Source organism: Marmota flaviventris, chromosome 5 (assembly GCF_047511675.1).
Source record: "Marmota flaviventris isolate mMarFla1 chromosome 5, mMarFla1.hap1, whole genome shotgun sequence".
Classification (NCBI taxonomy): domain Eukaryota; kingdom Metazoa; phylum Chordata; class Mammalia; order Rodentia; family Sciuridae; genus Marmota; species Marmota flaviventris.
The window spans coordinates 61,397,005-61,527,071 of record NC_092502.1 but is presented as its reverse complement, the minus strand read 5'-3'; the positions used below and the strand labels follow the sequence as shown (position 1 = coordinate 61,527,071).

The 130,067-nt window shown below is 47.6% G+C and overlaps 3 protein-coding genes and 1 pseudogene across 6 annotated transcripts; 2 read left to right on the top strand and 2 right to left on the bottom strand.

The window, feature by feature from the left end:
* The first annotated feature begins 31,987 nt into the window (after positions 1 to 31,987).
* Positions 31,988 to 32,360, top strand: LOC117794832 (small nuclear ribonucleoprotein E-like). Its single transcript, XM_034636560.2, has one exon. It carries the CDS (start codon positions 32,033 to 32,035, stop codon positions 32,309 to 32,311), a length of 279 nt encoding a protein of 92 aa, XP_034492451.2. The 5' UTR covers positions 31,988 to 32,032; the 3' UTR covers positions 32,312 to 32,360.
* Positions 32,361 to 47,302: 14,942 nt separating this feature from the next.
* Positions 47,303 to 54,171, top strand: LOC114103623 (platelet-derived growth factor receptor beta-like). Its single transcript, XM_027949374.2, has 5 exons — positions 47,303 to 47,638; positions 49,536 to 49,695; positions 50,590 to 50,750; positions 52,393 to 52,573; positions 53,984 to 54,171. The coding sequence occupies exons 1-5, from the start codon at positions 47,479 to 47,481 to the stop codon at positions 54,069 to 54,071; spliced, it is 750 nt and encodes a 249-aa protein (XP_027805175.1). The 5' UTR covers positions 47,303 to 47,478; the 3' UTR covers positions 54,072 to 54,171.
* A 10,347-nt stretch (positions 54,172 to 64,518) lies between these two features.
* LOC114103525 (eukaryotic translation initiation factor 4E pseudogene) lies at positions 64,519 to 91,632 on the bottom strand (annotated as a pseudogene).
* Positions 91,633 to 91,714: 82 nt separating this feature from the next.
* On the bottom strand, positions 91,715 to 129,277 carry Pdgfrb (platelet derived growth factor receptor beta). 4 transcript variants are annotated; one of them, XM_071612239.1, is made up of 23 exons: positions 128,812 to 129,277; positions 113,613 to 113,658; positions 112,338 to 112,661; positions 111,033 to 111,299; positions 110,167 to 110,294; positions 109,876 to 110,050; positions 109,090 to 109,282; positions 108,392 to 108,507; positions 106,992 to 107,115; positions 106,200 to 106,411; positions 103,726 to 103,820; positions 102,804 to 102,936; positions 102,149 to 102,253; positions 101,732 to 101,842; positions 100,318 to 100,477; positions 99,146 to 99,306; positions 98,275 to 98,393; positions 97,958 to 98,080; positions 97,074 to 97,185; positions 96,574 to 96,673; positions 95,945 to 96,050; positions 94,929 to 95,161; positions 91,715 to 93,711 (listed from the first exon to the last, which is right to left on the bottom strand). In XM_071612239.1, exons 1-23 carry the CDS (start codon positions 128,821 to 128,823, stop codon positions 93,528 to 93,530), a joined length of 3,339 nt encoding a protein of 1,112 aa, XP_071468340.1. In that variant the 5' UTR covers positions 128,824 to 129,277; the 3' UTR covers positions 91,715 to 93,527. The 4 variants fall into 4 exon arrangements, with proteins under 4 accessions (XP_071468340.1, XP_071468342.1, XP_071468341.1 ...); XM_071612241.1 differs by lacking the exon at positions 128,812 to 129,277 and adding an exon at positions 114,551 to 114,571; XM_071612240.1 differs by lacking the exon at positions 128,812 to 129,277 and adding an exon at positions 114,298 to 114,318.
* Positions 129,278 to 130,067: the final 790 nt, after the last annotated feature.

The window sequence follows — 130,067 nt, the reverse complement described above, 5'->3', positions numbered from 1 at the left end:
GTGACGTGTATTTGTCATTATCCCCCCTTTCTTGGTATTCCACTCCCAAAACCCTTGAAATCTTTTGAGATTTTTGTCAGCCTACCAGGACTGTGGCAGCCCCTAGGCAGTTTCAGGATGGGGACTAGTCTCCAGAAAGACCAAGACAGGATTAGAAGGCTGGGACTTTCAGCCCTGCCCCACCAGGTGGAGGTTCCTGGAGGACCACACAGCCCCTGCTCTCATACTGTGGTCCATCTACCTCTTCATCTGATGACGATGGGTACTCTTTAAAATCTTGTTTGTAACAAATCAATAAATGAAAATGTTTCTCTGACTTCTGTGAGCCACTCTAGCCAGTTAATCAAATCTGAGGAGGGGTCTTGAGAACCCTAATTTATTGGCAGCTCACAGAAAGGTAGCTTCCCATGGGAAGGAGTCTGAGCCCTCAACCTCTGGGACTTGAGCTATCTCTAGGTAAATGTTGTCAGAAATGAATTAAATTCAAAGACGAAAAGCTGGGCATTGTGGTGCACATCTATAATAGCAAAAGGGCTGAGGATATAGCTCAGTGGTAAATTGCCCCTGGGATCAATCCTTAATACAAAAACAAAACAAAACAAATTCTTTCAAAAAAATAGAAGATGAGGGAACACACCCTAACTAATTTTAGGAGGCCAATTATTATCCTGATACCAAAACCAAAAATAAATATAATTTGAGAAAAGAAAACCAAAGACCAATATAGATAGATGGATATAGATGCAAAAAATCTGACAAAATATTATCAAGCCAAATTCAAGAGGATTACACAGAGCATGCACGATGACCGAGTGGAATTCATGCCAGAATGTAAGGATGGTTCAACATGTGAAAATCAATGTAATGTATCACATTAACAGAGTTAAAAATAGTACATTATCATCTCAATTGATGCAGAGAAAGCCTTTGACAAGATCTGACTGTCTTTGTGATTAAAAAATTATCTATATCTGACAAACTAGTAATAAGAGGGAACACATGATTAGGGGCAGTTTTGAAAACATACCTAACTCAATGGTAAGAGACTGAAAACTTTTCCCCTTAGATCGTGGATGCTAACTCTGATAACTTTTATTCAATATTGTACTAGAAATTCTGGCCAGAGCAATTAGGAAGAAAAAGAAATAAAGACATCCAAGTTAAAAAAGAAGAAGTTAGGGCTAGGATTGTGGCTCAGCGGTAGAGCACTCACCTAGCATGGGTGGGGCCGGGGTTCCATCATCAGCATCATATAAAAATAAAGGTATTGTGCTGTGTCCATCTATACCTAAAAAATAAATATTAAAAAAAAGAAGAAGAAGTAAAATTATCTCAGGCTGGGATTGTGGCTCAGCGGTAGAGCGCTTGCCTAGCAAATACAAGGCTCTGGGTTCAATCCTTAGCACCACATAAAAATAAATAAATAAAGGTGTTGTGTCCAACTACAACTAAAAAATAAATATTAAAAAAGGAAGTAAAATGATCTCTATTCATAGATGACATGATCTGATACATAGAAGAACCCTAAAGAATCCACAAAAATAAACTATTACAGCTAATAAGTGAATTCAGCAATGTTGCAGAATATAAGATCAATACTGAAAATTCAGTCATATGTCTAAATACTAGTAATAATCCAAAAAGAAATTTTTAGTTCTCTTTTTCCTCCACATTTTTTGTTGGTGCATTATAGTAGTACATAATGACAGGGTTTGTTGTTACATATTCCTACATGCACACAATATAACAATATAATTGCCAATATCACTCCCCAGCATTTACCCCCTGCCATCCTTTAGTCCCTTTCCTCTACTGATCTCCCTTTGATTTTCATGAGATCTGTCTCCACCTTTCTTTTGCTTTTTCCACTCTAGCTTCCGTATATAAGAGAAAATCTTTCACCCTCGACCTTCTGGATTTAACTTATTTTGCTTAACATAATGGTCTCTAGTGCCATTCATTTTCCTGCAAAAGACATAATTTTATTTTTCTTTATGGCTAAATACAATTCCATTACATATGCATACTACATTTTCTTTATAATTTCATCCATTGATGGAACCTATACAATTAATAAAATATTAGCAAATCATGTTCAACAACATATTAAGCAGATTGTAAGAAGATTGCTAATATTTTATTGATGTATAGTTTTCTTGGTAGAGGTCTTTCACCTGCTTGGTTAGGTTTACTTTTAGATTTTGTGTATTTGTTGAGGTTATTGTTTTTAATGAGATTGTTTTCCTGGTTTCTTTCTCAGCAGATGATTCCATAGCTTGGCTATTGTAAATTGTTCTGCTATAATCATGGGTATCTATGTATCACTATAGTATGCTGACTTTAATTCTTTAGGATAAATACCAAGGAGTTGTATAGCTGGGTCATACGACAATGCCATACTTATTTCTACAGTAGTTATACTAATTTACAATTCCACCAACAGTATAAAAGTGTTCCTTTTTCTCTACATCCTCTCTAGCATTTATTATTATTTATATTTTTGATGACTGCCATTTTGACTTGTATGAGATGAAATCTCAGTATAGTTTTGATTTGCATTTCCCTAATTGCAATGATGTTGAACTTTTTCATACATTTGTTGGTTATTTGTATTTGTATTTCCCTTTTCTTTCTTTCTTTCTTTCTTTCTTTCTTTCTTTCTTTCTTTCTTTCTTTCTTTCTTTCAGAAGTGTCAGTTTAGTTAATTTGCCCATTTATTAATTGGGTTATTTGATTTTTGGTGTAAAGTGTTTTAAGTTCTTTATATATTCTAGATATTAATCCTCTGCCAGAAGAGTGGCTAGCAAAGGTTTTCTCCCATTCTGTAAGTTCTCTCTTCACATTCCTAATTGCTTCCTTTGTTGTGAAGAAGCTTTTTAACTTGATATCATCCCAATTATTAACTCTTGACACTATTTCCTGAGCTTTAGGGGTCCTGTTGAGAAAAATCTCTGCCTTTGCCTGTATGCTGGAGTGTTGAACCTATATTTTCTTCTAGGAATAGTTTCTGTTCTTATTCCTAGATATTTGGTTCATTTTGAGTTTATTTTTGTGCAGGGTGGGAGATAAGGATCTAGGTTAATTCTTCTATATATGGACAACCAGTTTTCCCAGAACCAGTGGTTAAAAAGCCTGTCTTTTCTCCAATGTATGTTTTCAGCACCTTTGTCAAGGATCAGATAGATGTAGATGTGCATGTCTGTCTCTGTGTCTTCTTCTGTACCATTGGTCTATATGTCAGTTTTAATGCCAGTATTATGCAGTTTTTTGTTACTACAATTCTATAGTATAACTTGGAGTCAGGTACTGTGATATCTCCAACATTGCTTTCTTGGCTTAGATTTGCTTTAGCTATTCTTGGTCTTTTATTCTTCCAAATGAATTGTAGGACTATTTTTTTTTTTTTTAGTTCTGTGAAGAATGTCATTTGTATTTCGATGGGGATTGTATTGACCCTGTATATTGCATTTGGTTATATGCCCATTTTAACAATATTAATTATGCCTATTTATGAACATGGGAGGTCTCCTCATCTTCTGAAGTCTTCAATTTCTTTTTGCATTGTTGTATAGTTTTCATTGTAGAGGTCTTTCACCTGCTTGGTTAGGTTTATTTGTAGGGTTTTTAAAATGTGTTTGTTTATTGAGGCTATTGTGAATGGAATTGTTTTCCTAGTTTCTTTCTCAGCAGATTCATTGTTGGAATATAGGAAAGCTAGTGATTTTTGGTATGTTGATTCTGTAACCTGCTACTCTGCCACATTTGTCTATTAGCTCTAGCAATCTTTTGGTAAAGTTCTTTGGGTTTTCTAGGCATAGAATCACATCACCAACAAACGGTGATAATTTGACTTCCTCCTTTCCTATTTTTATGCCTTTTATTTCCTTCTTTTGCCTAATTGCCCTGGTTAGAATTTCTAGCACTATATTAAATAGGACTACTGATAGTGGACATCCTTGCCTTGGTCCAGATTTTAAAGGAAAGGCTTTCAGTTTGTCGCCATTTATTATGAGGTTGGCTTTGGGATTTCATAGACAGCCTTTATTATGTTGGGGTAGGCTCCTTCTATTCCTAATTTCTTTAGTGTTTTTATCATTAATGGATGCTAAATTTTGTTGAAGACCTTTTCTGTATCTATTGAGTTTACTGAGTGATGTTTTTTAACCTTAATACTATTTATGTGATAAATTTCATTTATTGATTTGCATATATTAAATCATCCTTGCATCTCTGGAATAAAACCAACTTAATCATGGTTTTAATCTTCTTAATATGTTGCTGAACATGATTTGCTAATATTTTATTAAGTATTTTTGCATCTAAGTTCATCAGGAATATATTGGTCTGTAGTATTCTTTCTTTGTTGAGTCTTTCTCTGGTTTTGGTATGAGTATGATTCTGACTTCACAGAATGAATCTGGAAGTGTTCTCTTTCTGTTTCATGAAATAATTTGAGTAATATTGGCATTAGTTCTTCTTTAAAGGTTTTGTAGAATTCAATTGACAATTCTTCTGGTCCTGAGCTTTTCTTTGTTGGAAGACTTTTTATTACTGCTGCTATTTCATTACAGGTTATTGGTCTGTTTAGATTTTCTAGGTCTTCTTGATTCAGTTTTGGCAGATGGTATTTGTCTATAAATGTATCCATTTCTTCTTGATTTTCAATTTATTGGAGTATAAATTTTCAAAATAGTCTCTAATGATCTTCTGAATTTCTGTGATGCCTGGGCTGATTTCTCTTTTTTCATCTCTAATTTTATTAATTTATATTCTCTCTCTCTCTCTCTCTCTCTCTCTCTCTGTTAGTTTGGCTAAGAACTTATCAATTTTGTTATCTTTTCAAAGAACCAACTCTTTGTTTCATTGATCCTTTGTATTTTTTTTTTTAAATTCTGAAGTTCATTGATTTTTGGCTCTGATCTTAATTATTTCCTTCATTCTACTGGTTTGTTATTGGTTTGTTTTGTTTTTTCAAGGATTGTGAGATGCATTATTAGATTGTTTATTTTGGATCTAATTTTTATGCAGGCATTCATAGCTATAAACTTGCATCTTAAAATTGCCTTTGGAGGTACTATTATGTTGTATCACTGTTCTTATCTGAGTCCAAGAATTTTTAAACTTTTCCTTGATATCTTCAGTCACATTCATCATTCAAAAGTATATTGTTTGATCTCCATGTATTTAGAAAATTTCCATAGGTTTTTGTCATATTGATTTTTAATTTCATTGTTATGATCTGAGAAAATGCAAGGAATAGTGTCTTTTGTGTTTTGTATTTGCTAAGAGTGGCTTTGTGGCCTAAAATATGATATATTTTGGAGAAAGTTCCGTGAGGTGCCGAGATGAAAGGGTATTCAACAGTTGTTGGATAAAATATTCTGTAGATGTAGATGTCTGTTAAGTCCATGTGATTTATAATATTTTTAGGTTCAAAGAGTCTTTGCCAAGTTTATGTCTTGATGTCCTATCTAATGGTGAGAGAGGTGTGTGTGATTACCAGTATTATTTACTGGGCTCTATCTGAGTCTTCAATTTAAGTAGTATCCCTTTTATGTAATTAGATGTACATTTGGGCCATAAATATTTATTATTGTTATATCTTCTGGTTGGATTGTTCCCTTTACCAGTATTAAGTGACCTTCTTTGTGTCTTCTGATAAGTTTTGGCTTGAAATCTGCATTTTCACACATTAGAGTAGCTATTCCTACCTGTTTAGGGGCTCCATTCACATGACATACCAATTTCCATCCTTTCACTTTTAGCCTGTGACTGTTTTGATTGTAAGGTGCATTTCTTGCAAACAACATACAATTGGGTCTTGTTTTTTAATCCATTCTGCCAACCTATGTCATTTTTCATTGAAAAGTTGAGAATATTTGCATTCAAAATTATTATAAGAGAAGTTTATGAATTTCTGTCATTTTGATTTTTTTATAATGTTTAATTGGTCTTATTTCTCATTTGCATAACTACTTTTCAAAAGAGATTTGCTCATTTGTGAGCTCTGGGGTTTGTTTTTTATTTCTTCTGCATGGAATATTTCTTTAAGAAAGTCCATAGTGCTGGCTTAGTAGTCATGAATCTTTTAGTTTCTGGTTATCTGGTAGATTTTTATTTCCTCTTCAATTTTGAAGGATAGATTTGCTGTATTCAGCAATCTTGGTTGTTAAGTTATTTTCTTTCAGGATCTGGAAGATATCATTCCAAGTCCTCCTAGCTTTTAGAGTTTGTACCGAGAAATCAGAAGTGATTTCTCATACAGTAAATGTGGACTGTATGTTTTTCTCTTGAGGCTTTAAAAAAAATCTATCCTTTATCTGTAAGTTAGATATTTTAATTATAATATGTTGTGGAAAGGTTCTCTTTTGATCTCATTTAGGGATATGAATGACTCCTGTATGGGGACATCCATCTCATTCTGAAGGTTTGGAAAATTTTCTGTTATTATTTCCCTGAAAAAGTTATCCATTGCATTAGCTTGCATCTCACAACCCTCCTCAATTCAATGATTCTTAAAATTAGTCTCTTAATGTTTTCCCAGAGTTCATGTATATTCTGATCCTGTTTCCTTATTTTTTTTCTTTAATGCTGTCTGAGTATTCAAGGCTGTCCACTTTGTCTTCTTACTGAGAGATTCTGTCTTAATCATAGGCTACTCTACTAGGGAGACTTTCAACTGAACATTTTATTTGATTTATTGTGTCTTTCATTTCCAAAATTTCTATTTGTTTTTTTTTTCCCAATATTTCTATCTCTCTATTGAATTTCTCATTCACATCCTATACTGACTTTCTACATTCAGTTGTTTTTCTGTATTCTCTTGGAATTTATTGATCATTTTTATAATGATTCTTATGAATTCTTTATTGATATTTCATCCACTTCAATATGGCCAGTTGCTGGTGAATTATAAACTTTAGATGTCATGTTACCTTGTTTTTTCATATTTCTTGTGTTCATGCATTGCATTTTATGCATCTGTTATGAGAAATTTATCTTCCGCTCTTATGTGTGGGCATTTTCAGGGTGCAGATTTCATTTGTCGAAGTGTCCTAGAGTGATGTAGATTGAGTCCACCTTATAGGTGTGGTAGTCACAGCCTTTGTGTTAATTTTCTCTGTTTTTGTTCTAGCAGTGGATGTCCATAGGTGGGATCTGGGGACCCACCCCTAGCCATACATATTTAGGACCTGGTCATTAATTTGGTTTTTTTTTTCTCCTATTCTTTGAATTAAGATCTTGCTGAAAATCGAGTGTCATTAATTTGTGTGTGGAGCAAAGTGCAATGTATTTTGATGTAGTTTAGTTCAGTAGAAGAGTCTCTACCCTGTGAACTTGTAGTGTCACTGTAGTTTCCCAACACCTTACAGAATAGGGAGAAACACACAATAGCTACAGCCAATGCAAACAATATACACCTTTAAAATAAATACCTTGTTCCTATTAGGACAAGTATAGTGTTAAATACTACAAATAAACCAGATATCATGGGGTCAGCAATTGCCAACAGCAAAACCAACAAGTATCCATAAAGTAGATCTGACATTAAACAATAGGTGTCAATTATTTCATCCACAGAAGTAATAATTACAACAGCATTAAATGTGGGGGCAGAAATTATATAAACCAATTTGTTCTAAAAGATGGTAAAATACTATTAATTAAGAGAAAAGAAATGTGATGGGAAGGTAGAAAATAGTTTACAATTTCAAAAAGTGAAAAGAGAAAGTGCAGAAGAGATGTAGCAAGTGATGGTTATGAGGAAGGAAGAAAAAAATAGGAGATACAAAGTAAAGGGAGAGAGAAAGAGAGAACAATATTATTTGGCTGTTAGCAAAAGGAGAAAAGAGAGAAAGAAACAAATGAAAACAATACCAAACAAAAGCAAAATATTACAAACTCCAAATCCTAGCCCTCAGAAGTCAAGGCATGGAAAAGTAACTATATTTATTTTTTTTTTAAAAAGGACAAACAAATATATATATGAATCAATCAACACAGCAAACACACACACACACACACACACAAGATTCTTAATGAAAAAAATGAAAGAATCATTTCCACTAAGGTGGTCAAAATAGTCAACTAGAATGAAAAGTCACTGTCAATGCCTGACTATCTTTCTTTGTGTTTCTTCTTGAGCTGTGTACTGAGAGCAAAAGCAAGGGCAGGGGGTTGTTAACACCTTCCTGTTTTTTTGTTATTCCCTTAGCTGGGTAGACCCAAACTAAGGCGGATTGAAATAACTCAGTTTCTCTTCTTCCTGGTATGAGGTAGGATGGAGTGGAATGTGCTGGAAGTAGGAGCTTTGTCTGCACAGATCAGATTGATGCACTCCCAGGGAGTTCCAGCAAGTGGGGCTTAGGTATAATCAGGCCTCAGGGGCTTTGTTGTGCTCTGGAGAGATTACATCTACATACCCTAGGGCCTCACAGGTGCTGATCTCTGTCAACAGTCTTGAACTCAGAGGCTTCCCGAGAATTGTACTTAATATGGATTAATATCTATTAAACGGTTGTCACTTTATATTTGTCAGTGTTAACAGCTTTTCTTTTATCATAGAAATTTATAGTATTTCTAATAAAATAGGTTATTCAGAGAGGAGGAATTCTGATCACAGAAAGAAAAAGAGCTGACTTTTCCACAAAAGACATTTATCAGGATCTAAATAGGTTGTTGAAAGGCAAAAAGGGAGAACAGATGATCAGGGAAGCCAATCCTCCACACCCCTCCCAGGCTTAGTCCCTGGGGGTATTTACACCCACCTGCTCAGATTTCTTACCAACTTTACCTGGTCACATGACCCAGCAGACTTGAAGGAGAAGCCAGTTGGGCTCCCCTTCACTTTTCCAACTGGAGTCCCCCCACCCTCATCCCCGGCTGCAGTCTTCTCATTCACCCTCTGCTGGGTACACTCTAGGCCACACGGTAGGGGCTTGCCTGGACAGTGTGGCAGTGTTGGCTTTGATCTCCAGGCTCCGGCACCAACTGCGGCTGTGGCTCCCTCAAGAGGGCTCCCACCTTGGATCTTCACCCCAGTTGAGAGCCCTTCTCAAGCCCCAGTGAGCGCCCTGTGCAGCCTCTGGATCGGTTAGGTCAGGCTGCTTCTCAGATCTCGTTTTTCCATTCTGAACTGTCTGCTGTGTTTTCCTCTGTGTTCTCCCTCCCTCTGAGGTAGACCAGACGACTCACTGCTGCCGCTGCCACACCTGCTTTAGCTCCAATGTAGTCCTTCTTCTTTATTTAATATACCCAATTTTGAGTCTTCAAGACACTCTGATTATCTAATATTGAATTTCAATGAAATCCCTCTTTCACTTACCTCATCGAGAAACAGTAATCCTGCTGCTTGAATCCTGAGCCTTGGAGTGACTAGGAATGCAGGCTTCCTCTAATCCGCCATCTTGAATCCTGCCCTAAAAGGAAGTGAAGAATATGATTCTTATTGGTGATAACATCAAGAAGAATAAAATACTGGGGTAAAATTAACCAAGGGGATGCAAAATTTATGCACTGAAAAAGCACCAAATGAAAATTAAAGATCTTAATGTTTGAAGACATTTTGTTTTCATCAATCAGAAGAATTAATATTATTAAGATGGCAATACTCAGGGGCTGAGGTTGTAGCTCAGTGGTAGAGCACTCGCCTATCATGGGTGAGGCCCTGGGTTCAATCCTCAGCATCACATAAAAATAAATAAATTAATTAAAGATATTGTATCCAACTACAACTAAAAAATAAGTATTTAAAAAAATGGTAATAACTCCCAGAGTGATCTGCAGATTCAAGGCAATCCTGATCAAAACACCAGTAGTCATTTTTAGCTGAAATGGAAAAGCTGATTTTCAAATTCATATGGAATTTCAAGGAATGCTGAATAATCAAAACAATCTTCAAAAAGAAGAACAAAATAAGAAGAGTCACACTTCCCAGTTTCAAAAGTTACTACAAAACCACAGAAATCAAAACTGTGCAGTAGTGACATAGAAATAAATATATAGACAAATGGAATCAAAGTGGGAATCAAAACACAAAACCCTCACAACTATGCTCAATTGATTTTCAAAAAGGGTGGCAAGATCATTCAATGGTAAAAGAATGTTTCTTTCAATAAATGGTACTAAGAACAATGAGTATCCAAATACATATGAATGAATTTGGACCCTAAATTAACTCAAAATGAATCAAAGAAATGAATACAAAAGCTAGAACTATAAAACTCTTTGAATAAATCCTAGATAATTTTTAAGAGCTAAAACTAGTACTTGATTTCTTAGCTATATCACCAAAGTACAGGTAACCACATAAAAATAGATAAATTAGATTTTATCAAAATTGAATATTTGTATGCATCAAAGGACACTGTGGAGAGAATGAAAAGGTAATACAGGATGGAATAAAATACTTGGAAATAATATATCAAATAAAGGCTAGATATCCAGAATATCTGTATCTATCTATATCTCTACATACATTATATATCTCTCTATATAGGTGTTGAGTGGAAAGTAACTGATAGCATTTTGTACAATTCAAGAACAAAAAGTCAAACAATTTAATTTAAAAATGGACAAAAAGTTGAATAGTCATTTTTCCAGAGAAGACATAGGAATGGTCAACATTATATGGGAAGATACTAAACATCATTAGTCATTAGGGAATTGCAAACCAAAACCACAATGAGAGATATCATCACATTTACTAGGTTGGCCATAATTTTTAAAAATCAGAATATAACAAGTATTGGAGAGGATATGGAAAAAGCTAGAACACTTGTGCATTGCTGGTAGAAATGTCAAAAAGTGCAGTTGCTGTGGTAATTGGTTGGATGGTTTGTCAAAAGGTTAAACATAGATTTACCATATGACCCAGCAGTTCTGCTCTTAGGTGTAACTAAAAGAGACTCAAACAAATGTTTGCAGAAGAATGTTCAATGCAGCATTGTGCTAGTCAGGTTTTCATTGCTGCCTCATAAGAACAACTTAGAGGAGAAAATGTTTATTTGGGACTCATAGTTTCAGTGGTCTCAGTCCATTGTTGGCCAATTCCATTGCTTTGGGCCCAAGATGAGACAGAACATCATGGCAGAATGGTGTGGTAGAAGGAACCTTCTCAGCTCCTGGAAGCCAGGAAGCAGAGGGAGAGAAAGCAATGAGCTAGGGACAAATACAACTCCTAAGGGCATGCCCCGGGTGACCTCCTCCAGCCATGCCCCATCTGCCTACAATTACCACCCAGTCATCCATTTAAATTATTAATCCATAAAATGGATTGATCTACCAATTAGGGTAGAGCTCTCATATTCTAATCATTTCACCTCTGAACATTCCTGCATTGTCTAACACATGAGCTTTTTTGGGAAAAACTTATATCTAAACCATAAGAAGCACTATATACAGTAGGGAAGAGGTGAAAACTGTTGACAAATGGATAAACAAACTGTGGTGTACCTGTACAATGGAATATCACTTAACCATAAAAACCAATAAAGTACTGACACCTGCTGCAATATGAGTGAACCTTGAAAACATTGTGCTTTGTTAAAGAAGCCAGTCACAAGGTATTAGATATCCAGCCTTTTATATGGAACAACCTGAAGATGTAGATCTACAAGGACAGATGGTGAACTAGAGATTTCCAGGGGTTACAGGGAAAGGAAATGGAAGGTGATGTCTTAATGGTTATGAGGTTTTCTGTAGGGGTGAGGAAAATATCTTGTAACTAGATAGAGGTGATAATTGTACAACATTGAAAATGTAATAAATGCCACTACATGTTATTTTGTGAATTTTATGTAGAAAACCAAATGAACAACAACAACAAAAAAGGAATAAAAGACTTTAAATAAATAAAAAGAGAATTCAGTGCCAGTGTACTGCACTATTAAAAAAAAATCATAAGGAAGGGAAAAAAAGTTAAAGGCAGAAATCAATGAAACCCCTAATAAAATAATTAGAGAAAATGAACAAAATCAAAAGCTATTAATTGAAAAAAATCAATTAAATTTATCTTTTAAAATGATTAAATCAACTAAATTGACCAAGAAAATAAAACAGGAAAGACACAAATTACAAATATCAGGACTGAGCTGGAGATGTAGCTCAGTGGTAGAGTGCTTGCCTACCATGCTCAAGGTCCTGAGTTCAATCCCCAGTACTTCAAAAAACAACTATCAGGAATGAGAGAATGGTCATAAAAGGATAATAAGGGTCAAATAGAAACTTGCCTATGACTAAAAACTCAGCAAGTTAGACAAATGAACAAATCACTCAAAGACACAAACTGCCAAAGCATATTCAGGAAGAATTAGATAACAAGAACAGTTCTGTATATTTTCTTCAAACAATTAAGCTGGTAGTAATACCTTAATTATAAACACACAAGCCAGGCCTGGGGATACATTTCCATAACCCTAGTGACTGGGGAAGCTGAGGCTAAGTTTGAGACAAGCCTCACCATATAGCAAGATCCTGTCTCAAAATAAAAACTAAAATATGCTGGGGTATAGATCCATGGTAAGCACCCCAGGTTCAATCTCCAGTACCCAACAAACAGAAAAATGAAACTTGAAAAACTAGATGGCTTTTCTGGCAAATTCTACCAACAAGAAAGAATCAGGTAATATGAATTCCACACAACTTTTTTTTTTCTAGAAAAAAAGGAAAGAATACTTCCCAACTCATTGTATGGTTCAGTAACTGGTATGATATAATCACAGGAGGACATTACAAAAATAGAAGACTATAGGCTAATATCCTTCATAAACATAAATGCAAATATTCTGAACAAAATGTTAACAAATCCTATCCAAGAATATTCAAAAAGGTCAACACATCAGGTCCAAGTGGTATTTATTACAGGAATTAAAGTTGGGTTCAACATGCAAAAATCAAGAAATGTAATTTACCGTATCAACAGGTTAAAGAAAAAAAAACATGTGAGCATCACAATAGATGCAGAAAAAATGTTTTGAAAATATTAAAAGTCTGTATGGTTTGCATCTGGATTGTGCCCCGCAAGTCTCCCAGTGCAGCAATGTTCAGAGGTGCAGGCTGTGAGAGGTAGGCCCTGAGCAAAGGGGGTGGGTCCTTGGAGACATGCCCTTGGGGTCTGTTCCTTGTCCCTAGCCCCTTCCTCCCTCTCTCCTTGCTTCCCGCCTCAGTGAGCTGAGCAATTCTGCCCCACCATGTCCTCTCTGCCATCATGCTCTGCCTCTTCACAGACCCACAGCAATGGAGCCAGCAGACCATCCACTGAGAACTCGGAGCTGATGAGCCCAGGTCTCTCCTCCTCTTAAGTTGTTCATGTCACGTAATTTTTGTCCCAGTGATGAAAACATGACTGACACGTGTCAATTTCTGATGAAAACTCTCTGTAAACTAGAGGCTGTAGGAAATGACTCAATGAGATAAAACACATCTGCATGCAAAAATGCATACAGCTGGCATTATGTTTGCTGGCAAAGACTGAATGCTTTCCCCCTAAGATGAGACACACAGCCAGAATGTCTGTTCTCCTCTTCTACGTTGTACTGGGGACCCTAGACACCACAGCAAGGCAAGAAAAAGTAATAAAAGACATACAGATTTAAAAAGAAGGAAAAAAAACTATTCCTATTTGGAGAAGAAATAGTTGTCTTTATAGAAAATACCAAAAAGAGAAAAACCTACAGAAGATTATTGAACTAAAAAGCAAGTTTAACAAGATCATAGGCTACAAGATCAATGTATAAAAATAAATTAAAGCTGAAATATATCTATGTAAAGTATCATTTTAAATATAGGCATGGTGGCATAAGTCTGTGATCCCAGTAACTCAGGAGGGAGGATAGCAAGTTCCAGGCCAGCCTTGATCACTTACCAGGACTTTGTCTCAATAAATAAAATAAAATAAAAAGGGCTGGGATTAAGTTCAGCGGTAGAACACTACTAGTTCAATCCTCAGTACCCGCCTCCCCCTCAAAAAGAATTTTTTTATAATAGCCCTGGAAATTTTCATGAAATTCCTATACATAAATCTTACTAAATATGTGCAAGATTGGCATATAATGTGCAAAACATTGAGGAAAGAAATTGAAGAACTGAATAAATATTGGTAAGATATGTCACATGTTTATGGTTTGGAAGGCTTGATATTTTTAAGTATGTCAATTTTGTGCACATTGATTTATAGATTCCATGAAATTCCAATCAGAATTCCTGCAGAACATAAAAATTTTGTGTAGTAATTAACAAGTTGGTTGAATTTTTTTAAGAAAAAATAAGAAGAATAACCAAAACAACTTTGAAGGGAAGAACAAAATTGAAAGACTGATACTATTGGGCTACATATTCCTGGAAGGCTGCTGCATGTTCCTGGGGACCATGTACACATGTACAGCAACAGAGCAGAATAAAGCCCACGAATAGACCCACCTGTGTGTGGTCAATTGATTATTGCTAGAGATGTAAAGATAATTCAATGAAGAAGAGATAGTGAGAACTCTCTAACTGCTCCTTTGAAGTGTCAGTGCACCTGTGGAGGCTCCACACTCAAGGCTAGAGATTCATCCAAGGCCTTGTAAGAAGAGCCAGTCCTTCCCCTTATCACACTCTGCTTCTGTAGACATGCTTCCTGCTAGAAATCACTTGCACGGTCGTGTATCAGGTTGATTAGAAAATTTATGACACTAGATAGCCTATTAATGTTTTGGAAAAGGAGTGATGGGCACTCAGAATTTGGAGTCTGATGCCCTCTGGGTTCTCTGGCCTAAAATTAAGTTTGAGTTCTCCAACTCTTCCTGTGTCCTTGGCTCTTCTTGCCTGCAGGAAGTATCACTTCTTCAGTAAGAGTATCACTACGTGGTGAGCTGCTCCCATCCTTTTGATACCAATTATTTGGAAAAAAAAAATGAATTGAACACCTCAAATATAGATATGATAAGGTCTTTTAAAGCCCAGAGTTATTAAAAAACTGTTAAACTTTAAATGAAAATTCTATTGAATTACTGTCAAAATTTTAATTTTTAAACAAATAAATATCAATCTCCATAATGCACTGAAGCAGAAAAAAAAGTCAACATAAGCTATATCCCATGCCATGAAGCAAAGTTACCTAATTTAAAAGAATTGAAATTATACTCAGTGTGTTCTTTCTCCACAAAGAACTCAAACTAGAAAACAATAAAACTAAAAGAAAATCTCCAAAATGTTTGAAAATAAGCACAATTCTAAACAATCTACGGGTCAAGGAAGTTTAAAGGAAATAAAATAGACATTGAATCTAGTGAAAAATGACATTTAAAAAATTTGTAGAACACATCTAAAGCAGTACTTGGAAACTGATAGCATTAAAAACACATTACAAATAAGGAAAAGGCACAATTTAATAATCATTTTTACCACCTGGGAAATCTGGGTGTTGGCAGGGAGGTGGTGGAGGAGCAAATAAACCAAAATCAAGCAGAAGAAAGGTTTAATGAAGATCAGAGCAGAGATTAATTAGATTGAAAGCAGAGACAATGGAAGAAACCAGGGAGACAAAGAGCCGCTTGCTTGAAATGAATAAGAAAATTCACAAATTTTTAATAATATCAATGAAGGAAAAAAGAGACAAATTTTCGACATCGAGTATTAAATGGAATATTAATTATGACAGACCCTGAAGACATCAACAGCCTATTAAGGAAATAGTGTCCCCCTCCTTCCCCCACAGAGGGTTTGTGTGTTGGCAGCTTTGTCCTCAAGGTGCTGATGTTGGCCGGTAGAATTGTTAAGAGGTGGAACAAGTGAAGGATTATTGGGTCATGGGCATCAGGACTTGGCAAGACCATACCCGCTAAAGATATGCACTTCATTCATGAGCCCAGGATGTCAGATGATTGAATGGGTGGATGCAGAAACATCATATGACAAAATTCCACATCTATGGATAAAAGCTCTTAGAAAAATAGAAATGGAGCAAGTTGTGGTTTAATTATATCTCTCAGAGCCGTTGTATAGGTTCTAATCCTCACCTAGGAATAGGTCTTTTTTTTTTTTTTCAGCAGAGGCAATACTATGATGTAATTACCTAAGATGGGGTCATAAGGGAGTAGGGCAAGCTGTTGTTTCAGTGTGACATGTGACCTTATAAGGAGAGGAGAGCGGGCAGCTGGTTCAGTAGCACTTTTGCCCTTATAAGGAAAGCAAGGTGGGCTGCTCATTCAGTGGGCCTATGTCCTCATAAGTAGAGCAGGACAAGCTCAAGATTGACTGTGCCTTGTGTCCATTAATGATTATCTTCATCCTATCTATTGATTTTTTTTAGTGAAATATTTGAATTTCCATTCTTCGATTTTAGGTATGTCCTACAGGTATATCTGTGCAGTTCCCCTGGGCATTTCCTTTAGCATGAGATGGAGAAACAACTCCGGTGTGAACCTATAGCAGCATAGCTTCAGTACCAGAAAATCCTGTTCTTGTACATCTCTACCTGTCCCCCTCAGTTGCTGGTGTCACCTTGTAACATGAGTGCATTTTGTGTATGAATGTATGGAGAAATTATGAGGAACCTTTCCCCGCCTCACCCCCACAGGTGTTAATCCTGTGCTCTGCGGTATCTTAGGGAACAGATCATTTCGTCCCAGTATCACCATGTGAGTGAGGTGCTGCCATCCTTTGACACCAGTATTCACAGTTGGAAGAAAAAAGGAATTGGATATCTTGAGTGTAGATATGTTGTGGCCTTACAAAAGCAAAACTTATTACAGATTTTTAGACTAAAAATAAAAGTACGTTAAAGTTCTGTACAAATATTAATTCCTAAAAAATAAATAGCAAAAAATGTCTGGAGTCTATCCTTATTCTTTTTTTTAATATTTATTTTTTAGTTATAGTTGGACACAATACCCTGATTTTATTTATTTTTTATTTGGTGGTGAGGATCAGACCTAGGGCCTTGCCCATGCTAGGCAAGTGCTCTACCTCTGAGCCACAACCCCAGCCCCATCTATCCTTATTTATTCAGGAAAATGGAAGAAGTTCTGGAGGCCTAAAAAGGAGATGACCACTTGGAGTTATGGCCAGGCATGACTGGGTTATTACTTGCTCTGATGACAAAAGGAGCCATTGAGTAAATGTCAAAGTGCAGGTATATAATAGAGTGGCCGTGGCTGGGGTTTTGTCCACAAGTACAGGAAGCTCTTGGTGGTGACCTGTCAGACTGCCAGATAGTTGGTGGTTGTTGGTTGTTGGTTGTTGGTGGTGGTCTTTGGATATTGGTTCTTTAATTTGGGTTTCTTGTTTTGCTTGTTTTTGTTTTTGATTTGGGTTTGTTGTTTTAGTCTGTTATTATTATTATTATTTTTTTTTTTAGCTAGCATCCATAGTTGGTGTTCCTGCTTAGGATGGATAGCCAGAGTAGTGAGAGTAGTGGAGTGGGGCAGGGGCCTAGCTCCTGCAAGACTACAGTCCTGAGGGACCAGTATGAGGTCCTGAGGGACATTGGGCATGGTGGGTTTGGCCAGATCAAACTAGCCCACCATTGCCTCACTGTGGCACAGGTGGCAGTGAAAGTCCTGCAGAAGAAAGGGCAGAAACTCCAGGTCCTCTCTGAACCAGATATGATGAGGAGCCTGGAACATCCCAACGTAATCCAGTTATTTCAGGTCATTGAGACCCTCGGAAATATCTACCTGGTGATGGAGCACGCAGGTGGGGGCCAACTATTGGACCAAGTCCCGCTGGTGGCATGCAGGAGGAAGAGGCGCACAGACTGTTCCGGGAGGTAGTGTGTGCCGTGGCCTACTGCCATGACAAGGGCATGGTGCACCGAGACCTGAAGCCAGAGAACATCATGCTGGATGCCAGAGGCCTCACAGTGCCTGGGCCTCAGTCATGTGGACTCTGAACAGCTGCAGGAGAAGATGTACCAACTACCTCAGGTCCCTCTGCACGGGTTCCAGCCCAGAACATTTGTGCATCCACCTGGACATCAGGAGTCTCCTCTGCCCCCACCTGCAGAAGACATCAGAGACTGCTCCCCTGGGACACTCCCCCTGCCCTGCTCCTCTGTCTTTCTCTGAGATGTTTCTTAATAAATTTGTTTCAGACAAATTGTGGAATAAAATTATTGTTGAAGATCCTTATACAGATGTATAAAACATGAATAGATTTTGATAAATTAGACTTTCATTGATTGTCAGGTGCTGCATCTATGAACCCTATTGTCATGAGTGTGAAACGGTTTCCCCGCAGCCCACCACTTCTCTTTTATGGGTCTTCTGGTGTCTTTATTCCCACAGAAGGTTCTACTTTGTGTGTAGTCCAATCTGTGATCTTTTCATTTCTGGCTTCTGGGTTCCGTGTCCTGCTGAGGAAGGCTGAGCCGTTTATTGTTTACGGTGCACTTTCATTTCCATTTCTCCTATCACTCTGGGTCATAGGGATTTTCAAAGTGCACAGTATCTCCGCCAAAAAGATAAGGAAAGGAAGGTCATGGAGGGTCAGTGACTTATCTGGGGTCACACAGCTACTTACGGAAAGACTAAGAGCCAAAAGCAGATGGTCAGAGCCTCAGGCCCAGGCTGAGGGTCTCCATTCCCTATCACTCAGGAGATCTGGCCAACAGCACGTCCTGCACCCCTCACGGATCCTGACGTCCCCCTTGTGCCTCCTGTTGCTGGAAAGCTGTGGGCACATGTTTCCCCATCAGGGGCAGGACCAGCCTCTCCATGGCACTGCCTGTCTTCCTGCTGCCACAGGGTGGACCTCCAGGAGCCCTGCTCCCTGTCCCCATCAGGCTGCAGCAGGTGGAGGCAGCCCCTGTGGGCCCTGGAGGCATCATGCTTCAGGGCACACTCAGGTCCCTTAGCCATCCTCCTGGGACAGGGTCTCCATGTGCATCTGGTCCCCTCCCCCTCATCACACCTGCAGCCATGTTTAGGTTCATCCAGGCAGCAGAGCGTCTTGTAGTCTGGCACATTTGGGTGAGAACCCCTAAGGGGTGGAGGACACAGGGAGGTGAGTCTGAGAGGGCTCCCAGAGCAGTGGCTTTGGAGCTGGCCTTGAAGAAGCAGGAGGGCAGCAGGGGGCAGAAATCAGGGCTCCCTGTGGTGAGTGAGAAGGAATGGACAGGAGGTGGGAGCAGGAGGGGACGAGGTCTGTGCAAAGCTCCCTGATGAGCTGGGTGCTCAGGCTTCATGTTGTCGCACACAGGGTCTCAGCAGGGCCTGGTGATGTCCCAAGCATGACTGGAATGGCATGAGGACAGCCTGGGCATCTCTGCCTCCGAGGTGAAGCCTGAGCTTCTGGTGGGACCAGGAGAGGAGCCCTCAGGGGAGTGGCAGAAGCTCCTGGCACTGCAGAGGCAGTAAAGGAAGGTTCTACATGAGCAGAGAAGGAGTCGGGAGGCACCAGGAGGGTGGAATGTTCCAACAAGGAGAAACAGCGTGGAGAGACCTGGCAGCAAGAGAGTCCACAGTGCCTCAGAGGGTGTGTCTCCAAGAACAATCCAGGGACCCCAGCTGCAAAGTGGCAGGAGGGCCTGATACAGGCAGATTCCGGGACTCCAGGCCTGCCGAGTTAAGAGGCGGCAGCTGCACAGTGTCCAGCTTCCTGGGGGACTCTTCCTTGCTCACCACTGAGGCCACTGCCCCTGAAAGCCCCTGGGTGGCTTTAAGAAACTGTGAGGCCCCCTAACTCGTGTGCAGTGGGAGTCTGCTCTTGGCCCAGGCTGCCAGCTGTGATGCAGCTCCCACCAGGTCCCTGACCCCAGAAGGGGAAGACTCTGTCTGGTGGAGTGTGTCTGGGAGAAGCAGGGGGTGGCTGGCCAGGGGAGTGGAGGCCACCTCTGCAGACCTGTGTCTTCCCCGAGATGAGCGGAAGCTGCTCCTGCCAGTTAACTCCTATGCCTCCCAGACTCCCTCCAGGAAGCCTCCCTGTCCCTGCCAGCTGGGCAGGGGCCTTCCCTTGCCCCCCAGGCCTCCTGCACTCCCCTCCTGTCCAGCACTTTGCCAGTGTGGAGGCCCTGAAGGCTTATCAGGCCCTCACTCTGGGTCAGGCAGTGTGACACGTGCTCTTTGGAGTCCTCTCATGGAATCCTCAACTCTAGAGGTGGGTCCAGGTAATACCATGGTTTTGTTGAAGAAGAAACTGAGGTTCTGAGAAGGTCAGTCATTTCCCAGGTCACATCACACAGCCAGTGAGGATTGGTTTCCTCCTGTGCTTGTTGAGTAGCTGACCACCCTGACCCACCAAATTTAGAAGTATTGAATGAGTCGATGAATAAATGCTGTATCCCAAAGACCTTGAGCCAGAAGCAGGAAGGAGCTCTTCCCTTCTGGGAAAAGGGCATTTGGAGATGGACATTTTCTGTCTGTTGTCTATACACTGGGCACCATGCCTTAGCATGTTTATGACGTTTAATCCTCAACCCAAGAGGCTGCTCCTGATTATGTCCATTTTGCTGATGAGGAAACAAGGCTCAAAGAGGATGTTAGGTCACTTGCCCAAGGCCCCAGAGCCAGTGGGGGCAGAGCTGAGGTTGGGAGCAGGCAGCCTGACTGCAGAATCTATGTTAGTCACCCCCATGCCACCTGGGTGGCCTCGGGTCTTCCCAGTGGTTGCATTTTGACTGCCAGTGGACTTGGGGTGGGAGAGCCCTGGGACTCAGGGGGGAGAGCCTTGGCTGAGGGAGCCACATGCCGCTGCCAGGAGGATGACATGACGACAGGGACCGCAGGTTGACATCAGTCCTTCCTGTGGCAGAGGCACTTTGAGAGGGTTCGCATGGCAGCCCACGGATGAGGAAAGCCTGACGCAAGTGTGTGGGCGATCTCAGGCTTCTGCACACAGGGACAGCAGAGCCCTCCCTCCCTGTCTGACTCCTGGTTCCTGGCTCCTCCAGACACAGGGTGGTGGGTTTCTGAGCCCCTACCCCATGCCCATATCCTGGGACCCTCCTGACTTGGGCTTCCCCACCAGAGAGTGGAGGGGGCCCAAGCCAGAAGCCTGGCACCCAGCATCCTGGCAGTTTGGCAGCTCCCTGCCAGGGCCTGCAAGACCCTCCTGGTCTTCTTCATGCCTCTTCCCCACGGCCATGGCAGCAGGTGGGAGGTCAGTGACTGCCAGGTGCATGTGTCCATGCATCCACTGGGGGATGAGTGGAGAGAGGGCAGAAGGAGTCCTCCACACTCTGAGACCGATTCATCTCGTAATACTTCATACCTGGGGCCTTGATCTGGGCCCAGGAAGGCCTAGGTGCAGGGCTGTCCCTGGTGCAGGGCCTGGTGATGTCCCAAGCATGACTGGAATGGCATGAGGACAGCCTGGACATCTCTGCCTCAGAGGTGATGCCTGAGCTTCTGGTGGAACCAGGAGAGGAGCCCTCGGGGGAGTGGCAGAAGCTCCTGGCACTGCAGAGGCAGTAAAGGAAGGTTCTCCATGAGCAGAGAGGGAGTCGGGAGGCACCAGGAGGGTGGAATGTTCCAACAAGGAGAAACAGCGTGGAGAGGCCTGGCAGCAAGAGAGTCCACAGTGCCGCAGAGGCTCAGGGTGCTGTGCAGACATGAAGGCCCCCAAGAGCACAAACGAGGACGGGAAGCTTGAGCAATCTGCTGACCTTCAGGTGCAGAGGGTGGGCATTCTAGGGGAGAAAACAGCACCAACAGAGGGCAGGGGTTGGAGGGTCTGTGGCCCACACAGGGAGGACGGGTCTTGGAGGGCAGATGTGGTGAGGCTGTAGGAGAGGCTGGACCCAGGTGACCACAGGAGGACCTTGTTGGACCATGGGGAGCCACCAAAGGCGACTGAGCAAGGGACAGCCAAGGTCATCATTATTCTTTAGGCAGATCACTACTAACAAAGAGAAGCTCAAATGTGGAAACTTCCATCTTGTTTCTTCAGAGCAGAAACAGGACTCTGAGAATCTATGATTTTCCCGAAATTTTGCTACTTCCCCACATTCGTGATGTTTCTAGTTCCTTGTAGTGATCAGCCACAAACCCTAAAGCCAGAAAGAGACCGTGGAGTGGCAAAGTCTCGTTGGGACAACCAGTAAGGGGCAGCCTGCTAGGAGGCCTCTCAGGAGCGGTGGAGCCCTGAGGTGGGGTAGGGAGCTGCTGTGGGTGCAGCAGGGACACCATGGTGCGGGGCTGTGGGGTGGCACAGGGAGTCAGTCCTCCTTCAGTGATGTCCCTGAGGCCCTGCCCCTGCCCGGGGTCTCCTCCCCTGGCCTGAGGCACACGTTGCTCTGAGCTGTGGACACTCCCCGTGGCCCAGAGCAGCCCCAGGTCTGCAGCCCTATTCTGAGGAGGAGCCTCACCTAGAGCAGGTGGCAGCACCCTGACCCCAGGCTCCACCTGCTGCCTCCACCTGGGTCACCTCAGACCCCGGGACTCACCCCACACAGGAACTGGACAGCAGCTCTCGCTGAGGGAGACAGTGGCAAGGCCGTCAGCCTGCGTGGACCCTGAGCGAGCCACAGCTCTGAGCCTCAGCTTCCTCGTCCAGGCTGGCCTCCCCTCAGTCCTCTCCCAGGGTTGTGGTGAGGATGGGAGGGACCCCAACAGGGATGCGCTCCCACACTGTGGGCTGGGCTTCTCTCTGGGACTGCAGACGGTTCAGTGGAGCTGGGCCCTGGGCTGGAGAGCACTGAATGGCACAGTGGGCAGATCTGCCTGGTTAAGGGTTCTGGGTCATGCCAAGGAAGTCTCAGCTGCTGTATCTCTCTCTCTCTCTCTCTCTCTTTGGTACTGAGAAATGAACCAGGGGTATTTTACCACTGAACAACACCCCTACCCCACCCTTTATTATTTTAGATTTTGAGACAAGTTCTCACTGAGTTCCTTAAGGCCTCACTACATTGCTGAGGCTGGCCTCCAAGTTGCAATCCTCCTGCCTCAACCTCCAGAGTTCCTGGGAAGACAGGTGTGTGACAACATGCCTGGCTGCACCTCTCTCTTTACTTTTCTCTCTCTCAGTTGTTTACAACAAACTTCAGAGATTCCAGACTTCCTCCAGAAGACCAAGGCCACTCCCTGGCATTAAACAATGTTGTTTTCATGTTTGATTTTCTTGGCCTCCGAGAAGCACTATGATATTTTTTCAATTTAGGGAACTTTCATACTCTACTAGCACTTCAAATGTTTATTCTCCCAACAACTCTGTGTCTAGAAATTGATTCTATGAGTAGAAACATATAATTGTGAAAAAATAAACAGATTTTTTAGACAAGGGTCATTGCATCATAATTCATAACTCTAAGAATTTGAAAAAAATGCAAATGTCTATCAGTAGGGGATCAGCGAGCTAATCTCTGGCTAAATGGGTGCAATACTCAAAATAGATAAATGAGAATCTGTATATGCCACTGTCCTGTGAGTGTGTCCATAATGTACTGTTAAGTAGAAAACAAAGTCGCAGAATAGTAGTGGCAGATTTAAAAACAACTGTAGGGGCTGGGGATGTGGCTCAAGCGGTAGCGCGCTCGCCTGGCATGCGTGGGGCGCTGGCTTCAATCCTTAGCATCACATAAAAATAAAATAAAGATGTTGTGTCCACTGAGAACTAGAAATAAATATTGAAAAATTCTCTCTCTCTTCCCCCTCTTTAAAAAAAACTGTAATTCAATTACATGCAAATACAAATATTAATATGCATATGAGTAGGGGAACCTAGAAAAATAAAACTGAACTATTAGCAATTTAAACAGAATTTCCATAACATAAATTCCTACACACAGAGTGGCTGAGTAAAGAAAGAACCCATTTACAATGTTACCAGAGTCTAAAATACAAAAACACACACAGGAAAGTGTTCTCTTTCTGTGTTACCTACTCTGCTAATGGGTTTGGGGCATGTGCTCTGTAGACACTGTTATAAATTCATTATTGTAAAACTGGAGAATAAACTCAGGTCACAGAGGCCTTGGAGAGACAGGGTCCTAATTCAGAGAAGGGACATTAATGGGGCTGAAGGCCCCTCCTGGGCTGCAGCTCAGGGCCCAGCAGAACAAACTCTTTCAGTCTTTCCCTCTTTTTCCAGGAAGAAGGACCCAGGCGGACAGTGGGTGGTGGAAGCAATGTGTAGTCCGAGTGGCTCATCTGTCTGGGAGGAAAATTCCAGCTCGCCCATCTCCCCTGGGCAGGCCCAGGCAGGGGCTGACCCAGGTCACCTCAGCTCCCTGCACCTGCTCTGCACAGGGCCCCGAGGTCCAAGCCCTCTCCCAAACTATGTTTTCTTATTTTCACCCAGCCCTCAATTCACCTGGCTCTTCCCTCTCAAGAGCCTTTCCTGACCTTTCTTTTAGGGACATGTGGCACCAGAGAGGTCATGTGGTGGGAAACAGGGTTTGGAGGCCAGGCTCCCTGTATCCCTGGCTCTGCCCCTTTGGGTGGGCGCCTTAGCTCCCTGAGATTCAATCTGCAAGGCAACCAGGCCCAGGTTCCCTCCCTACCCAGACACACTGTCCAAATGATCCCGGGCAAGTCGTTTTGCAATCTCCTCTCTCATCTGTACCTGTACTAGGTTCCTAGGACTGATGAGGGGGAAATAAGAAAAATGAATGAAGCACAGACAGCCCCCGAGCACCACCTACTGGCTGATGGCAGCCAGACTTTCATCCTGCCTCCTCTCTGTGGCCTTGTTTTTTTCCATTAGCCACAAGGGAACTGGGCTCTGATGTGGTGTGACCCACCCAAGGTCCCAGGAGGGATGGGGCCTGGAGTCTCCTGACCTGCAAACAGGCTTTCCCATGAGCAGAGACAATCCCTTCCGGAATGTGGGTTGTTTATTTTCTTTCCAAGGCAGATCCAAGTTTTGCCTTAATCAACTACTGCCACAGCCAGGAGAGAAGAGGTCGTGAGTTCTGGGTGCGCTGTAGAGCAGGACCCCAGGGGTGGGGGTTGGTATGTCCAGGCCCTCACTGGTGGGTTTCCCTGTCACAACTCAGCTGCCCCTGAGTTGGCTGCAGGGCTATGAGTCAGAGCTGGCCACAGTCCTGTCCTCTGCCCACTTGCCACAGCCACAGTCTACTGGAGACAGTCCAGGGAGACCTGCAGCTCCAAAGCAAGGCACCCTTCCCCCAGGTCCAAGCAGAGACGCCCATCTCTCTGCTCAGTGATGGCTTGAAGACACACAGCAAGCAAATGATCGGCCTCAGGCTGAAACCTGGGTCTACCTCAATGAAACCTCCCAAATAGCCCAGGTAGAGGGCACCTCTGGCCTGGCTTGGCACCCTTGCATCTGTCCCCTGCTTCAGTGATATATTGCCCCTGGTAGTGTACAGCCAGTGGCTAACAGGCCCAGGCTCCAAGAGGAGCTGATGGCCAATACTGAGCTGGCCAGAGGGACCAGGACTCCCACCTTGTGCTAGCCCCATAGCCACTGAGCTGCTGAGACAGTGAGGCCTGTGGTCTGCTCTCCACTGTCCCACCTGGCTAGACTCTGCCTCAGAGCCACAATCTGGTGCTCCATGACGTCCCCTGGCCTCTCCTTCCTTCCTCTCTCCCCTACCTTCTTCCCATTGCTGTCTGGGGCCCTTGTGTGCTCTGTCTCTTCTGCTCCTATCTGGTCCCAACCATGACTCACCCTGACTTGGAATCCGGGCTCTGGCGATGCATCTCCCCAGCCACAGCAGACTTGTCTGGCCCACAGGCAGAGAGGAGGGCGTGCAGGAGGGTGCCCCAGCTTAGTAGCCAAAGCCAGAGCACATGGTGGGGAAAAAGGGGGGCAGGAAGGGTTTGGGCTCCCAGGGCTAGAGCCTCTGAGCAGGCCTGTAGGCTCAACGTTCTCCTACCCAGAACTGCTCAGGCACAACAGAAATGAGAAGCTTCCTCACTTCACACCTGGGAATCCAAGGCCAAGGTCAAGAAAACCTAGCCACTAGCAAGGGGTGGGAGAAATGAAAATCCCTTTTTTAGAAGAGGGAAAAGAGAACAGAGCTGAAGGAATCTGTCAGGGGATGAGCTCTGACGGCCCTCAATCCATACCCAGCACCCCAGGAACAGGGTCCACACCCAAGAAAGACCACAGCGTCTACGAGAGGAAGCACCAAGTGTAATATGAAAATATCTCCTTTAAAAAAATACACAAAACTACGCTAAGATTTCATCTTGCTCCAGTAAGAATGGCAATCATCAAGAATACAGGCAACAACAAATGTTGGCGAGGGTGCGGGGGGAAAGGCACATTCATACACTCTGGTGGGACTGCAAATTGGTACAACCACTATGGAAAGCAGTATGGAGATTCCTCAGAAAACATGGAATGGAACCACCATTTGATTCAGTTATCCCATTTCTTGTCTATACCCAAAGGACTGAAAATCAGCATACTACAGTGATGCAGCCACATCAATGTTTATAGCAGCTCAATTCACAATAGCTAAACTATGGAACCAACCTAGGTAGATGGATAAATGGATAAAGAAAATGTGGTATATATATTCAATGGAATATTACTAAGCTTAAAAGAAGAATAAAATTATGGCATTTGCCGGTAAATGGATGGAGATGAAAAAAATCATGCTTAGTGAAATAAGCCAATCCCCCAAAACCAAAGGGCAAATGTTTTCTCTAATATGTGGATGCTAATTCACAATAGAGGGGGGCACTAGAGAAGAATAGAGTCACCTTAGATTAGGTAGAAGGAAGTGAAGGGAGGGGAAAGGTTGGGATGTGGGAGTAGGAAGGATAGTAGAACGAAACAGACATTATTACTGTATGTGTATATATGACTGCATGACCAATGTGATTCTACAACATGTACACTCAGAAAAATGAGAAATTATACCCCATCTATGTATATCAAAGTGCATAAATGCATCCTACTGTCATCTATAACTAATTAAAACAAATAAAAAATTTTTTAAAAAGAGAAAAATACAGATAGGAAAACTGAACTGCATACAAAATAGTGCTTTTGATGTATAAATGTGAGTTAATGTGAGTCCTAAAACTACTTGTAAATGTAGGTAATTATACCTTTGGTAACACAGTAAGAATTGATTCCTTTCCTTGGGGGACGCTCTGGAGCCCTGGGGTTGGGAGACACCACCAGCATAGGCACTGTGCCCAGGAGGGCTGAACTTGCCTCAACCCCTTGCCATCGCTTCCCCTCCTGAGGGTAGAGGCCAAATCCCTCACTGACCTGGCACCACCAATGCCCACTGGTTTGAGGACAGTGAGGTGTCACTAACAGACCTGGGCAGTGATAAGACCCTACTCCACCAGGTACTGCCTCCAGGATGGGGCAGGTGGCAGTTAAGGAAGCAATCCCCTCTTGTGCCCTCCTCTTGTGCCCCTTTCCTGGGTGCTGACCTAAGGCTATTGTCCTTCATGGGACACAATCTTCCTTACTGTCCATTCTCTCTGTGGCACATACCTTGGTGGCAGTGTTGGGCTGCATGAGGTAATGACCTCCCTCCCTGCCCCCTTGCCCAGGATACCTCCAGAGTTCATCGTGGGTGCTCAAGGGGGTCTCGTGGTCCTCCCGTGTCCCTGGAGCAGCTGCTGGGGGCTTTCCTGAGCAATGACTGTCACTCCAAGTCAAGGTCCACACAGCTGCATTTGGGGCAGAGAAAGGGTCACGTTCCTGAATGCCTGGGTGTCATGTGTCATCTGGAATCTCCCCAAAGCCCCTCAAGAACGTGGTTTAGGGTACTTGACCTTGCCTCCTCTAGACAAGCATGCAAACCCCAGGAATATTCCAGAATATTAGTGTTGACAGGGCGCTCAGAGTGAATGAGTCCAACTTGCTCACTCTTCAAAGGGGAAAACAGGCCCAAAGAGGGCAAGGGATTCCTCCAAGGTCACAGCAGGTCCAATGCAGAGTCAGGGCCACCTACTGGTGTACACATGTGGACATAATGCTGGCACATCAACACATTTGTTTCAGATGCAGGATCCGCTGGGCCTGTAACCAGGGACGATGAGAAAAAGCCTCAGAACACAAGGGGCCTGGAAGATATGGGCACTGTCCAGAGCCAGTGTACCCTGAGTGTCCTGGGTTGGCTCTGCAGGCTGGGGAGTGCTGTACTTGGTTCAGTCCCAGCAATAATTACAGCACTAATTAAGCATGGCTGGCCCAGACCTGCTCGGGCCTGGGAAAGCAGAGACTAGTGTCAGGGGAGGTGGCTTCAGAGCAAAGCAACACTGGCCAGGGCAGGCCCAGCTCAGCCAGGAGCCAGGGGTGCCAGGGTTTCTTCCCCAGCTCCTGGGCAGATGGAAGTGTGGGGACAAGCCTGCGACTCCTTGAGGGATAGCTGGCTGAACAGAGAGAGGTTACTGACCCCCTCACTCCCCCAGGAAACTCCCCCAGATTCCAGCCTTGTCAGCCAGGGAGACTCCCAGGTAGACTGTGAACTACCAAGTTCAATGTCTCATCTTGTGCACTGGGAAACTGGGTCCCCTGGGAGGGACCTTGGCTCAGTCACATGGCCTCCCTGAGGCAGAGGCTGGGCATGGTCCTGCAGTTCTCTGGCCTCCTGAGCCAGCCCCAGGGCTTGGGGAGCAGTGTGGCAGGGACAGAAGCCTTCCACATGGGACAGCTGGCAGGAGCAGCATGGCTCACAGGATGCCAGGCCCGGGGGCTGTGGCCTGGTGGCAGAAGGGGAGCTTCTGGTGGCACAGAGTGGGGTCCAGCCCCTACAGAAAGCTGTCCTCTGCTTCGGCCCGAGGCCCAGGGCAGCCTGCATCCATTGGTGGCTCCAGTTCCATCTGGGAGTCCCCCTAGGGCTGGGGCAGGGGTTCTGGCTCTGGTTCTTCCTGGGGGTCGAGAGGACTGTCACAGGAGATGGTAGAGGAGGTGTTGGCTTCATTCAGGGTGGAGCTGGAGGAAAAAGGCAAGTGGGTGAGGGCTGGGCCACAGCAGGACGGTAACAGCACTAAGGGACTCCTTGAACCCAGCTTTGCACACTTCTGCTCGTTGAATCCTGTAAAGACCCCATAAGGCCTGAGCCAGGAGACAAGCGCAGCTCAGAGAGGTCATGTCATTGCCCTACCTCACACCGTGGGCGTGTGCAGGGGCTGGGATGTTGGAGCAGGCTCAGCTGGCCCCACACTTCAATTCCCCAGCATCTCCATCCTCTATATTCTGAGACATTATCTCACTTAATCCTTAAGGAAAGACCCTAATACAAGGACTTTTACTGTTTTTATTTAATAGAAGAGGAAACTGAGGTTCAGAGAGGTGTAGCAGCTGTCCAAGGGCATAAAACAGCCAGCATTCACACCTCAAGCTGTTGGAATTCTGGGCTGAATCCTGTCCTGTCTACCCAGGTCTTGGAATGTTAGTCTCATTGACAGAAGGAAAAGGGCCTTCAGGGTCCCCAGGGGCCTGTGTGCACTGTCAGCACATGTGGAAAAACCGAGGTTCACAGGACAAAGCCTGCCCAGGGTTCATGGTGGGAGAGCTGGAGTTAGAACCCAGCCTAGGACTCCTGCCACCTCCCCTGGGGCTGGATCTTGTTTGGGGTGGGTGGCTCTGGCCTCTGGGGAGCCCTCTCTCTAGCTGAGGCAGGTGATCTCTGAACATCAAGTCCGGGCTCCAGGGGACCTCCCTCCAAAGCCCTCCCTGGACTTAAACCCTACCCCAAGACAGAAGAGCACATGAGTCTCCTTCCCAGTCTGCATTCTGGGTTGAACTTTGGCCACCTCTGCCTCCTACAGCCAGGCTGCAGGGCCCCCTGGGCACAGTGCTAAGCATGGAGCACAGCCTAAGGCTGGCTGGGACCCCACAGGTGGTCACTCCTCAGCATGCTGGGGACACTCAGTAGGTTCCCTCCTTCCCCGTGGGGCTAGGACAGGGCCTAGAGAGGGCAACTGTGGGATTCCCCTCAAGGAAGGAGCTCTCTTTCGGATAGCCCTGCCCATCCTTTTTCTATGCAGCCTGCCCCTCCCACCTGAGGGCTCAAAGGTCAAGAGAGCCCTGTTCTGCCCTCTGTTCACCTGTAGGAATAAGTCTTCACCCCAGGGAACTGGCTGCTGGGTCAAGCCTGACGCAGACACACCCACACTCTGTGCACCCTGTAGCCCCAGGTCCCAGCCAGGGTGGCTACCTGGCGAGGCTGGGGGAACCCTCCAGCAGACCCTCATCAGCAGCCTCTGGTTTGGGGTCAGGCAGGGGGATGATATAGGGGTGCTGCAGGAAGCTATGCGTTGGATGCAGGTTGTCCATCAGGTCGCCATAGCGACAGTACTCGGTGATGATGTAGATGGGGCCTGCAGGGGAGGGTGCGTGGGCACAGGCCCCAGGGGCCCTCAGGCTTCCCATGAGGGCCACGGGGCCAATAAACAAGTTGAATATGGGAAAGGTCGTGGGCATGACAGCTGAGCGTCAGCGCCTCACACACCTGGGTCCTCTTCCTGCCTCTGACTGCAGGCAAGGTACTTAGTCTCCTTGGGCCTCCCCTTCCCCATCTGTGAACCAACACCCCCCTCAAAGGACTGTCACAAGGACTAATGAGACCCCACCTCTGTCAGGATGGTTTAGTTAAACACTGTCATGCTTACTTGACAAGTGCACAACTGCTATGTTTTCACACTAAAGCTTATTTTTCAGCCAGATATACATAAAGCTCAAAGGAGACTGTTTATTATTATCAGTTTACTGGTTATATTCAAATTTAATGCATTTACTTAAAGTCAACTGGAGGTAAGTGAAGATATTGATAAAAACAAAACTTTTGAAATGAGTGCCAGGAACAGTGGAGCACACCTGTAATCCCAGCTACTCTGGAGGCTGAAGAAGGAGGATCATAAATTCAAGGCCAGTCTCTACAACTTGATGAGACCTTCAAAAATTTAGCAAAATGTCTCCAAACAAAATAGGGCTGGAGATAAAGCTCAGTGGCAAAGTGCCCTTGGGCTCAATCACCAGTACCCCCAAAAGAAAGAAAAACAAAAAACAAAACTTTTGAAATGGGTGATCATTGCAAATGTGAATAGGTCTATGTATGCAACATACTTCTGTATTTTGATTTGATTGCACAATCCTGAGGAAATTCCCAAATCTCATCAAAGCAGCTACCAAGGGTGATATTTTTTTTCTTTTTTTGCAGCTCAACTTGCAATCGGAGCTTCAAATATACACAGTTGGACAGAGGGACTTTCTTCTGTGACCAGAAGGAAATCAGCTCCTTGTTATCTCACAAGTGGTCTCCAATGGGGTGGAAGGGGGAGGTAACATGGCGCTTCTCAGTTACATGTGCTGTCATTTATTACAATTTTCAAAATGCATTGTGAAAATGCAAGAATGACCAAGGAAACTTTGATTGGAAATCTGTCAGGACTGGAAAGCTGCAGAGTTCTTTGACCATCAAGATGTGATTCTGCGAGTTCACAGATTCAAGGCAATACCTGTCAAAATCACACCAGTCATTTTTTTGCTGCAATAGAAAAGCTAATTTTCAAATTCATATGGAATTTCAAGGGAGGCTGAATATCAAAACAATCTTCAAAAATAAGAACGAAATTAGAAGAGTCCCATTTACCAATTTCAAATTTACTACAAAACCACAGAAATCAAAACTGTCCAGACTGAACTAAAATCAAATATAAAGATCATTGGAATCAAATTGAGAGTAAAAAACAAAACAAACCTTGCAACTATGGTCAATTGATTCTCAACAAGGGTGGCAAGGTCATTTAATGATAAAAGAATGTTTCTTTCAATAAATGGTACTAAGTATACTGTGCATTTAAATGCAAAAAATAAAAATAAAAATGAAATTCAACCATTACTTTGCACCATATAGAAAAATTAACTGAAAAAGAAACAAAGGGATGAATATAACAGATAAAACTATAAAACTCTTAGAATAAATCATAGATCATATTCAAGACCTTGAACTAGTAGATTTCTTAGCTGTATCACCAAACATGGAGCTAAGAAAAGAAAAAAATAGATAAATTAGACTTTATCAAAGTTGAATATACATCAAATAACACTGTTGACAGAATGAAAAGATAACACAGGACAGAAGAAAATATTTGGAAATCATATATCTAATAAAGGCTAAGTGCTCTCTGAGGTAACGTGCTGGTTCGTGTGGTCTTTGTGAGATTCCACCATGGCATACCGTGGCCAGGGCCAGAAGGTCCAGAAGGTGATGGTGCAGCCCATTAACCTCATCTTCAGATACTTGCAAAACAGATCCCGGATTCAGGTGTGGCTCTATGAGCAAGTGAATATGCGGATAGAGGGCTGTATTATTGGTTTCGATGAATACATGAACCTTGTATTAGATGATGCAGAAGAGATTCATTCTAAAACAAAGTCAAGAAAACAGCTGGGTCGGATCATGCTAAAAGGAGATGATATTACTCTGCTACAAAGTGTCTCCAACTAGAAATGATCAATGAAGTGATAAATTACAGAGAAAGCAACAATTTTTTTTAAATTTAGCTGCCCTTTGCCTGGAATATGGTTCTAAAGCATTAGTTCACATTGTTTTGATGACCTATGTTATTACCAGATGAAAATAAATGCTGTGGGACTCTTTTTATTAAAAATAAAATAAAATAAAGGCTAAGTATCCAGAATATGTGTATCTATATCTGTATCTATTTATATCTCTACATACTTCTATATTGTATATCTCTTTATATAGATATTGCATGGAATGTAACTGATAGCATCTTTTACAATTCAAGAACAAAAAGTCAAGCAATTTAATTTAAAAATGGACAAAAATTTGAATAGACATTTCTCCAGAGAAGACATAGAAATGATCAACATTACATGGAAAGATACTAAACATCATTAGTCACTAGGGAATTGCAAACCAAAACACAATGAGAGATAGCATCACATTTACTAGGTTGGCCAAAATTTTAAAAAATCAGAAATTAACAAGTATTGGTGAAGATATGAAAAAAAGCTGGAACACTGTGCATTGCTGGTAGAAATGTCAAATGGTGCAGTTGCTGTGGTAATTGGTTGGATGGTTTGTCAAAAGGTCAAACATAGATTTACCATATGACACAGCAGTTCTGCTCTTAAGTGTAACCATAAGGGACTCAAACAAATGTTTGCAGATGAATGTTCAATGTAGCATTGTGCTAGTCAGGTTTTCATTGCTGTAAACAGAACATCTCACAAGAACAACTTAGAGGAGAAAATGTTTATTCGGGACTCACAGTTTCAGTGGTCTCAGTCCATTGTTGGCCAATTCCATTGCTTTGGGCCCAAGATGAGACAGAACATCATGGCAGAATGGTGTGGTAGAAGGAACCTTCTCAGCTCCTGGAAGCCAGGAAGCAGAGGGAGAGAAAGCAATGAGCTAGGGACAAATACAACTCCTAAGGGCATGCCCCAGGTGACCTCCTCCAGCCATGCCCCATCTGCCTACAGTTACCACCCAGTCATCCATTTAAATTATTAATCCATAAAATGGATTGATCTACCAATTAGGGTAGAGCTCTCATATTCTAATCATTTCACCTCTGAACATTCCTGCATTGTCTAACACATGAGCTTTTTGGGGAAAAACTTATATCTAAACCGTAAGAAGCACTATACACAGTAGGGAAGAGGTGAAAACTGTTGACAAATGGATAAACAAAATGTGGTGTACCTGTACAATGGAATATCACTTAACCATAAAAACCAATAAAGTACTGACACCTGCTGCAATATGAGTGAACCTTGAAAACATTGTGCTTTGTTAAAGAAGCCAGACACAAGGTATTAGATATCTATAATACTGTTTATATGGAATACCCTGAAGATGTAAATCTAAGAGACAGATAGTGAACTAGAAATTTCCAGGGGTTACAGGGAAAGGAAATGAAAGGTGACGTTTTAATGGTTATGAGGTTTTTTGTAGGGGTGATGAAAATATCTTGGAACTAGACAGAGGTGATAATTGTACAACATTGCAAATGTACTAAATGTCACTACATTTCATTTAAAAAACCAAATGAACAAAAAAGTAGGGGAAAAGACTTTAAATAAATAGAAACAGAGAATTCAGTGCCAGTAGACCAGCACTACAAAAACAAATTAAACCAAAAGCAACATAAGAAAGGGAAAAAAGCAGAAATCAATGAAACCCAGAACAAGAGAATTAAAGAAAAATATCAACAAACCAAAACCTATTAATTGAAAAAAAAATCAATAAAAATTGACCAAGAAAACAAACACGAAAAACACAAATTACAAATATCAGGAATGAGCTGGAGATGTAGCTCAGTGGTAGAGTGCTTGCTTACTGTGCTCAAGGCCCTGAGTTCAATCCCCAGGACAGCAAAAAACAGCTATCAGGAATGAGAGAATGGCTATAAAGGATAATAAGGGACACATAGAAACTTGTGTACGACCAAAAACTCAGCAAGTTAGACAAATGAACAAATCACTGAAAGACACAAACTGCCAAAGCACATTCAGGAAAAATTAGATAACAAGAACAGTTCTGTATATTTTCCTCAAACAATTAAACTTCTAGTTAAAACACTTATAAAAAACACAAAAGCCAGGCATGGGGGTACATTTCATAAATCCCAGTGACTGGGGAAGCTGAGGCTTAGTTTAAGAAAAGCCTTGGCAATGTAGCAAAACCTTGTCTCTAAATAAAAACTGAAAAATACTGTGAGTGTAGCTCAGTGATAGAGCACCCCAGGTTCAACCCCCAAATCACAACTTACAGACAAAAATAAATTTATAGAACGAGATGCCTTTGCTGGCAAATTATACCCACAAGCAAGAATCAGATAATACGGATTTTACACAATTTCATTCAGAATAAAGAATAGGGGGAAAAAATTTCCCAGCTCATTGTATGAAACAAGCACTGTCCTCATATACCCACACAAGGACCTCACAAGAAAATAAAGTCATACACTAAGATCCTTCCCAAACATGGTTGTAAATATTCTGAACAAAATGTTAACAAATGCAATCCAGGAACATACAAAAAGTTCAACACATCTGTCCAAGTGGTATTTATTATAGGAATTAAAGTTGGGTTCAACATGCAAAAATCAAGCAATGTAATTTACATATCAACAGAATGAAGAAAAAACATATGAGCATCACAATAGATGCAGAATGAATGTTTTGACAACACTGATGTCTCTTAGGTTTGCATCTGGATTGTGCCCCCAGTCTCCTGTGGGAAAGGCTTGGTTCCCAAGGCAGCAATGTTCAGAGGTGCAGGCTGTGAGAGGTAGCCCCTGAGCAAAGGGAGTGGGTCCTTGGAGGCATGCCCATGGGGTCTGTTCCTTGTCCCTAACCCCCTCCCCTCTCTCTCTTTGCTTCTTGCCTTCAGTGAGCTGAGCAATTCTGCCCCACCATGTCCTCTCTGCCATCATGCTCTGCCTCTTCATAGACCCACAGCAATGGAGCCAGCAGACCATCCACTGAGAACTCGGAGCTGATGAGCCCAGGTCTCTCCTCCTCTTAAGTTGTTCATGTTACGTAATTTTGTCCCAGTGAAGAAAACATGACTGACACATGTCGATTTCTGATAAAAGCTCTCCACAAACTAGAGACTGTAGGAAATGACTCAATGAGATAAAGGGCATTTGCATACAGAAATGCATACAGCTGGCATTACTTTTGATGGCAAATGACTGAAAGCTTTCCCCCTAAGATGAGACGCAGGGGCAGGATGTCTGTTCTCCCGTTCCACGTTGTACTGGGGATCCCAGATACTACAGCAGGGCAAGAAAAGGGAATAAAAGACATACAAATTTAAAAAGAAGGAAAGAAATAAAAAACATTCCTATTTGGAGATGAAATGGTTGTCTTTATAGAAAATGCCAAAACAAAACTCCTATAAAACATACGTGAACTAAAAAAAAAAGTTTAGCAAGATCATAGGCTACAAGACCAATATATAAAAATAAATTAAAGCTTAAATGTATCTTTGTAAAGTATCATTTTAAATACAGGCATGGTGGTATATATCTGTGATCCCAGCAACTCAGGAGGGAGGATAGCAAGTTCAAGTCCAGCCTTGACAACTAAGCAAGACCTTGTCTCACAATTAAAAGTAAAAATGGCTGGGATTAAGCTCAGTGTTAGAACATCACTGGGTTAAATCTCCACTTCCTGCCCCCCCCCAAATAGTATTGTTTATGATAACACTAAAAAAAATCCATGAAATACTTAGACATAAATCTTACTAAATATGTGCAGCATCTGCATGTAATGAACAAAACATTGAGGAAAAAAATTGAAGAACTAAATAAATAATAGTATGATATACTTGAGGTTTATGGATTGAAAAGCTTGATATTGTTAAGTCTGTCAATTCTCTGCACATTGGTTTATAGATTCAACAAAATTCCAATCAAATTTCCTGCAGAAAATAAAAATTTTGGGTGGTGGTATCAAGTTGGTTTACATTTATTTCTTTATAGACACATGAAAGAACAAGAATAGCCAAACTATTTTGGAAGAGAAGAACAAACTGGAAAGACTGATTGTATTGGGTTCTGGAGTCTAGAAAGCTGCTGCATGGTCCTGGGGAAAGGACACACATGCACAGCAGCGGAGCAGCATAGAGCCCAGGAACAGACCATCCTGTGTGTGTCAACTGTTTCTTGCTGGAGGTGTAAAGATAATCCAAGGAAGAAAAGACAGTCTTTCCCAAAAAAGAGTGTGTGGAAACAATTGAATATCTATATACATAAAAAACAACCAATAAGCTTGAAAATCCTTGATCTGTGCACTAAAGCCTACTCAAAAATTATCTGTAAGTGGATTCATGACCGAAAATGTAAAATTATACAACTACTACAAGAAAGAAAGAAAATCTTTCTTATCTTGTGACTTTGAGGGTATTGAGGATAAGAGTTCTTAAACACATGCTAAAGAAGATCCTTATGGCTCTGTTCTTAACATCTAGAGGAACAAGATGTGCCAACCACCTCAGGTGTCTCTGCATGGGTTCCAGCCCAGAGCACTTCTGCATCTACCTGGACCATCAGGAGTCTCCTCTGCTCCCACCTGCAGAAGACATCAGAGATTGCTCCCCTGGGATACGCCCCCTTGCCCTGTTCCTCAGTCCTTTCTCCATTCTTTTGAGGTGTTTCTTAATAAATTTGTTTCAGACAAATTGTGGAATAAAATTATTGTTCAAAATAAATGTTTATAGTTGCTTTATTTGTAATCTCCTCAATCTGGAAACAATTCTCATGTCCCCTAGCTGTCGAATGGATAAGCAAACTAGGTACAACTATACTATAAAATGCTTCTCAGCAATAAAATGAACAAGCTTCTTATATAAACAATAATATGGGTGAAAATCAAATACTTTATGCTAAAGGAAAGAAACTAGATTCAAGAGACTTCATACTACATGATTCCATTCATATGGCCTTTTGGAAAAGGGTCAGAAAAAGGACCATTGGACGCCAAGGGCTGGAGGTAGAGACAAGGGTGGACTTCAGAGAATCCCAGGGGAATTATTTCTTTGCAGTGCTGGTACATTGAACCCAGGCCCTTGTGTAGGACAGGCAAGCTCTCTACCACTAAGCTGCAGCCCCAGCACAACAGGGGAACTGTTTTAGTTAGGGAACTATATCTGGATTGTGATAACATAACACAGCTACACATTTTTGTCAAAAGTAGCAGAACTGATAGCCATGTGCAGAGGTGCACACCTGTAATCTCAGAAATTTGGGAGACTGAGGCAGGAGGATCACTAACTCAAGGCTAGTCTCAGCAACTTAGCGAGACCCTGACCCCAAATAAAATATCAAAAGGCCTGGGATGTAGGTCAGTGATAAAGCAACCCTTGGTTCAATTCCCACTACCAAAAAAAAAAAAAAAAAAAAAAAGTGGCAGAACTATAGACGCAAAAGGGTAAATTATATAGTGTGTAAATGAAACTTTAATAAAACAATCGGGAAAACGTAAAGAGCCAAGAATAACCAGGACAATTTTGAACAAAATGAAAAATAGGAAGTATTTCTCTACTACATATCAAGAAATATTGTAAAATGATATGATTAAAATAATTTATATTGGTTCACAGAAAAATAGGCAATTGATCCAAAATTAAGAACTTTGAAAGAGTTCTGTGTATATAGGATCTTGATAAATGATAGACGGTGTGGAGACACATCTGTCTTTCCAGTAAGAGGACTTGAGATCATTGGTTTACCATGTTATTTTTTTAAAGTACAATTAATTTCTGCCTAACAACATAGAGATCAACTCCTTCACCAAATTTGTCTAGAATGTGGAACAACAGGAAATCTCATACACTGCTGGGGAGGATATTAATTGATACAAGTGTTTGGGGAAAGAGTTTAGCATTATTTACCTAACGTGAAAATGTGCATATCCCAACCAGTTCCACTCCTGGCAGGCACACATGCAACAGAAATGTGTGTCCACATGCATCAAGACACCTGGCAGCATTTGTCATTGTAGCCCCAAACTAGAATCCACCTGAATATTCATTAATCATGGACTGGATCAGTGAAAAGTGCTGTTTTCTACAATGGTGTAGCATAAAATAAGGGAAGAAGTAAAATATCAAATGGGTACTTTGTTTACATGGTGGCAAACCTGTCCCGTTCTCTGAGTTATCTTTTCCCTCTTTATGGTGTTTGAAGAAAACTGCACCAATGCCCCAATTTTTCACTCTTTCTAGCACTGAAGGTCTTGGCCATGTGACTTGAGTGTCCCTCTTAGAATAAAAGGGGGAATCATCTCTGCCTCTTGAATCTGGGCTTGGCAGTTTGACATTCTTTGGCCAATAGAATGAGATGAAAATGAGGAGGGGCCAGTTCTGTGTGTAGGCCTCAAGAGACACTGTATGGTTTTCCTTCCCTTCTTCTCTCCACTGGCCCCCCCTTTGGCTTCTTGTGTTTCTAACATCACTCAGACAGACATGCCCAGGTGCCCAGTGTGGCTAAGGTGTCCCCGCCCGACCCAGAGCAGTCTCTAGTTGCTCCGTGGATGCATGAGTGAGCCCTACTAACCCACCACCTCCTCTAAGAGCTGAATGTCACCGACATGGAGGAATCTATGCTCACTGGGATACCCACTCTGGTTTGTGGGGCTGTATATCTGCTATGAACCAAAGCCACCTGTGAGCTGTGGCAAGAACGAGGTCCAGGGAAGCTGGGTTGTGCCAAGCAGAGGCGGGGAAGAGGAAGAAGGGCTTCTGGAAAGAAATGGACATCAAGGGCACCCAGTAGTTCCCTTAGTGGGCCAGTAGCAGTCATGGGACCCAGGTGGGGTGGTGGGACTCCCCTTCTTCCCATCCTTTGTGCCTCCTTTATTTTTTATTTTTTTGTAACACCAGTGCTCACTGTGAGACATCCATCCATAAAGAGGGATAGGTCCCCCAAACTAGAAGCTCCCCCTAACCCTTCTCCCAACCATGGCCCATTCCCAGCAGCAACCACAAGTTATATGTACACCCCTCCTGACGTTTACGTGTGTCTACACACATCTATTCCTCACTCCATCCTTCACGGTTTCAAAAAATAATGTCATAAGATATTTGTTATATTGGAGTTTGAGCTCCATTATTTAACAACACGCCTTAGAAACCTTTCAAAGTCAGTACACAGAGATCTACTTTGTTTGTGAAATGGTTGCACTGGTATCCCATATGAAGGGACTGTCATTTGCTTCTCGGTTCCTCTAAGCATGGACAGTTTAGTTCCCTCTGACTTTTCTCTGCTGTGAACCTCGCTGAACATGAGCCTTTGGGCGCATGGGCAGTCCTTAGAGCAGGATCCATTTCAGCAGAGAGATGGCAGGTCAAAGGGGAGGTCCTGAAATCCGTGGAGATACTGTTCAACTGTGCCCTGAAAATGCCCGCGTGGACGTGCACCCCCAGAAAGTGTGTGGGAAACCCAGCATCACTACATTCTTGTTGGCATCGAATATTTTGGGTATTTAGAAATTTTTCCCAGGCCTGGGGGTGGAACCCAGGGGTGGGGCCCTTGCCCTGCCTGTACGTGTGAGGCCCTGGGTTCACCCCAGGGCCCCAAAAGTGGCATCAACACTTCCCAGTCTGCTGGAAACAGATGAAGGTTCACTGATGTTTTCAGTGTGAGACTTCCTGGATTAGTGGGAAGATGACCCTTTTTTTTCATTTTGATTGTTTTTTGGTATTCTACAAATATACTTTGTCCATTTCTTAAATTGATTTTTCAGGTAGCTTTATCTGTGAACCCTATTGTCAATAATGTGAAACGGTTTCCCCGCAACCCGCCACTTCTGTTTTATAGATCTTCTGGTGTCTTTATTCCCACAGAAGGTTCTACTTTGTGTGTAGTCCAATCTGTGGTCTTTTCATTTCTGGCTTCTGGGTTCCGTGTCCTGCTGAGGAAGGCTGAGCCGTTTATTGTTTACGGTGCAATTTCATTTCCATTTTCTCATATCTGCCTGGGTCACAGGGATTTGGCAAAGGGCACAGTATCTCCATGACAGAGATAATGAAAGGAAGGTCAGTGACTTATCTGGGGTCACACAGCTACTTCGGGGAAGACTAAGAGTCACAAGCAGATGGTCAGGGCCTCAGGCCCAGGCTGAGAGGTCTCCACTCCCTACTGCTCAGATCTAGCCAATGGCACGTCCTGCACCCCTCACGGATCCTGATGTCCCCCTTGTGCCTCCTGTTGCTGGAAAGCTGTGGGCACATGTTTCCCCATCAGGGGCAAGACCTGCCTCTCCATGGCACTGCCTGTCCTCCTGCTGCCACAGGGTGGACCTCCAGGAGCCCTGCTCCCTGTCCCCATCAGGCTGCAGCAGGTGGAGGCAGCCCCTGTGGGCCCTGGAGGCATCATGCTTCAGGGCACACTCAGGTCCCTTAGCCATCCTCCTGGGACAGGGTCTCCATGCACATCTGGTCCCCCTCCCCCTCATCACACCTGCAGCCATGTTCAGGCTCATCCAGGCAGCAGAGCCTCTTGTAGTCTGGCACATTTGGGTGAAAGTCCCCAAGTGGTGGGGGACACAGGGAGGTGAGTCTGCGAGGGCTCCCAGAGCAGTGGCTTTGGAGCTGGCCTTGAAGAAGCAGGAGGGCAGCAGGGGGGAGAAATGGGTGCCTGTGTACAAACCCAAGTGTAGAAACCATGGTCTGAGCTGCCCTGTCTGCCTCTACAGAGAGAATGTAAGCTGGATGGTGGAAGCCCTGACCTCGAGCAGCCCTCGTCCCAGGACACAGGTGCAAACTCTCTGTGTGTAGACTTGTAAACTTTGTGTTGAAGAATGCCTAATCCGAGATACACAAATAAAGCTAGAGTATATGTCTGTAAACATGGACTCAACAAGCATGATGCTTATATGTGTGTGTAAACCCACAGAATGTTTTATGAGCCATGGACATAAGCCTGCCCCACTCCTAGGCTTGTGTATAAACCCCCATACATGTGTACAAATACATGTGCAATTCCTGTGCATATGTGTCAAGTGTCGTAGTGCGTGTCTGTAAGCATGTCATTGCAGCACACCTTTCTGGAAAAATGTGCAAGCACAATACCTGAACACATATGCCTACTGTACAGTGCATATATCTTAGAAGGGACACCTACATGCACAAATCTTACACGTATGAACAATCCTAGCAGTGCACAGATGTGATTGCGTGTCTAGCTGCCCATTCTTGTGTATGAATGCACTTCATTCATTCACCTATTCTTTTACTCAATAAAAAGTTGTGTGGACCCCACTTCTCGAGGCCAATGGACCAGCCTTGCCTGCCCTCCTAGGGCCTAGAGATCAAAGGAGGGGTGGGGTGCAGAAATAAGCAATCCTACTTGGGATCACCATTTTGGGGCAAAAGCCTCGAGGGAGAAGGGGCCAGCTTTGGTACTGAGAAAATGTCCTGGCATAAAAGTCCTTTAGGTCAAACTTGATAGATGACTGGAAGAAGTTCTGGTGAGGCAGAGTGTTCCAGTCAGCAGGAACGGCCTTTGGGAAAGCCTTGAGGCAGGGCAAGTTCTAAGAAAGTAAAGGAATTGGAGCTGCAGAGAGCCTAGAGTGTGTGTGGATTTGGGGGGGGGAAGGGGTGAGAAAAGGCAGTGGGAAGGAGATGGGTTATGGGAGTCGGCAGAAAGCAGAGCAAGCAGGGCTCCAAGGGCCATGAGAGATGTGAGAGGCGCTCTGCACACTTGTATACTCGGCAGGCTTAGTGGCCTGTTACGTGTGTGTGCCTGTTGTACACACCTGTCTCCTGTCCCCTACCCTGTGAGTGTGGGTGTGTTTTAAAAAAATATCCCTACCTCATCCAACCTCCTGCACATGTACACTTGTCCCTGAGCAAGTGGGCACCTGCTTAGACAGTGCACCCTGACCTGCAGACCAGCTCTGAGTGAAGGCAGAGGTGGACGCCACCCATCTCAACCCTGGGATTGAGATGGCTGTATGGCAGCTCCTCTTTACTCAGAGGACTCCCTAGAGGATGCAGGCTTTTTTCCCAGGCCCTGGATGTGTGAGACTGCTGGAGAGAGACAGCAGAAGAGAGGTGTGAGTCTGTGACCCTGAGGAGGACATGAGGCAGGACAGGACTCCCTGGGAAATCTGAGAAGGTCAGGAAGGAGACAGAGGAGGAAGAACCAAGTTCCCAAGGGAGACTCGGGTATCCAGTGGGGCACGGCAGGGCAAGGTCTGACCAAGGTGCTGGGGAGGGAAGAGGTTGAATTCTGGTTTAGAGGAGACTCAGGGACATGGGGCCCCATGTGCTCTATTATCTGTCATTCCTGTCCACTCCTAGCTGGGTTCTGGGGGGAACCAGATGAGAGGCACAGAGCCGGCTCCTTGCTGAGTCTGGATTCATCCAGCCATGGCGGCTCAGCCTCAGTGGCAAGTAACTGCGTCCATCGGCTACTTGGTCAGGCATGGAACTTAGAGCTCTGACCTGCTATGACAGCCCAACAAGGGCATGGCCTTCAGGGGCTCCTGGTCTCATGGGAGACCCAGGCAATGGACAGGGACCCAGAAAAGGGTTTGCATCCAGCCGAGAGCTGGGGCAAAAATGCAATACTGACCCTGACTGGGCCGAAGACACGTAGAGACCAAAAGCATCAGAACTGGGGGTGGTGACTGAGGGGTGGAGGTTCATAAGAGAGGCTGAAGATGTGGCCTCAGCAAGAGGCTGAGGGTCTGACATCATAGGCCATCGAGGACGTGGGGCCTTCTATCTGGGCACAATGAGTAGGAAGGGATTTTGATGGCTGCCATGGGAGAGGGGAGAGCAGCTACCCAGTTCCCTCCTTGCTCATGGCCTGCTCTGGTCTCTGTCCCCAGCCCTCCCCTTCAAGGTGGTGGTGATCTCAGCCATCCTGGCCTTGGTGGTTCTCACAATCATCTCCCTCATCATCCTCATCATGCTCTGGCAGAAGGTGAGTCCCATTCTGGCATAGGGGGTAGGGGTTGGTACCCTTGGTTTGCATGTCTCCACCCCATGCTGCAGGATCTGGCCATAGGTGGGCCCAGCATGGAGCTCAGGGTCTCTGAGCTGCCTCCACCCCCAGCAGCCTGGGCTGCAACAGGGTCCCTTGGTGCTGCTGAGCTCTAACCCCAGGTCCTGCTTGTCCCAGTCACCCATGAAGACTCTCATGGATGTGTTCAGATCCTCTTAACTAGTCTATGAGTGCAATGTTATGTCCTGAAATTTCACCACAAAAAAATTAAAAAATTAAAATTATTGTCCCCCATGCTTCCCTCATTCTGAGTCCTATCTTATAAATTCTGCATCCCAAATTTCAACATTCAAAAGTTCCATCCTTCTGCGATTCCCTCAGGGATGACTTCATGTTGGGAGGGACCATGTTCAGGCTGCCTGCTCCTCCACTCCCACCTGAGAAGCCACAGAGGCTCCAAGAGAGGCAGCTGAGGTTGTTCTGATGAGCCAGGCCCCTGGCTGTCAGCTGCTCCTCAGCCTGTCACAGCCCGATGGCTCCTCTGCCACCCCCTCCTCCCACTGGAGCCCCTGGGTACCTATCCCTGAGCCATGAAGGCCTTGACTTGCTGTGCCACTTAGTTTGGCCCTGCCCCTCTTGGGCCTCAGGGCCCACTGCCTCCTTGGCCCTCTGAGTCTGAACCTAGTGAGTTCAAGTGCAGAGAGCCTGTCTGATGCTGTGGTCCTGGTCCTGCAGAAGCCACGCTATGAGATTCGATGGAAGGTGATTGAGTCTGTGAGCTCTGATGGCCATGAGTACATCTATGTGGACCCCATGCAGCTGCCCTACGATTCCACCTGGGAACTGCCACGGGACCAGCTTGTGCTTGGTCAGTCCTGGGAAGCCCCACCTGGCAGTTTGGGGACTTGAAGTGGAGGCCAGCCTCTCTTGGGTCTGGTCTCAGCCTGGCCATGACAAGCTATGGGACCTGGGGCTGGTATCTTGCCTTCCCCACCCCTCAGTCTCCTCCTCTGCAAAATGAGGTCAAGAGGAGCCCCAGGGACTCCCCAGCTTTGAGTCCTGTGAGCCTGAGACTTGAGATAGGACCCTCCATGGCAGGAAGCACGAAGACAGGTCTGGTGCCAGCCTGTGCTTCATCTAGTTAGGGAGGCTGAAGGGGTGTGGGGAGCTGTGTTCCCATGGGGAGGAGGAAGGCACGTAGGGACTCAAGCTGGGGCAGAGAGCAGGCAGGACTTTGAGGAGACACCAGGAAAGATTGGGGATCAGTATGGAGCCTTTTGAGGGGAGCACATTAAGTCCAGAGGGATTTGAGGGATGTGTAGGTTGACCTAAGAGAGTGGCTCTTCCCCACCCCTGGGTGGGAAAGGGGAGTACAGGTTCCTGGTGGTCTAGGAACTGAGAGATCCTCTCATTCCAGGATGTAACCTTGGCTCTAGGGCCTTCAGGCAGGTGGTGGAGGTGGTCTTCAGGCAGGTGGCTCACGGTTCACGGCCGTGGCCTCCACCACCTAAGCCATTCCCAGGCCACCATGAAAGTGGCTGTCAAGATGCTGAAATGTCACTGATATACAGAAATGCCTTTGATTTATGGCATCTCTGTATATCAGTGACAAATCCTCAGAAAAGGAAATGAGGAGGGGCTGGGTTTTTAGCTCAGTGGTAGAGAGCTCGCTTAGTGTGCATGAGGCACTGGGTTCAATCCTCAGCACCACATAAATGTAAAATAAAGACATTGTGTCCACTTAAACCAAAAAATAAATTAAAGGAAAAAGAAATGAGGAAAACTACTTCATTTTCAATAGCCTCAAAAACATTAAATAAAATACTTGGAAATCAACTTAGTGAAAGATCTATACAATGAAAACTACAGAACCCTAAAGAGAGAAATCAAAGAAGACCTTAGAAGATGGAAAGATCTACCTTGCTTTTGGATAGGCAGAATTAATATTATCAAAATTACCATACTTCCAAAAGTACTATTCAGATTTAATGCAATACTGATCAAAATTCTAATGACAGTCCTCATAGAAATAGAAAAAAGCAATCATGAAATTCATCTGTAAAAATAAGAAACCCCAAATAGTTAAAGCAATCCTTAGCAGGAAGAGTGAAGAAGACCTTAAACTATACTACAGAGCAATAGTAACAAAAACAACATGGTATTGGCACCAAAACAGACTGGTAGAAGAATGGTACAGAATAGAGGACACAGAGACTAACCCACAAAACTACAATTATCTTATATTAGACAAAGTTGCCAAGAACATGCATTAGAGAAAAAATAGCCTCTTCAACAAATGGTGCTGAGAAAACTGGAAATCCATATGCAACAAAATGAAATTAAACCTCTATCTCTCACCATGCACAAAACCCAATTCAAAATGGATCAAGTATTTAGGAATACAACCAGAGACCCTGTGTCTAATAGAAGAAAAAGTAGGCCCTAATCTCCATCATCTGGGATTAGGCCCCAACTTCCTTAATAAGACTCCTGTGGTGCAAGAATTAAAATCAAGAATCAATAAATGGGATGAACTCAAACTAAAAAGTTTCTTCTCAGCAAAAGAAACAATCTGAGTGAGGCAAATATAGAATCTATATCTTGGGAGCAAATCTTTACCCCTCACACATCAGATAGAGCACTAATCTCTAGGGTATATAAAGAACTCAAAAAGCTAAACACCAAAAAAACAAATAACCCAAAAAATAAATGGGCCAAGGACCTGAAGAGACACTTCTCAGAAGATGAAATACAATCAATCAACAAATACATGAAAAAATGTTCATCATCATTAGCAATTAGAGAAATACAAATCAAAACCACTCTAAGATTTCATCTCACTCCAGTCAAAATGGCAGCTATTATGCATACAAGCATCAATAAGTGTTGGTGAGGATGTTAGGAAAAAGGCACACTCATACACTGCTGGTGGGACTGCAAATTGGTGCAGCCAAAATGGAAAGCAGTATGGAGATTTCTTGGAAAATTGGGAATGATACCACCATTTGACCCAGCTATCTCTCTCCTTGGCCTATACCCAAAGGACTTAAAACTAGCATACTACAGGGACACAGCCACATCAATGTTTAAAGCAGCACAATACACAATAGCTAAACTGTGGAACCAACCTAGATGCCCTTCAGTGGATGAATGGATAAAAAAAATGTAACATATATACACAATGGAATATTACTCAGCAATAAAAGAGAATAAAATATGGCATTTGCAGGTAAATTGATGGAATTAGAGAAGATAATGCTAAGTGAAGTTAGCCAATCCCAAAAAACCAAATGCTGAATGTTTTCTATGATATAAGGAGGGTGATTCATAGTAGGGTAGGGAACAGGAGCATGGGAGGAATAAATGAACTCTAGATAGGGCAGAGGGGTTGGAGGGGAAGGGAGGGGGCATGGGGTTATTAATGATGGTGGAATGTGATGATCATTATTATCCAAAGTACAGGTATAAAGACACGAATTGGTGTGAATATACTATGCATACAACCAGAGACATGAAAAATTGTGCTCTATATATGTAATAAGAATTGTAATGCATTCCGCTGTCATATATAAATAAAAAAAAATTTTTTTAAAGATGCTGAAATGTGAGTCCTGGGTGCCTACTCCTTCCTCACACGGGGCCCCACATCCCCTGTTCCTTCTGTCCTCTCCCCAAGCATTCAGCCTTTTCCAGAGTCACTGGTTTTGATGTACTGGACACAAGCACTTGTTAGAGTCGGTAAACAAGTCAAAATAACACCTGGCATTTTGCCAGGGGAATGTTAGAGTTCGTAAACAAGTCTGGATGGTGCCTGGCAAAATGCCAGAGGGAGTGGTTTGAGAAGTAACAAAAGCGAGCCATTAAGTGTGGAGATTCCTGATTGGTTGACTGCTGTATCCAGTTTATGTTAATTAGATAAGCTGTGTGGAATGTATAAATACGCTCCTGTCCTACAATAAACGGCTTCCACTCCTGCTGTATCAACAAGTTATTCGTCACCCCCCCCCCCAGGTTATTTTGCTGCAGCCGGACTGCTGCAAGCACTGGGGTCACACCAGGAGAGGGTCCTCCTGTCCCCTGCTCCCTCCCTCTTTCCCTGCCAGGGTGGGGCACACTCCCCTGCACAGGGCCTGTGGTCTTGCAGCAGCACGGGTGGGGCAGAGGAGCCTGAGTAGCTCCCATGGGGCCTTTAAGAAGCCTCAGTGACCAGCTGAGTCCCTTCCCTGCAGCCACAGCCCGCAGCAGTGAGAAGCAAGCCCTTATGTCAGAGCTGAAGATCATGAGCCACCTGGGGCCCCACCTGAACGTGGTCAACCTGCTGGGGGCCTGCACCCAGGGAGGTAGGAGAGCCACCCCCGGACTCTGGGGAAACGCCCACTGGCTGCCCAGGATGCCCCGACTCCTGCTTCACCTGTGGACACCAGGACAGTGCAGTGTCCCTTCACAGTCCCTTCATAGTCCTAGATGGGTGTGGGATTTGGGAGCTTACAGAGTCACATCTTCATGGCCAGAGGACTTCTCAGGCTTCCAATTCTGGGAGTTTCCAAATCAAAGTGACCTTGGACATTTTTCTATTTTCACAATACCTTTTTTTCTTTTTAAATTAATTTAAAAATTTCATATATGACAGCAGAATACATTACAATTCTTATTACACATACAGAGCACAATTTTTCATATCTCTGATTGTATACAAAGTATATTCATACCAATTCATGTCTTCACACATGTACTTTGCATAATGATGTCCATTGCATTCCACCATCATTTCTAACCCATGCCCCCTCCCTTTCCCTCCACCCCTCTGCCCTATCTAGAGTTCATTTATTCCTCCCATGCTCCTGTTCTCTACCCTACTATGAATCAGCCTCCTTAAATCAGGAAAACACCTGGCATTTGTTTTTTTGGGATTGGCTAACTTCACTTAGCATTATCTTCTCTAACTCCATCCATTTACCTGCAAATGCCATGATTTTATTCTCTTTTATTGCTGAGTAATATTCCATTGTATATATGCACCATATTTTTTTTAGAGAGAGAAAGGGGGGGGGGAGGGAGAGAGAGGGAATTTTAATATTTATTTTTTAGTTTTTGGCAGACACAACATCTTTGTTTGTATGTGGTGCTGAGGATTGAACCCGGGCCGCACGCATGCCAGGCGAGCGTGCTACCGCTTGAGCCACAACCCCAGCCCACTCCATATTTTTTTCATCTAATGATCTAGGTTGCTTCCACAGTTTAACTATTCACAATACCTTTTGAAAACTGTGATAAATAATAGCTCATGGGACACTCAGAAGAATCACGTTACCCCATTCCCCTCATTGGAGACCACTAGTGAGCTAATTGGGAGTTGCTTTCTTTCTGATCACAGAAAAAAGTCTGTTGGCCTTACTATGTGTATTTGAAGCTCTGATTGCAAGTTGACCTACAACAAAAGAAAAAAATAACATTATTGCCATTTTTAGCTGCTTTGTGAGATTTGGGATTTTCCTCAGGATTGTGTAATCATTCAAAATACAGAAGTATGTTGCATACATAGATGAATTCACATCTGCAATGATCGCTCATTTAAAAAGTTGTGGTTTTTTTTTTTCTTTCTTTTTGGTACTGGGAATTGAACCCAGGGGCACTTTGCCACTGAGTTTCCTCTGCAGCCCTTTTTATTTTATTTTTTTATTTTGAGACTTTTGCTAAGTTGCTGAGGATCTCACCAAGTTGCCGAGATGGGCCTTGATCCTCCTTCTTCAGCCTCCAGAGTAGCTGGAATTACAGGGGTGCTCCTGTGCCTGGCACTCATTTCAAAAGTTTTGTTTTTATCAATATCTTCACTGTCTACTTGTTGACTTTGAGTAAAAGCATTAAATTTGAACATAACCAGTAAACTGATAATGGAGAGCACTTTCCTCTCCCTCTTTACGTATACCAGGTACCAAAATAACCTTAAGTGTGAAAACAGCAGTTGTGCCCTTGTCATGTGCCATGTTTGGTCTCATTAGTTCTTGTGACAGTCCTTTGAGGGGGGTGTTAGTTCACAGATGGGGGAGGGGAGGCCCAGGGAGGTTAAGTATCTGTTGCCTGCAGTCGGAGGCAGGAAGAGGACCCAGGTGTGCCAGGCACCTACCCTCAGCTGTCATGTCCACGACCTCTCCCACATTCAGCCTGTTTATTGGCCCCGTGGCCCTCATGGGAAGCCTGAGGGCCCCTGGGGCCTGTGCCCACCGCCCTCCCCTGCAGGCCCCATCTACATCATCACCGAGTACTGCCGCTATGGCGACCTGGTGGACTACCTGCACCGCAACAAGCACAGCTTCCTGCAGCACCACTCGGACAAGCACCGCCCACCCAGTGCTGAGCTCTACAGCAACGCCCTGCCCACGGGGCTCCCTCTGCCCAGGTAGGAGGAGGCAGCCGCCTGCACAGCCCCCTTGGCCTTGCTCCTGCAGGGGGCAGCTGGGGCCCTGGGGAGGGGGCAGAGTCACTCCTGGTGACTCTTTCTCAAGTCAGGACCATAGACCATAGACCAGGAAAGGCCAGTAGTGATGGGGATAGTGCTGGGCTCTGCTGCCTCCTGCTACCCGCCCCAGTGTGCCAGGCCCTGTGCTCGAGCCCTGTGCTTGAGACCCCTGACCCCACAGCCCTGTGTCCAGGGTGTCGTGGTCTCCTGCCCCAGGGACACTGTGGGCAGAGGCAATCGTGGGCTGAGAGCTGGGCCTCCCGAGGTGCACTGTGGGCCCTGCTCCCCCCACCGTCTCCCCATTCCCTCTACACACACCCCGGTGCCCCTCGGCAGCTCAACTCCTGGTTTCAATGTTTCTGAAAAGAGAAGTTCTCAGTTCTTTTGCTGATTACAAAGACAAGGACAAGGGTAACTTAGATCAGTGTCTGAGACATTGGCATCATCCACTCCTCGCCAGCATTGACCTATTTCCTAGCTGTCTTTAGGCTGCCCACACAGACACCTGTGGACAGCCCACAGCCCCCTGGGGAGTGAGGTCGAAGTCAGAGGTATCAAGGCGATGCCCTGCTGCCCACCCTGGGTCATGGCCAGGCACCTGTGCTGGTGTGCAGGTGTGCTGGTATATACCAAGCTCAGGGTCACAGAGGTTAGTCAAGGGACTGGATCTGTGGTCACTTGTGTTGTAACACACTGAAGGGTCAGGAGTGCATGAGTGAAAGAAGAAATCCGTGAGCGACAGGGCCTCAGGGGTCCCCAGGGTGACCTCGGGGTACGAGGGGGAAGGAAAGAGGAAGCCAGTGACCTTCCTGTTGTGTTCCTCTTACTCCCCAGCCACATGTCCCTGACTGGGGAGAGTGATGGTGGCTATATGGACATGAGCAAGGACGAGTTAGTGGACTACGTGCCCATGCTGGCCATGAAAGGAGACGTCAAATACGCAGACATCGAATCCTCCAACTACATGGCCCCTTATGATAACTACGTTCGCTCCAGTGGGTGGACACAGTGTGCTCAGATCTGCCCAGGCTCACACCCAGGCGGAGACACATTCTTTTCAAAGCCCTTCACACTCCCAGCCTTGCAGCAATCCTGAAGGATGATGGCTTTGCACCCATTTCATGGAAGTGGAAACTGAGGCTGGCCACTTGCCCAAAGCTGCTATATAGTGGGGCCTCCATAAGAACCCCTGTTCTGTTCATAGGTCAGAGGCATGAATAGGCTCTCAGGGAAGGGAAGAACTAGGGTGGGGTTGGGGGCATATCTGGCCTCCTGGAAACTCGAGGAAAAGTGATCAGCTCTGAACTGGCCCCAGACTAGGCTAGTGTTCTGAAGAAACAGGCAGGCAGGGCTAAACTTTTTGTTGTTGTTGTTAGTACTAGGGATTGAACCCAGGGGCTCTCTGCCACTCAGTTCCAATCCCAGTTTGGGGGGTCTTTTGTGTTTTTGTGTTTGTTTGTTTTTGAGACAGGGTCTTATAGAGTTGCTGAGAGTCTTGCTCAGTTGCTGAGACTGGCTTTGAACTTGTGATCCTCTTGCCTTAGCCTGCCAAAAGATGGAATTATAGGCATGAGCCACCATACCCAGCCTAAACTTTTTTTCTGGCTGTTGAAGACACTGGTAAAGAATGAGAGGTTTGGAGCTGGGATTGTGGCTCAGTGGTAGAGCACTTGCCTAGCATGTGTGAGGCACTGGGTTCGATTCTCAGCACCACATATAAATAAGTGTGTAGAAGGGATTCCCAATGGCAAATGAACACCCAGAGCCAGGTGTAGCTGGCCCACCAATGTCTGAAAAAGAAGGAGAGGTTTAGGCTAGACACGAAGCACCATCCCTTCAGGCGAGACCTAGAAGATCAGGAGCCACCTGCCTTGGACATTCAGCCCCACAAGAAAAAAGACAGGGTCCTCTGGGCCACTGGGTACATGAGGTGACCTGTGACTCTCTGCTCTCCCCCAGCTCCTCTGAGGACCTATCAGGCCACTTTGATCAATGAGATCCCAGTGAAGGCCCAGCTCTGTGCACGGGAGCAGGACAGGTAGCCACTAGTGAAGTCGGAATAGGAAAAGGCAAACAATGCCAGGTCCACTCGGCACAGCTGGGGCTGAGGGACAGCTGCAGTGGCCAGGGATGGACAAGAAGGGGGTGTGCAGATCATATCTGTTGACCCAGGAGTGATGGGCAGAGGAAGAAGCCCAAGTGACAAGGTAAAACAAATACACTGGTCTCAGGTAGTAGTGGGATTGGCTTGGATGAAATGGAACCATCCTGCCTGCCACCATCTCCCTGCTTCCTGCGAACCCCAGAGGTGGAGGGGCTCTAGAGCCCAGGGACCAAATCATCCAGGATGAGAACTGGGAGGTGGCTTGGCGTATCCCTGGCTCCCTCACCCCTTCTTAGACCCAGGGCTTTCCCCCAGGGACAGGGGCCATGTGTCCTTAGCTAATGAAGAGGGAAGACTCCCTGCTGCTGTGGCCAGGAATGGGGTGGAGGTAGGAGCTGTGCAGACCCTGGAGGAGGAGGGGGAAGCAGCTGGCTGTGGAGCTGCTGGAACTCCTCCTCCCACCCAGGTGCAGAGTGGGCTGGGAACTGGCCACTGGCCCCTCTGGGCACTCAGCGCTGCTCCTGCCCCCACAGACCTTCCTGCCTCTGAAGTGGATGGCCCCGGAGAGCATCTTCAACAGCCTCTACACCACCCTGAGCGATGTGTGGTCATTTGGGATCCTGCTCTGGGAGATCTTCACATGACATTCCCCTCCCACCTCCCACCTGCTGGGGCTGTGGGCAGAGTGCTAGGACATGGGCCAGGGGACTTGTGGTGAGTGCTCTGCTCCTTTCTCCCACTGTGCTGCTCTGGCAAGACCCTTGCCCTCTCTGGACCTCTTTACCCCTCTACCCGAGGATCAACGGGAGCCTGCTTGGCTCTGGTGTTCCCAGGTTCTCTGTCCTGAGGAGTGCTGTGTCTCCTGGGAGCCCAGGAAGGACCTCCATTTCCCAATGCCAAGGACACTCCACCCTTCTCCACCAGGACCATCTTGCCTGTCCCTCTGTAGTGGAAGGGGGCACCCTGCTCCTTGTCACACCTGTGTATCCCCGTCTGCTCCTCCACAGGTGGCACCCCTTACCCGGAGCTGCCCATGAACGAGCAGTTCTACAATGCCATCAAGCACGGTGGGAGAGAAAGGGAGAGAGAAGGGAAATTGCATGGAAATGGAAGGAGACCCTCAGGGTTATACAAAATTATATACAAGAGGAAGTGAGGGGAAAGGGAAAAATAATACAAGGGGGAGAAATGAATGACAGTAGAGGGGGCAGAGAGAGAAGAGGGGAGGGGAGGGGAGGGGAGGGGAGGCGGGATAGTAGAGGATAGGAAAGGCAGCAGAACACAACAGACACTAGTATGGCAACATGTAAATCAATGGATGTGTAACTGATGTGATTCTGCAATCTGTATACGGGGTAAAAATGGGAGTTCATAACCCACTTGAATCAAAGTGTGAAATATGATATATCAAGAACTATGTAATGTTTTGAACAACCAACAATAAAAAATTTAAAAAAATTGTCATGCAAAAAAACACAAAGTATATGTATAAAGGCATGTATCGACGTGAACATGCTTTATATACAGAGATATGAAAAATTATACTCTGTTTGTGTAATAAGAATTGTAATGCATTCCACTGCTGTTGTGTATTTTAAAAAATTGATAAAAGATTAAAAAATAAATTAATTAATTAAGAGGCAGTGTCAAAGAATAGTTTTTAAGAGCTTAATAGGATCTTCCAGTCCTGGTTGGAGCTGGAACAGAACAATTAGAAAATGCCTCTAATGGTTTATTTAAGGGGGTACATTAAAGGCATGGATAGGGTTTCAGGGGTAGAGTCTTGCTTCATGATGTCTTGCAGTCACAGGTTGATTGGCATCTTGGCCTCTCCATCTCTGAGAGGCTGTGTGGCAACCAGGTCACCCCTTCTCCAGGCTGTGTGGGACCAGGCAGAGCTGAATAGGATTCATATGTATCTGGAAGATCTTACCAGCAGGGTTGCCACTGAAACTCCCCAATACCGGATTTTCCTATTCAGTGGACTTCCTTGCTGATTTCGTTCATATATAGTCCATGGATGGCTCTCAACAAGCCCAGGACACTCGGGGCACACTGGCTGTGGACAGGACCCATGTCTTTCAGGCCCCTTTGGTTCTGAGGCTTTTCCTCTTCATCCTCAAGTTACAGGCCCAGCGGATCCTGCATCTGTGACAAATGTGTTGATGTGCCAGCATTATGTCCACATGTGAGCACCAGTAGGTGGCCCTGACTCTGCATTGGACCTGCTGTGACCTTGGAGGAATCCCTTGCCCTCTCTGGGCCCGTTTTCCCCTTTGAAGAATAAATAAGTTGGACTCATTCACTCTGAATGCTCTGTCAACACTAATATTCCAGAATATTCCTGGGTTTTACATGCTTGTCCAGATGAAGCAAGGTCAAGTACCCTAAATCACCTTCCTGGGGGTCTGCTGAGTTCTGAGGAGATTCCAGATGACACATGACACCCGGGCATTCAGGAACGTGACCCTTTCTCTGCCCCAAATGCAGCTGTGTGGACCTTGACTTGGAGTGACAGTCAGTGCTCAGGAAAGCCCCCAGCAGCTGCTCCAGGGACATGGGAGGACCACGAGACCCCCCCTTGAGCACCCACGATGAATTCTGGAAATATCCTGGGCAAGGTGGCAGGGAGGGAGGTCATTACCTCATGCAGCCCAACACTGCCCCCAAGGTATGTTCCACAGAGAGAATGGACAGTAAGGACGATTGTATCCCATGAAGGACAAGAGCCTCAGGATGTGCACCCCAGGAAAGGGGCGTAAGAGGTGGGCACTTTGGGGGTTGCCTCCTTAACTGCCGGCTGCCCCATCCTGGAGGCAGTACCTGGTGGAGTATGGTTTTGTCACTGCCCAGGTCTATTAGTGACACCTCACTGCCTCAAACCAGTGGACATTGGTGGTGCCAGGTCACTGAGGGATATGGCCAAGACACCCAGGAAGCGGAGGGCTGGCCAGGGGGTGAGGGAAGCTCTCCTTCTTGGGCACAGTCCCCATGCTGATTGGCATCTCCCAACCGAGGACCCCAGAGTCTCCCCCAAGGATGGGGAATATGGAGTGAGTGGCAGTCAGAGCTCATCCCTGAACAGATCCCTTCAGCTCTGATCTCATTTCCCTCTTCTGGAAAAGGGATTTTCTCCCACCACATCTCACATGGGCAGTGGAAATGGGGTCCTCCTCAGTGGAATGGTTGGCTGAGAAATAGAAGTTAAGTGAAATAAAACAGCGAAAAAAAAAAAATCACAGAACACAGAAAGTAGCTTCAAAGCGGGGACAAGATGGGCCAGCTGATGAGACGGATCAAATTTCTGGCAAAATGGCGCCCACGCCTACTTTATTTATATCGGGAGATATCAAAGGCCTTCCATAGAATGTTCTTCTCCAAAAAAAAGGTTAAAGTTGGGCTGTTCAGTTCCAAACGGGTTACACCCATCTCTGGAGCTACTATGAGGAAGCTTCTAGCAGAGAGGAGGGAAAGGTCACATGCATTGGGCAATCCATTGCCCTGGGAGAGCCACGGAAAGTTTCCAATGCAGGCCTATCCCTCCCTGGCTACCATTCCGAGAGAAGGTCCTCGTGTATTTCACGGATGGCTTCCTGCAATTTTTATTTCTCCCACCCCTTGCTAGTGGCTGGGTGACCTTGACTTTGGAATTGGTTTCCCAGATGTGAGGTGGTGAGGAGGCTTCTCTTCCTCTGTTGTGACTGAGAAGGGCCTGGCAGGACAGCCTGGAGCCTGCAGGCCTGCTCAGAGGCTCCAGAGCTTCCTTCTCTTCTCTTCCCCCACCATGGGCTTTGCCTTTGGCTACTAAGCTGGGTTAGTTCCCCCTCCACTCTGCCTGTGGCCAGATGAGGCTGCGTGCAGTGGCTGGTGAGAGCCCGGATTCCAGGTCTGGGTGAGTCATGGTTGGGACCCAGGCAGGAGTAGGGCAGACAGAGCATGCAAGGGCCCCAGACAGGAATAGGAAGAAGGTAGGGGAAAGACAAGAGGAAGATGAGAGAGGAAGGAAGGAGAGTGTGGCTAGGGAGGCCAGGGGATGGCATGGGCACCACGCTGTGGCTCTGAGGCAGAGTCTAGCCAGGCGGGACAGTGGGGCACAGACCACAGGCTGCAGAGCCTCACTGCTGCAGTACCTCAGTGGCTGTGGGGCTGGCATGAGGGGGGCGTCCTGTTCCCTCTGGCCACCCCAGCACTGGCCATCAGCTCCCCTGCAGAACACAGGCTTGTTAGTCACTGGCTGCTCAGTACCAGGGACAATACTGGGGCAGGGGGCAAATGCAGGGGTGCCAGACGAGGTCAGAGTTCCCTTGCCCTTCACTTGGGCTGTTTGGAGGATCCCTTGAGGTAGATCTAGGTTTTGGCCTGAGGCCGATCATTTGCTTGTTATGTGTCCTCAGGCCATCGTCCCCTCTCTCAGAGCAGAGGATGGGCATCTCTGCTTGGACCTGGGGGAAGGGTGCCTTGTTTTGGAGCTGCAGGTCTCCCTGGACTGTCTCCAATAGTCTGTGGCTGTGGCTACAAGTGGGCAGAGGACAGGGTGTGGCCAGCTCTGACTCACGGCCCTGTAGCCAACCTAATGGCAGCTGAGTTATATCAGGGAAACCCCACCAGTGAGGGCCTGGACATACCAAGCCCCCACCCCTGGGGTCCTGCTCTACAGCGCACCCAGAACTCATGATCCCTCCTCCTGGCTGTGGCAGTAGTTGATTAAGGCAAAACTTGGATCTGCTTGGAAAGAGGATAAACAACCCACATTCCAGAAGGGATTGTCTCTGCTCATGGGAAAGCCTGTTTGCAGGTCAGGAGACTCCAGGCCCCATCCCTCCTGGGACCTTGGGTGGGTCACACCACATCAGAGCCCAGGTCCCTTGTGGCTAATGGAAAAAAACAAGGCCACAGAGAGGAGGCAGGATGAAAGTCTGGCTGCCATCAGCCAGTAGGTGGTGCTCGGGGGCTGTCTGTGCTTCATTCATTTTTCTTATTTCCCCCTCATCAGTCCTAGGAACCTAGTACAGGTACAGATGAGAGAGGAGATTGCAAAACGACTTGCCCGGGATCATTTGGACAGTGTGTCTGGGAAGGGAGGGAGCCTAGGCCTGGCTGCCTTGTAGATTGAATCTCAGGGAGCTAAGGTGCCCACCCAAGGGGGCAGAGCCACGGATCCCGGGAGCCTGGCCTCCAAACCCTGTTTCCCACCACATGACCTCTCTGGTGCCACATGTCCCTAAAAGAAAGGTCAGGAAAGGCTCTTGAGAGGGAAGAGCCAGGTGAATTGAGGGCTGGGTGAAAATAAGAAAACATAGTTTGGGAGAGGGCTTGGACCTCGGGGCCCTGTGCAGAGCAGGTGCAGGGAGCTGAGGTGACCTGGGTCAGCCCCTGCCTGGTCCTGCCCAGGGGAGATGGGTGAGCTGGAATTTTCCTCCCAGACAGATGAGCCACTCGGACTACACATTGCTTCCACCACCCACTGTCCGCCTGGGTCCTTCTTCCTGGAAAAAGAGGGAAAGACTGAAAGAGTTTGTTCTGCTGGGCCCTGAGCTGCAGCCCAGGAGGGGCCTTCAGCCCCATTAATGTTCCTTCTCTGAATTACGACCCTGTCTCTCCAAGGCCTCTGTGACTGAGTCCATTCTCCAGTTTTACAATAATGAATTTATATAAGTGTCAAAGAACACACGCCCCAAACCCATTAGCAGAGAAGGTAACACAGAAAGAGAACACTTTCCTGTGTGTGTTTTTGTATTTTAGACTCTGGTAATATTGTAAATGCGTTCTTTATTTAGTCAGTGACTCTGTGTGTAAGAATTTCTCTTATGGAAATTCTGTTTAAACTGCTAATAGTTCAGTTTTATTTTTCTAGGTTTCCCCTACTCATATGCATATTAATATTTGTATTTCCATGTAATTGAACTACAGTTGTTTTTAAATCTGCCACTACTATTCCGCGACTTTGTTTTCTACTTAACAGTACATTATGGACACACTCACAGGACAGTGGCATGTACAGATTCTCATTTATCCATTTTGAGAATTGCACCCATTTAGCCATAGATTAGCTACCTGGTCCCCTACTGATGGACATTTGCATTGTTTTCAAATTCTTAGAGTTACGAATTATGATGTAATTACCATGGTCTGAAAATATGTTTATATTTTCACCTTTACCTGTTTGTACCCATTAGAATCAATTTCTAGACATGGAGATGCTGAGTAGAGAGAATAAGCATTTGAAGCGCTAATGGAGTCTAAAAGTTCCCTTTAAATACAAAAAATCTTAGTGCTCTCATAGACTAAGAAAATCAAACCTGAAAACAACATTGTTTAACACTAGGGAGTGGCCCTGTTCTTCTGGAGGGAGTCTGGAACCTCTGAGGTTTGTGGTAAAAGCCCCCAAACATCTGAGAGAGAGAAGTAAAGAGAGATGTACAGCCAGGCGTGGTGGCACACCCCTGTCATCCCAGGAACTCTGGAGGTTGAGGCCAGCCTCAGCCATTCAGTGAGGCCCTAAGCAACTCAGTGAGACCCTGTCTCAAAATCTAAAATACAAAAGGGGTGGGGCTAGGGGTGTTGCTCAGCGGTAAAATGCTCCTGGTTCGATTCCCAATACCAAAAAAAAAAAAAAAAAATTAACCAAAACAAACCTAAAGAGAGAGAACTACAGCAGCAGTGACTTCCCTGCCATGACCATTGGCCCAGAGTGCTTGACCAGGCAGATCTGCCCACTGTGCCATTCAGTGCTCTCCAGCCCGGGGCCCAGCTCCACCATCTGCAGGCCCAGAGGGAACATCCAGCCCACGGTGTGGGAGCACATCCCTGTTGGGGGTCCCTCCCGTCCTCACCATAACCCTGGGAGAGGGCTGAGGGGAGGCCAGCCTGGACGAGGAAGCTGAGGCTCAGAGCTGTGCTGTGGCTCGCTCAGGGTCCACGCAGGCTGACGGCCTTGCCACTGTCTCCCTCAGCGAGAGCTGCTGTCCAGTTCCTGTGTGGGGTGAGTCCCGGGGTCTGAGGTGACCCAGGTGGAGGCAGCAGGCGGAGCCTGGGGTCAGGGTGCTGCCACCTGCTCTAGGTGAGGCTCCTCCTCAGAATAGGGCTGCAGACCTGGGGCTGCTCTGGGCCACGGGGAGTGTCCACAGCTCAGAGCAACATGTGGCTCAGGCCAGGGGAGGAGACCCCGGGCAGGGGCAGGGCCTCAGGGACATCACTGAAGGAGGACTGACTCCCTGTGCCACCCCACAGCCCCGCACCATGGTGTCCCTGCTGCACCCACAGCAGCTCCCTACACCCCACCTCAGGGCACCTCTGCTCCTGAGAGGCCTCCTAGCACGCTGCCCCTTGCTGGTTGCTCCAACTAGACTTTGCCACTCCACGGTCTCTTTCTGGCTTTAGGGTTTGTGGCTGATCACTACAAGGAACTAGAAACATCACGAATGTGGGGAAGTAGCAAAATTTCGGGAAAATCACAGAAATTTTGTCCTGTTTCTGCTCTGAAGAAACAAGATGGAAGTTTCCACATTTGAGCTTCTCTTTGTTAGTAGTGATCTGCCTAAAGCATAATGATGACTTTGGCTGTCCCTTGCTCAGTCGCCTTTGGTGGCTCCCCATGGTCCAACAAGGTCCTCCTGTGGTCACCTGGGTCCAGCCTCTCCTACAGCCTCACCACATCTGCCCTCCAAGACCCGTCCTCCCTGTGTGGGCCACAGACCCTCCAACCCCTGCCCTCTGTTGGTGCTGTTTTCTCCCCTAGAATGCCCACCCTCTGCGCCTGAAGGTCAGCAGATTGCTCAAGCTTCCCGTCCTCGTTTGTGCTCTTGGGGGCCTTCATGTCTGCACAGCACCCTGAGCCTCTGGGGCACTGTGGACTCTCTTGCTGCCAGGCCTCTCCACGCTGTTTCTCCTTGCTGGAACATTCCACCCTCCTGGTGCCTCCCGACTCCTTCTCTGCTCATGGAGAACCTTCCTTTACTGCCTCTGCAGTGCCAGGAGCTTCTGCCACTCCCCCGAGGGCTCCTCTCCTGGTTCCACCAGAAGCTCAGGCATCACCTCTGAGGCAGAGATGCCCAGGCTGTCCTCATGCCATTCCAGTCATGCTTGGGACATCACCAGGCCCTGCACCAGGGACAGCCCTGCACCTAGGCCTTCCTGGGCCCAGATCAAGGCCCCAGGTATGAAGTATTACGAGATGAATCGGTCTCAGAGTGTGGAGGACTCCTTCTGCCCTCTCTCCACTCATCCCCCAGTGGATGCATGGACACATGCACCTGGCAGTCACTGACCTCCCACCTGCTGCCATGGCCGTGGGGAAGAGGCATGAAGAAGACCAGGAGGGTCTTGCAGGCCCTGGCAGGGAGCTGCCAAACTGCCAGGATGCTGGGTGCCAGGCTTCTGGCTTGGGCCCCCTCCACTCTCTGGTGGGGAAGCCCAAGTCAGGAGGGTCCAGGCCATGGGCATGGGGTAGGGGCTCAGAAACCCACCACCCTGTGTCTGGAGGAGCCAGGAACCAGGAGTCAGACAGGGAGGGAGGGCTCTGCTGTCCCTGTGTGCAGAAGCCTGAGATCGCCCACACACTTGCGTCAGGCTTTCCTCATCCGTGGGCTGCCATGCGAACCCTCTCAAAGTGCCTCTGCCACAGGAAGGACTGATGTCAACCTGCGGTCCCTGTCGTCATGTCATCCTCCTGGCAGCGGCATGTGGCTCCCTCCGCCAGGGCTCTCCCCCCTGAGTCCCAGGGCTCTCCCACCCCAAGTCCACTGGCAGTCAAAATGCAACCACTGGGAAGACCCGAGGCCACCCAGGTGGCATGGGGGTGACTAACATAGATTCTGCAGTCAGGCTGCCTGCTCCCAACCTCAGCTCTGCCCCCACTGGCTCTGGGGCCTTGGGCAAGTGACCTAACATCCTCTTTGAGCCTTGTTTCCTCATCAGCAAAATGGACATAATCAGGAGCAGCCTCTTGGGTTGAGGATTAAACGTCATAAACATGCTAAGGCATGGTGCCCAGTGTATAGACAACAGACAGAAAATGTCCATCTCCAAATGCCCTTTTCCCAGAAGGGAAGAGCTCCTTCCTGCTTCTGGCTCAAGGTCTTTGGGATACAGCATTTATTCATCGACTCATTCAATACTTCTAAATTTGGTGGGTCAGGGTGGTCAGCTACTCAACAAGCACAGGAGGAAACCAATCCTCACTGGCTGTGTGATGTGACCTGGGAAATGACTGACCTTCTCAGAACCTCAGTTTCTTCTTCAACAAAACCATGGTATTACCTGGACCCACCTCTAGAGTTGAGGATTCCATGAGAGGACTCCAAAGAGCACGTGTCACACTGCCTGACCCAGAGTGAGGGCCTGATAAGCCTTCAGGGCCTCCACACTGGCAAAGTGCTGGACAGGAGGGGAGTGCAGGAGGCCTGGGGGGCAAGGGAAGGCCCCTGCCCAGCTGGCAGGGACAGGGAGGCTTCCTGGAGGGAGTCTGGGAGCCATAGGAGTTAACTGGCAGGAGCAGCTTCCACTCATCTCGGGGAAGACACAGGTCTGCAGAGGTGGCCTCCACTCCCCTGGCCAGCCACCCCCTGCTTCTCCCAGACACACTCCACCAGACAGAGTCTCCCCCTTCTGGGGTCAGGGACCTGATGGGAGCTGCATCACAGCTGGCAGCCTGGGCCAAGAGCAGACTCCCACTGCCACGAGTTAGGGGGCCTCACAGTTTCTTAAAGCCACCCAGGGGCTTTCAGGGGCAGTGGACTCAGTGGTGAGCAAAGAAGAGTCCCCCAGGAAGCTGGACACTGTGCAGCTGCCCCCTCCTAACTCGGCAGGCCTGGAGTCCCGGAATCTGCCTGTATCAGGCCCTCCTGCCACTTTGCAGCTGGGGTCCCTGGATTGTTCTTGGAGACACACCCTCTACAGTCCTCGGGTCCCTGAGACCCTGTGACCAACATGAAGCCTGAGCACCCAGCTCATCAGGGACCTATGCACAGACCTCGTCCCCTCCTGCTCCCACCTCCTGTCCATTCCTTCTCACTCACCACAGGGAGCCCTGATTTCTCCCCCCTGCTGCCCTCCTGCTTCTTCAAGGCCAGCTCCAAAGCCACTGCTCTGGGAGCCCTTTCAGAGTCACCTCCCTGTGTCCTCCACCCCTTAGGGGTTCTCACCCAAATGTGCCAGACTACAAGAGGCTCTGCTGCCTGGATGAGCCTAAAAACATGGCTGCAGGTGTGATGAGGGGGAGGGGACCAGATGTGCATGGAGACCCTGTCCCAGGAGGATGGCTAAGGGACCTGAGTGTGCCCTGAAGCATGGTGCCTCCAGGGCCCACAGGGGCTGCCTCCACCTGCTGCAGCCTGATGGGGACAGGGAGCAGGGCTCCTGGAGGTCCACCCTGTGGCAGCAGGAGGACAGGCAGTGCCATGGAGAGGCGGGTCCTGCCCCTGATGTGGAAACATGTGCCCACAGCTTTCCAGCAACAGGAGGCACGAGGGGGTCGTCAGGATCCGTGAGTGGTGCAGGACGGGCTGTTGGCCAGATCTCCTGAGTGATAGGGAATGGAGACCCTCAGCCTGGGCCTGAGGCTCTGACCATCTGCTTGTGTCTCTTAGTGTTCCCTTAAGTAGCTCTGTGACCCCAGATATGTCACTCACCCTCCCTGAACTTCTTTTCATTTTCTCTTCCTTGGAGACACTGTGCACCTCCACGAGTCCCTGTGACCCAGGCAGAGAGGAGAAAGTGGTTATGAAAGTGCACGGCAAACAATAAACGCTCAGCCTTCCTCAGCAGAGAGTTACCAGGCCAAGCCCAGATTCAAGAGGCATAGAGATTGATTCCACCTTTTATTCTAAGGGAAACACTCCAGTCACATGGTCTAGAGCTCGAGTGCTGGAGACTCTGAAAAATTGGGGCCATGAATGCAATTTTCTTCAGACACCATACAGAGGGAAAGGACAACCCAGAGAATGGGACAGGTTTGCTACCACGTAACCAAAGCAGTCATTTGATATTTTACTTGTTTTATGCCGCACTATTGTAGAAAACAGCACTTTTTACTGATCCATGATGAATGAAAATTCAGGTCATTTCTAGTTTGGGGCTACAATGACAAATGCTGCCAGGCGTCTTGGTGCATGTGGACACACATTTCTGCTGCATGTGTGCCTGCCAGGGAGTGGAACTGGTTGGGATATGCACATTTTCACTTTAGGTGAATAATGCTAAACTCTTTCCCCAAACACTTGTATCAATTTATATCCTCACCAGTAGTGTTCATGATTTCTGGTTGTTCTGTATTCTAGACAGCATTTGGTAAGGGATTTTAGTTGATCTCTGTATGTGTGGTTAGGCAGCAATAAATCATGCTTTAAAAAGTACCATGGTAAACCAGTGATCTCATGTCCTCTTATCAGAAAGACAGACGTTTCCCCACCTCCTTCTATCCTTTATCAAGATCCTATAAACATAGATCTAAGTTTTTTATTTTGTATCAACAGTCTATTTTTCTGTGAACCAATATAAATTATTTTAACCATATGATTTTTATAATATTCCCTGATATCTAGTGCAGAAATACTTCCCATTTTTCGTTTTCTTCAAGAATTGTCTTGGTTATTCTTTGCTCTTTACATTTTTCCATTCATTTTATTAAATTTTAAGTTTTACACAACAAAATTTACCCTTCAGAGTCTATAATTCTGTTACTTTCTTCTACTTCTTCTTTTTTTTTTTTTTTTGTATTTGGAATTGAACCAAAGTTTGCTTTACCACTGACCTGCATTCTAGGTGTTTTTCTTTTTTATTTTGAGGCAGGGCCTCACTAAGTTGTTTAGTCTGGCCTTGAATTAGCAATCCTCCTGCCTCAGCCTCCCAAGTTTCTGGGATTACAGGTGTGCACCTCTGCACCTGGCTATCAGTTGTGTTACTTTTGACAAACATATATAGTTACAATATGGTCTCATAATCCAGATACACAGTTCCCCCATTGTGCTGGGGTTACAGCTTAGTGCTAGAGAGCTTGCCTATCCTGCACAAGGGCCTGGGTTCAATGTGCCAGCACAGCAAAGATTCTCTGTAGTTCACCCCTGTCTCTCTACCTCCAGCCCCTGGCATCCAGTGGTCTGCCTTCTCTTTTCCAGAAGCCATGTGAGTGGAATCATGTACTTCATAGCCTTTTGAATCTGGTTTCTTTCCTTCAGCATAAAGTATTTGATTTTCATCCATGTTATTGTTTATATCAGAAGTTTGTTCCATTTCATGCTGAGAAACATTTCACAGTATGAACATACCATGGTTTGCTTATCCATTCTACAGCTAAGAGACATTTGAATTGTTACCAGATTGAGGTGATCACAAATAAAGCACCTATAAACATTTATGTAGAGGCTTTGTGTGAACATAAATTTCCATTTAACCTGGGATACCTAGGATACTGGATTATATGTGTTTTCTAAATTCACAAGAAACTGACAAATGGATTTTTGGGGGGCTACATTATGCATCTCCGCTAGCCATATATAGAGAAAGTTCTAGAAATTGATATTTCTAAAAACTTAAAATTGCCAGTTTTTTTTCTTTTCCAACTATGTGGTGGTATTCCACTTTGATTTTAATTTTATTTTCCTAAATAAATATTGATGTTGAACATCTATTTTTTTTTTGCACAAAATTAATGTTTATTCCACCTTTGTGTCATATTCCTGGATCCTTCACCAATGTTACATGAGGAAAAAACAAAAGCAAAACAAATGGAAAACTGAAATCAGAATCACTAATGTTATCAATAGGGAAACAAATAAATTAAAACCTAGCAGCCATCAGCAAGAGTACAGCAAAGATAATGCTGTCAAAAGAAACAAAGAAAATTGCTAGAAAACTGTATGCATCATACTCTTTCAAACCAGCAAAATATGCCCCTGCATACAATGGAACATAAGCTCAATTTTTTTCCTATTAAGGTATAGAAACACAAGTTCTTTTGAATATTGTGGATGGGTAAAACTTGTTTGTAATGGTAATTCTACGAAGCTAATACAGAGTGGGCCAGGAACACATTTATGGATTCTGGGGATGATGTGGACTGTAATTCTTTGATTGGGATAGTGGACACTATAATAAATTTTTTTTTAAAAAAATGAACACAGAAGTACAAGACAAAGGCGAATGAGACTTCTCTTATATCTGAGTAACACTGAGATGGAATCAAATTTAAATGCAGTCCACTCTGCTTTTGAAGAGGCTTTGGTTCAGCTCCCAAATCTCGATTGCTTGACGCAGTCTCCTATGAGAATACTCAGAAGGTGTCTTCTTAAACAACAAACCTATTTTTAGTGGTGGAGCCGCTCTTAGTAGCTGTGTCTGCATGGGACTGATAACTAATCACCATCTTTGGAGGAAGTCCTAACCTTTCCTTGTATACTCTCCCTATATGTGTAACAGCCTCTCTGTTTTCACATTCAGTAGCCCATATTGCTATCTTATCACCTTTAGCTCTAACATTAACAACAGCTCCATACACATCATCACTGTAGTCATCAAAAGATTCTCCCATAAGGCACAGCAGTGTCTCTAGCCAAAAACGATCAAGGTTACTTCGTCTCTGCTGTTTTTTCAATGTAATGAGCCATCTTCCGCCCCATTTGTTTTTCTCATCTTCCCACATAGGCTCAATACCATCCTTAAAAAATGAGTAGTCACAGCCAGGCATTAAATTACTAGACAACTGGATCTAGTTGTATAGAGCCCAAAAGTCTTCAACAGTATCAAACTTAGAGATCAGTTGAAGGTTTGCTTGCCAAGTTTTACTTTTATCATTTTTAAAAAACCAGAGTGCCCATCTGTTCTGTAGAGGATGTTTTATATAGTGCTCTGGGTTAGCAACCTCCTGATTAGATTCTGTTTTTCCTCTTCTGTAGGTGGGGGATTAGGAGTAGGGGTGGTTTCTGGTTCCACAGTCGCCATCTTAGATTGATCTCTGATGTTGAAGATCTATTGATGTACATATTCGCCATCAGTATGTCATCTTCATTCAAAAGGTTTTCCCATATTTATTGAATTATTATTTTATTGAATTTTAAGATTTCTTTACATATTCTGGCTGTAAGTCTTTTATAAGATACATGAAAATATATTTTGTACTGCTCTATGGTTTGACTTTTAATCACCTCCTTCCAAGAATAGAAACATTAAATTTTAATTAAGTCTAATTTATCAAAATCTATTTTCCTTTATAGATCATAAGGATTTTTTTATATAACTATGATTTTACTACACACTTTGTTTGAAAAAAAAACTATTAAGAAACACCTCAGGAGAATGGGGGAAAGGTCAGAGGAGCAGGGCAGGGGGAGTGTCCCAGGGGAGCCGTCTCTGATGTCTTCTGCAGGTGGGGGCAGAGGAGACTCCTGATGTCCAGGTGGATGCAGAAGTGCTCTGGGCTGGAACCCATGCAGAGGAACCTGAGGTGGTTGGCACATCTTCTCCTGCAGCTGTTCTGAGTCCATATGACTGAGGCCCAAGCAAGGTGTCAGGATCCACAGAGAACAGGGTCCTCTGGCTGCCCCCTGATATTGTCTGGTCAGCTCTCCCCTTCATTGGAGCCACACTTCATGAATCTGGCAGGTTTCTGCCCTCTTACATTGGAGCCACCCCATTGCTGACACGTGGTATGCAACAGCACAGTTGTCGGACACAGGTAGCAATCCCCCTAGTTACCTGCTTCCAGAGCTTTCTGCTGGTGTGGAGTTGCCCAGAGTCAGACTGGGAGGCTAACCCAGGTGTGGGGGTTCTTGTAGGCGGGAAGTGGAAGTGAATAGGCGGCTGGCTGGCCCTCCTGATATGCTTCTGCCCTAAGCGTTTAGCCTCCTCAGGCAGAGGAAGCTCACAGGGCAAGGAGAAGGTGCGAAGGGCAGGCTCACTGGGTCTCCTTATTGGGAGGACAGGGGAATGGGAAGGATCCAGGGGGCATGGGTGAGGCTTAACCATGGGAGGCACAGGCTTCCTCTGGAACATGAAGCCGTACCCCTGGCTTTTCTGGTGCTGGAGCAGGAGGTAGGTAGCCATGGTAGGTAGCTGGGTGTCTCTTGGCCAGGGACACCCAGGTCTTGCATAGCTCATAACCCATATTAAACATTATGGTCAGTATTTTGGGGTCTGGGTGTTTGGGGAGTGCCTCTTGATAATCAAGGGGTAAATACTGCTCACCCTGCGTTCACACACTGCATGCTCCTGGTAGCTTGAATTCCTTTACATTCTTAGAACCCACCCTGCTCGCACAGGCCATTCCTCTGACTGGAACACTCTTCCTCACCAGGTTAACTTAAATTCATCTTTCAGGTTTGACCTAGAGGACTTTTTCCCAAGATACTACCTCAATCCCATAGCTGACCTCTTCTCCCTCAGTCTTTCTCTTCAGGGTGGCCAGGAGAAAGGTGCTTAGTCCCACCACGTTGTCCCCTGGTTTTTGGACTATAGGCATTAGGAAGGCATCAAGGCTGGTCCATTGGCCTCGAGAACTTGAGTCCCTGTAACTATTCATAGAATAAGATAAAGAGGAAATGAATGAATTGCATTCATACAAATGCATGCACACACAAAAATGGGCAGCTAGACATGCAAACACATCTGTGCACTGCTAGGACTGCTCATATGCATAGATTTATGCATGTAGGTGTCCCTTATAAGATATATGCACTGTACAGTGTGTTCAAGTATTGTGCTTGCACATTTTTCAAGAATGGTATGCTGCAATGATATGCTTACAGACACGCACTATAATAGGAATTGCACATGTATTATTTGTATCCATGTATGGGGATTTATACATGAGCCTGGAAGTTGGGCATGCTTATGTTCATGGCTTATAAACATATATTCTGTGGGTTTACACACAGCAACAAGCTTCATGCATGCTTGAACACATGCTTACAGACATATACACTACCTTTATTTGTGTATCTGGGATTAGGCATTCTTCAGCCCAAAGTACAAATCTACACACAGAAAGTTTGCACCTGTGTCCTGGGATCAGGCCTGCTCAAGTTCCACCATCCAGCTTACATTCTCTCTGTAGAAGCAGACTGCACTGCTCAAACCATGGTTTCTACACTCATGTTTGTACACATGTGCCCATTATGTACTGTGTATGCTGCAGAGAAATATATTCTGATGGATTTCACAAAGCTCCTGTGTACCTAGGGGTATGCTGACTTGGCCCGCTGAGGGGGCATGGGCTTGGTCCCCAAGTATGGCAGGGTCAAGGTGGGGATGAGCTGGGGAGACTCACAATGTGGCACCACGGTAACCTCCTGAACATCCTAGCCCAGCGGGTTGTACAACATACAGCACACGGACAGTGGCTGATCCATGTGGTGCAGTATGTCACATTAGTCTCCAACTGGCTTTCCTCCTCGGAACTGTTCCTGAGCCGTATAGGCGGCAGCTCTCGAGGACACCTATTCAAAGAGATCAGGATCGACTTGCAGACCCACCTTTCTGCAGAGGTGGAGACTAAGGCCAAAAGCAGACAGCACCGCTCAGTGAAAAAGTGCATGTCCAGCTCCTGTGACCAGCTCCCTGGTCCTAAGCGGGTTCCTCCAGTGATTCCCTAGACTGATCAGCAGGTAATAACCCCTTTCCAGGATCTAGAACCCTAGATGGCAAAATCCACTCCTCATTTTGACTAAGGTCACACAGACAGTGTGTTGAGATAGGGTCAGAACCTCAACTCAACCCTGCCTCTAGCCACTGAACCACCATGAGCCCAAGTCAGAGGAAAAGAACATCTACTGGGTAGGTGAGGTCTTTCTGGGTGCAGACCCTCCACTGTACTGGGCAGAGGATAGTCCAGGTGTCAAGGTAAGAAAGAGACAATTTAGATCATGCAGAGCATCTCCAAGGAGGTGACGGAATGGTCTTCTAGGGTGTGGCTCTAGTCTGGAGCAAGGTGAAAGAGGAAAGGGCAGACTAGTGAGTTCCACTGGGTCCTTCTAGCCTGCTGGGGTACCCTAGGAGACTAAGGTCCAGGATCTGCTCACCTTTTGAGGTCTCTGCAGGTAGACCAGGTGATATTTGGCTGGGGCATGCCTCAGCCACGACAGTGGACTGTCTACTCCCCATTGGCAGGGTGACTCTCGCTCAGCTCCAGCACACGGACAGGGACTGCCTGGGGGAAGGTCCAGGATCAGGAGAAAGGTGGGGAGGTGAAAATAGACCCTCAACAGAGTGGCCCTCAGGGAGACCTGGCCCAGAGCCTCCCTCAGGGTGAGGGCTGCAGACCTCAGGTGAACTCTCAATACCAGGAATCCCTTGGGGGAAGCTGATGGATTTCCCCCTGGGCTACTTCAAAGGGAAAGTCTCAGTAAGGGGATAGTGTGTCCTTAACACCTCTCTGAGACTTGCTCACCTTCATTTTAACAAAGAGAACAGGCCTCAAGCTCAGAGCCTTGGGCAGCCAAATTCATGAAACTGGATTGAATAATATTTGTCTTTCTTGTTTTCTTGGAGTTGATTTTAGTGGTTGCCTGATATTTATGACATGTGATGCTGATTTTCCATCTACAATTTAGAGGTTCAATTTTGTCTTTCAAAATATACTTATTTTTAGAAAGCTAAATGACAAAACATGAAGTCATTACTGCTGTAACCTCATCTGTCAGTCACAGCCATTATTTCAGAAAACACTGGTGAGGGGCTCTGGGGACTAAAGAAACGACAGACACACAAAAAGAGAAAAAGCTGGGATTAGGTGGGACAACACCCTCTGATGGAGAGGGAATGGCTCAGAGCTTGTACAACACATTTACTTTATATATTTCAGCAAACAATTCAAGAGCATATTCAAGGGATTACACAGAGTATGCACAATAACCAAGTGGAATTTATGCCAGAATGCAAGGATGGTTCAACATGCAAAAATCAATGTAATGTATCACATTAACAGAATGAAAAATACTATATGATCATCTCAATTGATGCACAGAAAGCCTTTATCAAAATCCAATGTGTCTTTGTGATTAGTATATATATAAATGTATATATTCTGGTCTGGGGTTGTGGCTCAGTGTTAGAGTGCTTGCCTTGCATGTGTGAGGCACTGGGTTCAATTCTCAGCACCACATATAAATAAATGAATAAAATAATGGTCCATCAACAACCAAAAAAAAATTTAAATATACATATATATATATAAATGTATATATATTATATATACTACATATAATATATATTATATACTATATATCAATATATTATACTATATATTTAGATATATATACACACATATACATATATGTGATATATCACAGTAGTAACGAGAGGGAACACTCTCAAATGATTAAAGGCACTTTTGAAAAGCAAACCTAACTCAGTGGTAAAACACTGAAAGCTTTCTTCTTAGATCATAGATGTCAACTCTCACCACTTTTATTCAATATTGTACTGGAAGTTCTGACCAGAGAAATCAGGAAGAAAAAGAAATAAAAGATCCAGATTTGAAAAGAAGAAGTAAAATGATCTCTATTCATAGATGACATGATCTGATATATAGAAAAACCCTAAAGGATTCACAAAAATAAACAATTAGAGCTAATAAGTGAATATAGCAATGCTGCAGAATACAAGATCAACTCTGAAAACTCAATCCTAAATCTATATACTAGCAACAATCCAACAAGGAATTTTTTAAATTCTTTTTTTCTTCCTCAGTTTTGATTGGTAGCATAACGATGATATTTGTTGTTACATATTCCTACTTGCACACAATATAGTAATATCATTTAGCCAATGTCACTCCACAGCACTTCCCTCTGGCCACCCCTTGGTCTCTTTCCTCTACTGATCTCCCCATGATTTTTATGAGATCTGCCCCCACCTTTCTTTTCCTTTTTCCTCTCCAGCTTCCGCATATGAGAGAAAACATTCAACCCTTGACCTTCTGGGTTCAACTTAATTTGCTTAACATAATGGTCTCTGGTTCCATCCATTTTCCTGCAAATGACATAATTTCATTTTTCTTTATGGCTAAATAAAACTCCATTATGTATTCTCTCTATTTTTGCTTTAGCAGTGGATGTCCATAGGTGGGATCTGGGGCCCATCTCTAGTCACTTCTACTTGGGGCCTGGTCATTAGTTTGGGCTTTTGTCTCTTCTATTCTTTGAATTAAGGTATAGCTGAAAATTGATTGTCATTAAGTTGTGTGTGGAGCAAGGCGCAATGGCTTTTGGTTGAGTTTAGTTCAGTAGAAGAGTCTCTACCTATGAACTTTTAGTGTCCCTGTAGTTTCCCAACACCTTACAGAATAAGGGAAAACAAACAATAGCTACAGCCAAGGAAAACAATATATATCTTTAAAATGAACAACTTGTTCATTTAAGACATCTACACTCTTAATTGCCACAAAAACCCCAGAGGTGTTGGGGTCAATAACTGCCAACAGCCCAAACAATAAGTAACAATAAAGTAGATCTGACATTAAAACAAAAGATAGGTGTCAAATGTTATTTCATCCACAGAAGTAATATTTACAACAGCATTAGAGGTGGGGGCAGAAGTATATGAACCATTTTGTTTTAAAAGATAGTAAAATACAATCAAGTAAGAGAAAAGAAAATGTGACAGGAAGGTAGAAAATAGTTTACAATTTCAAAAACTGAAAAGGGAGAATACAGAAGAGATGTAGAGGGTGATGATTATGAGACTGGGGGGAAAGTAGGAGAAACAAAGTAAAGGGAATGAGAAAGAGCACAGAATCTGGCTGTTAGCAAAAGAAGAAAAGAGAGAAAGAGAAACATATGAAAACAATACAAAACAAAACCAAGATGTACAGCCCCATATCCTACACCTCAAAAGTCAAGGCATGGAAAAAGGAGAAGAAGCAGAAGAGAAGAAGAAACATACATGTATATATGTCCTTGAATCAATCAACACAACAAGAACACACACATACACACACACATACACACACAAGGACAAAGATTCTTCCATGAATAAATGAGATGGTCAAAATAGTCAGCTAGAATGAATGGTCCCTGTCGTCGCCTGACTCTCTTTCTTTGTGTTTCTTCTTGAGCTATGTACTGAGAGCAAAAGCAAAGGCTGGGGGTTGTTAACGCCTTCGTCATTTTGTGTTGCTCTCTGAGCTGCCAGGTGGAGTGACCCAAGTCTAAAGCTTCTTGAATTAATTCTCAGATTTTCTTCCTACCATGTTGAGGTAGGATGGAGTGGGATGTACTGTCAGTTTGTCTGCACAGACCAGGGTGCAGCCTTGGCAGAATTCTGTGAGTGTGCTCTGGAAGGATTAGATCAATACACCTCTAGGGCCTGGTAGTTGTTGATCTCTGTCAAGAATCTGGATCTCAGAAGCCTCCCAAGAATTCTATTCATGGGGGACGGGAGCCCAATATTCCACTGTTCCACTGTGTTCTACTGCTGTGAACACACCTCTTCCAGGCTTAGTCCCTGAGTGTATTCACACCCACCTGGTAAGATTTCTTACCAACTTCACCTGGTCACATGACTCAGCAGACTTGAAGGAGAAGCCAGTTGGGCTCCCCTTCACTTTTCCAACTGGAGTCTCCCCACCCCCATCCCCGGCTGCAGTCTTCTCATTCACCCTCTGCAGGGTACACTCTAGGCCACACGGTAGGGGCTTGCCTGGACAGTGTGGCAGTGTTGGCTTTGATCTCCGGGCTCCAGCAACAACTGTGGCTGTGGCTCCCTTAAAAGAGCTCCCGCCTTGGATCTTCACCCCAGTTGAGAGTTGGGGAGCCCTTCTCAAGCCCCAGTGAGCACCCTGTGCAGCCTCTGGATCAGTTAGGTCGAGCTGCTTCTCAGATCTCGTTTTCCATACTGAAATGTCAGCTGTGTTTTCCTCTGTGTTCTCCCTCCCTCTGAGGTGAACCAGCCTCACTATCGCTGCTGCCACAATTGCCCTGGTTCTGATGCAGTCTTCCTTCTTTCTTAATGTACCCACATTTCTGAGTGTCTAAGACACTCTGGCTATCCAATATTGGAGCTTAGTGAAATCCCTCTTTCACTCACCTCATTGAGAAACAGTAATCCTTCTGCTTGAATCCTGAGCCTTGGAGTGACTAGGAATGCAGGCTTCCTCTAATCCGCCATCTTGAATCCTCCCCTAAAAGGAAATGAAGAATATAATTCTTATTGGTGATAACATCAAGAAGAATAAAATATTTGGGACAAAGTTAATCAAGGGAGGGCAAGACTTATACACTGAAAAAACACAAAATGTGACCGAAAGAAATTAAGATCTTAATTCGTGAAGACATTTTGTTTTCATGGATTGGCAACACTCCCAAAGTGATCTACAGATTCAACGTAATCCCAATCAAAATTCCACTAGTCATTTTTTGCTGAAAGGGAAAAGCTGATTTTCAAATTCATACAGAATTTCAAGAGAGTTTGCATAATCAAAACAATCTTGAAAAAGAAGAACAAAATTGAAAGAGTTACACTTCCCAGTTTCAAAAGTTACTACAAACCACAGAAACCAACACTGCACAGTACTGAAATAAAATTAAATATAGAGACCAATGGAATCAAATTGAGAGTCAAAAATAAGCCCTCACAACTATGGTCAATGGATTCTCAACAAGGGTGGCAAGACCATTTAATGATAAAAGAATTTTTTTTTCAATAAATGGTACTAAGTACACTGGGCATCCAAATGCAAAAGAATAAAGTTCAACCATTACTTTGCACCATACAGAAAAATTACTGAAAAAAATCAAAGGGATGAATATAACAGCTAAAACTATAAAACTCTTAGAATAAATCATAAATCATATTCAAGACCTTGAACTAGTAGATGACTTCTTAGCTGTAACATCAAACATGGAGCTAACAAAAGAAAAAAATAGATAAATTAGACTTTATCAAAATTAAATATTGGTATTTATCAAAGAACACTGTTGAGAGAATAAAAAGATAACACAGGACACAAGAAAATATTTGGGAATCATATATCTAATAAAGGCTAAGTATCCAGAATATGTGTATCTATATCTGTATCTATCTATATCTCTACATACTTTTATATTATAGATCTCTCTATATAGATGTTGAATGGAATGTAACTGATAGCATCTTGTACAATTCAAGAACAAAAAGTCAAACAATTTGATTTAAAAATGGACAAAAATTTGAATACTCATTTCTCCAGAGAAGATATAGAAATGATCAACACTACATGGAAAGATACTAAACATCATTAGTTACGAGGGAATTGCAAACCAAAGCCACAATGAGAGATAACATCATATTTACTAGGTTGGCCAAATTTTTTAAAAATCAGAAAATAACAAGTATTGGAGATGATAAAGGAAAAAGCTGGAACACTTGTGCATTGCTTGTAGAAATGTAAAATGCTGCAGCTGCTGTGGTAATTGGTTGGATGGTTTCCCAAAAAGTTAAACATAGATTTACCATATGACCCAGCAGTTCTGCTCCTAGGTGTAACCATAGGGACTCAAACAAAGGTTTGCATTGAATGTTCAATGCAGGGGCTGGTGATATAGCTCAGTTGGTAGAGTGCTTGCCTCACATGCACAGAGTCCTGGGTTCAATCCCCAGCACAACACATACACAAAAAAGAATGTTCAATGTAGCATTGTGCTAGTCAGGTTTTCATTGCTGCTTCACAAGAACAACTTAAAGGAGAAAATGTTTATTTGGGGCTCATAGTTTCAGTGGCCTCATTCCATTGTTGGCCAATTCCATTGCTTTGGGCCCAAGATGAGACAGAACATCATGGCAGAATGGTGTGGTGGAAGGAACCTTCTCAGCTCCTGGAAGCCAGGAAGCAGAGGGAGAGAAAGCAATGAGCTGGGGACAAATACAACTCCTAAGGGCATGCCCCAGGTGACCTCCTCCAGCCATGCCCCATGTGCCTACAGTTACCACCCAGTCATCCATTTAATTATTAATCCATAAAATGGATTGATCTACCAATTAGGGTAGAGCCCTCATATTCTAATCATTTCACCTCTGAACATTATATTCCTGCATTGTCTAACACATGAGCTTTTTTCGGAAAAACTTATATCTAAACCATAAGAAGCACTATACACAGTAGGGAAGAGGTGAAGACTGTTGACAAACGGATAAACAAAATGTGGTGTACCTGTACAATGGAATATTACTTAACCATAAAAATGATTAAACTACTGTCACCTGCTGCAATATGAGTGAACCTTGAAAACATTGTGCTTTGTTAAAGAAGCCAGACACAAGGTATTAGATATCTATAATACTGTTTATAAGGAACACCCTGAAGATGTAGATCTACAGGGACAGATGGTGAACTAAAGATTTCCAGGGGTTACAGGAAAGAAAATGGAAGGTGATGTCTTAATAATTATGAGGTTTTCTATAGGGGTGAGGAAAATATCTTGGAACTAGATAGAGGTGATAATTGTACAACATTGTAAATGTACTAAATGCCACTACATTTCATTTTGTGAATTTTATTTAGAAAACCAAATGAACAAAAAAGAGGGATAAAGACTTTAAATAAATAAAAAGAGAATTCAATGCCAATAGACCACCATTGCAAGAAAAAAAAAAGAAAAGCAATCATAAGGAAGGGGAAAAAGTTAAAAGCAGAAATGAATGAAACCCAGAACAAAATAATTAGAGAAAAATGACCAAAACCAAAAGGTATTAATTGAAAAAAATCAACCAAGAAAATAAAACAGGAAATACACAAATTACAAATATCAGGAACGACCTGGAGACGTAACTCAGTGGTAGAGTGCTTGCCTACCATGCTCTAGGCCCTGAGTTCAAACCCCAATACTGCAAAAAACAACTGTCAGGAATGAGAGAGTGGCCATAAAAGGATAATAGGTGACACTTATGAACTAGTCTATGACCAAAAATTCAGCAAGTTAGACAAATGAACAAAGCACTGAAAGAGACAAACTGCCAAAGCATATTCAGGAAGAATTAGATAACAAGAACAGTTCCGTATATTTTCTTCAAATGATTCAACTTGTAGTTAATATCCTAATAATAAACATAAGCCAGGCATGGGGAACATTTCATAATCCCAGTGACTGGGGAAGCTTAGGCCAAGTTTGAGAAAAGCCTCAGCAATGTAGTAAAACCCTATATAAAATAAAAACTAAAAAATTCTGGGGTGTAGCTCAGTGGAAGAGCACTCCAAGTTCAACTCCCAGTACCATAACAAACAAACTAAAAGAAATTTCCAGAACCAGATGGCTTTACTGGAAAATTCTACCCACCAGCAAGAATCAGATAATATGAATTTCACACAGATTGTTTCAGAATAAAGAATAGAAGATATTTTTTCCCAACTCATTGTATGAAACAAGTACTGTCCTGATATAAACGCACAAGGACATCACAAGAAAATAAAGTTATACACTAAGATCCTTCGCAAACATGGTTGTAAATATTCTGAACAAAAGAGTTTCATTATAAAAATGTTATGGTGAGAAATCAATGCAATCCAGGAATATACAAAAAGGTCAATACATCAGGTCCAAGTGGTATTTATTATAAGAATTAAAGGTGGGTTCAACATGCAAAAATCAAGCAATGTAATTTACCATATCAATAAGATAAAGAAAAAAATATATAAGTATCACAATAGATACAGAAAAAAAATGTTTTGACAACACTCGATGTCTCTTAGGTTTGCATCTGGATTGTGCCCCCAAGTCTCCTGTGGGGAAGGCTAGGTTCCCAGTGCAGCAATGTTCAGAGGTGCAGGCTGTGAGAGGTAGGCCCTGAACAAAGGGAGTGGGTCCTTGGAGGCATGCCCTCAGGGTCTGTTCCTTGTCCCTAGCCCTTTCCACCCTCTCTCCTTGCTTCCTGCCCTCCGTGAGATGAGCAATTCTGCCCCACCATGTCCTCTCTGCCATCATGCTCTGCCTCTTCATAGACCCACAGCAATGGAGCCAGCAGACCATCCACTGAGAACTCGGAGCTGATGAGCCCAGGGCTTTCCTCCTCTTAAGTTGTTCATGTCACGTAATTTTGACATAATGATGAAAAGATGACTGACACATGTCGATTTCTGATAAAAACTCTCCACAAACTAGAAGCTGTAGGAAATGAGCTCAATGAGATAAAGAGCATTTGCATACAGAAATGTATACAGCTGGCATTATGTTTGCTGGCAAAAACTGAATGCTACCAGAGATATAAAAATTGTGCTCTATATGTGTAATAAGAATTGTAATGCATTGTGCTGTCATATATAAATAAAAAATAAAAAGACTGAATGCTTTCCCCCCAAGATGAGACACATGGCTAGAATGTTTTCTCCTCCTCCATATTGTACTGGGGACCCCCGATACTATAGCAAGACAAGAAAAATAAAAGACATATAGATTTAAAAAGAAGGAAAAAAAAAACTATGGTTGTCTATAGAAAATTCCAAAAACAAAAACATACATGAACTGAAAAGGAAGTTTAGCAAGATCATAGACTATAAGACCAAAATATAAAAATAAATTAAAGCTGAAATGTATCTTTGTAAAGGATCATTTTAAATACAGGCATGGTGGCATAAGTCTGTGATCCCAGCAACTCAGGAGGGAAGATGGCAAGTTCAAGTCCAACCTTGACAACTAAGCAAGACCTTGTCTCACAATTAGAAGTAAAAAAGGGCTGGGATTAATCTCAGTGTTAGAACACCACTGGTTTCATCCCCACTACCCACGCCCCTCCCCCCAAAAAAACCCACAAAGAATTGTTTATAATAACACTAAAAAAATCTATGAAATACTTAGACATAAATCTTACTAAATATGTGCAACACCTGCATATAATGGACAAAACATTGAAGAAAGAAATTGAAAAACCAAATAACTAATAGTACGATATACTTGAGGTTTATGGATTGGAAAGCTTGATATTGTTAAGTTGTCAATTCTCTGCATATTGAAATATAGATTCAACAAAATTCCAATCAAATTCCCTGCAGAAGTAAAAATTTTGTGTAGTGGTAATTAGCAAGTTGGTTTACATTTCTTTCTTTTTTTTAAGAAAGAGAAAGAGAGAGAATTTTTTAATATTTATTTTTCAGTTTTCGGAGGACACAACATCTTTATTTTATTTTTATGTGGTGCTGAGGATCGAACCCAGTGCCTCACATATACCAGGAGAGCATACTACCAGTTGAGCCACATCCCTATCCCCTACATTTATTTCTTTATAGACACATGAAAGAACAAGAATAGCTAAACTATTTTGGAAGAGAAGGACAAACTGGAAAGACTGATTGTATTGGGTTCCGGATTCTAGAAAGCTGCTGCATGGTCCTGGGGAAAGGACACACATGTACAGCAGCGGAGCAGCATAGAGCCCAGGAATAGACCCACCTGTGTGTGTCAACTGATTCTTGCTGGAGGTGGAAAGATAATCCAAGAAAGAAAAGACAGTCTTTCCAAAAAAAGAGTGTGGGAACAATTGAATATCTATATACAAAGAAAAAAAAAGCCTGAAAATCCTTGATCTGTGCACTAAAGCCTACTCAAAAATTATCTGTAAGTGGATTCATGACCGAAAATGTAAAATTATACAACTACTACAAGAAAGAAAGAAAATCTTTCTTACCTTGTGACCTCGAGGGTATTGAGGGTAAGAGTTCTTTAAATACACACTAAAGAAGATCCTTATGGCTGTGTTTCCTGATGTCCTGCTTCACCTTGAGCCCCAGGGAAAGGAGCCAGCTGACCACAAACTGAGACCTCTGAAACCGGCTTCTAATGAGAAATGTGATGAGAACCCTATGGGGAAATTATGATAGACTCTTCCTTCCCCCCAACACCAGGGGTGTTAAGAGTGTGCTCTACAATGTCTTAGGGAACAGAGCATTTTGATATAGTATCACTATGTGAGTGAGCTGCTCTAGTCCTTTAGACACCAATTATTTGGAAGAAAAAGGAATTGAATACCTAAAATGTAGATATGATGAGGTCTTCCAAAGCCCAAAGTTATTAAAAATTGTTTAGACTTTTCAAAGACAAGTCCATTGAATCAGTATACAAATTTTAATTTTTAAACAAGTAAATATCAGTCTCCACAACTCACAAAAGCAAAAAAAAAAGTCAATATAAACCATATCCCATGCCATAAAGCAAAGTTACCTAATTTAAAAGAAATGAAATTACTCAGTGTGTTCTTTCACAACAAAGGACTCAAACTAGGAAACAGTAAGATAAAGGAAAGTCTCCAAAACCTTGCAAAATTCGAAATAATCTATAATAATCTAGGAAGTTCAAAGGGAAATAAAATAGACACTGAACTAGTGAAAAACAATATTTAAAAATTTGCAGAACACATCTAAAGCAGTACTTGGAAATCAATAGCATTAATACTACATTAGAAATGAGGAGTAGGCACAAGTTAACAATAATTTTTACCACCTGGGACGTCTTGGGTGTTGGTGGGGGGTGGGTTTTGTTAGGTGCAGGACAGGCTGAGTAAGCTGTCTGCAGGGCATGCCAAACAAAGTTAGCTACAGGATGACCTGTCCTCTCAAATCCTCTGTCTGGTTCTTTATCAACTATTTGCTTCAAGCCCAAACGCCCAAGTCCCCGCTCAAGGCTGAACACTCAACCCCCTGCTCAAGGCCGAACACGTAACCCCCCTTGTGCCAACAAGGCAGCTTGCAGACCCAGAGACCTCATTAGATTTGGGCTATAAAAACTCCCTCCTGCCGGGCCCCTCTCTCTCTTGCTTTCTCTGTCTCTCTCTTGCGCGCGCTTCCTCCCTCTCTCTCTCTCTCTCTTTCTCTTTCTCTATCTTCTCCTCTGTTGCACTGCTGCAATAAAGCTCTCTTGGTCGCTCTGAGTGTTGTGGTCACTTTTCTTTCAGGTTTCAGGAGCAAATAAACCAAAATCAAGCAGAAGAAAGATTTAATGAAGATCAGAGCAGAGATTAATTAGATTGAAAATAGAGACAATGAAAGAAATCAGGGAGATAGAGCTGCTTGATTGAGATGAATAAGAAAGTCCACAAATTTTTAACAACATCAATGAAGGAAATAAGAGACAAATTTTCAAAATCAAGTATTAAATGGAATATTAATTATGACAGACCCTGAAGACATCAACAGCTTATTAAGGAAATAGTGTCCCCCTCCTTCCCCCAAAGAGGGTTCGTGTATTGGCAGCTTTGTCCCCAGGGTGCTGATATTGACTGGTAGAATTGTTAAGAGGTGACCAAGTGAAAGGTTATTGGGTCATGGACTTCAGGACTTGGCAAGACCATACCCACTAAAGATATGAGCTTCACTGATAAGCTCAGGATGTCAGATGATTATATGGATGGATGTAGGAATGTCATATGTCAAAGTTCAAAACCTATGGATAAAAACTGTTAGAAAAATAGGAATAGAGCAAGTTATGGTTTAAATGATATCTCTCAGAGCACTTGTATAAGTTCTAATCCTGCGCCTAGGAATAGGCCTTATTTTTTTTTTTTTTCAGAAGAGGCAATAGTATGATGTAATCACCTAAGATGGGGTCATAAGGGAGTAGAGCAAGCTGTTGTTTCAGTGGGACTTATGTCTTTATAAGGAGAGGAGGGCAGGCAGCTGGTTCAGTAGCACTTTTGCCCTCCTAAGGAAAGGAAGGTGGGCTGCTCATTCAGTGGCCTTGTGTCCTTATAGGAGAGCAGGACAAGCTTCTGGTTCACGGTACCTTGTGTCCATTGATGATTATCTTCTCTCCTATCTAATTGTTATTTTACATGAAATATTTGACTTTCCATCCCTTTGATTTTAGCGATGTCCTAGGGTTAGGTCTGTGCAGTTCACCTGGCATTTCCTTTACCATGAGATGGAGAACCACCTCTGGTGTGAACCTAGAGCAGCATGGCTTCAGTGTGAGGAAAAGTCAGACCTATTTGTGAAAGAAATGAAATTATAAAAATGTTATGGTGAGAAGTCAATGCCTGGGTCAGTTCCCTTCCCGTCTGAAAGGAAAGCAAGGAACCAGGAGACAGGCAAGTGAGAAATGAAAGACGGAGACCAGACATACACACAAGAGTTTATTTGTCAGAGCTGACAAATAAAGGCCATTTCTCCATAGATGGAGAGAGACAAAACAGGCTTGGGGTTCAGGACTTTTGTGGGGCAGGCTCAGAGATTCAAGCCGAGCTGGGTGGGTCCTAATGCAGACAGTGAAGAGTTAGGTTGATATGAGGGAGTGGTGAGCCTTTCTCAGAAATGCCTTTGGGCAGGAAAGTGAAGTTTTTCTCAAAATGATGCCTGTCACTTAAGATGGCTATCCAGATGCTAAGCAAGGACCTTACTTCCACCCTTTTTTGTTTGTTATTGAGCCCCTTAAGGGACAGGGGCATAGATCAATCTCTGTAGCTTCTTCCTGCTGGGAAAGGGCAGCATCTGGACCCTTGTTAGGGGAGTGGGGTGTCATTGAGGCAATGGTGATGGTCAGGATGTGCCGACGATGCTGACTCCAGAAGTTGGTTCATGGTCTGTTAGAGATCTTTGAATCTGGTCTTGAATAAATCTAATGATGTAGGAGGCAAGCATTGGCAAAAGGCCTATGACAAGCAGAGAGATCAGGAAAGGCAGTGCCCACTGGAGAAGGTGTTACTTAGCTGCCATCCTTCAGTTCCCATGGCAGGGGGAAGTTTCGAGGCCTGAAGAAGATTGGAGATAAAGGGGGCTTTAGTATTTGAAGTTCCCTTGATGGTAAGGAATCCACAGTCCTTCCAATAGCAGAGTGGGAGAGAGTATTTAGAGTCAGGGTAGACATTGAGGAAGGCTCCCTTTGCCAAAGTAAAGGCTCTGATGAAGGCAACAAGTTCAGCCTGCTGATTGGATGTATTACTGGGGAGGGGAGCCACTTCCACAGCTGAGGTTAGAGAGACTATAGCACACCCTGCCCGACCAACTCCCCTCCCAAGGAAGGAGGAGCCATCTGGGAACCATGTGTATGTTTGCTGGAGCAAGAGGCCTTCCTGTATGTGGGAGGGATGTGGAAGAAGCTCCTCCAGAGTTTCAGTGCATGAATGGGTAAGAGGAGACAAGGTGGAAGGATCCTGAGGAGCAGGGAGGAGAGTAGCAGTGTTCACAAGTGAGCACGTGTGGAAAGTAAGACTGGGACCTTCCACCAGGGAAACCTGTAGAGATAAAAGGTGACAGGGGGTAAGGAATGTAAGTCCTTGTAGGTGAGGAGTTCCTTTAGGGGATGGAGAGTCAGGATGGTTCTCTACCACTAAGCTACAGCCCCAGCACAACAGGGGAACTGTTTTAGTTAGGGAACTGTGTATCTGGATTGTGATAATATAACATGGCTACACATTTTTATCAAAAGTAGCAGAACTGATAGCCAGGTGCAGAGGAGCACACCTGTAATCCCAGAAATTTGGGAGGTTGAAGCAGAAGAATCATTCTAGTGAGACTATGTCTTAAAATTAAACAATCAAGGGGCTGGGGATGTGGCTCAAGCAGTTGCGCTCTCGCCTGGCATGCGCGGGATGCTGGGTTCCATCCTCAGCACCACATACAAATAAAATAAAGATGTGTCCACCAAAAACTAAAAACTAAAAATAAAAATAAATTAAACAATCAAAAGGCCTGGGATATAGGTCAGTGGTAAAGTAACTGTTGCCTTAATTTGCATTATCAAAAAAAGGGAGCAAAACTATAGACTCAAAAGGGTATAGTATGTAAATTAAACTCTGATAAAGCAAATGTGAAAATGTAGAGAACCAAGAATAACCAAGACAATTTTGAATAAAATTAAAAATAGGAAGTATTTCTCTTCTATTTAGCAAGAAATAATATAAAAGTGTTATGATTAAAATAATTTATGTTGATTCACAGAAAAATAGACTGTTGATACAAAATAAAGAACTTAGAAACAGATCTATGTATCTAGGATCTTGATAAATGATTAACAGGAGTGGGGATACATCTGTCTTTCCAGTAAGAGGACTTGAGATCATTGGTTTACCATGTTATTTTTTTAAACTACAATTAATTTCTGCCTAACTACATAGATAGTAATCAACTCCCTCACCAAATGTTGTCTAGAATGTGGAATAGCAGGAAATCTCATACACTGCTGGTGAGGGTATTAATTGATATAAGCATTTGGGGAAAGAGTTTAGCATTATTTACCTAAAGTGAAAATGTGTATACCCCATGATTCAACCAGTTCTTCTCCCTGGCAAACACACATGCAGCAGAAATGTGTGCCCACATGCACCAAGACACCTGGCAGAATTTGTCTTTATAGCCTCAACCTAGAAACAACTTGAATATCCGTTAATAATGGAATGGACCAGTAAAAGTAGTGTTTTCTGCAATAGTGTAGCATAAAATAAGGGAATGAGTAAAATATAAAATGGGTGCTATTGTTACATGGTGACAAACCTGTCCCATTCTCTGGGTTGTCTTTTCCCTCTTTATGATGTTTGAAAAAAATTGCATTCATGGCCCCAATTTTTCACTCTTTCTAGCACTGAAGGTCTTGGCCATGTGACTTGAGTGTCCCTCTGCCTCTTGAATCTGGGCTTGGTAGTTTGACATTCTTTGGCCAATAGAATGAGATGGAAACGAAAAGGGGCCAGTTCTGCGTGTAGGCCTCAAGAGACACTGTATGGTTTTCCTTCCCTTCTTCTCTCCACTGGCCCCCCCTTTGGCTTCTTGTGTTTCTAACATCACTCAGACAGACATGCCCAGGTGCCCAGTGTGGCTAAGGTGTCCCCGCCCCACCCAGAGCAGTCTCTAGTTGCTCCGTGGATGCATGAGTGAGTCCTACTAACCCACCACCTCCTCTAAGAGCTGAATGTCACCGACATGGAGGAATCTATGCTCACTGGGATACCCACTCTGGTTTGTGGGGCTGTGTATCTGCTATGAACCAAAGCCACCTGTGAGCTGGGGCAAGGACGATGTCCAGGGAAGCTGGGTTGTGCCAAGCAGAGGCGGGGAAGAGGAAGAAGGGCTTCTGAAAAGAAATGGACACCAAGGGCGTCCAGTAGTTCCCCTAATGGGCCAGTAGCAGTCATGGGACCCAGGTGGGGTGGTGGGACCACCATCCGTTCCCATCCTTTGTGCCTCCTTTATTATTATTTTTTTTGTAACACCAGTGCTCACTGTGAGACATCCATCCATAAAGAGGGATAGGTCCCCCAAACTAGAAGCTCCCCCTAACCCTTCTCCCAACCATGGCCCATTCCCAGCAGCAACCACAAGTTATATGTACACCCCTCCTGACGTTTACGTGTGTCTACACACATCTATTCCTCACTCCATCCTTCACGGTTTCAAAAAATAATGTCATAAGATATTTGTTATATTGGAGTTTGAGCTCCATTATTTAACAACACGCCTTAGAAACCTTTCAAAGTCAGTACACAGAGATCTACCTTGTTTGTGAAATGGTTGCACTGGTATCCCATATGAAGGGACTGTCATTTGCTTCTCGGTTCCTCTAAGCATGGACACTTTAGTTCCCTCTGACTTTTCTCTTCTGTGAACCTTGCTGCACATGAGCCTTTGGGCGCATGGGCAGTCATTAGAGCAGGATCCATTTCAGCAGAGAGATGGCGGGTCAAAGGGTAGGTCCTGAAATCCGTGGAGATACTGTTCAACTGTGCCCTGAAAATGCCTGCGTGGACGTGCACCCCCAGAAGGTGTGTGGGAAACCCAGCATCACTACATTCTTGTTGGCATCAAATATTTTGGGTATTTAGAAATTTTTCCCAGGCCTGGGGTTGGAACCCAGGGGTGGAGCCCTTGCCCTGCCTGCATGTGTGAGGCCCTGGGTTCACCCCAGGGCCCTAAAAGCGGCATCAACACTTCCCAGTCTGCTGGAAACAGATGGAAGTTCACTGTTTTCAGTGTGAGACTTCCTAGATTAGTGGGAAGATGACCCTTGTATTCACATTTGTTGTCTATTGGTATATTTCTAAATTATCTTTTGTCCAATTTTCATTTTTTACTAATTTGTCAGGCACTGTATCTGAGAACCCTATTGCCATAAAAGCTGAAACAGCGTCCCCCCAGCCTGCCACTTCCCTTTAAATGTTCCTTTGGTGTCTTTATTCCCACGGAGGTGTCTGCCGTTGTGTGTGGTCCAACCTGTGGTCTTTTCATTGATGGCTTCTGGGTTCTGTGTCCTGCGGGAAGCCATCCAAACTGTGCAGGAACTAGAACGATGTTGAAGCCATTAGATAGGAAAGCCGGGTGTCAGGTACTCCCAGCAACAATCCTGCTGATTTGGGAACACCTGGTTCGTGTGGCTTCCTACCCAGCTCCATCACAAGTTCAGCACAGCATCGGAGATGGGGTGACGCGCTGGAGCCACACACCCCTCAGAGATGGCTGTGGCTGGCCAAAATGCCAATCAACCTGTTAACTCCATGACCCCTGCCACACCAAGAAGCAAGACTCCTCCCACTGAAACCTTACCCCTGCCTTTGATGTGCTCCCCCTAAAATAAAGACTTGGGCCCTTTTTCATTGTTCAGTTCCACTCCTACAGGACTGGAAGACTTATCAAGCACTCCCCTTTTTTATCTAATTTCTGGCTCTGTCTTTATTTCTTATCAATTAGTTCAGACTTTTCACTTCCCAGATGGTTCCTTGAACAGGACCTACCCTGTCAGGGTTCTGGTCACCCTGTAGTAGTGTCCTGCTAAGGAAGGCTGAGTGTTTATTGTTTACAGTGCACTTTCATTACCACTTTCTCATATCAGCCTGGGTCACAAGGATTCATGGAGGTACATAGTATCTCTACCAGAGAGATAAGGAGAGAAAGGTCAGGGACAGTCAGTGATTTATCTGGGATCACACAGCCACTTAGGGGAAGACAAAGAGCCACAAGCAGATGGTCAGGGCCTCAGGCCCAGGCTCGGGGTCTCCACTCCCTACCGCTCAGGAGATCTGGCCAACAGCCCGTCCTGCACCCCTCACGGATCCTGACGTCCCCCTTGTGCCTCCTGTTGCTGGAAAGCTGTGGGCACATGTTTCCCCATCAGGGGCAGGACCCGCCTCTCCATGGCACTGCCTGTCCTCCTGCTGCCACAGGGTGGACCTCCAGGAGCCCTGCTCCCTGTCCCCATCAGGCTGCAGCAGGTGGAGGCAGCCCCTGTGGGCCCTGGAGGCACCATGCTTCAGGGCACACTCAGGTCCCTTAGCCATCCTCCTGGGACAGGGTCTCCATGCACATCTGGTCCCCTCCCCCTCATCACACTTGCAGCCATGTTCAGGCTCATCCAGGCAGCAGAGCGTCTTGTAGTCTGGCACATTTGGGTGAGAACCCCTAAGGGGTGGAGGACACAGGGAGGTGAGTCTGAGAGGGCTCCCAGAGCAGTGGCTTTGGAGCTGGCCTTGAAGAAGCAGGAGGGCAGCAGGGGGGAGAAATCAGGGCTCCCTGTGGTGAGTGAGAAGGAATGGACAGGAGGTGGGAGCAGGAGGGGACGAGGTCTGTGCATAGGTCCCTGATGAGCTGGGTGCTCAGGCTTCATGTTGGTCACAGGGTCTCAGGGACCCGAGGACTGTAGAGGGTGTGTCTCCAAGAACAATCCAGGGACCCCAGCTGCAAAGTGGCAGGAGGGCCTGATACAGGCAGATTCCGGGACTCCAGGCCTGCCGAGTTAGGAGGGGGCAGCTGCACAGTGTTCAGCTTCCTGGGGGACTCTTCCTTGCTCACCACTGAGGCCACTGCCCCTGAAAGCCCCTGGGTGGCTTTAAGAAACTGTGAGGCCCCCTAACTCGTGTGCAGTGGGAGTCTGCTCTTGGCCCAGGCTGCCAGCTGTGATGCAGCTCCCACCAGGTCCCTGACCCCAGAGCAGGGAGACTGTCTGGTGGAGTGTGTCTGGGAGAAGCAGGGGGGTGGCTGGCCAGGGGAGTGGAGGCCACCTCTGCAGACCAGTGTCTTCCCCGAGATGAGCGGAAGCTGCTCCTGCCAGTTAACTCCTATGGCTCCCAGACTCTCCCTCCAGGAAGCCTCCCTGTCCCTGCCAGCTGGGCAGGGGCCTTCCCTTGCCCCCCAGGCCTCCTGCACTCCTCTCCTGTCCAGCACTTTGCCAGTGTGGAGGCCCTGAAGGCTTATCAGGCCCTCACTCTGGGTCAGGCAGTGTGACACTTGCTCTTTGGAGTCCTCTCATGGAATCCTCAACTCTAGAGGTGGGTCCAGGTAATACCATGGTTTTGTTGAAGAAGAAACTGAGGTTCTGAGAAGTTCAGTCATTTCCCAGGTCACATCACACAGCCAGTGAGGACTGGTTTCCTCCTGTGCTTGTTGAGTAGCTGACCACCCTGACCCACCAAATTTAGAAGTATGAGGAATGGGAGCTGGGGCTGTAGCTCAGTGGTAGATCACTTGTCTTGCATGGGTGAGGCCCTGGGTTTGATCCTCAGCACTACATAAAAATAAATAAAAATAAAGATATTGTGTTCATCTACAACTAAAATTAAAAAAAAAAAAGTATGAGGGCTGGGGATGTGGCTCAAGCGGTAGCGTGCTCACCTGGCATGCGTGCGGCCCAGGTTCAATCCTCAGCACCACATACAAAGAGGTTGTGCCCGCTGAAAATTAAAAAATAAATATTAAAAAATTCTCTCTCTCTCTCTCTCTTTAAAAAAAAAAAAAAAGTATGAGGAATGAACGAGTCAATAAATGAATGCTGTATCCCAAAGCCCTTGAGCAGGAAGGGGCTCTGCCCTTCTGGGAAAAGGGCATTTGGAAATCTAACATTTTCTGGATGTTGTTTATACACCAGGCACCATGCCTCAGCATGTTTATGACATTTAATCCTCAACCCGTGTGGCTGGCCCTACTAATTATGTCCATTTTGTTGATGAGGAAAACAAGGCTCAAAGAGAATATCGCTTGCCCAAGGCCCCAGAGCCAGTGGAGGGAAGAGTGGAGATTGGGAGAAGGTATGGTGCAGGGGATGTGGGTTGGCACCCAAGGTCCCCTCACCAGGCCCTGAGGGAGCTGAGGCAGATGATGTTCTGAGCTGAGGGACTCCCCATGGCCCAGAGCAGTGGGATTTTTTTGTTTGTTTAATTGATTTTATTGTTATTTTTATTGGTTCCTGGAATTGAACCAGGGGCATTTACTACTGAGCTACACTCCCACCCTCACCCCTTTTCATTTTGGATTTTGAGACAGGGTCTCACTGAATTGCTTAGGGCCTTACTAAATTGCTAAGCCTGGCCTCCAACTTGTGATCTGTCTGCATCAACCTCCTGAGTTCCTGGGATGACAGGGGTGTGTCACCACTCCTGGCTGCACATCTCTCTTTACTTCTCTCTCTCAGATGTTTGGGGGCTTTTACAACCTCAGAAGTTCCAGACTCCCTCCAGAAGAACAGGGCCACTCCCTAGTGTTAAACAATGTTGTTTTCAGGTTTGATTTTCTTGGCCTCTGAGAAGCACCATGATTTTTTTGTATTTAAAGGGATAAAAAAAAATCACTCCACTAGCACTTCAAGTGTTTATTCTCTCAGCATCTCCATGTCTAGAAATTCATTTTGTGGGAACAAACACATAAATGTGAAAATACAGACACACTTTCAGACCAGGGTCATTTCAGCATAATTCATAACTCTAAGAATTGAAAACAATGTTGATTTCCATCTGTAGAGGGGGGATCAGGGAGCTAATCTATGGCACAGGCATGTTAATTTTAAATGGGTGCAGCTCTCAAAATGGATAAATTAGTATCTGTATGTGCCACTGTCCTGTGAGTGTGTTTATAATGTACTGTTAAGTAGAAAACAAAGTTGCAGAATAGTAGTGGCAGTTTTAAAAACAGCTGTAATTTAATTAGATGCAAATACAAATATTAGTATGCATGTGAGTGGGGGAAACCAACTTGGAATGGAACCACCATTTGACTCAGCTCTCCCACTCCTCAGTTTATACCCAAAGAACTTAAAAACAGCATACTACAGGGACACAGCCACCTCAATGTTTATAGAAGCACAATTCACAATAGCTGAACTGTGGAACTAACCTAGATGCCCTTCAGTAGATGAATGAATAAAAAATATGTGGCATATATACACATTGGAATATTACTCAGCAATAAAAGAGAATAAAATCATGGCATTTGTAGGTAAATGGATGGAGTTGGAGAATATTATGCTAAGTAAGCCAATCCCCCAAAAACAAATGGTGAATGTTTTCTCTGATATGAGGATGCTGATGCATAATGGGTATGTTGGAGGGAGCATGGGAGAAATGGAGGAACGTTAAATAGGGTAAAGTGGAGGGAGAGGAAGGGAGGGGACAGGGGTGTAGGAAAGATGGTGGAATGAGATGGATATCATTACCCTAACTAAGTACATGTATGAAGACATAAATGATATGACTCTACTTTTTGTGTACAATCAGAGACATGAAAAAGTGTACTCTACATGTGTACTATGAATTAAAATGCACTCTGCTGTCATATATAATGAATTAGAATAAATAAATTTTTAAAAATAGGAAAAACTGAAAATAAAAAGAAAAATGAAAACTAAACCTCTTAGCAGTTTAAACAGAATTTCCATAACATAAATTCCTACACAGAGTCTCTGACTAAAGAAAGAACGCATTTACAATGTTACCAGAGTCTAAAATACAAAAAACACAAAGGAAAGTGTTTTGTGTTACCTACTCTGCTAATGGGTTTGGGGCATGTGTTCTGTAGACACTGTTATAAATTCATTATTGTAAAACTAGAGAATGGACTCAGGTCAGAGAGGCCTTGGAGAGACAGGGTCCTAATTCAGAGAAGGGATATTAATGGGGCTGGAGGCCCCTCCTGGGCTGCAGCTCAGGGCCCAGCAGAACAAACTCTTTCAGTCTTTCCCTCTTTTTCCAGGAAGAAGGACCCAGGCGGACAGTGGGTGGTGGAAGCAATGTGTAGTCCGAGTGGCTCATCTGTCTGGGAGGAAAATTCCAGCTCGCCCATCTCCCCTGGGAAGGACCAGGCAGGGGTGACCCAGGTCACCTCAGCTCCCTGCACCTGCTCTGCACAGGGCCCTCTCCCAATCTATGTTTTCTTATTTTCACCCAGCCCTCAATTCACCCGGCTCTTCTCTCTCAAACAGGCTTTCCTTTAGGGACATATGGTACCAGAAAGGTATGAGTCAGGAGTCAGGATTTGGAGCCCAGCTTCTCAGATCCCTGGCTCTGCCCCCTTGGGTGGGTGCCTTAGCTTCCTGAGATCCAATCTGCAAGGCAGCCAGGCCCAGGCTCCCTCCCTACCCAGACACACTGTCCAAATGATCCCGGGCAAGTCGTTTTGCAATCTCCTCTCTCATCTGTACCTGTACTAGGTTCCTAGGACTGATGAGGGGGAAATAAGAAAAATGAATGAAGCACAGACAGCCCCTGGGCACCACCTACTGGCTAATGGCAGCCAGACTTTCATCCTGCCTCATCTCTGTGGCCTTGTTTTTTTCCATTAACCACAAGGGAACTGGGCTCTGATATGGTGTGACCCACCCAAGGTCCCAGGAGGAGCAGGCTGAGATGGGGCCTGGAGTCTCCTGACCTGCAAACAGGCTTCCCCAAGAGCAGAGACAATCCCTTCTGGAATGTGGGTTGTTTACTCTTTCTAGGGTGGATCCAGGTTTTGCCTTAATCAACTACTGCCACAGCCAGGAGAGAAGAGGTCGTGAGTTCTGGGTATGCTGTAGAGCCAGGACCCCAGGGGTGGGGGCTTGGTATGTCCAGGCCCTCGCTGGTCGGGTTTCCCTGACACGACTCAGCTGCCCCTGAGTTGGCTGCAGGGCTATGAGTCAGAGCTAGCCACAGTCCTGTCCTCTGCCCACTTGCAACCACAGCCACAGCCACAGACTACTGGAGACAGTCCAGGGAGACCTGCAGCTCCAAAACAAGGCACCCTTCCCCCAGGTCCAAGCAGAGATGCCCATCCCTCTGCTCAGAGACAGGGGACGCTGGCCTGAGGACACAGTGTAGAAATGATTGGCCTCAAGCTAAAACCAAGTTCCATCTCAAGGGATCCTCTCAAGCAGTACAGGTGGAGGGCAAGGGACCGCTGTCCTGGCCTGGGACCCTTGTGTCTGCCCTCTGCCCCAGTGGCTCTGTTGCCCTGGTACTGTGCAGCCAGTGGCTAATAGGCACAACTACACAGAGGAGCTGATGGCCAGTGCTAGGGTGGCCAGAGGGACCAGGACGCCCCCCTCATGCCAGCCCCACAGCCACTGAGGTACTGCAGCAGTGAGGCTCTGCAGCCTGTGGTCTGTGCCCCACTGTCCCGCCTGGCTAGACTCTGCCTCAGAGCCACAGCGTGGTGCCCCATGCCGTCCCCTGGCCTCTCCCTAGCCACACTCTCCTTCCTTCCTCTCTCCTCTTCCTCTTCTCTCTCCCCTACCTTCTTCCTATTCCTGTCTGGGGCCCTTGTATGCACTGTCTGCCTTGCTCCTGCCTGGGTCCCAACCATGACTCACCCGACCTGGAATCCGGGCTCTGCCGATGCCCTTCACCAGCCACAGGAGCCTCATCAGGCCCATGGGCAGAGTGCAGGGGGGCAGACAGTGCCCCAGCTTAATAGCCAAAGCCAGAGCACATGGTGGGGGAAGGGGGAGCAGGAAGGGCTTGGGCTCCCCAGTGCTGGAGCCTCTGAGCAGGCCTGTGGGCTCCAAGTTCTCCTACCCAGAACTGCTCAGGCACAACAGAGGAAGAGGAGCCTCCTCAGCTCATATTGAGAAACCAAGTCCAAGGTCAAGGTCACCCAGCCACTAGGAAGGAGTGGGAGAAATGAAAATCCCTTTTTGAGAAGAGGGAAAGGGGACCAGAGCTGAAGGGATCTGTCGGGATGCGCTCTGACTGCCGCTCACTCCATACCCACACCCAAACCCAAGTGAGACCAGAGTCCATGAGTGGAAGCACCCGGTTTAATATTAAAATCTTTCCCTTAAAAAAAAGTACACAGATAGGAAAACTGAACAGCATACAAAATAACACTTTGATGTATACATGTGAGTTAATGTGAGTCCTAAAAAATACTTGTAAACGTAGGTGATTATATCTTTGGTACCGTAGCGAAGACTGACTCCCCCTCTCTCCTTGGGGAGTCTCTGGGGCCCTCGGGTTGGGAGACACCAACTAGCTTGGTGACTGTGTCCAGGAGGGCTGACCTTGCCTTATCCCCTGGCCAGCCCTCCCCCTCCTGGGCGAAGTGACCATATCCCTCACTGCCCTGTAATGGCCAATGCCCACTGGTTTCAGGGCAGTGAGGTATCACCTGGGCAGTGACAAGACCCTACTCCACCAGGTACTCCCTCCAAGATGGGCAGCCGGCAGTTAAGGAGGAAACCTCCAAAGTGCCCACCTCTTGTGCCCCTTTCCTGGGGTGCACATCCTGAGGCTCTTGTTCTTCATGGGACACAACCATCCTTACTGTCTATTCTGTCTGTTGCAAATACCTTGGGGGCACTGTTGGGCTGCATGAGGTAATGACCTCCCTCCCTGCCCCCTTGCCCAGGATATCTCCAGAGTTCATCGTGGGTCCTCAAGGGGGTCTTGTGGTCCTCCTGTGTCCCTGGAGCAGCTGCTGGGGGCTTTCCAGGGTACTCCAAGCCAAGGTCATCACAGCTGCATTTGGGGCGGAGGAAGGGTCACGTACCTGAATGCCCGGACTGTGATATGTCATTTGGAATCTCCCCAGAGGCCAGCAGCCCCCCAACTAGGAAGTTTAGGGTACTTGACCTTGCTTCATCTGGACAAGCATGCAAACCACAGGAATATTCTAGAATATTAGTGTTGACAGGGCACTCAGAGTGAATGAGTCCAACTTGCTCACTCTTCAAAGGGGAAAATGGGCCCAGAGAGGGCAAGGGATTCCTCCAAGGTCACAGCAGGTTCAATGCAGAGTCAGGGCCACCTACTGGTGTACACATGTGGACATAATGCTGGCACATCAACACATTTGTTTCAGATGTAGGATCCGCTGGGCCTGTAACCAGGGACGATGAGAAAAAGCCTCAGAACACAAGGGGCCTGGAAGATATGGGCACTGTCCACAGCCAGTGTGCCCTGAGTGCCCTGGGCTGGCTCTGCAGGCTGGGGAGTGCTGTACTTGGTTCAGTCCCAGCAATAATTACAGCACTAATTAAGCATGGCTGGCCCAGACCTGCTCGGGCCTGGGAAAGCAGAGACTAGTGTCAGGGGAGGTGGCTTCAGAGCGAAGCAACACTGGCCAGGGCAGGCCCAGCTCAGCCAGGAGCCAGGGGTGCCGGGGTTTCTTCCCCAGCTCCTGGGCAGATGGAAGTGTGGGGACAAGCCTGCGACTCCTTGAGGGGCAGTTGGCTGAACAGAGAGAGGTTACTAACTACGCCATTCCCCCAGGAAGCTCCCCCAGATTCCAGCCTCCCCAGTTGTCAGCCAGGGAGACTCCCAGGTAGACTGTGAACTACCAAGTTCAATGTCTCATCTTGTGCACTGGGAAACTGGGTCCCCTGGGAGGGACCGTGGCTCAGTCACATGGCCTCCCTAAGGCAGAGGCTGGGCATGGTCCTGCAGTTCTCTGGCCTCCTGAGCCAGCCCCAGGGCTTGGGGAGCAGTGTGGCAGGGACAGAAGCCTTCCACATGGGACAGCTGGCAGGAGCAGCATGGCTCACAGGATGCCAGGCCCGGGGACTGTGGCCTGGTGGCAGAAGGGGAGCTTCTCGTGGCATAGGGTGGGGTCCAGCCCCTACAGAAAGCTGTCCTCTGCTTCGGCCCGAGGCCCAGGGCAGCCTGCATCCATTGGTGGCTCCAGTTCCATCTGGGAGTCCCCCTGGGGCTGGGGCAGGGGTTCTGGCTCTGGTTCTTCCTGGGGGTCGAGAGGACTGTCACAGGAGATGGTAGAGGAGGTGTTGGCTTCATTCAGGGTGGAGCTGGAGGAAAAAGGCAAGTGGGTGAGGGCTGGGCCACAGCAGGCGCTGAGGGATTTCTTGAACCCAGCTTTGCACACTTCTGCTCGTTGAATCCTTTAAAGACCCCATAAGGCCTGAGCCAGGAGACAAGCGCAGCTCAGAGAGGTCATGTCATTGCCCTACCTCACACCGTGGGCGTGTGCAGGGACTGGGACATTGGAGCAGGCCAAGCTGGCCCCACACTTCAATTCCCATTCCCAGCATCTCCATCCTCTATATTCTGAGACATTATCTCACTTAATCCTCATGGAAAGACCCTAAGAGAAAGACTTTTACTGTTTTTATTTAATAGAAGAGGAAACTGAGGTTCAGAGAGGTGTAGCAGCTGTCCAAGGGCATAAAACAGGGCCAGCATTCACACCGCAAGCTGTTAGAACTCTGGGCTGAATCCTGTCCTGTCTACCCAGGTCTTGGAATGTTAGTCTCATTGACAGAAGGAAAAGGGCCTTCAGGGTCCCCAGGGGCCTGTGTGCACTGTCAGCACATGTGGAGAAACTGAGGGTCACAGGGACAAAGCCTGCCCAGGGCTCATGGTGGCAGAGTTGGAGTTAGAACCCAGCCTAGGACTCCTGCCACCTCCCCTGGGGCTGGATCTTGTTTGGGGTGGGTGGCTCTGGCCTGGTCTCTCTAGCTGAGGCAGGTGATCTCTGAACATCAAGTAGAGACTCCAGGGGACCTCCCTCCAAAGCCCTCCCTGGACTTAAACCCCACCCCAAGACAGAAGAGCACATGAGTCTCCTTCCCAGTCTGCATTCTGAGTTGACCTTTGGCCACCTCTGCCTCCTACAGCCAGGCTGCAGGGCTCCCTGGGCACAGTGCTAAGCATGGAGCACAGCCTAAGGCTGGCTGGTACCCCACAGGTGGTCACTCCTCAGCATGCTGGGGACACTCAGTAGGTTCCCTCCTTCCCCGTGGGGCTAGGACAGGGCCTAGAGAGGGCAACTGTGGGATTCCCCTCAAGGAAGGAGCTCTCTTTCGGATAGCCCCGCCCATCCTTTTTCTATGCAGCCTGCCCCTCCCACCTGAGGGCTCAAAGGTCAAGAGAGCCCTGTTCTGCCCTCTGTTCACCTGTAGGAATAAGTCTTCACCCCAGGGAACTGGCTGCTGGGTCAAGCCTGACGCAGACACACCCACACTCTGTGCACCCTGTAGCCCCAGGTCCCAGCCAGGGTGGCTACCTGGCGAGGCTGGGGGAACCCTCCAGCAGACCCTCATCAGCAGCCTCTGGTTTGGGGTCAGGCAGGGGGATGATATAGTCGTTGTCACCCTCGCTGGGCTGCACAGCAGTGTAGAGGACAGAGCTGGTGTCCAGGGGAGATCGGAGGCTGTGGAATCCAGGGAAGCGGGCTTGGGACCTCAGGATGGCTGGGTGGTCACTCCTCAGAAACTCCTCGTCCACCTGCTGGTACTTCTGCTCCATCGGGGGGAGGAGCATAAGAGGGGCATAAATGGTCAGATGGGACATGCCCAGGCAGATCTGACCCAGCCTCTCCTACCTTGAGTAGGGAAGGCAGAGGGTGCTCAGAGAGTGACCAACGCCACACAGCTGAGCTGCCTCCCACCTGGCATCTATCAAGACCAGGTGGGGTCAGGAGCACCCATAGAGTGGCACTGATGGAACCAGCACCCCAACCCTCACTTGCCCTCACCTGAAGGAGGCAGTTCCTGCTCTCATTCCAACTTGACCCCCCACTGGGGCCTTGGTGTCCCTTTCTATGAGATAATGACAACTCCTTGCCATCTCAGTCACCCCAGGACAACCCCAAGGGGATGAGAAGTGGAGCTGAGGACAAGGCTGTGCCTGTGCCAAAGAGATGTGCCTCCCCTGTCACTAGGAGAGGCAGGGGTTAGGCCCCCAGGAGGCCCCATTTGTCTCTGAGCAGCCTACAGCAGGGTCTGAGGGCTTGGGTTTGGAAGCCATGTGGCCTGGGTTGTTCACACCTCTGAAGGAGCCCAGGAGTGGGCACGGGGGCAGAGGTCGTAGCCTCTCCTAAGGGTGTCACTAGTCAGTGTCCCTTCTTGGAGCTGCTGGAATAGACTCAGCTCCGCCCACCCCGTCCTGGGATCAGCAGAGAAACTGAGGCCCAGAGCAGAGGAAGGCTGTACCCCAAATGCCAGCACAGCACTCCGAGCCAGGGACCCAGGGTCTGAACTGATGGAGCGCTGTGCCCCACCCCCACCCTGCTCCACATACCTTTCTGTAGCCCTCGCCAAGCAGCCTCTCGAGGAGCAGCACCAGCTGGGAGAAGGGGGGCCGAACCTCAAACTTCTCCTCCCAGCACTTCTGCATGATCTCGTAGCTGGGGAGGGGCAGAGAGGGTCAGGCCCCCTGGCTCTGGTGGGGGCGGGCGGTGCTGGGAGCTGGAGCCACCGCCTCTCAGAATAAGAGGAGCAGGGACCAGGGTGTCGGGAGACGTGGCAGCCAGCACCACCCACCACTGGCTCTGTGGGGTCGGCCACCTGTGGGGAGCACGTGGCCCAGGTGCAGCCCAGAGGGGTTTCATCCTCTCTGGTCAGAGGCGGGTTCTGATGGCATACGACCCCAGCTGAGCCACAGAGGTCAGCTCTGGGACTTTGGCTGTGCAAGTCATCGGCTGGCACTGTGGCAGCCATGTGGGCAGTGCCAGCCTGAGAGTGAGGCTGGCCCAGAGACAAGAGAGCCCAGGGCAGAAGGGATTCCTGAGCACACAAACACCCAGAGCCAGGTGTAGCTAGACTTTTCTGGATCTCTGAGCTGAGAACTCTCTTTGGCTGAAGCTGGTAGAGCTACATGTCCACTGTCTCATCCAGGAAATCCCCCCCAGGGCACAAGGCTCCACTCACATCTCAGCAGAGGCGTGAGCAGGCTGCGCCATGCGGTAACCACGCTTGATGGCATTGTAGAACTGCTCGTTCATGGGCAGCTCCGGGTAAGGGGTGCCACCTGTGGAGAAGACAGGGATACACAGGCTCAGGGTGTGACACGGAGCAGGGTGCCCTCTTCTACAGCACAAGGACAGCAGGCTGGTCCTGGTGGAGGAGGGTGCAGTGTCCTTGGCATTGGGAAATGGAGATCCTTCCTGGGCTCCTAGGAGACACAGCACTCCTCAGGACAGAGAGCCAGGGAACACCAGAGCCAAGCAGGCTCCCCTTGATCCTCGGGTAGAGGGGTAAAGAGGTCCAGAGACGGCAAGGGTCTTGCCAGAGCAGCACAGTGGGAGAAAGGAGCAGAGTACTCGCCACAGGTCCCCTGACCCATGTCCCAACACCCTGCCACAGCCCCACCAGATGGGAGGTGGAGGGAAGGGAATGCTGTGCCCCTGAGGGAGCAAGAGGCAGCGCACCCAATGTGAAGATCTCCCAGAGCAGGATCCCAAAGGACCACACATCGCTCAAGGTGGTGTAGAGGCTGTTGAAGATGCTCTCCGGGGCCATCCACTTCAGAGGCAGGAAGGTCTGTGGGGGCAGGAGCAGCGCTGAGTGCCCAGAGGGGCCAGTGGCCAGTTCCCAGCCCACTCTGCACCTGGACACGAGGAGGTCCAGCAGCTCCACTGCCAGCTGCTTCCCCCTCCTCCTCCAAGGTCTGCACAGCTCCCATGCCCACCCTATTCCTGGCCACAGCAGCAGGGAGTCTTCTCTCCTCATTAGCTAAGGACACAGCAGCCCCTGTCCCTGGGGAAAAGCCCTGGGTCTAAGAAGAGGGGTGGAGGGACAAGGTACATTCCAAGCCACCTCCCAGTTTTCATCCTGGCTACCTTTGGTCCCTGGGCTCTAGAGCCCCTCCCCCTCTGGGGTTCACAGGAAGCAAGAAGATGGGTGGGAAGCAGGATGGTCACATTTTATCCAAGCCAATCCCACTACTGCCTGTGAGCATCTGTTTTACCATGTCACTTGGGTTTCTTCCTCTGCCCATCACTCCTGGGACAACAGATTTGATCTGCACACCCTCTTCCTGCCCATCCCTGGCCACTGCAGCTGGTCCCTCAGCCCCAGCTGTGACGAGTGGACCTGGGATTATTTGCCTTTTCCTACTTCAGGTGCAGCTAGTGGCTCCCTCTCTTGTCCTTGTGCACACAGTTGGCAGGCACTGACCATCTAACTGAGCAGGACCAGCCATGAGGAGCCCTGTGCTGAGCTCCTAAGCATTAAAGCCATGCTGGTCAGGAGGGAACCTGATCCTGGCGTCAGAGTGCATGGTCACCATCCCCAGGGCCTGGTAGGTACTCACACTGCCTTTGGAGATGTAGTTTGAGTCCCGCATGATATCTCGAGCCAGGCCAAAGTCACAGATCTTGACCAGCTTGCCCTCACAGATGAGCACATTCCTGGCTGCCAGGTCCCGATGAACACACTGGGTCAGGGAAGAGAGCAGAGGACACCTTAGGAGAATTGTGGGAAGCCCTCCGTGGTGATAGTTTGGGGAAAATGTCCAGGTGGGGGGTCCTCAGTCTTCCCACCCCCAAAGGAGAGGTAGTTGTTTTTTGGAGGACTCTGGCCGTCTGGAGGACCCACAGCCCCACCCTGCCCCATGATGACCACACCTACATTCTTAGAGGCCAGAAACTCCATGCCATTGGCCACCTGGTAGCTGAAGCCCACAAGGTCTGTGTAGCTAAGCACTGGGGACTCATTGATCAAAGTGGCCCGACAAGTCCTCTCAGGAGCTGGGGGAGAGCAGAGAGTCACAGGTCATCTCATGTACCCCAGTGGCCCAGAGGACCCTGTCTTTTGGCTTGTGGGGCTGAATGTCCAAGGCAGGTGGCTCCGGATCTTCTAGGTCTCTCCTGAAAGGATGGTTCTTCATGTCTAGCCTAAACCTCTCCTACATCACCAGTGTCCTCAACGGCCAGAAAAAAAGTTTAGGCTGGGTATGGTGGTACACGCCTGTAATCCCATTTTTTGGGAGGCCGAGGCAGGAAAATCACAAGTTCAAAGGCAGTCTCAGCAACTTAGCAAGACCCTCAGAAAATTATTGAGACCCTGTCCCAAAACCAAAAAAGACCCCCAAAACTAGGAATATAGGTAGAGAGCCCCTAGGTTCAATCTCCAGTACTACCAAATAACTAAAAAAAGGTTTAGCCCTGTTTCTTAGGAACATTAGACCAGCCTGGGGCCAGTTCAAAGCTGATCACTTTTCTGCAGGTTGCAGGAGGTGTGCCCAACCCCACCCGAGCTCTAACTCTCCCTGAGGGCTGTGTTCATGCCTCTAGACCCATAAACAGGGCTTCATATTGAGGGCCCCCTATACAGCAGCTTTGGGCAGGGGGCCAAGCTCAATTTCCACATCTATGAAATGGGCACAAGGCCATCGTGCTCCAGGATTGCTGCAAGGCTGGGAGTGTGAAGGGCTTTGTAAAGAATGTATCTCTGCATGAGTGTGAGCCTGGGCAGGTCTGAGCACACTGCATCCACCTACCAGAGGGGACGTAGTTATCATAAGGGGCCATGTAGTTGGAGGATTCGATGTCTGCGTATTTGACGTCTCCTTTCATGTCCAGCATGGGCACGTAGTCCACTGACTCGTCCTTGCTCATGTCCATGTAGCCACCATCGCTCTCCCCAGTCAGGGACACGTGGCTGGGGAGTAAGAGGAACACAACAGGAAGGTCACTGGCTTCCTCTTTCCTTCCCCCTCGTACCCCGAGGTCACCCTGGGGACCCCTGAGGCTCTGTCGCTCACGGATTTCTTCTTTCACTCATGCACCCCTGACCCTTCAGTGTGTTACAACACAAGTGACCACAGATCCAGCCCCCTGACTAACCTCTGTGGCCCTGAGCTTGGTGCTGGGGCTGCCATGGTGACATAAGACCCAGTAAGTGTCCTCAGAGAGATCATACCAGAAGAGATTACAATACCCAGGACAAGGGGCACAGGATGGGCGGGTGCAGAGGCCTCTTTGGGGCCTTCCTGCACACCAGCTACCCCGGCAGATGCCAGGCCGTGACCCAGGGTGGGCAGCAGGGCATTGCCTTGATACCTCTGACTTCGACCTCGCTCCCCAAAGGGCTGTGGGCTGTTCACAGGTGTGTCTGTGTGGGCAGCCTAAAGACGGCTAGGAAACAGGTCAATGCTGGCGAGGAGGGGCGGATGCCAATGTCTCAGACACTGATCTAAGTTACCCTTGTCCTTGTCTTTGTAATCAGCAAAATAACTGAGAACTGCTCTTTTCAGAAACATTGAAACCAAGAGTTGAGCTGCCGAGGGGCACCGGGGTGTGTGTAGAGGGAATGGGGAGACGGTGGGGGGAGCAGGGCCCACAGTGCACCTCGGGAGGCCCAGCTCTCAGCCCACGATTGCCTCTGCCCACAGTGTCCCTGGGGCAGGAGACCACGACACCCTGGACACAGGACTGTGGTGTCAGGGGTCCCATCTGCAGAGGGCTCAAGCACAGGATCTGGCACACTGGGGCAGGTAGCAGGGGGCAGCAGAGCCCAGCACTATCCCCATCACTACTGGCCTTCCCTGGTCCATGGAGGGCTGACTTGAGAAAGAGTCACCAGGAGTGACTCTGCCCCCTCCCCAGGGCCCCAGCTGCCCCTTGCAGGAGCAAGGGCAAGGGGGCTGTGCAGGCGGCTGCCTCCTCCTACCTGGGCAGAGGGAGCCCCGTGGGCAGGGCGTTGCTGTAGAGCTCGGCACTGGGTGGGCGGTGCTTGTCCGAGTGGTGCTGCAGGAAGCTGTGCTTGTTGCGGTGCAGGTAGTCCACCAGGTCGCCATAGCGGCAGTACTCGGTGATGATGTAGATGGGGCCTGCAGGGGAGGGCGGTGGGCACAGGCCCCAGGGGCCCTCAGGCTTCCCATGAGGGCCACGGGGCCAATAAACAGGCTGAATGTGGGAGAGGTCGTGGGCATGACAGCTGAGGGTAGGTGCCTGGCACACCTGGGTCCTCTTCTTGCCTCCGACTGCAGGCAACAGATACTTAACCTCCCTGGGCCTCCCCTCCCCCATCTGTGAACTAACACCCCCCTCAAAGGACTGTCACAAGGAATAATGAGACCAATCATGGCACATGACAAGGACATAACTGCTATGTTTTCACACTCAAGCTTATTTTGGTATCTGGTACATGTAAAGAGGGAGAGGAAAGTGCTCTCCATTATCAGTTTACTGGTTATGTTCAAATTTAATGCTTTTACTCAAAGTCAACAAGTAGACAGTGAAGATATTGATAAAAACAAAATTTTGAAATGAGTGCCAAGCACAGTGGAGCACCCCTGTAATCCCAGCTACTCTAGAGGCTGAAGAAGGAGGATCAGGAGTTCAAGGTCCCTCTTGGCAACTTGGTGAGATCCTCAGCAACTTAGCAAAAGTCTCAAAATTTAAAAATAAATAAATAAATAAAAAGGGTTGCAGAGGAAACTCAGTGGCAAAGTGACCCTGGGTTCAATCCCCAGTACCAAAAAGAAAGAAAAAATAAAATAAAATAACTTTTGAAATGAGTGATGATTGCAGATGTGAACTGGTCTATGTGTGAAACACAGTTTTGTATTTTGATTTGATTGCACAATCCTGAGGAAAATCCCAAATCTCTCTAAAGCAGTTACAAACGACCATTTCTTCTTCTTTTTTTTTTTTGCAATGAGATCTTCAAATAAACACAGTAGGGCAGAGGGACTTTCTCCTGTGATCAGAAGAAAGCAGCTCCCAGTTATCTCACTGATGGTCTTGGGGGAAGGGGTGGCAGGTAACAAGATTCTTCTCAATATAACATGAATTGTTATTTATCCCCATTTTCAAAACGTATTGTAAAAATACAAGAATGTCCAAGGTCACTTTGATTTGGAAACTCCCAGAACTGGAAGCCTGAGGAGTCCTTTGACCAGGAAGATGTGACTCTGCAGGCTCCTAAGTCCCACACCCATCTGGGACTGTGAAGGGAGAGTGCTGGGCGGGAGGGTGTGGTGCCCCATTGCACTGTCCTGCTATCCACAGGTGAAGCAGGAGTCGGGGCATCCTGGGTAGCCAGTGGGCATTTCCCCAGAGTCCTGGGGTGGCTCTCCTACCTCCCTGGGTGCAGGCCCCCAGCAGGTTGACCACGTTCAGGTGGGGCCCCAGGTGGCTCATGATCTTCAGCTCTGACATGAGGGCTTGCTTCTCACTGCTGCGGGCTGTGGCTGCAGGGAAGGGACTCAGCTGGTCACTGAGGCTTCTTAAAGGCCCCATGGGAGCTACTCAGGCTCCTCTGCCCCACCCGTGCTGCTGCAAGACCACAGGCCCTGTGCAGGGGAGTGTGCCCCACCCTGGCAGGGAAAGAGGGAGGGAGCAGGGGACAGAAGGACCCTCTCCTGGTGTGACCCCAGTGCTTGTGTCCAGCACATCAAAACCAGTCACTCTGGGAGAGGCTGAATGCTTGGGGAGATGGGGGAGGGGACAAGGGAGGTGGGACCTGTGTGAGGGAGGAGCAGGCACCCAGGACTCACATTTCAGCATCTTGACAGCCACTTTCATGGTGGCCTGGGAATGGCTCAGGCCATGAGCTGTGGCCTCCACCACCTGCCCAAAGGCCCCAGAGCCGAGGGTGCGTCCTGGGAAGAAAGGATCTCTCAGTTCCTAGACTACCAGGAACCTGTACTCCCCTTTCCCACCCAGGGGTGGGGAAGAGCCACTCTCTTAGGTCAACCTACACATCCCTCAAATCCCTCTGGACTTAATGTGCTCCCCCCAAAAGGCTACATACTGATTCCCAATCTTTCCTGGTGTCTCCTCAAAGTCCTGCCTGCTCTCTGCCCCAGCTTGAGTCCCTAAGTGCCTTCCTCCCACCCCATGGGAACACAGCTCCCCGCACCCCTTCAGCCTCCCTAACTAGATGAAGCACAGGCTGGCACCAGACCTGTCCTCGTGCTTCCTGCCATGGAGGGTCCTATCTCAAGTCTCAGGCTCACAGGACTCAAAGCTGGGGAGCTCCTGGGGCTCCTCTTGACCTCATTTTCCCCAGGAGGAGACTGAGGGGTGGGGAAGGCAAGATACCAGCCCCAGGTCCCATAGCTTGTCATGGCCAGGCTGAGACCAGACCCAAGAGAGGCTGGCCTCCACTTCAAGTCCCCAAACTGCCAGGTGGGGCTTCCCAGGACTGACCAAGCACAAGCTGGTCCCGTGGCAGTTCCCAGGTGGAATCGTAGGGCAGCTGCATGGGGTCCACATAGATGTACTCATGGCCATCAGAGCTCACAGACTCAATCACCTTCCATCGAATCTCATAGCGTGGCTTCTGCAGGACCAGGACCACCACATCAGACAGGCTCTCTGCACTTGAACTCACTAGGTTCAGACTCAGAGGGCCAAGGAGGCAGTGGGCCCTGAGGCCCAAGAGGGGCAGGGCCAAACTAAGTGGCACAGCAAGTCAAGGCCTTCATGGCTCAGGGATAGGTACCCAGGGGCTCCAGTGGGAGGAGGGGGTGGCAGAGGAGCCATCGGGCTGTGACAGGCTGAGGAGCAGCTGACAGCCAGGGGCCTGGCTCATCAGAACAACCTCAGCTGCCTCTCTTGGAGCCTCTGTGGCTTCTCAGGTGGGAGTGGAGGAGAAGGCAGCCTGGACATGGTCCCTCCCCACATGAAGTCATCCCTGAGGGAATCGCAGAAGGATGGAACTTTTGAATGTTGAAATTTAGTGTGCCAAATTCATAGGATTGAACTCAGAATGATAGAATCCAGGGGGACAGTAATCCTAATTTGGGAATCTTAACATTTTGGAATTATAAAGTGGTTAAATCTCAGGACATAACATTGCAATTATAGACTAGTTGAGAGGATCTGAATGCATCCATAAGAGTCTCCATGGGTGACAGGGACAAGCAGGACATGAGGTTAGAGCAGAGCAAGACCAGGGGATCCTGGATAGCTTGGATCAGGCCTGCGAGCCCAGGCTGCTGGGGGTGGAGGCAGCTCAGAGACCCTGAGCTCCATGCTGGGCCCACCTATGGCCAGATCCTGCAGCAGGGGTGGAGACATGCAAACCCAAGGTACCAACCCCTACCCCCTAGGTCAGAATGGGACTCACCTTCTGCCAGAGCATGATGAGGATGATGAGGGAGATGATTGTGAGAACCACCAAGGCCAGGATGGCTGAGATCACCACCACCTTGAAGGGGAGGGCTGGGGACGGAGACCAGAGCAGGCCATGAGCAAGGAGGGAACTGGGTAGCTGCTCTCCCCTCTCCCACTGCCACCATCAAAATCCTTTCCTACCCATTGTGCCCAGACAGAAGGCCCCACGTCCTCGATGGCCTATGGTGTCAGACCCTCAGCCTCTTGCTCTAGGCCACATCTTCAACCTCTCTTATGAACCTCCACCCCCTCAGTCACCATCCCTAGTGTCTTCAGCCCAGTCAGAGTCAGTATTGCATTTCTGCCCCAGCTCTAGGCCGAGTGAAAACCCTTTTCTGGGTTCCTGTCCATTGCCTGGCTCTCCCATGAGACCAGGAGCTCCCGAGGGCCATGCCTGTGTTGGGCTGTCACAGCAGATCAGAAATCTAAGTTCCATGCCTGACCAAGTGGCCAACGGACACCATGACCTGCCACTGAGGGAGTCACAGGCTGAGCCACCATGGCCAGATAAATTCAGACTCAGCAAGGAGCCTGCTCCCCCCCTAACCAACCACCCTTTTCCACCCCAGAGCCCATCTAGGAGTGGACAATGATGGCAGTTAATAGGGCTAGCAAGGCCCCGTGGTGCCTGTGCCTACTCTAACCCAAGACCTCAGCCTCTTCCCTCCTGGGCCATCCCATCCAGACCTTCATCTCCCCTGTCCTGCCCCACTGACTACCCAAGTGTCCTTTGGGAATTTGGTTCTTCTCCTCTGTCCCCTTCCTGCCCTTCTCTCATCCCCAGGGAGCCCAGTCCTTCCTCATATCCTCCTCAGGGTCACAGACCCACACCTAGCTTCTGCTCCCTCTCTCCAACAGTCTCACATATCCAGGGCCTGGGAAAAAAGCATGCATCCTCTAGGGAGTCCTCTGAGTAAAGAGGAGCTGCCATACAGCCATCTCAGTCCCCGGAGTTAGTATGCGTGACATCTGCCTCTGCAGGTGTACTTCTGCCTTCACTCAGAGCTGATGTGCAGGTCAGGATGTCCACACTGTCTACCCAGGTGCCCATCTGCTCAGGCACATGTGTGTGCACGCACAGGAGTGTTGATGAGATAGGATATTTTTAAAAACCCACCCACACTCACAGGGCAGGTACAGGAGGCTGGTGTGCTCAAAAGACACGCACACATACCAGGCCACTAAGCCTGCCTCAGCGCACAAGTGTGCACCAAGCCTTATGTGCATCTCAGACCCGTGCTTGCTCTGGAGTCTGCCTACCCTAATAGCTCCACTCCTTCCCACTTCCTTCCTCTTTTTCTCCCCACCCCATACCCCAAAATTCACATGCACTCCCTGCTCCAGGCAGCCTGAATTCCTTTACTTTCTTAGAACCTGCCCTGCCTAAGGCTCTTGCCCAGTCCCCTCCTTCTGACTGGAACACTCTGCTCACCAGGCTAACTTAAAGTCATCCCTCAAGTTTGACCCAAAGGACTTTTTCCCAGGATATTTCCTCAGTCCTACAGCTGGCCTCTTCGCCCTCCAGGCTTTCTCCCCAGGGTGGTGATCCTAAGATTGCTTATTCCCACCATCTTGTCCCCTGATCTAAGGCACTAGGAGGACATCAAAGCTGATCCTCTGACCTCAAGAAGTTGGGTCCTCATAACTATTTATTGAAGAAGAAAGGTGAATGAATGAAGTGCATTCATACAAGGGCATACATACACAAGAATGGGCAGCTAGACATGCAAAAACATCTGTGCACTGCTAGGACCGTTCACATGTGCAAGATTTGTGCATGTAGGTGTCCCTTCTAAGATATATGCACTGTACAGCAGGCATATGTGTTCAGGTATTGTGCTCACACATTTTTCCAGAAAGGTGTGCTGCAATGACATGCTTACAGACACGCACTATGACACTTGACACATATGCACAGGAATTGCACATGTATTTGTACCCATGTATGGGGTTTTATACACAAGCCTGGGAACTGGGCATGCTGTACATGGCTTATATACATATATTCTGTGGGTTTACACACAGAGACAAGTTTCATGCATGCTTGAACACATGCTTACAGACATATACTCTAGCTTTATTCGTGTATCTGGGCTTAGGCATTCTTCAGCACAAAGTTTACAAGTATACACATAGAAAGTTTGCACCTGTGTCCTGGGATCAGGCCTGCTCATGGTCAGGGCTTCCAACATGCAGTTTACATTCTCTCTGTAGAAGCAGACTGTGCTGCTCAAACCATGGTTTCTACACTCGTGTTTGTACACATGTGCCCATTATGTATTGTGTATGGTGCAAAGAAACATATTCTGATGCATTTCACATAGCTACCGTGTACCTAGGAGTATGCTGACTTGGCCTGTTGAGGGGGCATGGGCTCAGTCCCCAAGTATGGCAGGGTCAAGGTGGGGGTGAGCTGGGGAGACTCACAATGCGGCACCACGGTAACCTCCTGCACATCCTGGCCCAGTGGGTTGTGCAGCATGCAGCGCACCGACAGTGGCTGATCCACGTGGCGCAGGCGCAGCGTGCTCACCACCTCATATTCCTGCTCCTCCGCCCAGTATGTCACATTAGTCTCCAACTGGCTTTCCTCCTCGGAACTGTTCCCCAGCGGTGTGGGCGGCAGCTCGCGTGGACACCTATCCAAAGAGACCAGGATCGACTTGCAGCCTCACCTTTCTGCAGAGGTGGAGACTGAGGCCAAAAGCAGACAGCACCGCATAGTGGAGAAGTGCATGTCCAGTTCCTGTGACCAGCTGCCTGGTCCTAAGCGGGTTCCTCCAGTGATTCTCTAAACTGATCAGTAGGTGGCGCCTCCGTTCCAGAATTGAGATCCCTGGATTGCAAAATCCACTCCTCATTTTGACCACCAAACAAACACAGTGTGTTGAGATAGAATCAGAACCTCAACTCAACCCTGCCTCTAGCCACTGAACCACCATGAGCCCTAGTCAGAGGAACAGAACATCTACTGGGTAGATAAGGTCTTTCTGGGCACAGCCCTCCACTGTACTGAGCAGAGGATAGCCCAGGTGTCAAGGTAAAAAAGAGACAATTTAGATCATGCAGAGCATCTCCAAGGAGGTGATGGAATGGTCTTCTAGGGTGTGGCTCTAGTCTGGAGCAATGTGAAAGAGGAAAGGGCAGACTAGTGAGTTCCACTGGGTCCTTCTAGCCTGCTGGGGTACCCTAGAACACTAAGGTCCAGGATCTGCTCACCTTTTGAGGTCTCTGCAGGTAGACCAGGTGATATTTGGCTGGGGCATGCCTCGGCCACGACAGCGGACTGTCTGCTCCCCATTGGCAGGGTGACTCTCGCTCAGCTCCAGCACACGGACAGGGACTGCATGGGGGAAGGTCCAGGATCAGGAGAAAGGTGGGAGGTGAAAATAGACCTCAGGGAGACCTGGCCCAGAGCCTCCATCAGGGGGAGGGCTGCAGCCCTCAGGTGAACACTAAATACCAGGAATCCCTTGGGGGAAGCTGATGGATCTCCCTCTGGGCTACTTCAAAGGGAAAGTCTCAGTAGGGGGCTAGTCTGTCCTTAACACCTCTCTGAGACTTGCTCACCTTCATTTTAACAAAGAGAGAACAGGCCTCAAGCTCAGAGCCCTGGGCAGCCCAATACATGAAACTGGACTGAATAACATTTGTCTTGTTTTCTTGGAGTTGATTTTAGTGGTTGCCTGATATTTATGACATGTGATGCTGATTTTCCATCTACAATTGAGAGGTTCAATTTTGCCTTTCAAAATATGTTTATTTTTAGAAAGCTAATTGACAAAACATGAAGTCATTCCCATGGCATTCCTACACTCAAGTCCCTGCAATGACTTTTCATTTAGGTCACAGTAAGAGTCAAAGTTGTACCAGACCCACAGGCACCTACACATCTGCCCTCTCCTCGCCCCTACCCTATCTCTGCTCTGACCTCATCCCCTGCCACTCTTCCTCTCTCCCTCTTCTGGCCACAGGACTTTCTGGCATTGTTCTGGCCCTTGCACTGCCAGGGGTGCCATCTTCCCAAATATCCACTTGGCTAATGCCCTCGTCTTCTTCAAGTCTTCACACAAATGTCACTTCCTCAATCCAGCCACAGCAAATAAGGTCAATACTGATTACAATATTTAAAAGTGTACCTCACCAGCCCCCTGTGCACTGCTCTCTCAATCTTCCCTACCCTTCTTTTTTTCCCTTTCCAATAGCGCCTATTACCTTCTCATCTGTGTTATTTGCTGGGATTTCATGTCCTTCTGTTACATGTTTGTCTTCCCCCAAAGGCAAGGCCTTAAGAACTTCCAATAGAGAAGTATATTGTAATTGCTTAATAAATATCTACTGGATTAGTAAGTATCATATAAATGGACTATGAGAAGGAAAAATCATGCCATTGGGACATGAATGCCCAAGGTTTTGGAAAACACCAGTCTAGCCTGATGGCCTCCCTTTACAGTTGGGGAAAATGAGGTCCAAAGAAGGGACACAGCAGGTCAATGGTCATGAACTCAGCTTCCTTAGTTCCAGATCCCTCTCCAGCCCCTCCTATGGGTGGGAGGACAGTACAGGAAGAGGAAGTGGGGACAGGGAAGAAGGGAAGAGGGGACTGAGGTGGCCCTCACCATTGACCTGCAGCTTGAAGGAAAGCTGGGCCTCAGCATCCTCATGGAAGGCCCGCATGGTATAGTAGCCAGCCTCTGCCACCTTCACTCGCACCAGTGTCAGTTCCGATACATACCTAGGAAATCATACAGGCCAGGAAACCCACTCACTGTCAGAGCTGGAAGAACTCCCCCACCTCCCACCTTCTTTATACAGACAGGGAAAACAAAGCCCAGGGAGGAGAGGGACTTGCCAAGATCACACAGTGAGAGCCAGGACTCAAACCTAGTCTCCTGAGTCCCCAGTTATAAGCAGTTCCACTAAACCAAGAAGGGGACAGAAGGATTGGGAGGTCGGGGGTGGGGGGTGGGGGGGGGGTGGTGGTGCATGATTCCTCCCCCTCCACAGGAGGGACCTAACATGTTTTATTCTAATTTATCGTTTCTCTGTTAATCTCCAGCCTTGGGGACATCACAGGTGGCAGTGAGTGGCCCTCCTGGCACTGTCTTCCCGGTAATCCTGTTTCTGTTTCCCCCGCTGACTCAGAGACCCTGGGTATGCTGAAATTCTGCCCCGGTCCCTGCAGTATCCCAGTGTCTGGCACCAATCCTGGCATGCAGTAGACTCTCCGGAAAGGTGGACCTAGGTTTGTCGTGGGTCTGTGGGCTGCTTGGTAGCTGCAAAACTTCAAAAAATGGAGTGGGTAGCAGCTGCTCACCGGGTCTCAGACACATTGCGCGTGGACAGGGCGATCTCGCCGGCGCTGGAATCGCCCAGGGTGCGGTTGTCCTTGAACCACAGCACAGTAGGTGGCGGGTAGGCTTCGAACACCACTTGTAGTGTCCGACTCCTGTGCAGCTCAGCAATTTGTATAGCACCCAGGTCTCCCAGAAGCCGCACGTAGCCGCTCTCTGCAAGGTACAGCTGTCAGGGGCCGACCCTGGGGGCGGGGCTATTCCCAGGCACCAATGGGGTTGCACGTCCCAGGGGCGGAGCTCCTGGAGGCGGGGCATCAGCTGAACTGTAAAGGAACCTAGACTTCTGGGGCAGAGGCTTCAGGCTTTAGGAAGTCATTCAATGAAGGACTAGGGTTGAAGTTAGGGCTGGGGACGAATTTGGCTCTGATATTAGTGTTGGAGCCAGTTTTGAGGTTGAGACTGCAGTTGTAGTTCTCTTGTTCGGTTTGGTTTTGTAACTGAGGTACATTGGAGTCTCAAACCAGGGCCAAGGTTGAATTTGCAGATGGGCCTGCCCAGGCCTGTGATGCGTTTGGGATTAGAGATCAGATTGAGGCTAGGGTTCTGGCTAAGCAGAAAGTCTACTTTTAGATTAGGGTTGAATCAAGCTGACACTGCACTTTGGTTTGGATTTAACCCCAGAATTGGGGCTTTGACTGGCACAGAGTCTAGTGCTGAACTGGAAAATGGTTGATTGTACCCTAGGGCTGTGCCAGGCTCTGGGTCCAGTTCAGACAGGGGTTAGGAACTGATTCCAAGGCACCCACCGACCACAGTGACATTGATGGCCTTTTCATCTCGATGGTCATTCACACTCTCTGACACATTGCAGATGTAGGTCCCTGAGTCATCCAGCTCAGCATTGGGGATGTGCAGGATGGAGCGAATGTGGGAGGGCACATCAAAGAGGAAATCTGTCACTGGCTCTACGAGGCGCCCACTCTGCAGGAACAAGTGGGGCAGGTTCTCTAAATAAGCAGGGGTCCATGAGAAGTCAGTCTGCAGGCTGAGCTATCCATCCTTGCCTGGTCCCTCCCCCAACCGAGGCCCAGCATTACCTCCATGCGGGGGTAGGTCCACTCAAAATTGACCACCTCATTCCCCGTCACAATGCACATGATGGTAATGTTCTCACCCTGGCGAACCACAGTCTGCACTGCATTCACTGAGACATTGATGGAGGAAACTGGAGGAAAGAGGGGGGCTTAGGGCTGGGGAAATCACACCAGCCACCAGTACTTCAACTTGGGCATGGGGTAGGGGTATACAGAGTGAAGCATTGACTGATGGAAAATTCATCCATTCAAAAAAATATTTATTGAATGCCTACTATATGCCAAATATTTATTTTAGGCACTGGGGCTACAACAATGAATACAACAGACAAAACCTTTGTCCTTGTGGCGCTTACACTCTAGAAGGGGTAACAGTCTAGAAATTAAAGTATCCTCTGGTGATCTAAGTAGAGGAGAAATTTACTGAACACTCCTATTGTGCCCTGTAACTTCTATTTTTTGTTTTATTTAACTTTCACAATAATCCCATAATGTGGGCAGTAATTATCACCCTCTTTTACGAAGGAAGAAGCAGGTTCAAAGGGATTATGGGCCTTGTGCAAAGTCATTCAGATGGGAAGTGGCTGAGCTTGGATTCCAACTCAGTTGGCTCCAAAGCCTGTGCCTTTGCCCATCTGATTACACAGCCCAGCGTGCCACTGATGTGTCCCCTGACTGTGGGAAAACTTCATCCTCAATAGGAGCCTCAGTTTCTTCATCTGTAAAATAGGAGAAACACTACCTCCCTTCAAAGGTTATAGTGAAAACAAATGAAAAATAGTTATATACTTTGCAAACTGTAAAGGGCTATTCCTCTGTGAAGGGTTATACTTGCCTCTGCTGACAATCAAGCCAAAAAGGGGACTCACCCTGGAGGCTGTAGACGTAATAGGCATCGGAATCCACTTCCCTCTCCCCAATGGTGGTTCGGCAGATGTAGGTCTTGTCCTCAAAGGTACCAGAGAAGCCTCGTTGGTGGTCATAAGGGATAGGCAGTGGGATGTCCTCTTTCTTCTCATGCAGTGTCACCACTAGCTGGGGGTCTGTCACTCGGCATGGAATTGTGGTCTCAGTTATTTCCGTGAGAAAGATGAATAGGTCCTCCGGCTCCATAGGGAGGAAGCCCATGGTGGGATCTACAAGGAGTGGAGCCAAGAATGAGTGAGGGTCAGGGGACCTGGGTGTCTGGCGATCCCATGAATTGCTGTATGACTTTGAGTAAATCTCTTCCACTCTTTGGCCCTCAGTTTCCCCAATACAGGAGAAGGATGGCACTATGGTTTAAATGTTGGTCTGCTCCAAAATTCATTGAAATTCCATTGCCATTTTAACCCCAAGAGGGCTAAATGGTTGAGGTTGATGCCACTAAAAAAGGGTAAGTTTGCCAGCCATGGTGGCACATGCCTGTAATCCAGTGACTTGGGAGGTGAGGCAGGTGGATTGAAAGTTCGAGGCCAATCTCAATAATTTAGCAAGACCCTCAGCAACTTGGCGAGACCCTGTCTCAAAATAAAAAATAAAAAGGGCTGGGAATGTGTCTCAATGGTTAAGCATCCCTGGGTTCAATCCCTCATACCAAATAAAAGGTAGGGGGGCAAGTTCAGTGCCCTCTGGCTCTCTCTTGCCCTTCTGCATTTTTTGATGAGATTATATAAAAGAAGTCCTTGCCAGATGCTGATTCCCTTAATATTGAATTTCCCAGCTTCCAAAATTGTTAGCCAGTACATTTATGTTCATTATAAATTACCCAATCTCAGGTACTATTTTACAGCAGCAAAAACATAGTAGGCATAAGAGACAGATGCTCAGAGGCCATTCCAGCTCTAACATTTGATATTGACAGTACCAGGGTAAGAAAGCAGACAACCCACAAGTTGAAGTATGGCTGGTACCTGGAGCTTGGAGAACAGGGAAGATGAGACATGGGGGCCAAGGGGGAACAGACAGCAACCAGCTAAGAATACAGAGTTCTTGGGAGGCAGTAATGGGGTTGGCTGGCAAGGAGCAGACTGATATTCAGACCAATGTGTGGAAATGAACACCCTGCTGAACTAGAGTTCATGATTCGTCTGCATTTCTAGAATGGCTGCATTTCATGGTGCCAGTCAAGCAATCTCTTGAACTTCCCCTGATACCTTCAGTAAGTGAGTGGCCATGCAGGTGGGAACCCTTACCTGGCACAAAGATGTAGAGCCGCTTCCGCTCACTGGGCTCCCGCCCAAGGGAGCTGTTGTAGGTACAAAAGTACTCTCCTGTGTCACCTCCAGTGACATTGGCCAGGGTTAGCATGCTGGAGAAGGTGCCCTCCTGGGTCCTGGACACTTTCTGCTGAGGCACCTGAGACAGCCGTTCCCACACCACTGGAGCTGAACCCAGGCAGGTCAGAACAAAGGTACTGGAGAGATTAAGTACAAGCTCTGGCCCTGGGGGCATGATGGTCAGGCCCTGGGAGGTCTGTGGACCTAGCAGCAATAGCATGGGCAGCAACAGCAACCGGCCTGGAGAGAAGACATCAGATGTCAAGGCACAGGGGCCTCAGTAAGCCCCCTTGGGCTGCCCAGGGGCATGTGTGCACAGCCCCCAAGTCCATGAAGAACACATCTCCATTTCCAACACAGACTGGAACCCTCTGCCCATGGTTCTAGAGCCTGCTCACCCAACGCTAGGCCCCCAGGTACTCCTGGCCTTTGTCTCAGTCCCTTTAAACCCAGCCTCTGAGTTCTCCAGCAGTACTACATTCAGGCAGCGGGCAGGGAAGGAGTCAGGAAATCCTTGGGAAGCAATTCCCAGGCCTCCAGTTCCTGCATTGCTTCCCAGGTCACTTTCTGGGCCTCTTCCCCCTGCTGCCCTCAGCTACCTAGGTTCCCATGAAGCCCAGAGGTGGCCCTGCTTGGAAGAAGGTGAGCAGGAGGTACTCAGGTAAATTAGAGTGAAGTTGGGGGCTGCGAAGGGCTGGGATGGGGGGGTGTGCCTGTGTCCAGCAATTGGTTCTCCCACCCCCACCCTTGCCCCATGACATCTTCTAGGGAAGGATTTTGTAAGCCACACTCCCATGCTTCCTGGGGATGAAAATCCAGAGGGGGCCCAGATAGGTGGGCAGTCAGGCAGCCAGTCCCTCTAACAGTCACCGGACCCACCCCTGGAGAGCTGAAGGCACATATCCAGCCAGACTGAGGAGAAATGGGAAGCCAGGGTGACTGCTAAAGGGTGAGGGGTGTATGGAGGGCTAAGGAAAGAATCTGATGTGATCATTTTGGACAGAAGGGGTTCACTGAAGGTCTCGGAGCTGCGGGTGGGTGGCTGAGGAGGCATCCACACAGACCTCAGGAAATGTAGGAAATCCAGCTCAAGAGCACTGCAGTTTTTCTGGACTCGTGTCCTTATGCTAGCACACAGCCTCCCAAGGTAGGGCCTTTCTGGGACCCCTGCCCCTGCCCCAGCCTACTTACCTCTGAGGACCAGAGCTGGCGTCACACCTGGAAGCTGCATGATGTCCTGTAGAATGAAACAGGAGTCAGGACCCAGAGTGGGCAGAGGCGGTGCCAGGGCCCCTCTGGTTCCTACAGAGTAAACCCTCGCCTGAGCTCTCCATGTCCGTGGGGCTGAAGTCAAAAGCCACCCGTCCCAAGTCTGAGAGGGCACTCATGACCATAGGCCCTATCCCTTTTTTTCTGACCCTCGTGTGGCCTTGGCTGGGTCCTACGCCTCTCTGGGCCTTAGTTTCCCTGCATGACATTGGGGGTGGGGAGGTTGAGCTGGATAGTATCCAGGGACCCGCCATCTCTGACAACCCGTCCTCTGAGTGACAGTTCCAATACCAGGCTCTTATCTGCCAGGACAAATATTTGGGAAAGTGTGATGAAAGGCCTGGAGGAGAAGGAGGGGGGAAGCCAGAACCCAGAGAACTCCCACAGCTCCACAAGCACAACAGGAAATGGAGGCGGCTGTGGGAAGGGAAGCGGGGGAGTCAGGGCTGTGGAATGTGGGGGGTGGGCCTGGCCCCCTCTACTCAGCCCGCAGCAGCAGCACAGGGAGGCCCAGGGGAGAAGGGCCAGGGGCCAGCCCCAGAAGAGGCCCCATGGAAATTAGCAGGCTTCGAAGGTGTTTGCAGACCCCTGAAGCCAAGCTCCCCACCTCCACATCCGGTGTCCAAATGGGGAAACCAAGGCTCTGAGAAGGAAAGAAGTTTGCCCAAGATTCCACAGAAGGTCCTGTCCAAGAGGGAGACAGAGAGCTGGAAGAAACAGAGAGACAAAGACATGGGAGAGAGAGCAGGAGATGCAGAGGAACAGCCTGCACTAGAGCCTGGGGACAGAAGCTAGGCCCAGAGAGACAACTGAGGTTGGGTGGAACTTTCTCGGTCCCTTCCTTTAGCAGCCTGTCATACCTTGGATTCCAAATAGTCACCAATAGCCAGGTAAGCATGCTTCTGTCTGCAGCCTCGACAGGAAGTAGGCCAGAGGTAGATGGGAGTCACAGAGCAAGAAATGTGGGAAGCGACCATGTGATAAAGCAACAAGGCGCCTCCTGATGCTGTGAGGCTGCAGACTTACTTTCTGAGTGGCTGCCCGCTCTGGCCACGCCCAACCTGCCCCCACCTCACCATCTCAGGCTTTCTAGTTTCCAGTCCAGAGCTGGGGAGAAGGGTTTGAGCCCCCCTCAGCACTGCCCCTTGAGCCATGGCTATCTCTTTTGGGCTCTCAAAGTGGAATGAAGGCAAGTGTACCACCTACCAGTGCTGCAGGCACAGTTTAAGGGAGATACAGAGACCACGGCCTCAGCTGTGGACCCCAGTCTCAATTTTCCCAAGAGCAAATCAGTGTTTCTCCTCCTCTTCCCCTCCCTTCAGAGAAACTTGCCTGAGTCCCCTCTTGTCTTCCTCTCCCCTCTCTAAATTGCTCCAGGTCAAAGCCCAGCCCTCCTGATATCCCTCTGCAGCGCCCCCATGCCCACCCCTCCTGTGCCAGCCCTTCAGCTGGACACCAGGCCTCTTTGGGCAGGAAAGAGCAGTGCCCAGGCAGAGCAACAGCCCCCACAGGGGCCCATCTGCCCCTCAGGGGTACCCCCTGGTTCCCCCTTCCTGCCAGAGATCTGGGCCAAAGAAAATCATTAGCAGCCCAGGTTGGGGGAGGGGGTCATCTCAGCCTCCCTGCCCCTCCTCTCCCAGCCTCCCTGGCTGGCCACACTGTTTATTATTCTAAAGGAGGAATTTGGCCGGTTGGCCAGGAGATGGGAGGTCACTGAAAGGGGGCTGGCCTGGCTCTAGAAGGCTGGGTTGGCCGTGTGGGCTGGGACCTCATGGCATGCAGCCCCTGACTCTGCTCTGATATGGCACTCTCTTCTCTCCCCTCAGGCCCTCTCCTGCTGGGCCTGGGGCTAGGCGTGGCTTAGAGTCTCTGAGACTAAGCTAGGAGAGACTCTTCTTGAATAGGCAGCAGAGGCCCAGAGAGGCACATAATCATGACCTAGTCACAGAGCAAAAAGAGGATCCAGGCTGTGGGAAGAGGATAGGGAGGAAGAGATGAGCTCAGGGAAAGCGGAGATGCTTTGGGAGAATGTAGACACTTCAGGAGTCGTGGACTGGTTGGACTCTATGAAAGGAGCATTTTGGCTCACCTCATAAGATTTGAAACTTCTGTAAGACTGAGCTGGCCCCCAGCCTTCTCTGGGATGTTTCCCTGTTTGTACACGGAGAAGTTTGGATACATCAGCTCAAAGAGCTGTCCCTATTTTAAGCCTTGCCTTTTTGACTGGTCAAAGAGAAGGTTCTGGTCACCATTATTCTCAAGAAAGTGGGGCTGGTCAGAAGGGAGGGCTACACTCCTAAGGACAGAGTCACATGAGAATCGATAAACCCATCTCACTCCGTGCATCAGATGACTCTGACCATTTTGTCACTGACTTGCTGTGTGGACTTTGACAAGTTGTTTCCTTCTCTGGGCCTCAGTGTTCCCATCTATACAATTAGGATTTACACACAGTCTTTCAGTGGACTTCTAGCCAGATGAATTGGGGATATGGAACCTTGCAGTGGCCTGAGGAAAGACACAGGGGCAGCGAGCTAGAGATCCAGGATGCACCAGAATGGGGATCAGGGTATCCAGACATGACCGTGGGCCATTGGAATGATTCTGGACTCTGCCAGTTGTCCACTCAATGCCTGTGGACCATTTGTGCTTTCCAGAGGCTGCTGTGGTCTTAGGACAGGCAGCTGACTTGGGGTGGCATTTTGCCTATGACAACTTCCCTTCAGAGAAAGGGGCTCTGCTCCAGGTAAGAGCCACATAGGACATTTTCAGTCCAGCCTTCCCTCCTACAAACACTAGAACAGCACAGCCATCGCCATCGGGAGCGGGCACCCAGCAGCACCACCACCACATACCACACTGTCCTGCTGGGAGTTCCCTGGAGCAGAAAGGGGCAGGGTCCTTAAGCAAACACTGTGCCCAGAGAGATGTGCTGTGCACCAGGAAGCCCTAAGGATTCCTCTATGCAAGGTTGGAGAGACACAGGTCCAAAGATAGGGTCACCGCCCAGCTCCTCAGTGAAATAGAGGTCCCTTAGGGGAATGGACTGAGGGTCCCAAGTCCAGGACATCACGTTCAGGGAATCAGTGGCAGCCCCAGCCTTCCCTCCTCCAAGCGCACACAACTCCCCACCCCTTTCCCACCGCCTTAATCTAAATAAATCCAGTCCATCTTGGCCACATCCGCCAGCAGCGGCTTCCCTCCCTCGGGGTCCTGAGGCTCCCACGACATAAGCAGGCAGGGGAGGGGGCCCCACACGGGGTGAGCACATGCACAGAGCACAGATGGCTGCCTACGCACTCGCTCACACGCTCCTAAAACACATGCAGGCGCTCACCATGTGCATGCCCGTACAAAACACATGTCACAGGGTTCCTACCACAGCACTGACTGCTGCCTGTGTGCTCTCCAACATGCCCACTGGAGATGCACCATGCCTAACAGATCACCCATGTACCCAGCATACGTGACAGTGCAGAACTACGTGCATGTGGGTCCCAAGCACCCCTGGAATCACATCCATACAGATAAGCCAGAAAGCCCCGGATGTTGTGCAGTGCTGAGCCCTTGACATATATAGACTCATTTAATCCTCAGTCAACTCTGAGATAGAGACAGTCATCATTTCCATGTTAAAGGTGAAGAAACTGAGGCAGAGAAAAACCTTAGAAATTTGTCTAGGAATCCAGACCCAAGGAGGGTAGAGCGAAAATGGAACTGAGTCTCCGTGCTCCATGCCACGCCACCGTGCTGCTTCTGTGATCACGGCGCTTGTCTGGTTGGGGCTGGGTAGAGAGTGGGTGGGCACTGGTGGGAACAGATGGAGTGGGGAGGGATTTCACTGAGAATCAGCAGGACTTTGGTTGATGTTGTGGAGCTGGAGAGAGAAGTTCCTGAGGGGAGCCTGCATCCCTGTTTCTGGTTTGAAATACTCGGGGACAGGAGTGTGTGTGTGTGTGTGTGTGTGCTGGGGAGATGATGCCATTTTCTGAGACGAGAATGAGACCAAAGAGCAGGATTGAGAGTTGTCACTGAGCTGGTTGAGAATGTGGAGGATCCTGTCGGCACTGGGTGGACAGAGGAACGCTCAGCCTGAAGGCAGAGATCAGACCAAGAGAAAGCCCGGCTGCAGGGGAGGGGGCGCTTGCTTGGGGCAGGCAGACTCAGGCCAGGGATGCTCTGAATAAGCAAGATGCCCGAGGGAGGAGGAGGCCTGGCCATGGGTCATGGTGTCAGAGTCTTGGAATGTCAGGACTCCACAGCTCTCAGAGATCATCTATCTGATCCAAACCCCTTCCCGGGCCCTGTTGTCCTGCTGGAGATACTGAGGCTAGTGGATCAAGGACCTGGGGTCAGACTCTGGCTGCTGCCCTTCCCTCTGAATAGTACTATTACTCAGGAGTGTCCCCGCAGTATCCCAGCCAGACAGAGATTGGTGACAGAGACTCAGAGAAGGTTGCCAGCTAAGTTTCCAGTAGAAGTAGGACACTGATTCCAGTCTCCTGACCAGGAGCCTTGTCCTCTCTCCTCCACACCACTTCACAGCCCCCAGGACAAACTACAGGGTGGGAGTATGGGAACCTGGGTTCTTGTCCCAGTTCTGTTGTCACCTGTGCTACAGTCCTGCCCCTCCCTGGGCCTCAGTTTCCCCATCTGTACAACTTTGGGGGCTGACTCTTGCAACTCTAAGGACCCCGCTCTGGAAGGCAGCTGTGTGCAGTGGGGAGGAGGAGGGGGTGCTGGGGAGGGGCCCCAGCCGGGATGTCATGACTCAGCTCAGAGAAGGCAGCCAGTCTTAGGCCTGGGAGCGTGTGGGGGCAAGAGGCATCCAGAGCCAGGGAGTGAGTCCTCTGCCAGCAGCTGAAGAAGACGAGGGTGACAGCAGCACAGCCTGGACTTGGCAGAAAGTCTGGCCCATGTGGCCTTCCCCAAAGGGCTGAGATGTGGGTGTGTTCTTGCAGTATGGGTCAGCGAGCCCCATCCTGGGAGGCAGGGAGGATGGCGGGGTCCGGAGCATGGGGACATAATTACAAGTGTCAGGGAGAAACCTGGTAAGAAAGGGAGGCTCCCAACTGCCTTCCTCCATCCTGTGCTTCTCTTCTATCTGTTGAAGACGGCTCAGCGAGCCACCCCTACACAGTGAGCCTCCCCAAGCCTCAGGACCACACCGAGGGCCAGAGTGAGTGAGCAACCGGGCTCAAACCACAGTTACGGGGGCTGACCCCCAAGTGCAACTCTAGGCCATGCTGCTTTTAGACCCGGGGCCTTCCTAACGACACCCCTGAACAAAACAGCACAAATGACCAAGTTGGGACTTTCATGGGCTCTAGCTGTGGAGCTCCCCGTAGATAGAAGCACAGGGTGGGTTTCATGGACCCCCATTTTGATTCCCCCAGCACAGACCTGGCTATTCTGAGCACTCCTTGCTGGCCCCTCACTTCCAACCTGCCCGCACCCACCTGTCCTCACACTCCAGCCAGAGGAACACTCTCGCTCCCTAGACCCTCTGCGGCTCTAGGGTAAAGACCTGCTTCATAGCCCCTCCTGTAGGAGCCATCAGGCCCTGGCACTGCCATAGTCTGTCATGACCAAAAGAAGGCGGTGCCCTCCCAGCTCCCCAGGGCCCAAGTCACTCATTCTGTGCTCCTCTCCTGGGAGGCCTCCCCAGGGACACAGTGGAAAGAAATGACCTATTTTCTGGAAGTCCAAAATAAAATAAAACATCTGTCTGGAACGGAGCTCGGCTGATAAAGAACAGACTGGTCCCCCAGCCGAGCCCCCTGCTGCGGCGCACACCCCCTCACCCATCCGAGTGTGTGCTGGGGGCAGGGAGGATGCCGGCGGCTACTTGGAACGGTGCGTGGGAAAGCGCTCAGTGTGTGCCTCATGGCCTCTGGGGGCCCAAGGGAGGGAGCCCGGGTCCCTGTGCAGGCTGGGAACCAGCCTGGGAAGGAGGTCAGAGAGGGAGAGAGGCCCCTGCATGCCCCTGCCTGCTGCCTGCCTGCCCAGCAAGCACTTCCTGTCTCCTGCAGGCGCCTTACAGGCTTCCCCTGCTGAGCCCCCACAGCCCTGATCTGCTCTGGGCCACAGGGCCTGGCCCTGCCCAGCCTGGTGGGTCCCAGGCTCAGAGTCCCCTGAAGCTCTTTGGGCCCTCCCTCATCAGCCCTTTCAAAAGAAATAGAGACTTAAATGGCCTCGAAAATAACAAGAAGAATAATAGCTACCTCTGACGTAGGACTTATCACCCATCACCTAGTCTAAACTCTGTGTGAATTATCTCACTTAATCCTCAAAACAATCCCATGTCATGGTGCTGCTTCCTTGACTTAGAGATGAGGAAACTGAGGCCCAGAGAGGTCATATCACTTGCCCAAGATCACAAAGCTGCCACAATGGCTCCAGTGTTCAATCCTGAGCAGACTCACCACCCAGCACACAGGCTCAACACCTACGTGACCACCTCTCTCAGGCAGGACACGATGAACCGGAGCCCAGCAGAGGGGACAACCAGCTAGAGTGAGACATGTTTAAGCGGTCGCCAGCCTGTTCTTTCACCCTGTCTCTGAATTTCTTTCATTCCTTCACACTCTTTTTGAGCTGAGGGAAGCTGATAGAGGAGGAAACTGTGCTACATTTTTCATAGAGGCCTACAATTTTAGGGATGGAAGGGGCCATACATAGCCCTAGTCGTGTCTCCCCACCCTCTCTGCAATTGCACACCTCCCGTGACAGGGATCTCACTACCTCACCGATGGCCCCCTCCATTCTGGGGCAGCTCAGGTCCTCAGAGGTCAGACTGTCAGAGAATGTTTTTATTTCACTGAGCACAATCTATTTTCTTGTGTCTTCTACCTCTTAGTCCTGTTTCTGTCCCCCAGCTTCCCTACCCTTATCCCAGGTTATCTTTCTTTCCACTCACTCTTCTGATACTCCCCAACCTGAAAACAAACAAAAGCCCCTATTAATTAGGAGCAGGCAGTCTGCTAAATGGGATGATCTAGGGATTTTATTTCATCCTTATAACATCCCTTAGAGGGGACCCAAGTCACTTGGCCAACAAGCAGAGGAACTATGAACAACTGAGGTGGGTCTGAGCCTAAAATTGAATGCAAGTCAAGCGCAGTGGTGCACACCTGTAATCCCAGAGGCTTCGGAGACTGAGGCAGCAGGATGGCAAGTTCAAAGTCAGCCTCATCAACTTAGCAAGGCCCTAAGCAACTTATTGAGACTCTGTCTCAAAATAAAAAATATGGCTGTGGATGTGGCTTAGTGGTTAAGTGCCTCTGAGTTCAATCCCTGTACACTCCCCCCACAAAAAACAACAACAAAATGAATCTACCCAAAAAAGCGAGACTACCCATCACCTGCCAGAGAAAACTCCATCCACAGGGAAACATTCCCACATGGAGCTCACCCTGACAGGGTCTGTATAGAATCCAGGCCCCCAGGGACAGGAGGATCTCCAAGAGTAGGGTCTTTTTCCTGCCCTCACTGAGGGGCAGTGTGTCCAGGGGTCTGCTTCAGGTTGCCCAGTAATTTAGAAGCCAACATAGGGTGAGAAATCAGAATCCTTCTGCAAAAGGTAAGCATATAGGGCTGAGGAGAGGGGTCCATGTGGACGACAGCCTCTGTCTGGCCCTGTCCCTAGGGCATCTGAGGTGGAGCTTCCAGGCAGTCAGCCTAGGTGTGTGGCCAGCTCTGCCACAGGCTGCCCCTGAGGCCCCAGCACCCCTCTGCCCTACTCTGAGCTCCAGGCCTCTGGGGCTGCAGAGTTGCAGCCTTCACCATCCCTTGGCTGCCCTCCCTGCCCCCCTACCCTCCAGAGCCTCATCTCCGGCCGGTGCCATGGCAACGGAGAGCACCAGGCCCTGGCAGCCAAAGGAGCCCCCGAGAGGGGTCCCAGGCTGAGGCAGGGAGGGGGGTGCGGCAGGCGCAGACAAGCAAACCTTCTGTTCCTCGGGCTGCTGCCAGCCTGGGATCAGCCATGAGCCGGGCTGGGGGCCACAAATAGAATGCTTTCTCAGAGCCAAGTGGCCAGGGGGCAGGCTGGCCTCGGGGCCCTACTCATACTGACCCACCAGCACGCAGCCTTCCCCCACCAGACCAGAGCCTGCAAATCAGGCAGGGGTAGCTGGCTAATGAGAAAACCTGCCATTAGTTGGTGCCAATTATGGAACATTGAGATTCCCCTCAGAGCCCTCCCAGGCCGCCGAGCAGGAGGAAGGGAAGCTTCCACGTCTCGGTGACCCTCTCGCTTTCTCAGCATCTCTTCTCCTACCCCCTTCTTCAGTCTTCACCCTCTGATTCTCCCACTCACTGTTCCTTAGCCTCTCTGAGTCTCGGTCTCTGACTTGCCTTTGAGCTGTCAAGGCTCTTGATGGAGTTAATACAAGCAAATGTGCAGGACAGGGCCTGGCACACGGCCCTCTGCAAAGCCCGAGGCCATCTTCTTCTTATTCATTCGCTCACGGGAGAAATCAGTCATTCACTTAGTCAGCACACAGCTGAGACCCCACCAGGCCAGGCTCACCAACAAGGCATGCATGTGACATATGAGATGGCCCAGGAAAACTCTCCCAGAGGGGCTCTCAGGAAGGGGTAGCTGCTGTTTTTATTGACGTTGGCAGCAGCATCCCTTCCTAGTTCACTGGGAACTCGTTCACTAGTTCACTTCCTAGTTCAGCAAGGAAGGACACACTCGGTGGCCAGCCTAGGACCAGAAACCAGATCTGATGACTCTCAGTCCACTGTCTGCCAACTTTCCTATACCTTTGTCTTAGTCCCTCAATTTGATTCCCCACAAATCAGGAAATATATCTAACAATTATCTGAGATAGCTCCATGTCCCTAATATGAGATTAAGCCTACAGTAGGTGCTCAATAGATGCTTACAGAGCATGGGTGATCAAATGGCTGTGTAGAATGGGCTCTTCTAGACCTCAGGCCAGGGGCCTCAGCTGCCCCCACTAACCCAGGATTCACTAGGCTGGGAAACTGGGATGGGCAGGCAGTGGTGACCTTTTCCCTTCAGGAAGGAAATGAGACAGGCTGATTGAGGCAGAACAGACACATGGGACCTTGAATCTAATGGACTGTGCCTGATGCCACCCAGGGCAGGAAAATGGCATGGGAGATCAGCTAGGCTGGGAGCAGCAGGTCTAGTCTCCTTGGCATAAGTCCTAGTTCTTCTGTCTCGTGACTGTGTGACTTTCTGAGTTTAACTTCTCTGAGTCTCAGTTTCCTACAAGATGGCATAAGAGACCTCCTTTTCCACTGCTGTGAGGAGTAGAGATGACAAAGAGCCCTCAACACATAATAGGTGCTCAGTGAATACTATTGCAATTGTATGATTAGTTCAGTAGGGAAGGAGAGTAGGGCTTCCTGAGGGAGGTGGCCTTGAGCTAGGCCTCTAGGGTTCAGTTGAGCTCTTTGGCAGACGATGCCAGTGTGGGGCATAACATAGGACTCTGTGAGAGCAGTCCAGGGAGGCAGGAGTGGTTGGGCATCTGAGAGAATTGGTAGGAAAGATCAGTTAGGCCAGAGATTGCGGTTCTTCAGCAAAGAGGTAGATGGGGGGCAGGGAAGGAAGCTAACCTTTGAGAAAGGTTTGGGGTGCTGGGTGAGGATTTTGGCTTTGCCCTGGAGACACTGTGAAGCCAACTTTTCAGGGCATTGGTGATAATGGTGGGCACCTAGCCGCTGCTGGGATCATGCTGTAACACTAAGCACTATGGGGGTGGGGGGCCCCACTCAGGACAGTGACATAAGCGGGTTGGCATTCTGTGGGAGGCTATGGATTGGGATAGGGGCAGGGAGTCAGGGAGGCCAATTCCCAGGATTAGGCCCCATGAACCCAGCCTGAAGCCCCTGGCAAGACCAACCACATCACTTCCGGGGCAAGTGCAAAACAAAAAAACAAGCATCTTGGTTGAAAAATATTAAGAATGACAAGACGGTGACCGCTGAGCCTTAAACCAAGTCCACTTTCTTCTAAACATGGGACCCTGATGAAGCTGAATGCTCATGAAGTCACCCTGTTCCCTGGACGAAAGTGAAAACCATCTGTCCGTCTGTCCATCCCTCCATCCTTCCACCTTCTGGTGCCTCTCCTTCTCTACCCACGGCTGCACTATGCATTCAGCAGGTGGATCTCGGGCTGGCAGTTGATAAGGAACCCAGTACAGGCCAGATGGAGTAGCCCACAGTCCATGGGGTCAAGGCTAATCCTTTACCTCAAGTCCAATGCCCTGGGTTAAGAGAGTCTAGGCTCCTGTGATGTGTTTATAGAGTTGAGCCCTGTCCCTCCAGGGAAGACTGGAATTCTCTGCCCCTCCATGTCCACTTAGGCTCAGACGCCGGTGGGATCACAGCTCTTGGGGGGTTCACTTTCCAGGAAAGAAAAGTAAGCAACAGAGTGTGGTAAAGCAGCCCTGAGAGTCTGGAAGGGACTCTTGGGAGCTGAAGGCAAAGTTGGCTGGACCCCTGGAGCCCTTGAACTTCTCCCTTGCCCTCCCTCCTCTTTAAGAGGAAACCCTGGCCAGAATGGAGAAGTGATGTGACCAAAAAGGTTCCTGGCCCAGAAAACTACCCCACGGGGGTTCCCAACCTTCTCCAAGATGGCTTTACTTCCCTTCAGTCCAAATCAGTCCCTTAACTTCCCCCAGAGAGATCAGAAGCTGAGCACTGGACGACATATTAGGTCTTTAGAAGGGTGGTGACGATACAGCAAAGGGAAGCATAGGTCCCAGGCTCGGCCATCACCCTCGGCCTGCACAGCATCCCTTCTCCTTCCTGGACCCAGGGAAGTCAAACCACGTGACCCCAAAAGTCCTTTTCATCTCTTGACATTCAGGAACTTCCTGACCCTCTGGCCTTCCCAAGGGACAGCCCTCTCCATCATAGGGCGGAGAAGCTCGTACCTCCCGCAGATGAAAGGTTCGGGCACCTGAGACATCAAACAGCCTGATCGGAAGCAGGAGAAGCGAGGGTATTAATGCAGTGAAAGCAGTGCACTTTGATTTTCAAAGTCCTGCACCAGGCCTGGGGCGGGGTACCCCAGAAAGCCCCTGAGTGGGTGGAGCACTGGGGTGAGCGTTGGGGGTTCAGGACATTCTTTTCTGGATGCTCTGAACCTAAAGGCTAGAGAGGGACATGAAGTGGACTTGTGCACTGGAAGCAAAAATTGGGTCAGTTCCAACCTACTCCCAACAGGGCTGGGTCTCTGTGTCCACTCCTTCTGTCACCTCTGGAGCCCATAACTGATTTGGGTTAAAGCCTTACTTTCTCTTGAAATGCGAGCCGAGGGGGTTTGTCAGTAGCCCCAGGACCACCCCACCAAGTGCAGGAGCTGGGCTGAGCACCTCACCCATGCTGTCACCTCCTGGAGCCCACTGACCCTAAAGGTCATCCACATAGCCTCTAACAGGCCTGCCTCCCAGACTTCTGTTGCTCTTATTGTCCCAGGGAAACGAGCATGTGGACTCTGCAGGAACATGTCCTCCGAGCTCTCTGAGAAACCAAATGCATTAAGGGGCCCCTGCAAATTGTTAGAAAGTTCCTCCTCGTATTGCAGGTTAGGATTTTCCATTAGTGGCCATTGATCCTGACCTCTTTCTGTAATGTGTAGACAAAGGGTAAGGGGAAAAAAAAAAAACCCTTTCATTTTGAAGTTAAATATGCATGATCTCCGCATACACTGTGGAGCTTGTGCTGCTGATGATCTGAGCTTAGAATCCTGGAATTGTTCTGGGGCTGGAAGGGAGCTTGGAGATGGTCTGGGTCATGCTCCTTGTTTGACTTATGAGAAGACTGAGGCCCAGAGAGGGACCGACTTGCCCAAGGTCACATGGCCTTCCAGGGTTGATGACCCCCAGTGGAATGCTGAGGGGGGGCCCCCACAGCTAAGGCGCGTCCTCAGAGTCTATGCCGGGTCCAGGGCCCCACCCAGCCTCGTGTCACAAGTTTCTAGAGTCAGAAATGTTTGCGCGCAAAATCCCAGCTCCTCCACTTCTGAGCTGTGTGTTTCTGGGTAATTGACTTAACTTTTCTGGGCATTTCTTCATCAGTAAAATGGAGAGTGTTTATATTGACTCCCAGAGGTCGTTATAATAATCAAATTAGTCCAGCAAATATTAATTATGAGCTTACTAATTGCCAGGCATGTTCTAAGTTAAGTGCCGAGGAACACAGCAGTGAACTGTGAGGTAATGGTCACAAACACAATTAAAATGCACGTAGCTGGCTCCTCCTGCATACACTGCACCCTAGCTGTCAAAGCTCTGACCCTTAGAAGAGATGGAGACCCTTGACCCTCCCTCCCCTCGCCCCTGATGAGGAGGACTGTAAAAACAACTTCATCCCAAAGACCCACTGCCCACATGGTTCTGAAGCATCTGCAGGAAATGGAGGGGGACTCAGGGCTGTCTAGGGGTCCCCTCCCTCTCCAACATACTTCATAGCCTGTCCTGAGCAAAACACCCAGAGTCCCCTCCTATAGCTCTGAAGTGGTCCCAGGTACTGCATAAGGTACCAAGAGGACAAAGCGAACCTTCAGAGTGTACATGGTGTCCATGTTCTATGGGCAGGGGTCATTGTGGGCTACCATCCTTAGCATAGCCAAGCGGTCCTGTGCAGGAGGCAGAGAGAGCAGCCCTCTCTTGTCAGCAGCCCCAGGACCACCCCACAAAGCGCAGGAACTGGGTGAAGCACCTCACCCATGCTGTTACCACCTGGAGCCCACAAACTTCCCTGTTGCTCACAGAGGAGGAAACTGAGGCCCGGAGAGGCAAAGCACTGGCCCACAGTCACCCACTCAGCCAGAAGCCAAATCAGGTAAGGGCACAATCATCTGGAGCCCAAGCTTATTGGTATTCATCAGCAGTGTCCACTACCTCCCAGATAGGAAAGCAGCCAGAGAAGGGACATGGGGGTTTGAGGTGGACCACTCCGAGGATGTCAGTTGAGCCAGGTTGAGCCCCAGGGCTCCTGACTCGGAATGTACAGTGCTTGCTGCTGCCTGCCCACATCTGTGGGCAATTACCAGCCCAGCTCTTCTCCCACAGAGGAGGAAGGGCTGCCTGATAACTGCTGTCTGACCAGATGCCTCCTTCTTCTCTCAGAACCAAGCCAGGGACTGGGCAGACCTTGCAGCAGTCAGACCAGAGGCTGCACTTTGAGCCGGGGCAGGTGCTGAAGCCAGGGGCGGCCTCTGGGGAGCGTGAGGACTACCTGATGACCAGGGGCTCCCTGCACTGTGCTGGGGTTAAGCCTTTGGGTTTAGACAGACCAACTCTTCTCACTGCATGGCCTGGAAAATCATTTAACCTCTCTAAACCTCAGTTTCCTCATCTGAAAAAATGGGTGTAGTAGCCACCAATTTCAGAGCCTTGCTATGAGGATTATAAGGTAGATGTGGTACAGGCTTTTGTGCCTGCCTGTGGTGGGTGCTGGTGATAGGTCCTCCAGTGCTGTTGTAACTTCAGGGTCTCCTGCCTGGAGATAGGGCAGGACTGTGTGACCTCAGAACATCTTGTTAGAGCCCTCTGTTCATTCTGGGGGTGGCAGAGGCCGGCAGAGACACTCCTTCCTGCTTGTGATAAAGAAATGCTATCTGGAGAAGCTACCTGATAACTCTGGAAGGAAGGCAGAAGGCCTGACCAGAAGGTTACTAGGGACACAGGACAGCCAAACCTGGAGTCTGAAAAATCTGATGTGCAAACAGGATATAAACAGCAACCAGGCTCCAGCTCCAAGTGCAGGGCAGGGCCCTGGAGGAACCAGGAATGCTGCCGGGAAGAGGTGGAGCAGCAGGGCCTTGTGGGAGGAGGAGGGCAGATGCCGGCAGACAGGTTAGTGCCAATTTCTTCTGAATGTTCCGGGATCTGACTGGGAGGAACCAAAAGCCCACGTCTGAGCTGGGTGTAGCGGCACTCACCTGTCATCCCAGCTACTCAGAAGGCTGAGGCGGGAGGATCTCAAGTTCTAGGCCAGCTTGGGTAACTTAGCAAGATCCAAATAAAAATTACAAAGGACTGGGAAGGTAGCTCAGTCGTAGAGTGCGAGCCCCAAGTTCAACCCCTAGTACAATCCATCAATCAATCAATAGATAGCCCGATTGGAGTAACAGGGTAGGAGAAGGTTCCTGTCTCCTCAGGGTCTGCCACTTACTAGCTGTGTGGCTACAGTTGTGTGCTACTGCTTGGCTGCTCATGTGTAGAGCAGAGGAAATACAGTCCCTGCTCTGGTGAGCATCACAGAGGTATTCTCAGAGTACTGGGCACAGGCCTGGCATGCAGTAAGTGTCAATCAGTGGCAGCCACTGTTAGGAGGTGGGGCTTCCTACAGGCATTGGAGAGCCACAGATGGGCCCTGGGCAGGGAGGTGGCGTGTCCGACTCCTGTTTTATGATGGAGCTGAGAAGGGGCAGAGTCCAGAAGGAGGAAGAGAGCGAGAGGCTGAGCAGAGGCCTAGAATGGGAGGAAGGACCCCAGTGGCAACCCTTCTTCAAAGAGGAGCCTCCAGATCTGACAGCTGGGTCAGGACTGCTGGGCCTGGGCTAGGCCAGTTGCTGAGGCCCCTTCAGACTCAGAACTTTCCCAGCGGCTGGGGCTTTAGAAGGACGACTTAGGAATCTGGAAAATTTGCAAATCCATTTAAATCCCCAAAGGTTGCCTGGCGGCTGACTGGCCTAGAGCCAGGCTGATTCTTAGGAACAAGGCTTGGGCCAAGGGACAGAGACTAGTCCCTGAGGTCCCCGCACCTTGCTAAGTCTCTTTCTAGGTATCCTGTGTGCCACCTCCCAATTCCCCACCCCTGCCCCTCTCTGTTCCCTCACACTCACACACACCCCTATAGACTGTGATGGACATCAGAGGCCCTGCTGGGCACCCAGAGTCCTCTGGGGGCTGTTGTCTTGAAGAGGGCAGGGGGCAGCAGCGCCTGCCTCCCTCGGGGTAGGGAGGAGAGAACTTACTCCTCTGGCCCTGACATTGCCCACAGCCACCCAACCTCCGCCCATCTGGTTTTGTTAAAAATATTTTCCATTCTTTTTTATCTACCCAAAGAGGCACTGGCTGGGGCAAGGGGACAGGGCATAGGGTTGGGGGTCCTCTCCCTCACTTACCTCTCTGCTCATGGCTTCTGTTGTAGGCAGGGTTCCAGGCTGTGGGCTGTCACCCCCTCCAGGAAGTCTGCCTTACTGCCCTCTCCCAGGTATCAGAAAGACTTTGCTGGACCTGAGATGGGCAACAGCTGGGTTGAAGGGCAGGCAGGAGCCTTGCAAGCTCCCTGAGACGAAGGAGAGCGGGAGGGGGTGCTGCACGGGTGAGGAGCAGGCGGCCTCGCCTCACTCCCAAAGCATCCTTAGGGAGGAGCAGAGTTGCCAGGAGGGGCCGCCCTGAGTCTGGCCGCCGGTGTCCGCTGGGCACAGGCTGCTGCCGGGTGGCTGGTCTGAGGGGCCTGGCTCTCTCCTCCCTGTTGGTCTCCTCCTCTCTGGCTCCAAGTTGCTTACAGAACGATCTAGGGTCCCAGCTAGGTGGGCAGGGACTGCCACCGCGGGCAGCCCCCGGAGCTCGCACCACTGTGGGCTTCCCTGCCCCCCCACTTTGGGGGAAAGGCTGCAGGGCCGCCTCTGATTGGCCCAGCTGGGAGAAGGGGGGTGGTGGGGCCGGGAGGGTGGACGCGTGCGTCTGTTTTCAATTTCAGGGTTTTTTTTTTTTCTCCCTCTTTCTTTTCCCCCAAGTTTCTTGTTTTTCTTCCTCTTTTCCCTCTGCTTGCTCCCTCCCGTCGCCTGCTCTCTCAGGATGTGAGGGGATGTTTAGAAATTCCGCAGCCCACGCCAGCCACTGAGTCACTTTTATTAAAGAGTAGCCCAGCTTCACTGCCTGGTGCCTGCCTCTGGTGGCAGCCTCCCCTTGCGATGGCAAGGGCACCTGGGGGTGCCCTTTCTCTGTGCCTCAGTTTCCCCATCTGTAAAGGAAGCTCTGACGCTGTACATGCTGCTTCAGGGGACATTCATTCATTGAACAAGCATACTGAGCTCTCACTGTGTGCTAAACAGTGTTGGGTGGGGGGGGGGGGATACAGCGCAAGACACAGCCAGCCGCTAGGCAAGCAGTACCCAGCTAGAGGACAGGGGCTGAGAGTGCACTCAGAGGGACAGCTAACTGAGGTGCATTTCTGAGAAGAGGGGACTTGGAAGAGGTAGAAACACCCTCCAAGATGATCAGTCACTCTTTAGAAGAATCCAGAGAACTGGCACAGAGAGAACAACTTGCCCAAGGTCATCACGTTTCCCCAGATCTTGAGGCATATTCCCTTCAGCATCTCAAAGCCCCTGGAACCAGGAAGGGAGTATTTGCCCTGTTTATAGCAAGGAAA

Bases quoted from the DNA above. Each gene is read 5' to 3' on its own strand.
- LOC117794832 (XM_034636560.2), top strand. From the start codon at position 32,033: ATGGCATACCGTGGCCAGGGCCAGAAGGTCCAGAAGGTGATGGTGCAG.
- Pdgfrb (XM_071612239.1), bottom strand. The intron at 111,300-112,337 runs GTAAGGGTTCCC...CACTCCTTGTAG, and splicing joins GCTCTACATCTTTGTGCCAG to ATCCCACCATGGGCTTCCTC. The intron at 98,081-98,274 runs GTAGGTGTGGTC...TCCCTGACCCAG, and splicing joins AGTTTCTGGCCTCTAAGAAT to TGTGTTCATCGGGACCTGGC.
- LOC114103623 (XM_027949374.2), top strand. From the start codon at position 47,479: ATGGGGCCTTTAAGAAGCCTCAGTGACCAGCTGAGTCCCTTCCCTGCA. The intron at 47,639-49,535 runs GTAGGAGAGCCA...CCTCCCCTGCAG, and splicing joins GGGGGCCTGCACCCAGGGAG to GCCCCATCTACATCATCACC. The intron at 49,696-50,589 runs GTAGGAGGAGGC...CTTACTCCCCAG, and splicing joins ACGGGGCTCCCTCTGCCCAG to CCACATGTCCCTGACTGGGG.